Source organism: Prunus mume, linkage group LG6, assembly GCF_029339155.1.
Source record: "Prunus mume cultivar Tortuosa linkage group LG6, ASM2933915v1, whole genome shotgun sequence".
NCBI classification, from domain to species: Eukaryota; Viridiplantae; Streptophyta; class Magnoliopsida; order Rosales; family Rosaceae; genus Prunus; species Prunus mume.
In genome coordinates, this window is record NC_142703.1 from 14,354,405 (window position 1) to 14,466,384 (window position 111,980).

The following is a 111,980-nucleotide window of genomic DNA, read 5'->3' on the forward strand; positions in this document are numbered from 1 at the left end:
TTAGCCTAACTAATTTTCATCAATAGATTGAAACGAGACAGAGAAGAGATAGCAACTCACAAACTAAAAAAATGGGAAAATTCTCACAGAAAAAGGTGATGCGCTTCAAGTCCAAAGCAAGAGCAGCATTAAGTCCTTCAATCAAGGCTTTCAACAGAGCACCATTCTTGCTCATCCCATTCCCAATCAGGGGTTTCCAAACCTCGAACACCAAATTATCCCTGGAGTCGCATCTCTCATTTCCAACCATTTCCTCGCTCACCAAACCCTTGAAAGTAGAGCCTGAACACTCTTTCACTCTCGACCCTCTTCGTCGACGACGATGAGGAGGAGCCTTCACCGAAGGGTGTGGCGAAGAGTTCGCCAGACTCTTGCCACTCGTCCTATGGAATCTTCATGATCTCCCTCGCGACCTGATCATCGTGAATCCGACGGTTGAGATCCTCTCTGGCTTTTCGCATTTCGATTTCGCGGTCTTTCAATTCCTGCTCCATTCTCATGAGTTATTCGGACTTGAGGGCGACGTGGGTTGGGGTGTTGAGGATGGTCCGAACGGTATCATTTGTCGGGGGGTTGGGTAGAGGAGGAAGATGGTTGAGAATTCCATCGCAGATCGGTCTCTTGATCTTGGCAACGTGGTCGTCGTTGCTGCGGCTGCGGGGAGAGAGAGAGATCTGATCTGATTAAAAAAGAAAAGGTAAACCAACGAATATGAGTCAGGTTTTTTTCAATAAAAAGGGTATAATTGTCTTTTTATTGATTAATATAGGGTGAGCCAAATCTTGGCCTCCTCTTTGTCCAAATTCAAAACAAAATTCAATTCCTATGTATTAAAACCAAAACAAAAATACTTTTTGTCTCAAATACTAATCAATAACAATACCTAATTTTTCTATAATAATAATAATAATAATAATAAGATACCGTGTTTTGTACTTTTGTATGAAAACACCAGTCAAAACAACTCACATGGTGTAAAAGAAGCTAATTAGCTTGTGGTTGAGGAAAGAAAGGCCATTTGGAAAGTTTGGGATTTTTGGGTGACAAGGATTTGGAGATTGCACGTGAGTTGAGATGATGATTTGTTTGGGTAATAAGAGAGCGTTAGTCGGGACTCGGTTTGGGAAAGAAAAAAACATAAAACCTACCCTAGCTGACGTGGATAGCTCTAATCCATTGGATTCATCTGTACTAGGGTTTATGTTGCGATGTAATTAGTAATTAGTTGATTTCTTACCTTAGAATGATTTCCTAGTGATTCTAGAATTGTTATAATTAATTAATTCCCTGATTGATGAGAGGCTATATATGATCACCCATGTATATAAAGCCATAAGAAACTTAGGTTAACAATCCCTACAAGATATCGATTATGGCTACCAGAAAAATCCCGAATCACCCAAACACAAAGCAGAATAATCTGAAGGGAAAGCAAAACTCCATGGCCACCGCCACAATACCTCACTTACCTGTCCTTGTAATCCACCACGTCCTCCACTTCCTTCCCACAAAACATGCCATCCGCATGAGCTCTCTTTGCAAGCAATGGGCAGGGCTATGGTCTTCAGTCCCAGTACTAGATTTGGAAGAGGAGGACGAGCCACATGAAAAGTTCATCAATTTTGTGGACAGGTGTTTGGAAATTCTTGAGAAATACGAGCAATTAGACAAATTCCGGCTTCGCATGACGTTGATTTCACACGAAGACGAAGAGAAAGTTCTAGAGTGCTTGCGTTTTGCAGTTGAAAGAAGAGTCAAAGAGTTAGATATCGGCCTCAGCTATATACAACAGTTCCTTGTCGTTGGGTTTCTCTCGCCCCTTCTTAATGCAAAGTCTATAACTAGTTTGAATTTGGAGAATGTGATCATCGACGCGGACTGGGATGAACCTATAATAAGCCTGCCCTCATTGAAAACTCTGTCCCTAAAAACAGTGAGATTCAAACCCGCGTCTTTTATCTCCTCATTGATTTCATGCTGCCCTTGCATTCAGCATTTGTCCGTAACTTCATCTTCTTCCTCCGACTATGATATAACTTCCACCGACTATTGTACAATATTCATGCAGACCCTTCTTGATGCAAAGTCTTTAACTTCCTTGAATCTAGAGTTCGTCGTAATAGCGAATGACCTTGAGAAGGGTCCTCCTATAGGCCGCCTTCCCTGTTTGAAAACCATGTCCCTCACAAATGTGAACATGTATTATGACGGGACTCTCGCCCAATTAATTTCAAGTAGCCCTTCCCTTGAGCATTTGTCAGTATCTATAAGTTCCCCTCGTTATTATAATTATAGTCTACCTTCCTCCAGTCTCAAATCCTTTGAAGTTAGAATTTTCGATTCAAAAGGAGTTTTCAATTCAGACGTGGTTCGAGTCATTGGAGCTAAGAGTCTTGAATCTTGTACCTTGGTTTTAGAATCTCCAAAGCAGATTAAGCGTATACTGTTCGATCGTTGCGAAAACTTGAAACATTTGAGCATTCGTGCTCCGCAACTGCCAAACTTTACACTACAACTGCATGGTTGCAAACATCTTGTGAATGCCTCACTTGATATTCCAAAGTTGTATTTTACTAGAATCAGCTCCAATGTTGAATGGAGACATTTTTATTCACTGGCAAATTATCTTGGAAAATTTCAAAGTTTCGAGAATATATCACTATATGTTGATGATGCTGAGGTGAGTCTACAATATCCATTGCATGCTTATATCCTTTGATAGATTTTGATTTTGTAATTTTTTGTATTCTATTCCAACTTGTGCTGCAATTAATTCTTCCACACTGATCATGATTTCCCTTTTGAATCTTGTTTGTGCATGCTGTAGGCTCTTATCTTCCCAAAAAATATGAGAAAGTTCTACGATCCACCATTACGTACTGTCAACACTCTTACAGTATTCATCAGTTCTCCAAGAGGTGCACAAGATTCTAAGTTGAGGCACTCTTTGTTTTGGTTGGGACCTGAGTCTCTATCAATAATATACTCTGACCTTTAGTCTCATTGTTTTTCTATGATGCATGGGCTTTTTCGGGCATCCGAGAATGTTTAGTAGCCTGAAATCCAATTTTAAAGTTTTTACTGTTTTTGGAAATTATGTTATTTTCCTATTTTAATTCCTTTGTTATTACTAAGGTTTCTAAAAGTATTTAAGTATACTTTACTTGTGGTTAGGGTTATGCTTTGTTATTCCAATTTTATCAATAAATCTTGAGGTTTCCTCATATCTTCCTGGTGAATTCCAAAGTTACATTTTTTTAAGAAAAACTGGGTGCTCTAAAGTACTTGTATATGGCGCCAAGGCTCACATGAGAGGTACAATAAGTTCCAAGCCACTGGCGATGCAAAAGTAGTTTAGATTTGATTGTAAGTGAGTTCCTCTTTATATGAGAGTTTACAATTGTCGTTAAAATAATATGCAGATTGCTTTAAACACTAGTAGTAGAGCTGTTGAATCAGCAACTTTCTTAACTTGACAAAATCATACAGATCTATTGGTCATATTGCCCAACCGACAAATTATCAGTTGGGGACAAAGAAATTGCTCCAGTGGCATATGAAAATTGAGAAATCATTTAAAGAACAAGAGAAAGTGCCAACCCAATTTTAGGAATCTTGTCAAGTGCCTTGGTGTTGAATTCACCAGAGAGAGCCAGGCATGACTTGGGTCTAACATTGTATTGTAGAACAGTCTTAAACTCTCCGTGATCGTCAAGTCTAGCTTTCACTACTGTTTGATGATCAACAGCATATGATCCTCCAACTGTCAAGGTGTTTCTCTTTGTTGACGGCTTTTGAGTGAACTCTACCACTGCTGCATGCTTCTTTTGTTTATTGAGATAAAGAACACATGATGCTGTTAGCAAGTCACCTTTGTTTGCCCTAAAAAATTTCACAACGATAGGATATTAGTGTCATACTTTTCCTTTAGCACGGTGACATAATGACTGTAATTCAAATCTGCACTTTGGCCTCCGCAAAACTTGTTATATTTGTTAAAAAATTTAGTTAACTGAGCTTAACTATCATTATAGTTGTAGAGGTTCTCCCATGAAATGCTGCAGTTGTAACTTAATAAGTATCGGAACTGTAATTTGAACTTATTATTGAATTTCTTTTTATTAATGTCATGTTACTTCAAAATGAAAAGACCTACAGAATTATTGAAGCATCAGAATTGAGACTCTTCATATAAATGCCTGCACTGCACTTGGAGAAATGAAGCAGTTTTGTACTCTGTCTCCATACCAAGGGCAATGCTTGAACTCCCTACACACTACTACAAAAATCGAAATAGACGACGGGAAACCACCGTCGTGTAAAAGGTTTTCACCCGGTCGTGAAATCGACTGCCGTTTATTTGGGTTTCAAACTACGACGGCTTTTCACCGTCGTTGTTTATCAGTAAAGATGACGGTTTTTAAAGAAAATCGTCGTTGTTTAGAGGTAAAGATCGTTAATTATAGGAGGAAAGACGACTGTTTTTAATAAAACCGTCGTGTATTGTATGTAAAGATAACGATTTTTTTATGAAAACCGTCGTGGATTGTTTATAAAGACGTCATCTTTACATACAATAGACGACCTTTTTTTATAAAAAGCGTCATCTTTACATACAATACACGACGGTTTTTATAAAAAGCGTCATCTTTACATACAATAGACGACGGTTTTTATAAAAAGCGTCATCTTTACGCATACAATAGACGACGGTTTTTTATAAAAAGCGTCATCTTTACATACAATAGACGACGGTTTTTTTATAAAAGCATCATCTTTACGCATACAATAGACGACGGTTTTTTTAATAAAAAGCGTCATCTTTACATACAATAGACGACGGTTTTATAAAAAGCGTCATCTTTACATACAATAGACGACGGTTTTTATAAAAAGCGTCATCTTTACATACAATAGACGACGGTTTTTATAAAAAGCGTCCTCTTTATACAATAGACGCGGTTTTTATAAAAACGTCATCTTTACGCATACAATAATGCTTTTTGATTTCCTATGATGCTATACAACAATTTTAACTAGAAAACCAACCATAATGCTTTATCAAAAATAGTTTCTTTCATAAAACTTGAAGATTCAATAGTTATTACATAGTTAACCAATCTTTATTCTACAACAAACATAATTCCTAACAAGACCTACGTACTCCTAATCCAAGCATTCCTCATCCAAACATACAAATGATGCACAACTGAAGTCTCCTCCATCATCCCTGTAAATAAATCAAAATGACAAAGAGAGAAAAAAAGAAGAAGCTAAGATTATAAACATAAAAAATTAGGTGGAAGAGAAATTTTACCATTGGTCCATATTTCCATAGAAAACTTGTAAAATGAGCATAAAAAAGACCATCGAGAACCTGCAAATTTTCAACAACAAAAAAACATACGACTCACATAGAAAACCTGCAAAATAAAAAGTTATAAATCTGCAAGCTTCCTCCTCATCTCCTGATAACCAAATCAGAAAATCTAAAAAGAAACCAGAAATAAATAAAAAATATGTAAACAAATCAGACAAATCAAGAGAGACAAAATCTGAAATTAGGGATACAAAGAACATACCAAAAACGCAAAGAGACTAATCCAGAATTCACTAGCAAGATATAGAAGGGTATTAAGAGATTAGGTGACTTTCAAATCAAACCTTTCAACCAGCTTTGATTCTCAAATACAGAACATCCCTCTACATCTTATGGATTTGCTAAGACCTTAATCTCTCAACTCCTTCATTGATATCGATCTTTTGATGATTTTGTAGAGAGTTTCATGAGGGTGTTTTAGAGAGTGCAGAAGGAGGGAGAGATAAGGTTTTCAGAGACGGGGGAAAATTTGAAAATTTGACAAGCGCAAATTCACTTAAGTAGACATTTTTTAGCGTGTTTTAAAAGACGACGCTTGTTAATGAGAGATAAGATTTTCAAAGACGGGTGAAAATTTGAAAATTTATCGAGCGCGAATTCACTTAAGCGGCCATTTTTTAGCGTGTTTTAAAAGACGACGCTTTTTTAAAAAAAATTGGTCATTTTACATATAATATATGACGGTTTTTTTATAAAAAGCGTCATCTTTACATATAATAGACGACGGTTTTTATAAAAAGCGTCATCTTTATGTACAATAGGCGACGGTTTTTTATAAAAGCGTCATCTTTACGCATACAATAGACGACGGTTTTTATAAAAGCATCATCTTTACGTACAATAGACGACGGTTTTTATAAAAAGCGTCATCTTTCCATACAATAAACGTTTTTTTCCACTACACTCCTTGACCCTATATGAATACAATGACTGAATTTGATCTTCAATTTAAAATATTTACACTAGTGGATACCACAAAATCTTATGTTATATTTAACGAAAGTATAAATAAACTCTTAATTGTTAGTGAATATTTTTTTTTATGGCATACACATTTTAAGAAACTAGTTTCAACGATCCAACCGTCAAACTTGTTTGTTTATACTTCGAGATCATCTACACCAAAAATCGAAAAAAATAAACATTCAGAGATAAAGTAACGGGACAAAAAATTTCGACGGTTATAAATGAAAAATCATGATTCAACGGTTATTTTAACTCCGATTTTGATGATTTTTTACCGCTACACTCCTTGACCCAATATGAATACAATGATTGAATTTGATCTTCAATTTCAAATATTTACACTAGTGGATACCACAAAATCTTATGTCATATTTAATGAAAGTATAAATAAACTCTTCATTGTTAGTGAATATATTGTTTTGATGGCATACGCATTCTAAGAAACTAGTTTCAATGATCCAACCGTCAAACGTGTTTGTTTATACTTCGAGATCATATACACCAAAAATCGGAAAAAATAAACAATCAGAGATAAAGTAACGGGACAAAAAATTTCGACGGTTATAAATGAAAAATCATGATTTAACGGTTATTTTAACTCCGATTTTGATGATTTTTTACCGCTACACTCCTTGACCCTATATGAATACAATGACTGAATTTGATCTTCAATTTAAAATATTTACACTAGTGGATACCACAAAATCTTATGTTATATTTAACGAAAGTATAAATAAACTCTTAATTGTTAGTGAATATATTGTTTTGATGGCATACGCATTCTAAGAAACTAGTTTCAACGATCCAACCATCAAACTTGTTTGTTTATACTTCGAGATCATCTACACCAAAAATCGAAAAAAATAAACATTCAGAGATAAAGTAACGGGACAAAAAATTTCGACGGTTATAAATGAAAAATCATGATTTAACGGTTATTATAACAAACCATCATCTTTACATATAATAGACGACCATTTTTTATAAAAAGCGTCATCTTTATATATAATAGACGACCCTTTTTTTTAAAAAATCATCATCTTTACATATAATAGACAACGGTTTTTATAAAAAGCGTCATCTTTACATATAATAGACGACGGTTTTTTTATAAAAAGCGTCATCTTTACATATAATAGACGACGGTTTTTACGGTTTTTATAAAAAGCGTCATCTTCACATATAATAGACGGTTTTTTCAGTTTTATAAAAAGCGTCATCTTTACATATAATAGACGACGGTTTTTTCGGTTTTTATAAAAAGCGTAATCTTTACATATAATAGACGACGGTTTTATAAAATCGTCATCTTTACATATAATAGACGATGGTTTTTAAAAAAATCGTCATCTTTACACATAATAGACGACGGTTTTTAAAAAATCGTCATCTTTACACATAGTAGACGACGGTTTTTAATAAAAATCGTCGTCTTTACATATAATAGACGACGGTTTTATAAAATCGTCATCTTTACATATAATAGACGACGGTTTTATAAAATCGTCATCTTTACATATAATAGACGACGGTTTTTATTTATAAAAAGCATCATCTTTACATATAGTATGACGTATGATAACAAAATCAAAGAAATAAATTGATAAAAAAAATTCATATTAAGACGACGGTTTAAATATAAGGTATGACGTATAAAGGGAATAAATACGACGTTAAATTTTATAATACGTCGTTAAATGAAAAACAAACGTGGTGAGATTTAAAGATACCGTCGTAGAATTATATGAGAAAGACGTCGATATATTTTTATTTTTCGTCGTTGTACATTAATTTAATACGGCGATATTTTGTATTTTACCGTCGTGGATTTATTTGTAATTATATGGCGCCTTATACGAAAACTTGGTTGTGTTATTTTCTGCGTAAAAACGGCGGCTTTTTTTGAAATCGTCGTCTTTACTTTCTACGTCGGTCGATTCATAACTTCTCGCCGTTCTTTATTTGCTTTGATTTTACATGCGGAAATCCTGTTTCAAATAGACGTCGGTTTTTTAATTAGGTACGTCGTTGTTTATGAACAATCATTTGAATCTCCATTTTTTAGGTGTCTAAGGTGTTATTATACGGCGGTTTTATAGAACCGTCGTCTTTTAAAAAACAACGACGGTTTTCACTTAGACCGTCGTTTTTTTCTGGTCGTCTTTGTCACTTTTTGTAGTAGTGACAGCTGCTGAAAATGTTATTGCAGGGGACTTGTTCAAAGCCACAGATGTGGACAGAGCAGCATATTCTTGGCGTATTCGAACCCGGAGCTAAAATCAAGATGGGTGAGTTGTTTTTTAGTTCAAAATAGTAATTATTGTTGTGCGGGATAAGATAGGGTGACTAGTCTGTGTCTCTTCAAAAAACAATCTGTTCAAAGGTTAAGTGGCAATTTGAAAAACGTGTCCTGAGGAAATGAGCGATTTCTGTCACAGAAATTTTCTTTTTCCTGTCACATATTTCCTAACTAGAGCACCAATTCTTGTAGTATTTCAAACCAAAAATGTCTCAAATAAAGGTTGGCAGAAGCTAGAAAGCTATTGTCCTCACAGAGAAATTCTGAATTAGCAAAGTGACAATTTTCAATTTGTTTGAACTTTCTCACTAGTGATCATGAGCCAAGATACAAAAAGGTAATCATCCGAGCGATGATAAATTTTTAAGAGCTGTTTTCAGTTCGAAGTAATCACAACAAGATTGAATATATATTCTTTTTTCTTTCCAATATGCAATAGTGAGACCAAGTACCTTGCTTGATTGGTAATCAGGCAAGCTGAATGAAGCGCTAGTATTCGTGCTTGACTGTAAACTTCTCATTTAAAGTGAGGGTTCCAGTAATCTGTCATCACAAGGGTAAATACAAAATGCTAATTACAAATGAAGATCACACAAATTGAAACTTCTGAGGTAACAGTAAGTTGTATATAGCCACACCCACTATTGAATCCGTATCGATTCGACAGTCAAAATTTGCATTCTTGTATGTATATGTGCTCCGCCACAGCTGCAGTTGAGCAACCTCCCTTCTTTGCCGTGGTTGAAGTAATTTTCTGAAAACAATCCAGAACGTACTCGGTTTAATCGCTTGAAGGAGTGACATGATAAGAACATACCACTCCACCATCACTGTGGGTTGTGAAGCTAAATTCTGGCTCCTGGAATATCCACTGGTAAGCAAGCCTACCAAAAGAGGTAAGTTTACGATTGTTTATACCAAAATGAACAGCCAATGAATATCGAACACGTGGGCTAAACCAGGGCCATGGGGTGCCTTCGCACCCACCTTCTACAAGACCTACCGATCGAAACATTATCGCAACCTCGCCCCTTGGACGCGTGGCGGTCCCAGCGATATCCGAGTCCCACATCGAAACTCTAAACAAATTGCACACCTCCCAAGGCCTATAAAAAAAGACAACCATCCCAACTTGGAGGTAATGAATCAGAACTTACGGCATACTCCCTATTGATCTGTAGTTCAACTTTACTAAACCGAACTTACTTAAGCATCGGAGAGCCTTCGGCCGGTACCACACCTGTGTCCTAGGACTTACCGTGTGTTTGCTATCTTACAGATTGCACGCACTACCGAGGACATCAGATACCGAAGAGACTTAATCACCAAGTTGCGCGGGAAAGTGCCGAACCATTTTTCGTCACATTTGGCGCCGTCTGTCAGGAAGCGATAAAAATCAACCTACAATTCCTAAACAAAACAAATAGGAACCACTTCAGGACCACGTTCCTATCGAGGATGGTTTACCGTACGGTATGCCAAGTGGAGCAAGCCCGCGCATCGGTAGCATCACCGCCTACGCCGCCTTGGCGTCGCCCAGAAAACAATGACCTACGACCAATTCCTCATTGTCGATTACCCAACGGCATACAACGTCATCGTAGGGCGAACGGCACTCACCAAGGTCAAAGCCCACTTATCTCCCCACATGTTGTTGATGAAGTTCCCAACACGCAACGGTCGGCGTCATCCGGTGATCACCAACAAGACGGACGCGTGCTATGCCACGCCCTTAAGTCGGTAGCTAGCAAACCGCCAATGGAAGCCATGACCGTGCAGGGACTACCGAACGGTAGCGAACTTATTGACGACCCCAGGAGGAAAACCCAACGCCGATGGCGCAGCCCGCCGAGGAGCTCGAGACCGTAATCCTGAACGAGGAGTTCCCGATCGGTGGGTGAAGATCGGCACCAATCTAGATCCCGACCTCCGAAGGCGGTTCGCATCGACTTCTTACGGCAGCAGCGGAAGTCTTCGCTGGTCTTATGACGATATGCCCGGCATATCACGATGTCATCGGCCACAAGCTCGGCATCTCCACCGCCACAAACCGGTCAAGCAAAAGCGCCGATCGCACGATGCCGAATGGTACGAGGTACAATGCGTGCCGGTTGACAAGCTCAAAGCCATCGGCTTTATCGAAGCTACGCACTCGCTTGGCTTGCCAACTCGGTCATGGTTCGGAAGGCCGGGAGGATGGCGGATGTGTCGTGACTATACCGACCTGAATAAGGCTTGTCAGAAGGGCGATTTCCCGCATCGAGGATCGACCAGCTCGTCGATGCCACCGCCGGCATGAGCCGCTTCATGGACGCCGTATTCGTGATACAACTAGATCTTCATGGACCCGCCGATAGAGAACATACGGCATTCATCACGCGATCGCGGTTTGTACTATTACAATGTCATGCCCTTCACCTGAAGAACGCGGGGCAACTTATCAATGGCTCGTCAACCGGATTTTTGCCAAATACATCGGCAGCATCATGGAGGTGTATGTCGATGATATGTTAGTAAAAAACCGAACGGCGGGGAGCACTGAAAACCTGGCCCTCATGTTCGGTATTCTAAAGGACTACCGAATGAGGTGAACCGAAGCGCGCCTTGGTGTATCTTCCGGTAAATTTCGGATTCATGATCAGCCAAAGGGGAATCGAGGCTAATCCCGAGAAAATCAAAGCCATAATCGACATGGAGACGCCGAAGACGCAGAAGGACATTCAGAGCCTCACCGGACGTGTCGCCCTCGACACGCTTCATCTCCAAGGCTACCGACAAATGCGTACCGTTCTTCAAAGCTTTGAAAGGGGGTAAACATCATATCGCATGGACTCCCGAATGCGACCAGGCATTTCAAAACTTGAAGAACTACATGAGCCAGGCACCACTATTATCAAAACCGATCCCAAGAGAGGTACTACTCCTATACCTTTCGGTATCCAACACCGCCGTTAGCTCGGTGTTAATACGGAAGCCGAGAAGGGGAACTACCAATTTTTATGTGAGCAAAGCGCCCAGAGCGCGGAGCTTTGTACCACCCTTGGAGCAGCTAGCAGCCCGTCGTCTCGGCGCAAGACTTCCAAAGACGAAATCACGACGAACCGGCCTCTTCGGTACTCGAGCCGGAAACATTGGGACGATTGGTCAAATGGGCAATCGAATTGGGGAGTTTGACATACGATTCAAGCCGAGGCTGCGGAAAAGGTCGCCGTTGTCGACTTCATCTCCGAGCTCACACCTCCTGCGCTTATCGAAACCATCATCACCGAACGCCATCCCTACCGCACCGGAGAAAATGGATACCGAACGCGTTTCGACACTTCGCCTCTCGATCCTCGCATGTGGACGGCTCGGCAAACCCAAAGGTGTGGTGCCGCTTGGTGTTAACCACTCCGGACGGTAGCAAAATCGAGTATGCCCTCCGATTCAACTTCCGGACCTCCAATAACGAGGCGAATATGAGGCCCTCCTGGCGGCCTTCGCCAGCCAAGAGCATGAGCGCGAGGCGGATCGGATTCACGGTGACTCCCACCATAGTAAATCGATAACGGCGGACTTCGCGTGAAGGATGCCTCCATGTCGACCTACCTATCGGCGGCTCACCAACTACTAAAAATTCCATGCCTACGAGATACGGCGGATCCCCGGTCGAGAAAACACCACGCCGACGCGCTCTCACGATTGGATTCGGCAATAAATGACAAGATTGGAAGGAAGGTACGGTGGAGATATTATCCCAACCGAGTACAACCGCCGCGAGGTGTGTACCGTTCGCACGAAGACACATGGATGTCTCCAATCTATGCCTTCCGACAACCGGAGCCCTTCCTACCGATAAGTCCCAAGCTCGGAAACTCCGTTACCGATCGGCAAGATACACAGTCATCAACGATGTTCTGTACAAGCGAGGCTACACGACGCCGTATCTAAAATGCCCGACCAAGGAGCGGGGACTACATCCTTCGGGATGTCCACGGTGGAATCTGCGGTGACCACTCGGATCCCGATCGCCGCACACAAGGTCTTCCGACAGGGGTACTTCGGCCGACTCGCACTGTGATGCGAACACATTAGTCGGGAGGTGTGACAAATGCCAACGGTTCGGTAGTGTCCTCATATTCCTGCCGAGCCGCTGTCACCGATCGTGAGCCCGTGGCCGTTCGCCCAATGGGGATTAAATCTAATTGGTCCAATGCCGAGGGCAAGGGTCAGGTCAAATCTGTTGTTGTCGTAGACTACTTCACCAAATGGGTAGAAGCCAAAGCCCTAGCGACAATAACGGTAGCCAGAGTCGAAGATTTCGTCTAGACAAACATTTGCTGCCGATTCGGCATCCCCTACGCCATCGTCACGGATAACGGCAGCGCTTGATTCGGAAGTCTTTAGGAATTCTGCACCGACTCAAGATCAACTGTTCTTTGCTTCGCCAAAGACACCCCAATCGAACGGACAGGTCGAAGCCATGAATAAAATTGTCAAGAAGTTGAAACGGCGGCTTGACAAAGCCAAAGAGCTGGCGGAAAAGCTTCGAGGCGCTATGGGCCATCCGGACATCCTACCGAACGGCAATCGGGAAACACCATTCTCCATGGCTTTGGTTCGAGGCGATAGTCCCAGTAGAAATCGGAGAGCCTTCCTACCGAACGGAAACCTTCGCACCAAAGCTAATGAGGCGCTTGCTTTGAGCCTCGACCGCTCAAGAACGCCGAGCACAAGCCAACCTTCGAACGAAGCTTACAAGCAACGCGCTCTCGGTACTATGACTCGTGGTCGATCCCGCTCTTTCCGAATCGGAGATTGGGTCATGCGGAAAGTCTCTTTGGCAACCAAGAATCCCACTAAGGAACCCTCGGACCTTCCCGGGAGGACCCTACGAAATCATCGGTATCCAAGCGATCGGGACTTATAGACTCAGAGACTCCAACGGAAAGACCCTCGGTCATCCTTGGAATGTAAAGCATTTGAAGTACTATTTCAAATGAAGTCACCCACCTACGGCAGGGTTACGGAGGAGTCCCAAAGCCTTCGGCCTCTCTACGAACACACCTTCGGCATTGTAGCGCTTCCTAGCCAACGGCGGGTTCTAAATTGTAAAACGACTCCAAATTGTACCTTTGCCTTCGGCAGTTTATCAATGAAAGGGCCTTCGGCTCATATATTCGGAACCTTTGTTGTACCTTTCAAACTCTCTTCATTTTTTCAAAAAAAAGATACGGTAGGGACCATCACTCGCAGTGAACTACACATTTTGGCATCGCCATTATCCTACCAATTAAGGGACAACTTGGGCAACCTTTATTAACCTTTATAAGATTTCGGTAATTACAGGCCGTTTCTTAGCCATCGGCAAGCACGCCTATTGGTTTCAATTCCCTACATTTATTGGCCAACGGCTAATGACTCTTTTTGAGAGCCTTCGGCATTAAACAGAAAAATTTCCTAAGTACATTACCGATTCAGAAGTAAGTTGCAATTAAATTAAAATCAAAACGCAACTTCGATAAAAATATGCCCACGGCATCAATTATCCAAACAAAAGATGCCAACGGCATCAGAGTTGCAACGAAATTACAAAAATGCCATCGACATCAAATTACATAAAATAAAAGCAGGTGACAAGGATGAAGGGCCTTTAGGTAGCCTCCTCGGCATCCACCCCTTCGGCACCTGGCGTCGGGCTCCCGAGCGTCTTTCCCTTCATACTCCTCAATCATTTCTTCAGAACGATTCGGGAAAGGGAGGAGGATCGGCAATGAAGTTCAAGTTGAGCTTCGTCCCAGATTGTACCGCTTGAATCGGTAGATGAGATCCACCATCTCCGAGCCCACCTCCTTGTCATGCAAGGTAGAGAAATCGGAGAGCAATGATACGAATGGCCTCGACGGCAGCCTCAATCTCCGGCTTTGGCGGCTCAGGACTCCTCCAGAGCCACCTCAACGGCTTCCTTCGCCTCGAGCCTCTTTTGCCGATAGTGCCGACTCCGGGACGGCGGATCTGCGAACTTGGACTCGTAGAACCACGACTGCCGCTCGGCACCTGCAAATCCTTCGCCAGTTCGCATGATCCCTGGATAGCCTTGCCACCTCGGCAACCCGCCCTACCGTCCTCATAAGCCTTCTTCGCCTTCTCGGCATCATTGATGGCTTGCTTCATGCAAAGCCACATGTCCATCGGCTCGCAGCAGAGGCACGTCAGCCAAAGTATAAAAACGAACGGCAAGTGAACTCGGAATACTCGGGACTTACCGATGCTTGAAGACGGAAAGCGCGACCCGCCTCCTCTCGAAGGAGCTTCTTCGGCAGCTCCTCGATCTCATTCAGCTCCATTTGCGAACCAAGGATCATGTGGTTCGCAAACCGACCGCCTTCGGCGGAGCCGGGTGACGGATCGGCAGCTCCTCGTCGTTGTCGCAGCCGAAGATGGCCCGAAGAGGCTCGGCTTTGCCGTCCACATTTTGGGGCGGTTCGGCATCTAAGTCGACGGTAAGGGCCGTTTGCCGGCAGCTCGGGAGGAAGTCCTTCGGTAGTGGCGCCTCGGCCGAGAGGGCCGATCCGCCGCCGCCCGACTGTGCCGAGTCGGCGTTGAGCCGACGGAGACGGTTAGCCAGTCCGTCCTCGGGGTCTACCGATGTCGAGCCCTGCGGCTGGTTCTTCTTCTTCTTCCCCGAAGCCCATCATGAGACGGCGCTTGGAGGACTCGTTCATCCTCTTAGCCTCGGCAGCTCTCCTCTCTTCCGTCACTACGAAAATAGGGTTCGGTAAGACCCGCAAAAAAAAAAAAACAATTTGTAAATTACGAAGTATACTTACTCTCAGGATCGACCAGTGGGCTGAATCAGATTGGTGGTGAAGAGGAACCGGATACACCCTCTTCTCGGCAGGACTTTTATCCTCACTCTCTCCACTTGCTAGATATCGGCCTGCGTTGCGATCGGCTGCTTCAATTTACCTACAAGAATAAGCAGGAAAGATCACTTACGGTAAACGAGGAACCCAAAGAAGGTACCAACGACACGTGGTCCTACCCGCTATTTGGAATGTTGTGGGAATGCGGAATCGGACGGTGTCCGGCGACTCCCACGCCGAGAGGAGCACCGCCGATTCCTCTATGACTTCGTGAAGTCGGTACCGGTGACAAAGTGGCCACGATCGGCAGCCCGAGACGGTTTACTGCACCCATCCGCCGTGGTCGGCACACTTGGACTTGGTAATCTTGTAGAGATGAAAGAACTGTTCATATGAGGAGCTCCTTCGCCACCATGCCAAGACCGTTATCACTCCCATGAGGGCCACCCGAAGTTGGGGTTGAATTGCCCGGGGCATAGCCGATCTGGGCTAGGATCCTTTGTACCGCCACCGCAACGGCAACCGAACGCCTTGCACAAGGACGTCGGTAAAAAGACTACCTCGCCATCTTTCGGCGTACTAAGAGATTCAAGAGGCCCAGGATCCTCATCCGTACCGAGTTGGGGATGCGTATTCCGCTCAAATTTGGCAATCTCCCGATCGGTAATCTTGTTCGGCCCAAGATAGTCGACGCCGAATAAATTTTCCTTCGGCACCCCCATGGGCACCCTAGGGTTGCTTGGGTACACTACCGATACCCTAGGCCCGGATGGTGGTTTAGTGCCGACTCTCCGGCCGGAGGTGGAGGTCTCGACGACGGCTACCGCTCGCCTCCCGGGCATACCGAGGCCCACGTGGCGGTCGTCACTATAGACGATTGACAACGGGATAGAGCGGTCATTAGCCCTTTCCGACTCCGTGTGTTGGAATGGAGTGGGCCCTTCGCCGAGTATCTCGACGTCGGTATCACTCCCACCCTCGGCATCAGGCCCGCCGCTTCGCCGTTGGAGTCAAAGAGACCGTCCGATGACTCCTCATCAAACGCATTGGGCTCGCGCTCGGAGAATGACTCGCTATCAGACATCTACAAAAACATGGAAAAAGGAAACTAAAGCTCATGCCGGATGCTATCCTACCGATCCCTACATCGCTACCTATGGCGACTAGACTACCGAATGGAACCCTATGGTCAGTCTAGTTCGAACCAAGGAAGGACGTAACTCTTAAAGCATGCAGCAGATTAAAGAGGAAAGTGCCGAACGGTACCTTAATGTGTACTCTGGAAGATAAGCACGATCTGCTCTTCAGAACGCGCCACCGCTGCGTTCGCAATATCGGGAATCGCCTTTCCTACCGTTCAAACGCCGGAAATCGTCGTTACCGTTAACATTTGTCGGAAATCGCCGACACGGAAGCCCTCGTCGGAAATCGCCTCAAACAGAGCTCTCACTTCTCACTAGATGCAAAGTGAATTCGCCTCCGGTCATCCCTATTTATAGGGGTGGTTGGCAACAGTACTCTCGAAAAACCAAATGGCGCATTAACGCGCGCGCCATCATTACTTTCGCCACGTGTCGCTCATCCCGTAGAGCACGCGGCGCGCGGAAATCAAAGCGCTCGGGACGCCCTTCACCCGTCGGCTCGACGCGACCTTCGACTTCGCCAACGCCACCTGGGATCGATAATGCGGAAGGGACAAAGTTTAGCCCCTTCCCCAAGTTGGGCTACCGAACGGTAGGGCCATGGTTCCTTCCGAAGACAACTTCAAATCCCTTCCGAGGACTCTCGCAAGGGGACTTGGGGACTCGTGTTTATACCAAAATGAACAGCTAATGAATATCGAACACGTGGGCTAAACTAGGGCCATGGGGTGCCTTCGGCACCCACCTTCGGTACAAGACCTACCGATCGAAACATTAGGGCAACCTCGCCCTTGGACGCGTGGTAGTCCCACAACGATGTCCGAGTCCCACATCGAAACTCTAAACAAATTGCACACCTCCCAAGGCCTATAAAAGAGGACAACCATCCCAGCTTGGAGGTAATGAATCAGAACTTACGGCATACTCCCTATTGATCTGTAGTTCAACTTTACTAAATCCGAACTTACTTAAGCATCGGAGAGCCTTCGGCCGGTACCACACCGGTGCCCTAGGACTTACCGTGTGTTTGCTATCTTACAGATTGGACGCACTACCGAGGACATCAGATACCGAAGAGACTTAATCACCAAGTTGCGCGGAAAGTGCCGAACCATTTTTCTGCGTCAACAACGACAAAACTCTAATAGGCTTCTTGCAATGCAAGAAAAGAAAAATAGGACCATCTGTGTATTCAAAGTAAAGAAAACAAGAGAAAAAGAAACAGATTTTTCGGTGGGATATACAGAGAAAATCCACAAATCTCAAAGAGGAAAGAGATCCTACCCATTATTTTTCAGTAAGAGTTTAACAGATTAATAGATCAACATACATGAAAGACTTAGAAAAGTAGAGAAGAATTAAAGCGAGAACCTTTAGCTTTCTGACCAAACTCAGAGAAACATGGAGGTCCCTTGCTTGTGGGTTTGCTCTTGTTTTTGTGGTTAGACTTGCTCATTGTTCTTGGCGGAGACTCCAATTGACCTTAGGAGACGACCAGAGGAGTTTCACTCACACAATTTTCCTAATCGACCTAACCAGACTTGTATAAATAAAAAGAAGTCTTGGTTGACTAGTTGGAGATTTCCAGTTGTCTTGTCATAGCTCTGATTCTGTCCACTTGTACTTTTGGTTTTGTCTCAATTGAGCAGAGGCTTCCGCGAATATGGACTTTTCTCATTGTGCAGTGCAGACGTGGATGGCAGTTGGTTAGGGGCGTTGAACTTTGTCATCTGATTATCTACATATTCGTTTTAATTTTATCTAATGAATGCATTTTATTTTGCACATTTTAGATAACCAAACAACTTCAGGTGGGGATGATTTTCTCACAAGGATGATGTAAAATATAGATGTATTTGATCATTGAAATATATTTTGGAGTAGCCTAAGAGTATCTCTAACCAATATGTCAAATTGCTGCATGAACATGAAATGACAAACATTGAATGTTAAAGCTGTTTTCATGCTGCTCCAACCGAGTAGTCAAATCCTACATGAATTTGAAGGCAAGAAGAGATGTCAAAAATAACATATCAAAAAGCTTGATGCCAAATATTATTTTAATATTTTTTTGGTCATGGACCTCACTATCATTTACTCTCTTTTAAAACTTTGTGCATCATATGGACCCCTATTTACTTTTAAAAATATAATATTTGGCATTTCGGGTGGAGTTAAGTTTTTTCCAAAGTGTCAAATTGCCACATAAGCCATCAAATTCAAATTAACATTTTGCATTTGACGTCTCCCTTGGAGATGTTCCAAGAAAGATGTACAATTTTCTTACAATAAGGGGGTTATTAACATGGAAAAACCCTACCTCACTAAATCATTTAACCTACAAAGAATTTAAAAGGTTGATTAAAAAAAAAACAATGATTGACTGATCGTCTCTAAGATAATGTTTGATGTCAACTAGCTCTTGATATAGTGATATTTTTCTTTGAAATGTTAGAAGAGGACTCATGTTTGAATCCTCTCACTCGTTGATTTTAAAAGAAAAGAAAAAAATTAACCAAAGCCAAATTAAATCCATGCTATAGTACAACAAATTGTGATCTTGAATTCAATCTCATTAGTTGAATTGCCTCATACCTTTGGTGTGCTTCCAAGTGATTCAAGCTTATTTGTATTGTGTGTATGAGTTTTCCCTTTTCCCTTACTAAACGTCGGCAAAAAAGCATAAAAAGAAGAAAGATATCCATATCAATCCTAACAGAAAAGAAAAAAGGATTAAAAGAAAAGTTTGACGTGGCACGAATCCGAGTATTTAATTGTGATCAAATTTCCGGCCCTGATCCTGCGGTCAAAATCGCATCTCTCACGCAAAATACAAACACCCGCAACTGATACGAAGCAACCCTAAGCTACACTTCTCTGCCCACACTTCCAGGGACTCAGTCTCTCTCTCTCTCTCTCTCTTCCCCAATTCCCACAACCCTATGTCGCGACGAGGCAGTCGGGATTCCGACTCAAGACGACATCGTTCCAGATTTGACAGAGAACCCAGGTATCATTTGTCTCTGCATAACATGCGTGTGTGAATCAAATTTGGGACTTAAATGGGTTTAAGGATTTAATGCATTAAAACTGAGTTACTGCTCTGAAAGCTGTAGTGTTGTAGTGAATTTGAATTATGATAGTATTAACAAAACTATTTATTCTGCGTTATTTTCTCTTTCAGTTTTGGCTTTATCAATTTTATGAGATAAATGAAGAACATTGGAGATTTTCAATAATAAAAAAATTGAAAATATATGAATTTAAGCTTGTATTTTTATGTGTTTTGTTAGATTTTAGAAGGAAAAATATGTGGCCTTAAACAAGGTAAATCTTTCATTTTTATGCGTATTTGATTAAAAGATTCTAGCTTTATGTGGTAAGGCTCTGCTTAAGTCTTCATTTAAGTTTGGGTTTGAAAGAGGTTATTTAAAAGTTGATTTGTCTCTGGAAAATGTCTGTAACATGGTTATAATGAGATAAGAATAGTTTTTTTTTTTAAAAGTAGAATGTCATTCTTAATGATTTTCATGGGTTTTCTTAGTCCTAAGAGGTCTAGGAGGGATGGAAAAGACGAAAAAGAGAGAGTCACCAGCAAAAGTAATTCGGAAAGTGCAAAGCAGTCTGACCAGGATCAAAAGCACCAGCCCAGGCTGCAAGATACATTGCCACTTGAATCCCCATTAGCAACTGACTCGAAGGTTGAAAATGGGGCATCCAGAAAAGAGTCTGATAAGAAACCCAGTGGACATCTAGAAGGAACCAAACTCTCTTCTGATCCAACTGATGTACCCCGGTCACGATCTTATTTTCAGGTGGGGTATAGATTTATGAATCTTATCAACGTGTTTTGCTTTTATTGTATAATGATGAGCTAATCTCTAGCACGCATATCATCTTCAGAATCCTGTGTTTCTAGGATTCTGATTCTATGTCTAGATCATCTTGTAAAATACTTATTGCTGAAGATATTTTAGCTTAGTGATAATAATTGTACCGTCTTGCAAAATTGTAAGTTACTGAATTGCAACTTGTGTTTATTTATGTTTTTTTGGCTGTGTCTAACTTCAGAGTCTATGACGGGAAACTGTCTTCTGTATTAAATGTGTCCTTAGTCTGTATGCTGTAGGAACTGCCATAGGAGCTCATCCACTACCTTCCAAAGTTGTGTGCATATTTTTCCTCAGTTTAGAGCAATTTAGGAGGCTTAAAGTTGTTCACTTACATTTCTGTGGGTTTATCGTTAGGCATTAGCAGGTTGTAGTAAGTGATTGTTATTACTCTACATTTTATTATGTGGTTTAGGGGATTAACTTTTACTTCAAAAGTAAGATATTTCTTACTAGATGAGTTGGCAGAACTGGACAAGAAACTACTGTAACTTTATTACGTTTCCTTTCAATTGAATTGACATGAAACACTTTTGGAAGACATGCTTAAACCTTATTTCCACCATGACTTGGAAATTGCTCGTCTAATAACCTGAAATTCTGTTGAGTTTACTCATATGGTTGCTATCCAGTGTATGAAAACCTTTTTTCGTGGCTGATGTAGCGGGATTCTTGATCGGCCCTATTCCTTCAAGTTCATCCTTGTATATAACAATATTAGACTTGCCTGTGCATGTCTTATAGCAGCACGATGAGCGTGGTAATGCCAGGCAAGTTGATCGAAGCTCTCGTCGTGGTTCAGCTGCCGGTGAGATTTCTTATCTTAATTTTTTATTCAATTATTAATCGCCATTCCTTTTCACATGTTAAAATTTAAATATCATACTGAAGAAAAAAGAAAGGAAAACCCCTTTCTTTTCTAGGTTCATGCTATTTTTCATCATAATCTATGCAACATATGTCTGTTATTTTTCTTGTGTTGGAAAATATCATTTGCAGTATCAGTAGCGTAATTTGCTTTTCCTGTTCTATTTTAGAACGTGGATCGTGGAGGGATTCCAAGGATAGGTATGATGATAGGACAGTGAGCAAGACAACAACTAATGATTCACGGCCAAAAAATGAGAAACCCAAGGGGGATGAAAACAGGACCTGGCGCCATAATGGGTTCTTTGAAATGGAGGCTAATCCACCACCGGAAAGGAAAAGACCTGCATTCAGGGAGAAGAAGATTCCACTGGAGTCTGAAAATGGTGACAAAACAACTGCAGAGATTGCAAAGTCAAACCATCCTGATGCAGAAGGAAGTAGAAAAAGGGAGGAAAGAGGCAACAACCCACGCCACTTGGATAGATCTGAGAAGCAATTTACAGGAGAGAGGTTTCCTTACAGGGGAGAGGCACAGCAGGGTTCCTTTCCTTTGAGAGAAAGGTACACTGGTGGTGCCGGCCGCAACTATAGAGGAAGAGATAGATTCAGTGGGAGACAAGGGTTTCAATCTAGTGGTGGTCGCGGTGAGAAATGGAAGCATGATTTATATCATGAGGCCAACAGGAGCCCAACACCGAAAAATGAAGAGGATCAAATTGCAAAGGTGGAAACACTTTTGGCTTCATAGGATTGAATTGGCATGCAGATGGCACTAGGTCTTGTATCTGCATATTTGCATAGCTGTGTCTTTTGTTTCTTTAGGTGTCCCTTTTGCATGTTTAACAAAATTAAGGTACTTTCAATATAAGGTCTGTTTTATTGCTTTATTTTGTTAATTGAACTTTCTTTTTGGGTAACCTGATGGGATTGCCAAAACATGTTAATGTTCTCATGAAATGGCGGAGTGTTCTCATGAAATGGCGGAGTGTTCTGTTCCACCCTCTTTTCTTTTCATTTATTTATTTACTTTAGAAATAGAAGCTTTTTATTTTTATTATCAAGTGGCTTGGCTGTGGCTCCCTCTGACTCTATGGCATTGGCTATTCTCAAATAGCAATAGGAAGCCTCCCCGGGGTACATTACAAATGCCAAATGCGTGACAGGATATTTCAAATAAAACTAACATGATATGAATCATCTCTTTACATGTGGTATCAACCTAACCCCAATTTATGTCCAGAGAAAAACATTCAAATCAAAACCAGCAAATTCACAAGAATATTTAATTCATTATGTTGTTTAGTAATGGCAATGGCATCTTCTAGAGAATGCAATTTGGTTCATGCTTCTCTCGCCTTCCGCCTATAAGAACATGTATGTTTTCAATGCAATAATTTTATTTTTGGCAACAGGGCAGAACCAGGTGTTTATTCAAACGGCTAGCTAAAGTCATTAGCTTAAAATCTAATGCTTTTTTTTTTTTTTTTTTATACTTCCAATTTCTATAGTTTTCTATAAATAAAAGTAAACATTAAATCCTATAAACTACGCACATAAAATGACACCACAATGGAAAAGTGCGTCAAACTCTCCCCCTCCCCTGATGTACCCAAGTTTGATTCGCTAGTTCATAACTCCATTAACTAAAGTTATCAGACATCAAATTCAATTTTGATACGTATTATTAGACATTTCCGATGTCATTGGAGATGCTCTTAACTAAGCAAATAAATTAAATATAAGATGATTATAAGTCTATAGGTTGAGCGTAGGCAATGGGTAATGTTTTATAGGGTGAAATCGCATAAAAATACATTTAATATTTTTTAATATTTTTTAAAGACTACCTAGGCTAGAGCCCATGGTAGCCTTGTCACTAGTCCGACCATGTTTTTGGGGTCAAATCATGTGTTTTAAAATAATAATAATAATAATGGGCCAAAACATGCAACGTCTTTCATGCATGGGTCTACAAATTATCTTGCGAAAACTTACCCCTTTATAAAAAAATTCAGAATAGGAAACAAAGGACCCCACCTCTCTTCCCTTTTTTTTTTTTTTTTTTTAGGGGGGGATCTTTTTCGTGATTTAGGTCTTGATAGCATCATCCCATCGTTTTAACTTCTCATACCTAAACAAGTACAAAATCACCTTTTTTCTCAGGAAAAAAAAGGGAAATCAGATATATAACGTACAAAAAAAATAAATTCCTAAACTTCCACAGGTTACCCTAACTAATTGCATAAAACTTTTCAAAAGAGGAAAGGCAAAAAATTAAAATAAAATAAAAAACTCTAATCTCTTCAGGAATCTTAGTCACCCAACATCTATATAAATCGACTTCACTTTGTCACCCTTTCACTATATTTTACTCATCACCATAACAAGAACTTCCAACGGCATAAATCTCTCACTATTTCATTATATTCTTCTCATCACCATAATAGCCTTCTCTTCCTCCTTCGGCCAGCTCTTCCCATGGATCAATCGTCAGGATTACGGTTTTATCATTCTCTCCTTCCGATGCCAAACTTGACTCTTCAGCAAAACCTCATTCTGTATGCAATTACTCTAATAGAAATAGGTGAGGGCCGCCTTGATTACCCTATACAAGATAGGCACAGAATACTTACCGATGTTATCCAGTTGCTCTTTCACATGCCTTCATTAGTTCCGAAGAGGGGTAGGTTTCAGAAAGGAGAACCCCTCGTTTTGGTGATCAAGGGAACCATTCCCATCTTTTATAAGGCCCAGCATTACAAAACCCCAATCAAAATATGGGTTCCATTAGGTTATCCTAGGGACTCTCCGAAGGTGCGCGTGGTGGTCGAGGACCAAGCGATATTGTCAATCAAGTTCCCTCACCCTTATGTCGACGCTGGAGCTGGTGGTCTAGTAAATGTGCCGTACATGCAGGCTTGGACCGAATCACACTTAGAGATAAGAACTCTCACAGATCTGGTAATTAATATGTGTGAATGTTTTAGTGTAGACCCACCCGTTCGACAAAGGGTGCCGCCGAAGCCGCCGGCCCCGGTACCCACGTTCCCCATTCCGCAACCACCTCAGGAGCAAGAGATGCAAGAGAGGGAGAGGCAGGAGGAAGGCAAGAGATTCAGAGGCAAGAGAGGCCGAGGTTGGGCTTGTGGTCTTCTTTGAATGTATTTTGTTCAATAGTTTATATTTTGTTTTGGTTCATGAGTTAATTGTTTCTTCCTATAATTGTAATTTCAGCTACTTTTGGTAGTGAATTGTTTAGTTTTACTTTGATTTTGACATAAACCCAAATCATAGAAAGATCATTAAGCTGTTCCATTAAACTGTTTTGTTCCGTTTTATTTTGACTTGGTAGTACTTGTGAGCCCGCGTGGTTTTCGGTTGTAGTTCTTTTTTTCTTATAAAAAAAATAAAAAGATCATTAAATTATACCAAAATTCGTTTAATTTCACGAATAATTCATTCAAGAACATGTAGTTATAATTTTGAGAATTGAAGTAATGCATATGTACTAGCTTGTTTATGATTTCATTTATGAAGGACTGGTCGATGTCCGACTTTGACGTAATCACTAGCCCACCCAAAAACAAGATAAAATCATATGTACGGACATGACTAGCTATGTGGCATCAAATTAACATGCAACACTTTTGAGTTATCAGTCACATTTATGTGGCCCCAAATTGACCCAACAAAATAAGTTAATAAAAAATAAAAAATTTCCATGTGCTAATTGAAAGGCTCAAGCTTCAAGCTATGTTGTTGGTAAAAATTTAAGGCTTCAAATCCTCACTTTCATTTTTCTTGAATGTTTTTTTAAAATTTTTTTTTTTGGGGTTAATCAAGTTTGTCAGTTGTTGTGCAACTCATTTTGACATTTCAGAAGCTTTTTTAAAAAAACTCTGATATTTTTCTGAATTTTGCGGAGAAGATAACAAAGTAGGAGAAGTATAATGGTGAGAGAGAGAGGAGAAGACGGTAGAGTTTCAAACTTTCAATGTAGGGAAAGAAGGAGAGAGAAAAGCAGGTGATGTATAGAAGAGAGATGAATCTCGTACATGGTTTGCATTACTGTTTTGAAAAAGTAAATAGTATTTTAAAATAAAATCATAACAGATGCATTTCTAATCATTGGATTATTTATCATTCAATGACTAAAAAAGTGTGTCAAAATATGTGGTTTTATGTGTGACCCTCGATCGTTGACCCTATATATGAATTTATGTGCTTCATCCCGTGATAATTGATGCTAGTGTCTCCTCCATCTTGTGGAAGATTTTTATTATCAAATTTATCTCAATGAAAGGTTATGCGAGATGTAGAAGCACTAGCCTCATTTATTAAGGGATTAACCACAAAATTAGAGCACGACTGCTGCAAAAGAAGCAAAATCACCCATTTTATTAGAAAATAAAAATATTGTTTTATTGCTTGGGAGTGAAGAAACGAACTTGAAAATGTGTTTCATTTAGTCCTTAAATATCACCTTTTTAAAAATATTTTCTTTCCTTTTCTCATTTGTACAAAAAAAAAAACCCCCCAAATTTATGTAATTATAGGCACTGCATTTGGAATATTATGCAGCCCGACCCTGAGTCAAGGAAGTTAGTGTAACCACCCTAGGCCCCGGCTCAAGGGTGGGCCCCAAATTTTTTTATTTGGTCATATTTTGGTAACTAGTTATATAGATAGATATACACATCAATATTATCTTAAGTTGATTCCAATAGTGGTGGTAAGGTAATGTGCATCCTTTTTAATTTCAATTTTTATGTGAGTGGCTGGTTCTTTTTAGTACTTTAATTTAATTTTATTTTTTTTATCTTCAATCATTTCTTATATACAAAAAATAAATGACATTCTGTCAGAAGTTTACATTTTTTCTATGGTCATACAAGTTATATATATTGTTACATTGAGAGCATCACCAATGGAGAGGTGTATTTTCAGGGTTGTAAACCCTCTTTTACATCCCCTTCACATTTCCTTGGGGTGTAAATGTTGTTTTTGCTCCAATGAGAAAAGACGTTAATCTAAATAGGTCCAAATATGTATATTCGATTTAATTGTATTAATTCATTTTCTTGTTATTTTTTTAATGTTTTAATTGTTTAAACTTAATTTTCTATGTGTTAAGTTTGGTTTATTTTTCCAAACAAATAGACCTTAAAAAAATTAAAATTTGGAGAACATATGATTTTATGACAAAATAGATGGGTATAAAATGGTGGTCTTTCATTTTGAATGAAAAACCATCTCCACCATTGAATTTGGAGCCATTGGGCTTTCCTTGCAGAAGTCAATTTTTTGACATTATGCAGAAGCTCATTTATAAACATACCCAAAAAATATACAATTGTTGATTTTGGGTGTGTTTTATGTTTAAATACTTGGATTTTTTTATAAATACACTTTATTTATAAATTTGTATATAAAAAATCTCTCAACTTTGAGTGTGTTGGCATCAATCTTGCAACTCAAAAAAACAAAAGTGGCGAGTTGCATTCTACTTGCGCATGAGTAGCGAGTAAGTCAGGAAATATCGTAGCGTTTCTCTTTCCTCTCTCTCTTACTTTCTTTGACTTGGGGCCCGCTTCTTGGATGTAAAAAGATGTAAACTTCCATCTATTTTTCCATCTTACGGTGGCTTGCTATATTTGCAGCAGTATAACACCCTTCCATTGCAGTTGATTCCGGTCAAATGAGGTGTAAATGTGCTATGCACCCTCACTAGTGATGCATTTACAATGAGGGTGTAAATTCAGTGTAAAACTTTTATTCCCATTTACACTTTCGGTGTAAATATGTTTTTGCTCTAATAGGGTGTAAATTGAAGTGTAGTAAGTCTCAACCTTTTATCTGACTTTTCTTTATTTTTCTTTTCTTTTCTCGGGTGGGTCCTCCTGCAAGGGATGTAAAAATAGATGTAAATATACATTTTATTTTACATCCTCATGGTGGTGATGTATATTTACAATATTTACATCTCTTCCATTGGAGACGATTCCAATGACTCAGTGTATATTTAACATACATATACACATTGTGGATGCTCTAAGAGAAAGAAACCCTTGGAGTTTCGAACCTGAGTATCAAGTAGGGGGAAGGGGGAGGCCATCACTGTGGTATCTGCTCTTGAAAAAAGTTATATTTTTTAATATTCTACACACAAGCGCAAATAAATTCAAATGAATTTTCTTGTGTGTGGAGCTATATATACATATGATCTTCAATCATTTCTTATAGACAAAAATTAAATGACACTTTGTCGAGTCCTAAACTTTTTTCTATGGTTATAAAAGGTTCTATACAACACATGCAAATAAAACTAAAACGATCTTTCTTGTGTGGAGCTATACATACATACACGACGTTGACATGGGCCTTAAAAATCTTAGGACCGGCCTTGATATTATGGATTGGGTAATGGCTTCCAAGTCCTATAAGTAACACAACTAACCTCTATTGAAAACCTAATTTCCCAACTGGACCAAATCTCAATCCCCTTCTTACCTAACTACTAAATTACCAAATCAGATCGAAATCGAAGCTTCTTTCTTGTTTATAGGGTGAATATATATAGGGTTTTTGGGAAGTTAATTTCTGGGTTGGAAAAACACTTTGGACAAAAACCCTTATTTATTTTTTTGTTTCTTTAATTTGAAAAATCTTTTTGAAAAGTTTTCTTTTTCTAAAAGTGAAATTTTTTTGACTAAAACCTAAATTTACCCTTTTTTTAACAATCCAACAAAGAAAAGGAAACATCTGGAAAAAGAAAAAAAAAAAAAGGAAACAATTTTACAAAACAAAAAGAGTAAATTTTGTTAATAATATATATATTATTTTTGGGAAAAGGATTTAGAAACAATTTTTAGTTTTTTTTTTAAATTTTAAACTTTCTGGAAAAGGCTTTAGAAACAATTTTTCACTCAAAATTAGAACTTTTATAATCGTATTTTCTGAAATATGAAAACCTGTTCTTAATAGAACACCACCAAGCCGCCCCCAAATCAAAAACCTGAAAATTGAAGCGATGTGCAGCAGCACAGTGCTTCCCGCCCAAATGACCGAGAGAGGAGGTGAAGCTGCCAAAAAGATTTACCATTTACGGCTTGTTTGGGTCCACTTGGCAATTTTGATTTCTTTTCTTGTTGAACTCGGAATGCTTGCAATTATTCCCTTTCAGACTAGGATTAGAAAACACAAACCAAACCTATATATATTCACCATATAAACAACAAGCTTCGTTTTCGATATGATTTGGGAATTTATTAGTATTTGTGTAAGAAGGGATTGAGGTTTGGTCCAGTTGGGATTTGGAATTTAGGGCTTCCTGATTCGAATTAAATTGAGGAATTCGTCCGTTTCAGGGAAACAAAATCCAAACTTTGCCTGCTAATTTACTCCGAGAGTTGAATTCTCTCACAGGATTCATCGAACATGTCGAGAAGAGACAAAGCTCATCCTTCAAGCTCCAGGAAGCGTAGCCAAAAAAGTAATGATATTTTGTTACGTAGATCGGCTGGTAGAAAACCTGTACTTGCTGCTGGTGACGATGAGAGCTATGAAGAAGTGCCTCGGCCATCGCAACCAAAGCGACTTTCCCATTACCTAGAAATGTTGTATGAGAAAAGGTTCTTCCTTTCGAATTTTGTTTTTTTTTTCTTGTCTTTCTGTAACTCTCAGGGTTGTTATGTTGAATTTTCTTCGCAACAAATTTTGATGGGTTTCTTTGTTTTTGTTAATGAAGAGGATCCAAGCGAGAGGAGGCACTGGCTTCAATAACTGAAGTGTTAACTTGCAGATTAGAGAATGACTATCTGGAAGAGAAGTAAGCAAATTTTTATTTTATTTTCACAAATAACTATTCTTGTTTTATTGCTTGAAAGTTGGAAGTATAACAAGCACCTTTGTTTTCTTGCAGTTTTGCTACCTTTCTATACAGAGGATTAAATTCCCTGGAAAAAGGTTCTTCTAAAGAGAAGCAGCTATCACTACATGTTATAGGTTTGTCTAGCTCTGTCAAATAGCAAATTTATGTGGGTTTCACATTTGTCTGTAATGCTTATGGGTCTCATTTTATCATGATTTTAGGTTTGCTGGCCATAATCATTTGTTGTGAAGATAAACTCTCTGAAGTATACAGAGTTTTGCTTCCTGTACTTTCCGAGGGTCTAAAATCTGGAACCACGACATTAAAGGTAGTTTAATACGCTTCATACGCACCTAAATTTTATTAATAGGACTTCTCCAAGATGTATGAATCTCAGACTAAAAATGGTTTTATGCAGATGTTGAATTGTTTGGCTATTGTGGGTTTTTTTGGTTCAACTAACTCAGAGGAGACTGAAAGTGCCATGCAAATTATTTGGAAGTTCATTCATCCTGAATCTGTCAATGACGTATGTGCACCTTTCAATTTTTTTTTAACTTCACTTCAGCAGTCCCTATTTAGTTTCTCAAGCATTTAGGTTATAAATTGTTACAAATGGTACCAAATTTTAGAATAAAGAGCTGAAGTTGGTTTTTTTTTTTTATTAAAACTTTTAGGTCAACACAAAAAAGCATTCGCCAGAGGTTCTAGTTGCTGCAATATATTCTTGGCTGTTTCTTCTTACAAGCATGGAGGGATGGAGACTCAGCCACAACTCTTGGAATGGGTAAAATGTTAACTCAAAATAATCAGATAATTTATTTTTTTTTTCCAATTGTAATCTTTTATCAACTAAAATATTTTCTAAAAAAATTCATGCAATATTTAAATAGTAGTTTTGAATGAAGTTCTAAATTATTATTATTATTTTTTACGATAAGGGACATGGATGATAAATGCTATCTGTTTCTCTCTCCTTTTTGTTCCAGAAATCTTTTACTCCATAACTTGAATCATGTGTCATGCATATCAATCATTGACGATCCTTATGGATTGAATTATGTTGTTATTTCACTGTTCTAATATGAGCAAATTGATACAGGGCCGTTTGCTCCTTCTCAAACCTATTAGAGCATGGTGATAAATTAGTGCGTGTAGCAGCTTGTGAAGCACTGGCCTTAATATTTGAAACTGGAAATCTTGATAAGTTTTGGAAGGAAGCAAAGGATCACAGCAACTATTCACATATGCAACAATCACTGAGAGAAAATATTTTAAAGAAATTAAAGTGTCTTTATTTGGACACTAGAAGTGAGAATATTCCAAGAAGTGAGAATATTACAAAAAAAGTCTGCGAAGTTGTGAATTATTTTGAGGTAACGGTCAATTTCATGTTTTCTTTTTTTCCTCTGCCAGTACATTGAGATAAAAACCTTAAAGAGTGATTTGTTCATATATCAGAGTTTTCAATGTTTGGGAACATCTTTAACAATCAATGGAAAAGATCTAAAGTTGTCATCATGGTATCAAATGATTCAGGTAATCGCATGTTTTATATTTCATATTATTATTTGTTTATAAGTTTCAACGTTTGATTGATTTGCAAAGTTTTCTAATTACTGTCTTCTTTTTTCTGTTTTGAAAAATATTTTATCAACAGTTGCAGTTTTTGAAGAATTTTCTAAATGATGGATTCAAAATACATATGAAGGTTGGTTTTCCATCTTACTGATTTTCTCAGCATTCTTATTATTTTAAGTAGGAGTAACATTTTTTTGGAACAGGAAAATGAGAAACTTCAACATTTGTTTGAATTCAATCCACGTAGAATAAAGAATTTAGGTCCAGAACTCTATGTATCTACCACTGATAAGGTTGGTAATCTCTCTTTATTTCTCTAGTTTGATTTTTGCATCGTCTTAGATAAATCTTAAAGTTGAATTTGAAGTTTGTCAAATATATCAATGTACGTAGAATATGGGCAGCACATTTTGTTTTTTTTGTTTCATATTGGTGACTGTTTTTACTTTTTTATATTGTGGTTGCTGAACTCAGGATATTTTTAGCACATAATTTTATTGAAGATATATCAACCATCATAGTTCATTGTCTATTGATATTTTAATCTTTTAAATGTATTGTGGTCAGTTTGAGGCATTATTGTTCTAATCCCCATTAAACTTAAATTTACAGATTACTGTCCGTTTCTTTTTACCCGAAGAAAGAAATGCTGAAACACTAACGAAGGAAAATAAAAAGAAAGAGAGAGTTTGGGTATGCTTCTATTTCTTTTGTTACGTTTGGAGTGTTTTCTCCATAGGGCAAAAACTTTTTGGGATGAATATATAATTCCAAAAAGTAGTCCAATCCTTAACCAAACTGGGACATTTGCACTAACATTTGCATTATGTGCAGAGGAATTCTCTTCTGGAGAAGGCAAGAACACAATTAATGAGCAAGCATCGTCGCATGTCAGAGGTAATACTCGTGCTACTTTCTTTTTGCTGACAGTTTTAACTGTCTTGCGGTTATAAAAAGAAAATCATGTATATTCCCCAATAGTGCTTGCCAAAATACTACCTTTAAATGTTGGGAGTACTTCTCACACATTACTCTTCTTTCTGCAGGAAATGAACTGCTGCGACTATGATTGACGGTGGAAATGAGCACTTGATTGTTAAGTTAAATGGGGTCTTATTTCTACATTTTAGGAGAATTAACCATTTTTTTTGGGTACAAGAATTGTTGTATACTTTATTTACTAGTAATACAATAAAGATATCTTCCGCTTATTATTATTTATCAGTCGCTTTTCATTCATTAAAGTTTATATATTCGACCTAAGAAGATTTAGTGGATTCTTAAAATGCTGAAGAAACGGCAGTTGAGCTTGAGACAATAAAGTCAAGCCATTCTGACCCTTCCATGGAAGGAAGTAGAGAGAACGTAGGAAGATATATTTGCCACCCTGTCCTGTATCTTGTTTTTAAATTTTGCTTTAGGCTCTCTCTTTGCGTTGGACAGGCGCAGGCCTGTCTGTGTCCATGTTAACACTTGGACCAACTTTTTCAACATATTTTCAAGATTAATTTATATATTTAATCTGTCTCAATCCCATTACACAAACATCTGGGAACCATGGGAGAGATCTTTCAGTCTTTTCCCTGTCTTCCCCTAGTGGCATACATCATGAACTGCATAATTCTTAGTTAACCTCAATTCATACATATTCATTACCTTAAATGTACTAAGCCTGCAAACTGACTTATTATCCGTACATAACGAAAGATTCTTACATATAACGGATATATACAATGCGTTTCTCACAGTAAACTCGTCGAATGTTGGTTACCCGATCAATTATTGTGAGAAATGTCATATTCATATGTCCGAGTATAAGAATTTTTCGTACATAACAAGGCTTGCATGAAACTTTCTTCTATTAGTTTGGAGAATACCTATCTTAGGCCTAATTACAGCTGCAACAAATCTTAGCCTAAGGGGAAAATATGTTATCACCACAGGAACATTTCCACACCTGTGGATAGTACTCGTTCTCTTCCAATGCCATTGCTCGGACTGATACTTGAACTGGCATGCAAGGCTCGCACTGGTTACACTTTAAATGGCAAGTAGCCGGAAACGACCCTCTCCTTCCCTTTTTAACAATCCGTCGAGGCGGCTCATTCGGCATTGGCATCCCAGCAACAGCCTAAACAAATAAACAAAATTGAAACATGGATTCAATATTTCACATTGCACCAGAAAAAGAAAAGGTTAAAGAGCAAAGTTACAGTGCAAAGTGTGGTATGAACTCACCGGTGAAGGTGATGGAGAGTTGGCCAAGTTGCTCGAGTGAACCAAGCAAGAGATGAGCATGGTGAGCAAGAGGGCAAACATTAACGTTCTGGGATTTGCTTCTTGTTGCATTTTTCTCAATTTGTTGTTTTTGTGAATTGAAAACCAACAGCACAAAACTCTCTGGGTTTCTATAAAAGCTTATTTCTTTTCTAGCCTTTTTTTTTCTCTTAGTTAAATTGAAATTGTTGAATTGGTCTGCTAGGGTGAGTGAGTGTGACGTTGCAGTGGTTGAAACATTTTTCTGAAGTAGTCAAGATGCTCCACACGTGTTAGTTCTGAGAGAAGCAGGGTGGTCACGTGCATATGACGACATGCCATGCTGGTTTGGTATTTTTGAAAAGCAGAGAGGAATTCATCCTTGAAATCCAGCCGTTCATCTTTGACTCTTAGGCACTGATCAAAACTGTATCATTTACGTTCATGTCAATATCTACAACCACCCAAAAACCCACACATTTGGGGAGATAAGTGGAAAAAGTTGAAAGAAAAAGTTTTAGGTGTATCTAGTGAAGATTTTAAACTAAGAGGATGAAATTACAAAAGAAATTTTGCTTCTGCAACCACAAAAATAACAGAATGAATTACAAAGTTGTCAAAATTACACGAAGACAAATTGTCCTCCAGAGCAGTGTTGATTACTTTGACTGGCATTACACCTCCTGGGGCAAGAAGAGACCTATCTGACCTGAAGATCTTCTATATCAGTTAAGAGAACTGTGTTCTCAATTGACCTCTTGTTCACAACCAACTGCCCACATGCTCCACTTATGTCCTGACCCATTTCCTTACGAACTGTTGTTCGGATGCCATAAGTACCTCGTAAGATTTTCTGGAAACTCGATACTTTCTCTTCGTTACTGGTGCTGAACTTACTCAGATCACCAATTGGATTAAAGGGTATTAGATTAACCACCTGTGTGACCGGAAACAACAAATCCACCAATTATTTATTGGGGTATGATACACAAAGATACAGCACACAAAAAAGGGAAATAGAAATTCATCAAATGCTGCCAGTTCAGAGATAAAAACACACCACTTGAAATGTCTCTAGCAATTTCCCGAGCTGGTGTGCATTTTGCTCTTCATCATTCACTCCATCAAGCATTATGTACTCAATGAAGATTTTTTGCTGACTGAAGATTAAGGGCAACAGTGAGATTCTCTAGGAAAATGACAGTCAAAGTGTAGTTGTAAAGACACAAAAGCTAAAATAATTTACTAAAAGCATGAGGTGTAACAAAATTTTACGTGTTCTTTTGATATTCTTGTAGTGTATCCATAAGCTTTACTAAAGGAAAAGCTCGAGCTGCAGGCATTATCTGACAACGAATTTCTTGTACAGGTGCATGCAGTGAAACTGCTAAATTCAGTCCTGGAAGGTCAATATGAAGCTTTTTGATAGCATGAATAATGCCAACCTACAGAAGATTAGATGCACAACTGATAGACCAGTAAGCCAAACGTTTCTAGCACTTGAGAACTATTTCATAAGACTACTGCAACTATGATTCATTTCCATGCAACTGAAGACTTAGGAGAGCTTTGTACTACGTAGTTACTTTCCATCTGCCATATAAAAGGAAAAGTGGCAGGGAAGGGTTGCATCTTAAGTTTCATCCATGGAGGTCCCCAATTCAGGCCATCATAGAAAAAACAAATTATGTAAACATATCTTCAGTTAAAGGGAAATGCTTTACACATTCTGCCCTACTCTAAGAAGCCTGTATGTTATTGGTCCACAAACTGTAGACAAAATATCATGAACTAACAAAAAGAAAAAAAAAATTACAAAACCTTGATTATAGAAGCATATAGAATGGTATGAGAAATTTATTAAGTCCATCATATCCAAAGGCCTAGAACAATAGAATGGTCTAAGTTCAGTTAGTGACTTCCAAGACAACTGTAATAATGGTGGGAATACATTTCATGGACAGAACCAAAAGAAATATGATATAACTTTAACCAAAAGTTGAGATTAACTGGGCTTATCATCAGTGTCTTAGTCTATAGTTAATCTCACTTCTCAAAATAAGGTTCCCTCATGAAAGAGTCCCTTGAATGGAAAATCAAGTAGCCAAACACAAAGCAGCTTTCTAAAGAACTTAATTGCATGAAACCTTAACTTCACGCATTTCAGAGAGGAGGGGGGAATTTTCTTATGAACTCTTTGAAAACTGATTAGAAAAAGAAAAAAAAAAGCATAAAGAATCTTATGCAATCTTATGCATAATAGCAGTTTGCAATGCGTACCGTGGACACAGTAATTTTCTTTGGCGACAAATGAAATGGTGGTCCAGTCATGACATGAATCGCTTCCACTAAGGCACCATAGTTATTCAATGGTTCCCCCATTCCCTGACAAAAGAACCAAAGTTTTGAAAAGATCACTTATTTCTTCCACATACATAACATATCATTCCAATGGAAACAAACAAGTAAGCCAGTAAAGATATAAAAAATTACCATGAAAACAACATTGCGTATAGGCGAAATACGAGAAGCATGAACCAGTTGCTCCACAATCTCCCCCGAGGTCAGATTGCTCTTAAACCCCATACTCCCAGTGGCACAGAATGTGCAACCCATTTTGCAACCAACCTATTAACATCAACAGAAACATTCAAAAGCAAGCATTTTTAACAAAAACCAAAATTTCAAAACTCAATACCTGAGATGATACGCACAAGGTGGACCTCATTCCACCAGGGCGGGGCTTCCCATTGTACTTTCCCAAGCGGGTATCGTACCTCATAATCACAGCCTCCACAAGAGCCCCATTCTAATAAAAAAAAACAACAAACAATGCGTAAGTCTCTCTCATTTAAGCATTTTATCAAATGGGTTGTGTGCGAAAGGAGAAAATCGCATACCTGTAGCTTTATAAGGAGCTTGGTGGTGAGTTGGTCTGAGGAATCCATGGCCGAGTGGACACAGGAGGTTAGGGTTTTGAACTTTGAGGTTAGAAGAGGGTACGCGGCGGAGGGTAAAGACGGAATTTGGTCCAATTGGGCGTCGGGGTTTTGGATCACCTGCTTCCATATGTAGGGGATGAAGCTGGGCTTGACCCCGGACTTTTCCAGTTCTGATTTCAGCTCTCCCGCGTCGAAGATTGATCGAAACGACATCGTATTTTTTCCACTTTGCATAATTTTGAGCGTTGGCTGGGTGTTGCAGCGGCGGAGACGAAGTGTGGCTTATGGCTCTGTTGTGAAATCGTGCATGGAAAAGCGTTTGAAGAACTTCGAAACGACGTCGTGCGTACAACTTTTACTTATATAATATTAATTTAAAATAATTTAGATTATCGCTTATATTTATATTTTAAAAAAATGATAATATCAAAGCACACAAAAACGTAAAACATAATAAACAAAGAATTTGAACTCTTTTTACATATAACATTCACTTAGAAATTTAGAAAATGGTTTATTCCTGTTGGAATTTTAGTTCACAATAAGAAAAGAATTATATATTGTCATATGTTATCTTCCAAAATATGTATATATTTGACAAGGCCTCTAAAAGTGATGTGTTTGACCATAATACTACATAGTGGATGAAGGTATGTGTATAATAATAAAAATAAGAAATGCTAGCTATCTTCCCTTTTTGTACATTCTTTATCATTTGTTCATCATGTAATGTCTTTTGAGGCACGAAAAATCTCTCATCTAAACTACACTTTAAACCATTTCGATCGTTTAACATTGCAAAATGAAAAGAAAAATGAATAAGAGCATAAGGGTAGACGGGAACTCAGCTAGCATTCTCCTTTGAAAGTTTATGTATTAACGAGTGATTACTAATATCATGATGAATGCTAATGTTTTGTTTGGCATGCTAGATTGGATCAATTGGATCCTTACTTTAAATAAATAAATAAATAAATTCTAGAATTGCATTCATAATTGAGTCAAAAAAAAGTCATTAGCCATGAAGGGTCAATAGAAATTAGACATAAAGGACCATTGCAATAATGAAGTCCGGAGAAATCTAACATCAAAATGAAGACAATTTGGTGTGTCTCCAGTAACAATCTTGCAGGATCAAGAAACTACTAAGATATGATCTCAACTAACATTGCAAACTTAGAACAATAAAAAAAAAGATAAAACTTGAAACCAAGCCAAAACAATACAAATAAAACTCTTACGAGAAGTGGAACAACATTGATTAAATTGAATAAGATTATTTTCGTGCTAAATCATACTAACATATGCAATGTTTCATTAACATGAGATCAAACTCAAACCTCAGACCCCTTCAAACCTTTGGATCTCGATCTTGGATTCGAAACCCTAATAACCTCTTACAAGGTTTTAATTTGTCTATAGGTAGGTGGGATATTAAACCCCGGATATTGTTTGTTTTTAAGTCCCGAGCAACCCCATTCTAGTTGTTTCCTTTCTTTTGTTTTGCAACTAATTGGTCCAAATCTGTCCATTTTAGTTTAGGTGGGATAATGACATTGCATTATAATATTGACAACTCTGACAGAAAAATCCAATGCCATTTTGGCATGGTTGTTACTTGGTGCTTGGTTTGCAATTGTAGGAGCACACAAACAAACATTATGACATTCAAATTTCAAATCATCCCAAATCTAATTCACTGCTTTAATCATCTCTCAAAGTTTCAATTTCACCGACATTAAGAATCAAAATACACTATCATTGATATTGAACATAAAACTCTTACAAGAAATGAACCGCGTCATTATGAAGGAAGCTCCACTTTTGAACACTTTGATGATCCAATGCGGCCTGGAGGAGCAGCAGAAGCACCACCTTCTTCCTCGAAGCTACGCGAACGAATAACTTCCGGCGGTGTTCGACGAAGAGATGAGGCCTCTAAGACATCATGGCCACTCATCAAGCGATGGTAGTTAGCATGGGTGGAGATGCTCTCAGTAAAGGATGACCGGTGCCTGCGCTGAGGTCTTTGCTTCTTGATGGCGTGATAAATATATGGAATTAAGCCTTCCATTTTGTGCCTGCCTAGATCCATCGCTCAGTTTGCCTCTTATTTCTTCTTGTCTTCTTGTTGCTGACCACAAAAAATTATTGGAGCTCTGCTCCTCTTTGAAATTTATGTGTCACAATGTCCTTAAGAAGGACAGACTTATCTACAACTTGTCTTCGCTGGCAGGTCATATACCTGTAATGACGTTTTTACCCTTTGTTTATAATAAGATACCGGGGTTTCTTTGGGTAACTATAAGTACACCACATATACAACTGGCTAGTCTTCGGTCTATTTCATCTCGATTTAGTTGGAACATGATTCAAGTTCAACTCACGTAAATACGACCACGGTATATTTGAAACATGATTCAAGTTTAACTCATATAAATACGAGGACGATATATTTTTGTGATGTATTCAATTCTTAATAGTGGCTAACTCATTGTAAATACGTAGGTAATTTTGTCGTAGCTGATCAATTATTCCAAAAATAATTTTATAAGATATTTTTATTGTTTAAAAAAAATTAAAAAAATATATACACTATAACGTGGCTCCTGCTGGATCCTTTGTTACATCAATTGTATAAAATAAAAACAAGCACACAAGACAATCAATCTCAGAATCTACAGTTGACCAACGTCTGCTTTCAAACTTTCAACCTCACCAACATTATTAACAATTAAAATACATTTCCACTGCTCAATTAACATTAAACTTTTACAAGAACTGAACTACAAGCATTGAACACTTCGTTCTAATACCAAAAGGAAAAACAAAAAATCAATGAAATATTATTCGGATTGAATCTTTCATTTCCTTTTAGCCATACCCACATTAGAGACCTGGTAAGGATAGGAACTCATCTTTGATGATCCAATGAGCACTGAAGGAGCAGCAGAAACACCACCTTCTTCCCGCTGCTCAAAGAAGCCAGCAGTGCTAACAGGAGGCTGAAATTCGGATCGTGTCCGGCGATGAGAGGAGCCCTCTAATGAATCCTGGCCGCTCATAAGGAGATGGTAGCTGCGGTTGGAGGAGTTGCTCTGAGAAAAGGACCTATACCTGTGTTGTGGCCTTTGCTTCTTCAGGGCATGAAAAAGAAATGGAATTAAGCCTTCCATTCTGTTTGCTCGGTTTTGCCTCTTCTTTCTCTTCTTCTTGTCTTGGTGTTAATAATAATTGATCTAGCTCTGGTGCTTTTGAATCTTGATATAATGTCCTGGAGAAGCAAAGACTTATATACTACCTTGCTGGGAGGCGCAACGTGAAGGAAAACGGTGCAAGTAAGGCAGGTAATATATGTGAAATGACGGTCGTGCCATTTGACTTTGGGAAAATAGTGTGCTTTGGTTGGGGACTTGAGGGTAATTTCAATCTGGGTTTTCTCTGAAATGTAGGGTCTTCATGTTTGACTTTTGCAATAGCGTGTCGTGGGACAATTGGCGGGATTGTGATGGCTTTGTGCTTTTTGACTGAGTGATGCATATGTTGGCATAGCTAGCTTAGCTACAATGGCGTAATCCAAACAAATCCAGTAGGGTTAGGCGGCCATACGCGTAAAAATCAAATGGATTGGATCGAAAAGGATTGAACAGATAAATCCCACTACCTAAAGAAGGGAATTTTAAATATATTTTGCTTGACCTAGTATTATTTTCTTGACTTGGTATTGGGGGCTTGGCAACTTTTGGCACTATGAACTCGTGCTTGAATGTAGTTTGAACAAAATTAAACAACTCAAAACTCATTTGGTTTGTTTGTTTGTGTTTTCTTTGAATTTTTTATTTTTCATGAAAAAAGATTTACGGGAAAGGGAGATTAATCCCATTTTTGAACCAGGGCATACCAAGACCTCTTTGACGACTTAGGGGGTCTTAGTCCCATTTTTTTTTATTTTCTTTGACTTTTATAACACAAATTGGTTCATCTTTCTTTGGGACTTAATAGCAATGAATGGAAATGGTGGGCTTTGCCCACCGTTTATTGCAATTAAGTATAGTGCTTACAACTTTTTGTATTTTAAATGCTTCAATTCATAGAGAGATGCTTTGTAGTTTTCACAAGTGTGATTTGTTTATTGGTTTTGTAATGCATAATGGGGACCCTTTTGCTCATCGGTTTTCTTTCATGAATGTGCATGAAATATACAGGTAGAGAGGGAGTTTCCCTGTACTTTCCAAAACTCCCAAATCTGGGACCCAAGACCTTAATTAAAGTCAAAGGTAGCTTAATTTGATTGATATACATAACTATCAAGCATTTAATGTGAATTGAATTATGCTGAATTGGTCTCAAACAAGAAGCTTGGCCAAAAAGTGAGCTGGTTGAAGGGTAGTTGAAACTTGAAACAAAGTAATCAAGATGTTTTTGAGTGCAGCCAACTTTAAAATATGTTTATCTATTAGATAACGGCGAACATGACATGTACAATTATAAGGAATTTAGCTAACATTAATCGTTCACGCATGCATGTTGTATTGAACTGTTCATTAGTGCGAGGCTCATTGTGCGATCCACGTTCGTCTACGATTGTCTGTCAAGCATGAATTTCTCATGTGTTGCTTCAGTTTAGATGCACACCGAATGCCACATTATTGGTTTGCATATTTTTCATGGTAGGACAACTTTTGTTATACATACTCCAGAAGAATTCAAATCCTGAGATGAAAAACACCAATCCTTTTATTTACTTATTTTTTTGTATCCTCACTTTATAGATCCTTTTACAATAAAATTTGCATTACACCCTTGAAATAATAAATCTCTATCATATGTTTCTTACTGTTGCAGAGCTATTTGCTTATTTACTAGCTGCAAGTAAATAGCTAATTAGATGTTGTTAATTATAAAGTTAAAAAGCCTCCCTCACTTCTCCTTTCCTAGCCAGCCTAAAATTGAGAATGTGCTTCACTTGGTACTCACTAGGAGAACCAACCAGAATTGTGTGGGTCCCAGTGGCCAACGTCCTCTTTCCTTCTCTATCCACAAAGCTCAGTCTCTTGCACACATCCACCCTCATGGTTACAAGCTTTGTCTGCCAATTCTTCACCTCCACCCTCTGAAAGTCCACCAGCTGCAGGTTTGGTGCTCCAACCAACGTCCCCGAGCTTGGTGGTTTCCAGAACACTAGCACCACGTGGCCTCCGTCCCTTGGCCCGTTGTTCCTCACACCAACAACAAGGTCAAATTTTAGTTTCTGGCACTGCACTCTTGATATGTCAATGAAAGGGCTTCTGGAAGCAGGATTCGAAATCAGTTGAGTGGTGGAGTTGGAAACAAGAAGGCTAGCATGTGGGCTGGAAATGGGAGTTGAGTGGATGCGCACAGTGGAAGGTGCTGATTTTATGAACTTGGTGAATGTTGAATAGCTTAGGCCATGACCAAACTCATAGATGGTTTTTCCATTGTAGAATCTGTATGTTCTTCCAGGGAAGTTTCTGCTTGTGTTGGCTCTCATGTTCATGTCTGTCATTTGCACTTGGTCTGCGTACTCCTTAGGGTACCATGTAAAAGGTGATCTTCCAGCTACACATTGTGGTAAAAAAGAAAAAAGAAATTACCACATATGATCAGTTAAACAAATCGATAACCCTGAGACAAATTTTACCATTATTTGAGCCTAATCTCATATTGAAGCACTTTAGAGATTAAAGAGGGTCAAAATTAACCTGGATTGTAGTCTCCAAATATGACTTGAGCTATGGCATCTCCTCCAGCTTGACCTGGATATCCTACCCAAATTATCCCTCCTATCTTTGTCACATTTTTGGCAAAAGAAACATCAATTGGGCCAGCTGACATAATGACCAAAATGACTGTTCCTTCTGTTGCGTTAACAACTTGGTTTACAAGCTTTTCTTGAAACCCTGGTAATGTCAAGGTCTCTCTGTCTAGCCCCTCTGCTTCAATGGACTGATCCAGTCCTACTACCACCACTACTGCATCAGCTGTGGCAGTGGCCAGAGCCGCTGCCCCAATAAGGCTCTCGTTAGCACACTTCACACCGTTACATCCGGGCTCATATTTCAAGGCAGAGACATACTTCTGTAGCCCTTGTAAAGGGCTAGTATAGCTACATGGTATGCCATGATAGTTGCTTATCATAACATCAGTGGCATTTGCATTAGGTCCAACAATAGCCAAGTTCTTGATTTTTTTGGAGGACAAAGGAAGAGCTCCCTTGTTGTCTAGCAAAACTATGCCTTGCTTAGCAGCATCAAGTGCCAAATTCTTGTGATCGTTGCTGCACACATCAGACGGACCAAGTTTTCCAAACTGGAGCAATTTAGGGTCACCATCAAAGAATCCAAGCCTCATCAATACTATGTAGTTGTATATCAAGGATTGATCTACCACAGATAGATCCACTTTTTTCGAGTTAACCGCATTCTCTGTGTACTGTCCTAAAAAGTTCCCACAATTCAGGTTTAGACCTGCATGATCACATTGTAACACATGATGTAAGATCAATTATAAGCCTCTTGTTGAGGTACTTTTGATTTCTCACAAAATGCTCACAACTTTTTGGCTGCAATTCCAGTACCTGCTTTCAAGGCAAGGGCTACAGCATCCTCAGGTGTTGGAGTATAATGGATGGCATCATAATATACCTCGATCGAGTCGCAATCTGAAACAATATATCTGCTCATATGAGCGCGCGCGCACACACACACAAAAGAAAAAGAGGAAAGAACAGTCAGTCAGGCACAAGGATCATTAGGGGATAAAAACCAGTTATTGTTAATGAAATTGAAAATTTAGGACCAAATTTGCATAAGCTAAGATTAAATTACACCTCTAAAGCTTGAGAGGCAAGAAAATTACCCATCAAGACCCCATTGACCTCTGATTACCCCTTGGAGGAGGTTCGGGTCAGCGCAGGTGGGAATCCCATTGACCCTATTGTATGAACACATCACACTGCTGACATGGCCCTCCTCTACACAACTTTTGAAGGGTGGCTGATATGTATCCTCCAGGTCCTGCTTTGTCACCTGCCATTCACTCCAGCAGCAAGAACATGGTCATTTGTACCCTAAATTTCTTGTATCTTAAGAAAGATGAATTATGAACATAAATATGGTTAATGCTTTTTTTTATCTGCATTGAGTATTGACTCAAGCAAATAGTTATAACAAAAACTCCTGGCATTTTAAAAGAGATAGATCTCCTTATGAATATAAATATAATTTATTCTTCTTGAAAATCAATAATTAAGGAAAATAATGTAATATGATTATCCCATCTTTTTTTCTTTCTTTCTTTTGTTGTGGGAATGTCAATCCACAGAAGAACAAGTTTCCCTTATTTACTAAAGTTCCTCCGAACTTTTCCTAATATTGAATCAAGATGTCACTGTAAGACCAAATAAATCTATCAAAAAAGAGACCAGCTAGCAGGGTGTATATACCTGTGCATCAAAGTGAAATCGATCGACGCCTTTCCAGTTATCCACATCATAAGCAGTGTAATGCTTGCAACAACTTGAGACCTTTAGCCTATCATCACCGGCCTTTATTCCTTCACTCACTTCTTGCAGACCCCTGACATAATTCACTCCATAATTCGACACCACCAGCGGGTCCTCCCCGGGTGTTTCTTGTCCGCGGCCCCATCTAGGGTCACGGAACACATTAACATTCGGGCTCCAATATGTCAACCCAGCTAGACCAACATTGTACATGGCTCTAGCCTCAGTTGACACAACCTGCCCCATCTTTAACCACAATGATGAATTAAAACTTGCAGCAGATAGAATCACTGCTGGGAAACTAGTGGCACCAGGCACAGTGCCATTAAACTTTGTGCCCGGGCCAACATCAGACACACCATGAAGTGCCTCGGACCACCACTTATAGGCAGGCACGCCTAGCCGAGCTATGCCTGCGCTATTATCTACTAGCTGTTGCACCTTTTCTTGGAGAGTAAGGCGTGACACAAGGTCCTTGGCTCTGTTCTCATAAGACAAGGTTCTGTTGCAAAAGGCAAATTTGCTAGTTGTTGAGTCTTTCTTGTCACATGCAAATTGTTGTGCGAAAATGGGGACAATTAGGAGAAATGAAAGTGAAAGAAACAAGAGGATTTGGATTTGGTTCTTCATGGCTTCTTTGATTTGTGGGTTTATACTGTTTTTCTCTATAACTGGTTTGAGGATTTAAGAGCAGGCATTGTTGCTATTTATACTAGAAGCTCTTTAAGGCTAAGGGCCAAAGTCACTATGAACTTTCCGTTTGTTTTGCTATAACTGGGCTGTTGCTTGTGAAATGAGAAAGAGAGAATGTCAGGCCATTTCTCTGCTTTAGGTGGTACCAAATGATCTTTATGATGATGCTTAGGCAAAACAAAAGCTTCTTTTGTTCTCTCAGTGGCACTTCTCATGTACATGGAGGGCCATGACTCATGGACCAACAATATCCACACCCTTGACCCCGCGGCAAAGATGCAATGACTTTTGGTCTATAACAAAAAGAAAAAGAAAAAGAAAACAGAAAATAGGGCAAACCCAATGATAAATGATCTTGCTATTTACTTGTGTGAGATTATTTGATTTGATTTTTTATGGGATTTGTATACCAGATTCAAGAATTATAATGCATCTGATTATCACAAAAAGAATTATGCATCTGATTATCATACGAGCCCCTTGCTCTTAATGTATATGATTTTTTTTGACTCTTAATCACCTGAGCTATATCGCTTTGTAGACTTGTTTTAAGTTATAGACTTCCACGGTGTTCATAAGTGAAACTATAGAGCTCTAGCCCATTAACATTGCATGTTTCATGATGAAATCATTTTGTGTGATAGTATAAGTCCTTTCAATTAAGCTCCAATTAATGGGGCTGTATATATGCCATTTCCCATTATGTTTATGGTCATTTCTTGTTTCTACTTTAATTTTCACCTAACAGATTGAAAAGTTAGCCACTAGTTGACAAACACACAGAGGCAAGTATTCATCTCAAGCAAACTAATGGGAAAAGGTTTAGGGAGAGTGATGGATGAAAGGGTGCCTTAGAAGAAACTGCAAACTTAAAAGGACGATTGGGAAATGTGCCACGTGAAAGCATCAAGGTTTGTAGTTAGGACATATTAAATTTATGCTTGAAAATTACATTTCCTTGAATTTTACAGATTTTTTTTTTGAATAATACTAGTCTTACCATATTTTTTATACTACAATTTTATACCACATGATGTGGCGGCTGATGTGTACATACCACATCATGTAAAATACGAGTTTCTGTTTTTCTAATTTTATTTATTAAAATACACTTCATTCATTTAATTGATATGTCATATGATATGGACATGCTACATCATGTGGTATAGAAATGTGGGATAATAATGTCGTAAGTGTAGCATTACTTTTTTTTTTGTCAAACAATAAGCGAAAGAAAACGTTTACATATGAGGCAAGAGTACTAAACAATCATTCAAGTACTACTACATTCCACTAGTGATAAGTCTCCTACTTGGACACAAACGCCGCAATATTATGCGCGGCTCTATTCAAAACTTGCCTTTGGTTCTAATTATGCTTGAATAAACATCATCATTGATTGGGACATGAATTTTAAAGCAATCATCTTATCACCCCCAATTACTCTAGTTAGTGGTAGTAGGGGTGGGCATTGGTTGGACAAACCCGACCACTGCACTCTGGGAAATTTGGATAAGGTTATTTAATAAGCTAAGCAAACATGGTTACAATTTCTTAACCAAAATTACAATTTGGGTAAACACACATTGAAAAATCTCCAATATAAGCAAACATAGTTACGAGATTTGAAAAGAGATGTACCATTATATTATTGAATAACGGTTAAAAATAGCCTTATTATCATTCACCAAAATACTCGGTCTTTTAAAAAAAAAAAACGTTGACTATGGTGGCCGCCACGGTTTGTTTTAAAAAAAAACAAAAAACAAGAAGAAAGTATTAAGGGGGTTACATTCTAGGAAGGAAAAAAGTGAGTGAGTGGGATCAAACATATTAGGAGGTGACAATCGTGTGATTCTTTGTTTATTATCTCTTCATTAGAGTTTAAAAAAAAATTATTCTGAAAATATATCTGAGCAAAAAATTGGATGCAAATAGAATCTCTTCCTATTATTATGTCAAAGGGTGCTTTTCTTTTGTTAATTGGAAAAAAAACAAAAAAACAAAAACAAAAATCTTGTTGGGCCTCTGGGCTCCCAATAGAGCTGCTCATTGGTTGGGTCAATGGGCTATATATTTCTCAGGCTGTGTTGAAATGAATTTCCTGATGTTTATGAAAAGAGCTAATACTTATGACGAGTCATTCTATAGTGATGATTTTATTTAAGGACTTTAGATTAGATCTTATTTCTTAATTGATGGATCAAACTAATCACTTTGATCCAACTGTTAAAAGATAGAGCATCATCTAAGAACTATAGATAAGATCCTCACTATAGAATTCTACTGCTTCTTACAATTGTATGTTTTTTTTTTTTCTCTTCATGGTCTTTATGGTTAGTTTTTCTCCTATTTTTAATAGAAAGAAATTAGAAAAAAAATAAAAATGGCTGTCGAATTTACAAAAAAAAATTTAAAAAAAGAAAAAGAAATAAAATGATCTTTCAAACATTGTATAAGATATCAGACCAGAAAAAAACAAAAGAAAAAAGAAACATTAAGCCTATGGCCATTTCCTTAGGCCCCCAATGGCTTTATAGCTTTCTATCAGCGTTCTATCTGGACAAAGCTTTCAAGCCCAATTTTCTTTTCACCCAACCCAACGCAACACTTATCCACTCCAGCTCCAACTCCACAAGCGTAACGGTTTTAACTACCTCTCCATGTTCCACCTTGCCATGTCGATTTTATAGATTTCCAGAGCATAAACTTCAATTTTCAGAGACCAATCTGCTTTCTCTAATTGCAGTCCCAAATTAATTACCCATCTTTCTCTTGGGTACTTCTTCTTTAACCTTCTACAGCAATTTCATCCTTTTGAATTTCTTCATTTTCCCTTTTTTTTGGATTTTTTTTTTAATTTTTAATTTTATTTCAGCATCTGAGTAATCCATTGATGAAGACCCATTTCAGATTTTCATGATCACAGTCACCATTGAGTTTCATCCAAAAAAATTCAAAGAAAGTGACTTGTGACTATAATATTGTTTGTGTTGAGAAAAAAAAACAGGAACTTTCTTTTGTTTTCTTTTGTTTTCTCTTTCTTTCTCTTTCTGTCCAAGAAAATGGCAACTCTGGGTTCAGGGGTTCTGGTGAAGCTTGTTGAAGAAATGGGAAGTTCCGGAAAGGCCTCAAACGACCGAAAGCCCGTGTTGCTACAAATCAGAAGCATCATTCCTGTGTTGGCAGAGGATGATCTTTGGCCTAATCAGGGGTTTTACTTGAAGGTTTCAGATTCTTCACATGCCATGTTTGTGTCGTTGCTTCAAGAACAGGATGACATGGTTCTTTGCAACCAACTGCAACTTGGGCAGTTGATATTTGTAGAAAAATTGGAGGCAGCACACCCGGTGCCAGTGCTTAAAGGTATAAGGCCTCTCCCGGGTCGATTTCCCTGTGTTGGAAATCCTGCAGATCTTTTTGCCATAGATAAGTTGGTGAATTCTAAAGGGGCATCTGATTTAGTTATGGAGAAGGATAGAGGTGTGGAGAAGAAGCCTCGGGGCAGATATCAATCTTTAAGTGCCTCCAAGTCCTGCCCAAGTGAGAAGAAAAGGGCCTCTAGGCCTGGAAATTGTGATGTGGGTGAGAGGGAAATGCGTGTTGTGACAAGGGGGTTCAGGAAAATAAGCTCTAGTTTTGTAGAGAAAGATAGTGATTCTGATAGCACATTGTCTTCTTCTTCGTCTGTGCTGACAGTGAAGAGAAAGAGCTGGAATGGGGCAGAACAAGTTGCAGACTCCCTAGTTGTCAAGCATGGGATGAAGCCAACTGGTCGACGTAGCTGCAGTGCTCATGTGAGTGTCTCACTGCTTCTTCTTTTAACTCATATTCCTTTAAACAGAAACTATTTGACTTGAGTACCATTTAGTTGGAATGATTTTTGGCATTTTTGGCCTGCTAATTAGAAATTTGATGAATAATTTTGAGAAAGTTAGTGTAAAATTTACTACAAGTACGCCAGTTTATTCTCTGTTAATCAGCATGAACTTTCAGCAAATGATTTAAAGTTGGTGTAAATAACAGTAAGTGAATTTGAATTTGAATTAACCATTGTTTGGACAGAACTCTGTCATTTTAGATGGCTGCAAATGCATTTTACTTATTGTACTGCTGGCCCTAAACGATGAATTTTATCTCTTTTTAAGGCAGGAAACCATGAATTCTACTTGTCATAATACTGAGCAACCATTTTCCTATAGTATTATAAGCATATGTAATTAGATTTGTCATGCAACAAATACCTCTTTTGTCTGATGATTTACTACTGTCCGCTGCTTGAGCTTTTATTTGCTTGTTTCTTCATCGTTAAGTTCAGCGATTACGAAAATTTTAAGAACAAAATTTACTTAATGAGTTTGTACGGCTCCAGGGACATTTTAGTTTTCTAGTTTGCTTTGCTTTTCAAAATCACCATGAATCAATAATCACTTTTCCTAATCAAATGTTTTTTCCTCTTTCTGCCTTGACAGGCTTCTCCAGTTCGTTCTGCTAAGTGTCACAGTTCAGATGACAAGTCAAGTCCCAAAACAAGAAGAATTAGTGATGAAATAGCTAAGAAATCTGTTAAAAATTCCAACAGTAGGATCTCTGTCTCAGCGAAAAATTGTGAGCAGTCCTTAGATCCACCATTGATGTTTAATCCGGCTAATGATAAGAAATGGTCAGAAAGTAAGATAGTGTGGAACTCCCTGCCCCCAACATTAGTGAAACTTGGCAAGGTATTGTGTGATTCACTAAACTTCACGAGGCCTGTTCCTCACCGTTGATTAATTCCTAGCTGATTGAGCTAGAACTGTCATATTTGCTGTGCAGGAGGTACGAAGACACAGGGATGTTGCTGTGCTTGCTGCAGTGGAGGCTTTGCAAGAGGCTTCTGCTGCTGAGAGTTTGCTCAAATGTCTAAGGTGCGCTAAGATATGCTTATGCAGAGTTCTGCAACACACTTATCAAGTCTGTTTTCCTTAATGAATGACGGATGTGAAAAATGTGAAATTTCTATTGATTTGGTATCTATTTTGCTTACTGATTTTCTTTTTTCTTGTTACTTTTTCAGCACATACTCAGAACTCCGGTCAGCCAAGAGGGAGGAACAGCAACCATCAGTAAACAAATTTTTCGACCTACAAGATGACCTGGCTCGAACTCAATTGATTGTTCAGTCCTTGACCAACATTAGTCCTCTAAAAGCTAATGAAAAAAATCCAAGCAGCTCTGCTTCCATTGGGGAAGCATTGGTACTTGCACTGGACCGAAAGAAAAATGCTACTTCATGGATCAAAACAGCTTTGGCAGCTGATCTTATTACCCGACCTTCTGGCCCTGGTAGTGTTTCAATGGAGGTTAAACACAAATCTCATAAATCATGTAAAACTCATGGTGATGGTAAACCAAAGGGTACATGTATAGTTAAAATCAAGCATAAAAGTGATGCTCATTTTGGACTGGCCATAGAGAAGGAAAATTCAGAAGATTGGGTAAAGGGAAGTGCTTTATATGCCGCTGCAGACCTGGAAAACTGCTTGCATGATGAATGTAGAAAATGGTTTTTGGCTGCCTTTGAGAGTTACTTGGATGAAGTCAAGAGCAAAACTGTTTCCATGGAATCAGACAACCATGTAGCTGAAATGATGTGTCAGATTAAGAAGGTTGGTGACTGGTTAGATGTGATTGTCAACAAAGATGATTCTGAATTGGAAGCTTGTGTGAGGATCAAAAACAAGATCTATGGGGTGCTTTTAAAGCATGTGGAGAGAACTGCCATGGTTTTAGAACACATGAATGCAATGATTGAAGACCAGCAACAATGAATTATACTAGTTCACTTAAAATTTCCTTCAAATCAGCACCAAAACAGAAAATCCTTAAAATCCCAAGTGAAATAATGTGCATTTGTATGTATATTGTGGTTCACTGCACAGATTTAAGCAGTTACATATTCTTTAACCAATGCCTGCAAATCCAAAAGGACTTTATGGGCTCTGAATAGCAGCAGTTGCAAACATTTATTTCCCCAAACCACCATTGTGCTATTATGGGAGGCCATACAAACCTGTTATCTTTGTGGTATGAATGAGTGATGCTTTTTAGCAGACCCAAAAGAAAAAAGAGTGATGTTTTTTTATCAGGCAGGGCCAAAAGAAAAAAAGAGTGATGCTTTTTATCAGAACACAAAAAAGAAGAAGAATGGAGACATGGACTTAGTCAAGTTGGCTAGAACATATGTGCTCCCTATCCGAGTTCGAATCTCTCTCCTTGTAGTTTAGATTAGATAAAATAGAATAATGTTTGTATAAAAATAAAAATAAAAAAGGTAAAAAGAAAGAGAAGGATGCTATTTATGGCTTACTAGACCAAGTAGCAGCAGCAACTCTACACATTCATAAACTGTCTTTAAACCATAATCCAAAATTGAATTGTCCTTAATTTAATGGGGTCAGAATTAACTGTCCTTAATTTAATTACACTCTATCAATATCCAATTGTAATGTGGATGAACATATTTCTAAAATAAAACACGTGATCATGAGATTGGAAATTTCCCTTATAAAAAAAGAGAGAGAGTGTGTGTGCGTATAAAAATCCAGAGAAATGGGTTGAAGACTTGTTGGGAAAATGTTAGGTACGTAAAATACGGGAGACTCAAAACTTCACTCGAATTGACTATATTGCCACTCAAGTCTTTGGCGTCAATGATACGTTTGAAGGGTAGTTTTGGAATCTCAGACAACGTCATAGCTCCATCTGTCACTAATCTAAATTCTCTTATTTCTTCTAGAAAATTAAAGAAAAGGATTAAAAGTCAGTAAAAGGCATTTCGTTGATGTAGAGCAATAAAATACATCGTCTTTCTCTCTCAACAATAAAGGAAAGGAGAGATCTTTGCTTCCAAGTTCTCAGAGTGTCACACCTTCGTATTCAGAATCAGAACCATAGCCTATCCTCAAATACGAACTTCCCATCAATCCAACAACATCAAACAACAGCAACCCAGTTTTTTTTTTTTTTTGGTTAAATTTCTTTTTGGGTTTTTCTGAAACAAAATCATAAGCCCAACAAATAATGGAAAAGTAAAAAAAAGTGTTCAGTGAATTTGATTATAAAATCCCATCTGTTTTCTCTCCGTCTCTTTCTCTACTGTCTTCTGAAATGGAGCTTCAGAGATCATTTCTGGGACTTCTTCTAGGGTTTCTGGTGCTGTCTTTGACCCCGTTATCGAGTGCGAGATTTGTGGTGGAGAAGAACAGCTTGAGGGTCACATCTCCAGATAAAATCAAAGGCACATATGACAGTGCCATTGGGAACTTTGGGATTCCTCAGTACGGAGGCAGCATGGCGGGTGCTGTGCTGTATCCAAAAGAGAATCAGAAGGGCTGCAAGGAATTCTCTGAATTTGGGATTTCGTTTAAATCGACTCCTGGAGCTCTCCCAACGTTCGTTTTGGTCGATCGTGGAGGTACCCATTCTTTTCTTTCGAGTAGTTTGATCATTGTAATGAGTTTTGAGGTTCAATTTGATTTTTTTGTTAATTTGGGAAGTACCCTTTTTGTAGTTTTGAAAAATTTGATGAGTACTATAAGTTTTGAGGTTCAATTTGTTTGTTTTGTTAATTTAGGAGTTACCCTTTTTGCAGAGTAATTTGAATGTCAATATGAGGTTTGAAGTTCAATTGATGTGTTTTAGTTCATTTTGGGTCTGCTTTTTTGTAGTCGTGAATAGTTTGATATTGTAAATTTTGAGCTTCAATAGGCCCTTTTTGGGTCGATTGTGGAGATGCCATTTTTGGTAAGTCTAGTCAATTTGCCTTGTTTAGCTCTTCTTTGATTGATTGTACAGACGGTCATTTTATAAATCTGCTTAATTTGCGTCTTGTTAGCAGTTTAGAGTCGTAGTTGGTGTTGGCAGTCACTGAGGAAACGCCCTAATGTTATTTTGAATCTAGATTCCTGCTTTTAAATTTTTCAGGCTTATATGGATGTAATGTCTTCTTAATTATTAGGAAAATGCTAGTGTGTTTAGCAATTTTAGCTAGGAGTGAAGAGAAGGAAACATATATGAGAGAAAAGAAGAGATGACAAAAGAGAAAGATTTTGAATTTAACTAAGTCTTGTTTGGATAGGCAAGAAAGAAGGGGAGAGAGAATATTAATTGGGGATATTTTGGAAATATTAAAAAGTCAACAATACAGAAATCTCATTCTCTCAAATCTCTGCATTAGTCGTAGAAAAAATTAAAGCAGAGTCGGAGAGAACTTTTGGGGTTGTTGGGAGGGGAAGAAAACTAGTACGCCCTTTAACAGGTCCCTACAAGATACTTTCTAGTATTGCTTATTTGTCTGAGTTTTTTCAGCATTGCTTGTGTTGAAACTGTTGTTTGTGCTTTCCAGATTGCTTCTTTGCCTTGAAGGTTTGGAATGCCCAGAAGGCTGGGGCTTCTGCAGTTCTTGTCGCTGATAATATTGAGGAGGCATTAATAACCATGGACTCACCGGAAGAGGATGGTTCAACTGCCAAATACATTGAAAACATAACAATACCATCTGCACTCATTGAAAAAAGTTTTGGGCAAACTTTAAAGAAATCAATCAGTTCTGGTGATATGGTCAATGTGAATCTTGACTGGAGAGAAGCTGTTCCACACCCAGATGATCGTGTGGAATATGAACTATGGACCAACAGCAATGATGAATGTGGGGTTAAATGTGACATGTTGATGGAATTTATGAAGGATTTTAGGGGTGCAGCACAGATACTTGAAATAGGTGGTTACACTCAGTTCACACCTCATTATATAACTTGGTACTGTCCTCAGGCATTCACCTTAAGCAAACAGTGCAAGTCCCAGTGTATCAATCATGGAAGATATTGTGCTCCCGATCCTGAACAGGACTTCAGCACTGGTTATGAAGGGAAAGATGTGGTTCTTGAAAATTTAAGGCAGCTATGTGTTTTTAAAGTGGTGAATAAGACCAACAAGCCTTGGGTATGGTGGGACTATGTAACTGATTTTCAAATTAGATGCCCCATGAAGGAGAAAAAGTACAACAAGGACTGTGCTGACAGTGTCATTAAATCTCTTGGTAAATGATTAGATATTGCATCTAATGTTTCTAAGAATATTAATGGTTAGTTAGTGTGGCCTTCATTTTAAATATTTATGTGACATATTTTCAGGCCTTGATGTTAAGAAGGTTGAGCAGTGTATGGGAGACCCAACAGCAGACTCTGAAAATTCTGTTCTGAAAGAAGAGCAAGATGCTCAGGTATTTGTCTCTATTCAATACATTTTCGTTCTATATATGTCCTCTTGCTTGACAAGAACGCTCTTTGCAGGTTGGGAAAGGATCAAGAGGTGATGTAACCATATTGCCTACTCTTGTTGTCAATAATCGACAATACCGAGGTTTGCCTTGTTCCTGTTCTTATATTTCTTAGATAACAATCTGGAAGTTTCCCTCTCTAAAATATTTGCTTGCAGGAAAGTTGGAGAAGGGTGCAGTTCTGAAGGCTATCTGTTCTGGTTTCGAGGAAACTACTGAGCCAGCTGTTTGTTTGAGTAGTGGTAAGTAAGCTCCTCTTGCTATTCTTGTGTTTCTTATCTCTTTCTGATTTATTCATTCTGAACTTGAGTTATGCATTCGCTATTTACTGATGGTAGATGTGGAGACAAATGAGTGCTTGGATAATAATGGTGGTTGCTGGCAGAATAAAGCAGCCAACCTCACAGCCTGCAAGGTACAAATTGTAACTTACTGGCTAATGAGTCTTTTGAAAAATGAGAAAATTGAGTATATTAACTCTTGTTCTTTGTGACTTTGGTTTGTTTACTTAGGATACATTTCGTGGGAGGGTATGTGAGTGCCCTCTGGTTGATGGTGTGCAATTTAAAGGAGATGGTTACACTACCTGTGAAGGTAAAAAATATATAAAACTTCTGCTTTTTGTTTGTGCTAAAACAGACATGGCATTAACTAGGGAAAACAAAGTTGAGGGAATAAAAATTGTGGATACTGACTTTATATTCAATTAGCCAAAAGGTCTTATCTAGGTTTAGTGTGTAAGGATCTTGGTCTGTATTTGCATTTTGCAAACTTCAATTTTTCTAAAGATAAAATATCTATATGTGCTCCAAATCAATGTAAATCTTCCCAAAAATTTATTTTGTTATTCTTCTTCATTATAATCAAAGAATAGCTCAGATTCTTCCTTTTTGCAAACATTTTTCCTTATTCTTCACTTTTTATTGAGGAATTTACCTTAAATTTCCAGCAAGTGGGCCTGGGAGGTGCAAGGTAAACAATGGAGGTTGTTGGCATAAAGCTCAAGATGGGCATGCATTCTCTGCTTGCAAAGTAAGTGGTTTTTTTGTATTCCCATTTTCTGTTAAAAATAAATTATGCTCTCAGGAAATAACTTTAGTTTTGAGAGTCCTATCAAAACATTTAGTTATAAGTCGGGTTATTTTTCTGAGCAGGATACTGGAGAGGTCCAATGTCAGTGTCCTCCTGGGTTTAAAGGTGATGGTGTCAAAAGTTGTGAAGGTAAGAGAAATTACCTCTTTGGTGTGTCCTGTTGGTTTTCAGCTTTACTGTAATACACAATGTATGTGAAAAAAGCTCAAGTTACTAGAAATTAAGGTCTGGGCGTGTTCTGTTGTTTGTTTTCACTGTAATACAACATAAGTCCACTAATGGATTGGTGTCTAAAAAGCTTAAGTTCAGACCACTTTGATCACAGTGGTGCATCAAGGCATATGCCACAAGGAGTACTTGACCTTGCTAAATGGTGTGCTTGCACATGAGTTTGCATGAATAGATCTGCTAATGTATCTTTCTCTAGCTTCATGTTTAACTGGAAAATATGGCCTTGCCGGAATAGAAAGTAATGGGACTCAATAGGAACTGCACCAATATGTACAACCAAAGAATGTTTGGGTCACAGGAATCAAGCCCCTAGGATTGTATGTATATTCACACCTCTATTTATTCCTTTGGTGTTTAAGTTTCAAATCATTGAGAATGAATCTACAAGCTATGTTTTAAAGCCTCTCGTTGAGTGGGTTTGCACCCTACTGGTTAAGTTACACCTGGACCTGGTGGAAATCATTTAAACCTTCATGTCACATTTAGGTCAGTGAAGTTTAGCTTTATCTGAATCATTGTGGATGATCCATGTTGAGCGAATATCCCACTCAGATCTGAATGGTCAAATTCAATTTTTTTTATGCATTTATGCGGTGAACTGGAGACCAATCTAAAGGCTTCGTACCATGCTGAACTTCTTAACCTTGCTCTTCATGAAATCAGCCAATGTTAAAGAAGACCATCATGATCCCATGGATACGTCATGACTATCTGACTTATTTCTTGAAATAAAAAGAAAAAGTAACGGGGTGTGGTTGTTCATTTTTTCTTTTGGCTTGGTACATGTCATGTTTTTTAGTCCCTAATTAGGACAAAACAAAACTCTTGTTGGATCAAATTAGAAAGAAAAAAACGTTTGCAAAGAAATATCTTGGACCTAAATGTTGCTAAACCTTTTTTATTTTTCTTCTTAGATGTTGATGAATGCAAAGAGAAGAAAGCTTGCCAGTGCCCTGAATGTAGCTGTAAAAATACCTGGGGGAGCTATGACTGCTCGTGTAGTGGGAATCTTCTGTATATCAAGGACCATGATACCTGCATAAGTGAGTCCAGAAACTCAAGCTTTTAACTCAACTTTACATGTCCTAAATATATAATGCAAGTGCTTATTTGGATGTGCTCTCCTTGGTAATGTGCAGGTAAGGCTGCTAGTGGGGGAAAGTCTGCATGGGCTGCTGTGTGGGTTATTTTGATAGGCTTGGCTATGGCTGGTGGTGGGGCATATCTTGTGTACAAATATAGATTGCGGGTGAGCTTTCTGTGCTTTATTTCTCTTTTGCAAATTTCATATATCATTGGTAATTCTGGAGTCTCCATTTTGTGGTGGTGATATTGGTGGCTGTTTTCCTGAGGTTGATAAAATTGCTTTTATTGAATGCATCAGATGATACTCTGCTGTGCAAAGATTACCTTTTGCACTTCATTGGCTTTGATTTTTGAATATGTAAACCTAGAACATTCCCATACGTCATGGTGAAGTACGGTAGAACTGTAGAACCATTTCTTGCTATGGGCCAGGCCTGCATATTGACTGTGGTGTTGACCCCAACCTATTGGCAGGCAAATAAGGTTATCTTGCCTTGGAATTATCTGTGTTAAAGAAACTCCAAAAGTAACCAAGCCTATGGAACAAATTTGTCTGTATACACGGGAACTCTTGTATGTGGGAAGCTTTTTTGTCAAAATTGACAAAAAATCTTCCTTGTGTCTTTAACTATGGTGTGTTTTTAACCCTTCAAGGTTTACAGACTGTTAGGTTGGTCTTAGTATGTGCTCTGCTTTGCATTGCATTTAGGAGTCTTTTAATCGGCTTTTAACCTATGCGAATTGCTTTATTTGGAACATGATTTTATTAGGACACAAATCTTTTCCGTCTTTTTTATATATCCTTTTCAGGTTGTTGATACTTTCTGTGTTCCTTTGCAGTCATATATGGATTCAGAAATAAGAGCTATAATGGCACAATATATGCCTCTGGACAGTCAAGCTGAAGTTCCAAATCATGTGAACGATGAACGAGCGTGAAAACGGAAACCCCCATTACGTTGAGGATTTTATGTGATGCAGCATGGATATGGATTGTTATACGTCTTTCGATTTTCAGTCTCGAATTTTGAGCCCAATCTTTTATACTCTACGTCATGTTGGATTGTAAATGAATGCAGATTAGAATGACTTGTTTTTTTAGGACTGTAGTATGCCTATCCCTTGGAGTAAGGTAGATTGCAAGGAGTTTTAGATGTAGTAGCAAACAACTCTTCCCATCCTAAAGTCTCAGAAATCTTTTCCTCAGATTTAAATTTATTCTGTAATTTACGTTTTCCTGTAAGATGAGACTGACTTCATGTCATATTTATACCTTACTGATCTAAGGAGAATTAAAGGTATATTATTTGCACAAAACAAATGTTGTTTTAAGCATGGCCGCTTGAAATTTTATTTAGAGTGAATGTAATGGCCATTGCTTGCTGTTTTGTAGTTCACTGTGATAAATAAACACCCCAAAATAGAAGAAGCCGTTTACCAATTGCTACCTGTATGTGTTAGGATTGTTCTCCACATCCATATTTATTCTTCATCCATGATACAAAAACTGAGAACGATGTAAATCCTAACCAAACATGCTTCATGTCCATGTGGTCGTGTACGTATGGTTCATGTCCATATGGTTGCCAAGTGAAGCGCAAGGCAAGAATAGGAGGGCTATCTCCTACAACCAAATAGGAAATGGGTGCTACCATGTGATGTGTTAACCATTTCAGGCAACGCATACCATGAGAAGTGATCGAGGCTGCGGCTGTGTCTGGTAAATCATGGATTTGATCGATTTTGTCAATCATATATGTCATCTTTCTACATTTTGTAGGTAGTATTTGGTCAAAAATAAAGGTTTGAATAGAGAAATGATATAAAAGCAAAGAACAATGACTTAAGGAAAAGTGAATATGAATGTGAGACTTGAGTAGCACCTTGTTTACATAGAATTACAACGGAATATATTTAGAAAATGTGGCGTTTGCGGATTGGAAATGACACGTCAATGTTCCACAAAAAATACTTGTCTTTGTGTCACTTTTAGACGACTGTCACATTTGGATAGGGACTAACACGCAAAGTTACTTATTTTCATCGACAAATGTTATTACTGGATTGGACCCGACATGTCAATTTAGAACAAATCTATATATATAAAGCAAAAGGCAAAGAATGATGAAACATTCAAAATACCAAAAAAAGCCCTTGGTTATTACACATAACTATTCAAATACTTGTGTTTTTCCTCATATATGTGGTAGGTGTTAGAAATCAATTTACTTTATGTAGATGTATTTTTCTAGGATCCTTTTCATTAAAGAAAATTTATTTGTGCAAAATATTTATGGTGATAAATAAAAATAAAATAGTAATGTAAGAGATGTGATAATATAATTATTGCAAATTGTAAAACTAAAAATTATTCTTAGGGATTGTTACATTGGTAAATTTCAACTGAAGTATTTTGCAAACACATTTTACCAATGTCTATGCGTGCTAGGTCATAGGTTCAATTCTCCGTTCCTCCAATATCATTTTTTTTACCAATGAGTCTTACTCGCATAAAATGAATAATGAAATGAGCATGGTCGATCTGGAAGTTTTGGGGAGCCTTAAGCAAAGCATTAAAGGCCCTACAAACATATGGAAGGAAAATCCTAAATCTATAGAAATCACCCAAAAATATAGAAGAAATCTCAGAAACAAGTAAACAAAATTCAAATTCAGAATTCATAAATAAAAAGGCAAGAAATCTTAAAATATATAGGGAAAAAACTCACGAACAACCAAGTAGGACTGGAACCCATTGGAGAATTCCACTAGAAAAATGATTATTCAACATCATAATTCATTCTGAGGTATGTCAAATTAATCATCCTATGTATGGGATATTACACAAATATCGAACAGAAAGAAAATATTTGTACAATCGGTAATTGATCTACAAATTCTCATGCACTCTATACTTTTCCATTTAACATCCTCATCATATCAATGAAGTTTACATAAGGGTGTCTAACAAAATGATAGTTAGAACATATTTACTAATGAAAGTAATTAAATGACGCTAAGATATTATTTAATTCCGAAAAGAAAATTAAAATAAATAAATAAATAATTGACCTAAAGATACTAATTTTATATATATATATTTTTTAAAACCTCTCCCGACAAAATTTCATCGGCATAGATCTATGCCGGCAAAGGTTTGCGGATTAGGTTTCTCCTGACGGAATTTCGTCTGTAGAGGTATATTTCGTCGGGAGAGGTTGGTTTGCTTTTTTATTTTTAAATTTTTATTCTTTACTTTTATTTTTTGGCCAAATTCTTTAATTTAATACATGTAATTAAGTAATACCTTAATCTTTTTTTAATTACTTTAATTAGTAATTATATTTTAATTATTATTTCTTTAGTGAATATTTAAATATTTTAATGATTTCGTAAATTATTTGGTAAATAGTAATTACTTGTTTTGAAATATTTTGTGGACTTTGTTTTTTGTTCTTTGATATTAAATAATTATTAAACAGTATAGCCGCACTGGCAATACTATATATATATATATATATATATATATTAAAAAAAGACTCGAACAGCACCTAGGTGTTAGAAAGAACCAGTATAGCCGCTCGGCTATACTATTTCTCAAAACAAAAAATTCAAAAAAAATCTAGTGTAGACGGGTGGATATTTACGTATAGCCGCGCGGCTATACCACGTGGCTATACTATTTTAAAAAAAATTTAGAAAAAAGGAGTAGCCGATCGGCTATACTATTTCTTTGAAAAAATAATTAGGAAAAAACTGAGTATACCGGGGCGGCGGCTATACCATTTTTTAAAATATATATATTATTTTTATTCGATAATATGTGTATAATACATGAATTTTGTGTCTTATTGAAATGTTTGTAAAAAAATATGTGAATTAAACGTGAGAAATACGTGCGTACATGTATAATACATTATTAAACGTGAAAGTGCTAAATCTTTATACGGGTAATCATCAATTCGATCAATTTTGTTGATCATATTGGTCATGTTGATATCCTTTTGAAGGTAGTTTGTTTCATCGAAAACTGGATAGGGACATATGCTATGGAAAATTAAGAACAAGAGCATTTACAAGCAATAGAAATTGCAATGCATAATGATTTGAGGAGAAGTCTGGATGTGAATGTGAGATCTCAATAACGCAGAATTCTCACGAAATATGTTAGAACATGGGGTGTGTTGGAGGATTGGCAATGACACGTGAATGAACCACACAACATTTGTCCTTGCTGGATTGTATTTGACAAATCTCAGCACATACAGTATCTTATATTCAGTCACATTGGAAACTTCCATTAAAAAAATGTTTATCCAAACATCATGTTTATTCATCAATATTCATTCTGAAGTACAAGAATATCAACTGCAGAATAATTAGTATGTCAAATCAATCATCTCATCCCATGTATGAGATAATACACCACATGCTCAAACCACTCAACCCAAAATTAGTAAATTGGAGAATAATTTTGGTTGTGGAGCTCACAGCAGAGTCATGTCTGTTTGTTACATTATAAAAAGAATTTATGGAAAATGCTGCATGCTGCAGAACCTAAAAACCTTTTACCAACATTTTTCTCAACTTTCTTGCATAATTTGAGAGTTGAGAAAATATTTGGGTTCCAAAGCATGTTTTCTTTCTATGATTGCTTTGGTGAGGTGAGCTTCACATCAAGTCCCAGGTCCATTCCATTGTAACAGATGGGAGCATACATCCACATATCATCAGAGCTTAACAGCTACAAATGATCAAACAAGGGGGGGAAACATCAATATCAGCAACCAATTTTCAGATATGTAGGTTTCGATTGGAACATTCGAAAACTTATTGCTCATCATGGGTTAATTTTCTTGGTTATTACCTTAATTTGGAGCTGTAAGAACTTCACATAATGGACAGCTTCCTCAAGCATTGTACTAATATCAACCTGCAATTCCAAATAGATAAATTTGAGAATTTTGCATCAACCTCTTGGGAAAAGAAGATTGTTTCACAAGGCATACTGCCTACTTTTGTTCCATTGGGGACAAGGTTCTGCAGAACTCTCAGCCTCTCATTTATTTTCTCTCTTCTTTTCTGCAACAAAAAAAGGATGGAAAAATTAGTTTATTTTTCATATCTATAGAGAACAAATTTTTTACATGGTTAAGACAGGAAACAAGCAGGGTCTGTAGCCTATAGGAACTTACCCTTGCATAGAGGCTTTGGGGATCAATGGCTGACCCCCTTCTAGCTCTTGATTTTCCACTCAAGTTGAGAGCTGAAGCCTTTTTCGGACTCAAGCTTGACGTCGAAGTACTACCTGGACTCAGCTCCTGAGAATTCTCATGGGAATGTAAAGCAATATTGGAGTCATCTCCTGAGCAGCAACTACTTGAGCTCTGTCTGTTGGGGCCAGCATTGCCATCTTCTTCATTGTTGCCAGTTATGATCTGCAGGCTCTTCTTTGACTTTATGTTCCTCTTATTCATCTGAACCCACATTGAATTTATGATCAGAGAAAGAACATAAACACTCTATAACCAAGTAAAAAGTTTGAGTGAAGGATAAGAAAAATATGCTTATGCATCTACTCACATTTTCTGAAATTTGAGTTCCTTTCATAGAATTCTTGGAGTGGTTACTTTTATCATCCATGGCTGGTTCTTGTACTGTCATATCATATTTCCTCTTCCCCAGAGCCACAGCTTCAGGCTGGTTTCCACCATACTCTTCTGCATTTCCCTCACTTGGTTCTTGGTTCAAGCACTGATCATTTACTTCAATCAGATAGGAATTGAGGTTTCTGATCCCATCCCCAGAACCAAAATCAATAGACATGGAACTATTGCTTGTCACCAACATGGGGTGAGAATCACTACTCAAGTAGTAGCTTTCATTGCTTGAAGTGGGAAAAAGAATCCTATTGCTGCAATCAGAAAGAGAAGTTTCTGATGAATAATGTGAACCATCATGGTTGCCTGACATGTTCATTGTAAGTGATTCATCGCCGGGCCAGAAAGCGTCCGGTACTCCCATGCTTGATGTGCCACTTGGATGGTTTGAAGATGGAAAATTTCCAAGCAACTGAGCCATGAAATCTACCTCCTCAGCAGTGTACATCCCACTCAGAGAGGTCCATTCTCCCTCTGCAACAACTCCAATATGCTCCATATTCCCTCTTTGAAGCCTAATTAAGGAACACAAAGGTTTTATTGTACTCTAATTAATAACAATCAAGAGATTCTCATATATGATGCTCTGTGAATGAGTGGTGTGGGAATGAAGCTAAGTGGCATATTTATACCCCAACTATGAACAATGCCACAAGAAACTCAGAAATCATTTATAAATTTAAACAATGGAATGATCTCATTAATCATATTCTAGATAAACAATTAATTTGTACAAATACGGCAAGAAGTCATCTAAGGACAACTCAGATGGGACCAAGTTCAAAGCAATGATGGATTAAAATAACATAATAACTTTAAAAAAATCATAGAAATACTGTTCAAGAGAGATGCTTGAGAGAATGATATTTGGTGGAGTTTGAGAGAGAGAGAGAGAGAGAGAGAGAGAGAGAGAGAGAATTTACACCTGGCAAACAAGACAACGTGGGGGTAATCAACAAGCATAATATTTTGGTTTCAACTCATACTGATAAGGACATCAATAAATAGGCGGCAAGATCATGTAAAATGGTCTAACATTTTCTCTGAAATGTTCTTGGAACCAGACAGTATTATCTGCTTGGATTGTTGTCCCCTCCCCCAATGTTCTTATAAAGTTAAAATCCAATAACAATCACCCACAAAGTGTTTGGAAAATATTCCATAACTGCCATCTGCCCATCTTACCTAACAAAAACAATGATCTCTTTATGGACAAGTATGGAGTTCAGTTGAGGCATAACTCTGTATTGGTTCACAAGCAGAAACTCATTGACTAAAATTCCCATCTGGGGTTGGATCTGAATTCTGGTTAGGTCATTGACTTCTTGGGACAAACATGGATTAGTATTTAGCTTGTTCCATGCCAATATTGTTAATATCATAATACATTATTGTAGTTTCTTCTGATGAGGGCTAGTTTTGTAGACTATCTGTTATGATTTGTCAGAATAGGTCAAATTAGCTGCCTAAGTTTTCCTCCTTAGGCATTTTAGATGAAAGTGACCCTTTTATTATGTTACAATATGCTTTATGTCTGGAAATATGTCCATTGAAACTATTGGGACCAAGCATTGGACAAGGTTGTACTCAGAATTAGCTGCATTAACTAGTAAACATGGTTTCCCTAGAGGTTCTTTTCTTGAGGACCTTGGTTTGTGTTTGTGATGTTTGCCAAACTCAATTTTTATTTATTTATCGGACTCATTCCTTAAACTGGAAACAATACATCATCATCTAAAGATGATAAATTTTAAATAAAAAAAACCAATCTGACCCTTCGGAGTGCAAATCTAACTTGGTATAAGAAATTTTTTTGAAACCATTATACCAAAATCATCACAATGACATTATAAGTTTAACCACTTAAGTATGTGGTCCCACATTAAAGGAGATAAACTTTCATGTCTTGTGTGTATATCCACTTGTGTCTACCCATGACGAGAGATGTAGACACAAGAGGGTATACACCTGTGACGGACAAGTTTATCGGTCTACTGAACGGAAGGGGGGCAAAACCGTCCTTGTCATTTCCTTCCTAATCAAACCGTTGGATCAAATCATGAAACATTAGATGCAATGGTTCAAAATCTAACTTTAAAAAAACTTAATCATAAGAAGGAACTTCAAAAATGAGTTGTATTATGGGCAATCCCAAAATACTTGGCAGTGACACACGTGTGAGTGAAGAAGAGAACTAGTCATCAAGACTCAAAAATCTTTCCAACTAAGATCCCGGCGAAGTTCACGCTCATTCCACGCGTAAAAACGAGCACTTCCATATTATTGTAATGCATAATGCATGCTCTGCAGTGCCGCCCAAAATTTGCACGACATGAGAAATTAAGGAACAAAATCCTTGAACTCTCCCAACAATAATGTTCCTTTATTTCTATAAAATAACATAAAAATAATACAACAATAATACAAAAAAAGTATTTGAAACCCTTTTAAAATCCGATTTCCTTCCCTGCATGAAAAATATCCCTCTTATTTTTCTTTAATTTCTAGCATTCTTGGGCGGCTGGGCCACCATTCTTTTTTCCTGAAAGAGCTGGAAGTTGGTAGAGCCAGCCAGCCCTGCACTGCATGCTCATGGCCATTCACACTTCACAGAGGCCAAGAGGCAAGAGCTCGTTTGTCACGCGTAAATTTATACGTTTTTTTTCGAACTTAGAATTAATATTGTTTTAAATGTATTTATTTGTTAATTATCAAGAACAACGAAAGCTGAATTCTTCTCAGGAAGACTAACAATATACTAGCACTCGATCATTTTGTTATGATTCTGAGTGCATTACACTCCGATTTCGACGAATTTGATTTAAAGAAGTTATTAGTGCCCATATATATGGCATGTGTAAATTATTGCTAATTAAGTAAGAATTAAGTCTTGGTGTTCTAGATTACAGAAGCAGCCCCATGACTTTTATGTTGCTTTTTTTTTTCTTCCCATCCCATCCCCTGAGCATTGCTAACATAGTTGCTGCTGTGACACAGTTAGGGTCACATTTTTATTTGTTTTCTGAGGAACTTGTGCCCGAAACCTCGGAGCTAAACCCTAAAAATTAAACTTTAAACGACGATTCTACCATTCTACGCCCCTAAAATAACCAGCAATAAATTTCTAGGTAAACCCACATAAAACATACTAAAACCATACACATTGAGCCTCCACTGATTTTTGGGTTGGATATTTCAGCAACTTCACCTTGGCAGATTCATTCTTTTCTTCCACCATATATCAAGCTCCTCCTCCTATCCAAGATCAATTGTAAGAAACTGGTATGCTAAGCTAAGCAAACGTAGTTGCAAATGCTCTGTCGAATATCGGTCACTATTATAAGATTGCTGATTTTATGTTCATGGAAAACTTGTCTTTCCTCCTCTGTTTTAGTTGGCAAGCCCTTTTCTTTTCCTTGTTTAGTTTTGACCCTAATTGGTGAGGGGGGACGTGAAATGTGTTAGGATTAAGATATATCTGGTACCATTTGATCATGTTTCTTTTCCTACGTACATATTTTTACTTTCGACAAATAAATGTATTGTTCATGTAAATAAAAACAGTACAAGTAAATCATGAAGCTCATCACAGTAAGGCATTAATTCAGCATGGATCTTCCCTTTTCTTTTTTTCCTGCTCACATCAAATGTGAAACACAGGGACTCTTACAGATTACAACCTTTATCAGTAGTCTAATTTTGAATGTATTGTGTATTAATACAATTACAGATATATACTAGTTTATTTATTTTTTGGTACTAATCACATTTTCAATTTGGTTTTATTCTAACAAGTTGCTATTTGAGCACTTTGTGTGCCTTTATTTCAAACAATGCCCTCAGTTAACCAAGCATAGTCCACAGACTCTGTTCTGTTATAACAGCAGGTCCACCTCCTACTACATTCTATGACCGTCTCCGATTGATTAGCTTCAAGAGTTAAAGTCAATTCCGATGTTTATTCCATTGTAAACGATAGGAGCATACATCCACATATCATCAGAGCTTAAGAGCTGCAAAATCGAAAACCGAAATAAAATTATTATTAGATCATCAAATGGAAATTCCTACTTAGATTTAAACTTCATCCAACGTGGAGTGTGGAACATTCTTTTCTCTTTCTTTTGTTATTACCTTGATCTGAAGCTGTAAGAACTTCACGTACTGGACAGCCTCCTCAAGCATGGTGCTGATATCAACCTGCATTACCAAAAATAAACCAACTTACATTAGCTCTTACAAAAGTCACGTCAAATCTGCTACCATTGAAGTATATATATGCTGCTAACCTTTGTGCCATTAGGTACAAGGTTCTGCAAAATTCTCAGCCTCGCGTTTATTTTTTCTCTTCTTTTCTGCAAGATTCATGTAGAAAATCAGTTTCATATTGATAAATAGGAAACATATTTTCACATTTGGATTATGGGCTTACCCTTGCATATATGCTTTGGGAATCAGTTGCTGATCCCCTACTGGCTTTTTTTTCGGATTTCAAGTTGAGATCTTCAAGCCTTTTTGGACTTAAGCTTGAAGGGCTCACGCCTCCACTCAGATCCTGATGAGAAGCATTGGAGTCCTCATCACCTGAGCAGCTAGTACTGCTTGAGCTCTGCCCTTTGGTGCTAGCATCATTATCTTCAATGCCTCCGGTTGAGACCGGCTTCTGACCCTTCTTCGACTTCACATTCCTCTTTTCTTTTGAACCTGAAACATTTAGTCATTCAATTATGATGAGAGATGCTGATCGCATAACCCATTTCCTTAAAAAGAAAAAGGAAAAAAGTAATCATCACCAAGTGCATAAAAGAGCAACACTAAAATTTCTTGTGTATACTTACTTCTACTGAACTGCAAGGCCTTTTCTTAGAATTCTCAGGCACCATAACTTCAATTTCCATCTCCGGTTCCCTTATTCTCATCTCATGCTGAGATTCCCTTTTAAGCTGCAGAAGATTTTCAGAAAAAGCAGCTCCTGTCTGGTTTGTGTTAGAATGCTCTTCCACATTGCCATTTCTCAATTCTTGGTGATGATCCATGCTGAATTGTTCACCTTGACTGAGGAACAAGTTGGCACCATTGGCATCCCAAAGACCTCGAGACGTCTCGTAGTTATGGTAATTTGTTGGCATAATTTGGTGAGAGTCACTGGTGTAGTAGTTTCCACTATTGGCAGTACCATAAGTATCAATCCCATTTGAAAAATAGAGATTAGCAAAATCTGAATAATAATGTGATCCTTGATCAATGTCTTCCCTGTTAGTTGATGAATATCCATGGCTTGGACAAATTGCAAATGGGATTGAAGAGCTTGAAGCCTCATTCATCTCATTTGTGACAGAACAGTTAGCAAGCAACTGAGACATGAAATCTGCCTCCTCATCAGAGGTGTACATTCCACCATGTGAGCTCCATCCAGCATCTTCCATGGCTACTACAGATTCCATATAAGATATTTATGTGTATATAGAGCAGTCTTTTTTGCTTTGGTGATGATTGTGAAGAAAGCTAGACTTGTTTGATGCTCTAGGACAAAGATGAATGGGGGACATATTTATAGACAGGATAAGCCAAACCCATGTTTGAATTCCAAATAGAATTTCACTTATCAATTCCTTAACTACCAATCAAATACCAGGGACATGAAATAGTCATGAATCTTTATACGATCTGCAGCAGTCGACCTTGATGGGGCCTTGTACAGCTAAGAGAGTGACCAAGTTCAATGGCAATCATTATGAATTAAATATTGGTCAATATTAAAACAACATTAATATGTCAAAACAGAAACCGAAGTACTTTACATCATATGAAAATTGACAGTTTTGGACTTTAGTCTGTCTGACACTCTCAACGTCAGTAACTGTGTGACTCAATACAAGTCATGGATGGGGATAGATTAATCTCATTTCGAGAAGATGACACAATACATTCAATCGGTGATCCACTACTAATACACTGGCGCCTATTAAGTTAAAAACCCTACACTTATTTGAGTTTATTGAAGTTGTAACTTTGATGTACCTAAATGGTTAAGTTAGAGACAATATCGGTGTTAGATTAAATCCTGATTGAAAAACGGAGTTGTAAGAATCATTGGACAGGTGTGATTATTGCAATGGATGGTGCATGTCACAGTGATGATCTTAAGGTTATGTGTCTCGATATAAGTGAGTGCGATGGATTAATTTCACATAAAAGATGTGGCACTACAAATTACAATATACAAGATATGCATTAGCAATTCTTAATTAATACATACTGTTCCCTTCTACTGCATTTGACAAAAAATCAACTTGAGTTCAAATATATTTGGTAAGAGTAAGACCCCAAAAGTTCAATCACAACACAGATAAATTCCTGTTGCCTGGGGATGGCTTTACTGTTGGCATTTTGGGAATTTTCTTCTGGTATCACATCACTGTCCATGGCACCAGACTACGGAGAACCAATAGATGACTTCCAGATTTCTTCATGCTATTGGCTCACAGGTATAGTTAATGTTAGAAGGGAGGTTCTTCCTCCTCCTCGCAAAGCAGTGAACTCTGAAGTTGATTGGTTGTAGAACCTTAAAAAAAACAGTGCAATGTCAACTTGCTTATAAAAATGTTGAGAACAAGGAAGTCAACTATTTTTTATATGGAAACAGGAAAATATAGGATCATAGAGTCAAGTAATTTTAATAATATTAGACCAGAAAAAATAATAATAATAAGCCCCATACAAAAAACGATTTGAAAGAAAAGTATAAGGAGAAAACACTCATGTCAACTGATTAAATATTCATTAAGAGCATGCCACATACAAAAATTCTTAAAAAATAAGTTGAAGAACAGCGAAGTCAACCAATCAGAATTGTATATGGCACCAAAAAATAAACTTAGAATTGTAGAGGGTCAACGAATATAATAATAAAGTCCATACAAAAAATATATATATATATATATATATATATATATGAAGGAATAAAATCAGTCAAGAATTTCTAAGTCGACTTATTTATCCCAATTCCCCTTCGCCCAGACAGTGGGAGGCAAAAAGAGAAAGTGAAAGAGATATTTGACCAACCTCCTCTTTTTCTCTCCCAAATGACAAAATAACAACAATAATAATACTTAACAAAAATAATAACAACAACAACAAATTAACATTGATAAGCAATGCATGCTCAAGTTAATCCAAGTTTCAACCACTATAACATGCATCCAATAAGGACTGAAAAATATCAATAATATCGCCGAAATATCGGAGATATTATCGTTTTTTGGGAGGGGGATATTTTGGAATATATCTGTGTACGTATCATATAAATATCGATAATATCCTTCAATTATCATCAACATTTGGTTAATATATCGCGATAATATTGATAATAGCGTGATATGGACATGGAATAGAAACAAATAATGAAAAGGCTTATACGCGCACACACATGGGGTTTCCAACCTGTGTCACTTCCATTCTTCCTCCAACGCCTTATCCACCACACTGTCGATGACTTTGTTGTACGCAAAACCAACCATTTCCCTACCCTTCATATCCCATGCATTTGGGATGGAATCAAATGACTCATTGAAAGAATCTGAGACCCAATCTTTAAATGATTATGGGCATCTTCAACCAATCTATTATCCATATGGCTAGCATGTTAACCATTACATGTCAAACTATTTTAGGAATTTATCATTTGATGACTACTCTTCACAGTACACATACTCTACACATAGCTAGAGATGATGAAGACTAAAAATTTTGAACCTCAAAGAAACTCTATGTGGTACTAAGTCACTCATGTATCTTACCATGCAATGTATAAAGTGTAAAATATTGTAGTAAATTAATCATTATAAATAAATGATCATGGTGTGTTTAATCTTCTTTCATTAATTACTACATATTTTCTACACTCACAGTATTTGTCAACTTGCAATATAATGAACTTAAATTAGTCAAACACACAATGCAATGCATTTCCTTCCATTTTTTGTGATAAAATAATAGATATTTGACTAAATAAACATCCTCCAAAGTTTCAATCGTAATTTTCAAGTTTTTCTTACAATTTCCATGGTTTTTACTGATATCGATAATTTTCCGATATTTCTGTGTTTTTGAACCCTCGATAATTTAGACCTTGCATGCATCTTAGTGACATGCTTAATCTTTTCATAATCTTATAGGTTACGTGGATACTTACCCTAAGCTTATAGATTATGTATTTAAGTAGTGTTAGGTACTTTTTGTGAACAACCAGCGTTTTATTGTGTGTGACGGTAACATGACATGACATGTTGATGTAGTGCTAAAACATCTCCCTACTATAAACCTTTCGAAATATGATGTCGGCAACCCAATAATCAAAAATAACTACACTTATCAGATTCTCAAACCAAGGACAATATGATTTCAATTCTTTTCAATCATAAGGATTTATATATATATATATATATATATATATATATGCTACGATTTTATTCCTCAACATAAGTACCCAGAGTTTTTAGTATTAAATACCAGACCTACAGCAAGATCATATCGTGCAAAGCAGCAAGGTTTAAAGGGTGGACAGTACAACTATTAGTTCTAATTAAATGCCTCTCATCTCCGTTAGGAAGTTTCCTCTAGTCTTTCCTTGGAAAAGTTCATCAACTTCTACGCGTAAAGATAGCCTGAATCGATTGTACACATAATTAAGTACGTACTTACTTGCATGTTTTTCACTTATTGGGGAACCTGCATTGATAAACTTTAATCAAATATATTTAGGCTTTATCTATATTAATTATAAGGCCTTTTGTTTTGCGGCTCCAAACCCTGCCTCTGAAAGTTTTGGCAAACTGGCACTATTTAAAATAAATAAATAAAAGTTGAAATGGCAGATATATTTGTGTCCACGAATACGTTTTGTAAACAAGAACATGTTTGTTTTTCTCATCAGATAATAAGTTATGCGATGAGAGAGCTAGACACATAATTGTTTATAACCGGTGGTGAGAAAGCTTTATTTAAACAAAATTCAGAATTAAAAGAATATTGTGATGTAACGTGAATAAGTGATGCCACGTATCGAAAGAGTGTTAGAATTCACAAAACCATTTGCATATATTTTGCAAGTGCCAAGATCTAATCTTGGATATGTCGTCCGAGTTGCTCAGATCTATTTGATGTCAAATATAGGAAGCCCTGGACAGAGAATATTCCTAGCTAACTGCTTCGACCTTTCTTAATCAAGACGGCAAAGGGTTTTATTTATGGGTGCATGAGGATTTATAATTTCTTTTTAATTTATTAAATAATTTTCACACAGATTTTTGGTCTCTCGCGCTATTAATTAGAGAAGTCAAGTATCATTTTGTTCATAATCATCATTAGAAGCATCTTCGAAGATTTTCATTATTATTTCTGAATTGTAATTATAACGTGTTCATTAGTCAGCTTTGTTATTTCTAATATTATCTTGTTCGACTGCACAAACTATAATGGAAGGGGAGGCCACCAAAGAGGTAAAATAATTTGGCAATTAAAAATTTAAGTACTTATCCGTGTTAACAATGGATTAAGATGTCATTATAATTTGGTTTGAGCTAATCACAGTACCAAACGTAATTTATTCATAATTAGGAAAATGTGGTGATCAAACGCATGCATGTTCACAGAGAGAGAGAGAGAGAGAGAGAGAGAGAGAGAGAGAGAACTTTAGATCTATCACTCATATGAATGTACAATACAAGATTAATGTGCAAGCTGGAGATAATGGAGGTTGTTAATTAGTCTCATCCAACGCAAAACAAATTAGCGATTGAGAGGTCCTAGATCTTTTAAAACTATAAGGCAAGGCTTCAATTTTCCGATGTGAGATTCGCAGTCTCACCTCTAAAAACATAATTATTTTATGTTGTCGCATTGTGAATTTGGACCACACATTCATATAAAAAATCTAGCAAAAATTATAGATTCACAACCCATATAGAAAGATATATATAACATTTTTCATATAATTAGGAGCCTAAGAGCATCCACAATGAGCTCTATAAATCACCTCCTTAGACAAATTTTAAGGAGGAATTGAAAAAATATAACTCCAACCATACTCCCTCTATTCACCTCCTAAAATAGGGAGATCTCTTAAATCTGAGGAGATAGAAAGGACTCCTAGTGACTCTCTATAATTTAATGTTGCTTTATTTAATGAGTATTTCAAACCTTTAATTAAAGCTAACTATTTTTTATATTATTTTAAAATAGAGATGGACCAATTAAAAAAGAGTTATAGCATTTATGACTCCCTAAACTAGAGAGTATGATTGGAGTTTAAATTTTATAAAGAGCTCCTCAAATAACTTTTATATGTTTTTAGTTAAAATTTAATACTCTCTAATTATATGAAAATGTTATATATATATATATATATATATATCTTTCCATATATAGGTTGTGAATCTATAGTTTTTGCTAATTTTTTATATGAATGTGTGGTCCAAATTCATAATGCAGTAACATAAAATAATTATATTTTTAGAGTGTGAATTTCACATAGGAAAATTGAAGCCTTGCCTTATAGTTTTAAAAGATCTAGGAAGTGTTGCCATTATGTCTTTACTTCAACAAAACATGTTTCATTTATAAAAACCCCCCAAAAAAAATTAAAATATATATGTGACGCAGCACAAGCAAATAAGGTTTCAAACGAAAACCTTGAGTAACAAGGAAACTGGAATCCACCAGAAATTAAGAGAAACTCTCTTTGATTAATTTGATTAAAATCTGAACTGCCAAAAAACGTTAGACGAACCCGTCTAAATACACAACTCTCAACCCTTGTAACTGCTAGGGGAGTTATTACAAATAAAACTGAACAACAAATTAATTCGGAGACTTAACTACGAACTCCGAAACTGAAAAAAACAGAATTTATTTTGGGAATTAACTATGTAACTTCGAAACGGAAAAACAGAATTTATTTTGGGAATTAACTATGTAACTCCGAAACGGAAAAACAGAATTATTTTGGGAATTAACTATGTAACTCCGAAACGGAAAAACAGAATTTATTTGGAATTAACTTCGAACTTCGAATGCAGTTTTGAAAGGCCAAACGACTCACCACGTCCCTTTTCTTGCTCAACCGCGATTAAATCTGCCATCCGTTTCTACATCAGTCCTTCCACCTCCAAGAACTCGACCCCGAGTTATGATCTGGATAAAGAACCTCATCTTCACGGAACTCATATAAATCTGCAACATTAAAAATATTGGAAATTCCCATGGAATCCGGTAACTCAATAACATAGGCATTATCATTGATCCGTTTGAGCACTTTGTAAGGACCATATTTCTTCGGTTTAAGCTTGCTGTAAGTGCCAACCGAAACCTCTCCTTCCTCAGAAATATCATCACAGAATCGCCTTCTTGAAACACTTTAACACGCCGATGCCTATCCGCAGCAGCTTTGTACTTAGCATTTGTTTGCTCAAGTTTCTGCTTGACTTCATCTCGAACGGCTACCACTTCCTCACCAAATTTTTGCTGCCATACTGTTTGCTGGCCTCTAGGCAGCTTCACCAAATCTACAACATGGTTAGGTATAGCAAGATAAACAATGGAAAATGGAGACTTCCCAGTAGCGCTATGGACTGCACTGTTGTATGCAAACTCCACCTGCGGTAATGCATAATCCCATTGTTTCGCTTCTCTCCACAGACGCTTCGCACCATATTGCCCAATGTCCGGTTTGTAACCTCAGTCGCCATCATTGGGATGGGCAAGGCTGCTACGATTCAAAGTAGTCCCAAACAGTCTCCACAAAGTGATCCAAAAATGACTCAAGAACTTGGTGTCACGATCAGATGTAATGGATGTAGGAACCCCATGCAAGCGAACAACCTCCCTGAAAAACAGTTTGGCTATATTTGATGCATCGGCAGTCTTTTTGCAGGCTATGAAATGCGCCATTTTTGAGAACCGATCAACCACCACAAATACAGAGTCCACTCCCCTTTGTGTTCGGGGCAATCCGAGGACAAAATCCATAGCAAGATCCTGCCAAATATCGTTAGGAACTGGTAATGGCATATATAATCCAGTGTTTTGTACCTGCCCCTTCGAAGTTTGACAAATGTAGCACTTGCGCACAATAGTTCCAACATCACGTTTGAGCTGTGGCCAGTAAAATCTCTCCTCCAACAATGCAATTGTTTTGTCACGGCCTAGGTGGCCACTCAACCCTCCACCATGCAAGTCCCGAATGAGCTTCTCCCTCAAAGAAGAAACTGGAATACACAACTGGTTGCCTTTGAACAAATAACCTTCATTGAGAAAGTAATCTGCCATTGGCTCTTGATTAGTGCACTTAATCCAAATTTCCCGGAAATCATCATCACCTGCATATAATTCCTTCAGACATTCAAACCCCACAACTTCTTGAGTCAGCGTGACTAATAATGAAGCTCTCCTACTCAGATCTGCCACACGATTGGTCTTGCCGGAAGTATGCTTGATAACGAACGAAAATTTCTGCAAAAAAGTCATCCATCTAGCATGCATTTTATCAATATTTTTCTGGCTGTTAATATACTTCAACGCTTGATGATCTGTAAACAAAACAAATTCCTTCTGGATAAGATAGTGCTCCCATTGCTTCAAAGCTCGAACAACCGCATAGAACTCTTGGTCATAAGTACTCCACTTTTGACGTGCATCGCTCAACTTTTCAGAAAAGAACGCAATTGGCCGCTTGTCTTGTGAGAGCACACCGACTCCCACACCGGCATCACATTCAACTTCGAAAACTTTCTCAAAGTTTGGAAGAGCTAGAACCGGTGCGGTGCAAAGCTTTTCTTTATTTCTGCAAAGCTTCTTTCTTGCTCTTCTCCCCCTGAACCGCCCTTCTTCAAACATTCTGTGATAGGTGCAGCAACGGTGCTAAAATGCTTCACAAATCTTCAGAAAAGGTGGCCAAGCCATGGAAGCTTCAACTTAAACTGTCTTTGAGCTGGCACCAAGGATTGCCTTGATCTTCTCGTCATCTACCTGGATACCATTCTCACCAACAACAAAACCCAAGAACAGTAGCTTATTTGTGCAGAAAGTACATTTTTTAAGGTTCACATACAACTTATTTTCTCTCAACACATCTAAAACTTGTCTCAAATGCACAAGATGTTCTTCTTTTGTGGTACTATAAATTAAAATGTCATCGAAATAAACAACGACAAAAGAACCAATGAATGGTCGAAGAACCTGATTCATGAGCCGCATGAAAGTGCTAGGTGCATTTGACAATCCGAATGGCATCACCAACCATTCAAATAATCCGTCCTTGCTCTTGAACGCTGTTTTCCATTCGTCTCCGGTCGTATGCGAATCTGGTGGTATCCGCTTCGCAAATCTATCTTAGAAAACACCCTTGAGCCGCTAAGAACGTCCAGCATATCTTCTAACCGTGGAATGGGAAACCTGTACTTGACTGTTATCTTGTTGATTGCCCGGCTATCAACACACATTCGCCAAGTTTTGTCTTTCTTTGGAACCAGCAAAACAGGAACTGCGCAGGGACTCAAACTCTCCCTGATAAATCCTTTCCGCAGTAATTCTTCAATCTGTTCTCTCAGGATGTCATTCTCCTTGGGGCTCATCCGATAATGGGGCAGATTCGAAGGCTAGCTCCAGTGCACCAAGTCAATTCGGTGCTGTATGTCCCGCATAGGAGGCAGCTCGTTTGGCAGATTTTCAGAAAGTAGTTCCTGAAATTGATTCAAAATCTGCTGCACATCTTGTGGAATGTCACCTTCTCCTCCGCCAATTTTCAACAACCCCTTCAACACCAAGGGACAAAAACACTCCGCTTCTTTGACAGCCTCGCTCAACTCCTGCTCGTTGCGAATTAGGTTAGGAAACTAGAACTCCTCGTCTTGGGCTCCACAGATTGCTTTGCGGGCTGTGTGGTTGCCATTGCAATTTTCCGGTTGTTCCAAGAGAACAGAATTACATTATCTCGTCCCTTGAAAGTTGCATCCACATCAAATTGCCAAGGTCGCCCTAACAAAATATGGCATGCATCCATGTCAATAACATCACATAATATTTCATCTCTGTAATGCTTACCAATTGACAGTGGCACTCGGCAAGTCTCAGCTACACGAACCGAAGGGCCTTTTTTAACCCAACCTAGTGAGTAAGGGCTGACATGAGGCTCCGTAGATAACTGCAAATACTCCACCAATTTCTTTGACACGAAATTCTCGCAACTTCCATTGTCGACGATCACATCACAAACCTTGTTTTTAATTGAGCAGAGGGAACGAAAAATACTATGACGCTGCCCTTCCTCCTTTGGTGCCAAAAGAACTCTCTGCAAAACCAAGGTAATCTTCTCCATTCCTTCCTCAACTGCAAATTCAGCCCCTACATAATCATCTTTCCCGACTTCATCGTTTTCCTCATCTTCATCGGCTTCTTCGATAAAGTTGGCCTGCTTCCGCTCTGGACAAACATTAGAACGATGCCCTGGTTTTTGGCAACGGTAACATATGTCCGTCATGGGCTTAGCATACGGATTCTGGGACTGGTTTCGGGGCTGCCCTCTGTTGTAATTCCGCTGCTACCTTCGTTGAAATTTTTGTTTTCGCCAATCTGTTGCTGGTTTTGTCGATCCTCCAAGATTCTGCTGCTGCTTTCCCTTATCTCCGAGCCACTAGAAGCACCAAAGCAGATATTGAGGCTTCCGTCGTGTTCCTCGCGGAAGTTGGGTTGGCGTTTCTCCTTCTCCAACAATTCAGCCTTCAATGCCATGTTAATTGCCTCCTGCAAAGTCCATATATTCTGCATACCAATTTTTTCCTGGATGGAAATCTTCAGCCCATTGTTGTACCTCGCGACCTTTTGGTTGTCAGTCTCGGTCAAATGGTTTCGCTCTGCCAAACGCATGAATTCTTCGGTATATTCGAAATCGAACGGTGCCTTGCGCACAGCCTAGGTACATACGGTAGAGAATCTGCTCATAATCTGTGGGCAAGAATCGTTCCATCATAAGCGACTTCATCTTCCGCCATGTTCGAACCCGCTGCTTTCCTTGCCTCTGCCGTAAATTTTGCAATTGATCCCACCAAACAGCCGCTGTAGCTTTAAGACGGAAAGCTACCATCTTCACCATCTTATGCTCAGGAACCTCCATAATATCGAAAAACCTCTCCACTTCTACAAGCCAATCCAAGAAGTCTTCAATCTTCAGATTTCCCCAAAAGTTAGGAATTTCTGCTTTAATCCGATAGTCGCCAAAATTCTCGTAATTACGATTACGATTACGAGGATTATTAGCCGGTGGTGGTGGTTCTTCAAGTTCTTCTTCTGACTCTGACTCACTATCCGGAATAAGTTGCCTCCTATTATCTCTTCTCTCGCCATCTCTACCTTCTCTTCGATTACCATCCCTGCCTTCTCTTCTTTCGTCATCCCTGCCTCCTCGCCTATGGTTGCCACCAAGAGCTTGCAACAACAATTCTCGCATCTCCCCAAATTGGGTGGTTAGGTTGTCGATCCGTTGGTTTTGAGCGTCCAGATCCGCTCGAGTAATTGGGGCTGGGACATCAGCTTCACGATCACCCATGATAAGACAAGAATACCAAGACGGGAGAGACCCGCTCTGATACCACTTGACGCAGCACAAGCAAATAAGGTTTCAAACGAAAACCTTGAGTAACAAGGAAACTGGAATCCACCAGAAATTAAGAGAAACTCTCTTTGATTAATTTGATTAAAATCTGAACTGCCAAAAAACGTTAGACGAACCCGTCTAAATACACAACTCTCAACCCTTGTAACTGCTAGGGGAGTTATTACAAATAAAACTGAACAACAAAATTAATTCGGAGACTTAACTACGTAACTCAAACTGAAAAAAACAGAATTTATTTTGGGAATTAACTATGTAACTCCGAAACGGAAAAACAGAATTTATTTTGGGAATTAACTATGTAACTCCGAAACGGAAAAACAGAATTATTTTGGGAATTAACTATGTAACTCCGAAACGGAAAAACAGAATTTATTTGGAATTAACTTCGAACTTCGAATGCAGTTTTGAAAGGCCAAACGACTCACCACGTCCCTTTTCTTGCTCAACCGCGATTAAATCTGCCATCTGTTCTACATCAATATGTTCCCTTTTTTCTTGTTATGCGTGTAAAATAATACAGTTAGTAGTATTACATTTTTTCTCATGACAAAATACATAGCGTTGGAATGATAATGTCCGCATAGGAGAATATGCATATTTAATCAGTGACTTCAGTGATGATGTATTTTAGGCAATTATCTAAACCAATAATCATTTGGCCCTTAAATAATAAGTACTATAGAATTTATTCTATATATATAGAGCAAAGTAGAAAATGATTAAGAGTAATGCTATTTAGACACACAACATTGACCATCTTATGTGGCAACTGATGTGTCATGCCATGTCAATTAATGAATGTCGTCATATCAATTAAAAAACAAATTAAAAAACCATAGCATTCCTAGTGAGTGGCCTCATGGCAACATTCATTCCTAATGAGATGATTTTTGAATGAATATCTACAAAATAGATGGTTTGGATTAGTGAAATACAATGCTGAGTGGAGTTCACAAGGGTGTCCCTCAAATAAGTATTTGAGGGATCCCTCAATAGAAGCTCCATATATATATATATATATATAGACTCTACTAATAATAAGTTTAATTAATTACCTCATTAAGTATAATTATATTTAACAAAGGAACATGCCTTAAGTTTTTCTTTATATATACAGATAAGGGATTCATAGTTGAGTGCAAGAATGGATTCATTGCCTTGGCCACGTGATTATTAAATATGAGTACAAGGTAAAGACACCTTTAATTCAAAACCAATTTTGATTTTTTCTATGATGTTCTATTTTTAGATTATAGTCCAAGAAGAAAAATGAATGAGAATTGTAATCCAATTTAAAAAGATTATATGCTGGCAAAGACAGAGAACATTACAAGACTTAATTAAGAGACTCGATTCACCTCCAAGCCCCCAAAAAAATATGATTAATGAAGCTATTTCCCTCGTCCATAAAAAATTAATAAATAAATTCTAAGGTATTATAATAATAATAAAAATGTCAAATTAAAATGCAATGCTATTACATCGTGACGAGCTCTATGCATTATGCAAACAGAGGAAAATTATATCTTATTAGACTAAAAACTTAAAAATAATGAACAATAATGATAATAAATATTGATTGTACTTGTACTTTCTAGGTTTTGTAATGCAAGTACGTCAACTGAAGAACCAGTTTGCAAGTACAGTGGCCTTCTGTTTTTCTATTTCTTTTTTTTTATAATTACAAAATTTCGCCCTACACTCGCGCCTTGTAGTTCTTCAGGCGTCTATCCCCAAGATATAACTATCAATAATTCAAAATCCGGGCACTTGGATTTTGAACTTTGATAAACTGTATTTGTTCTCTCTCTCAAATAGTGAGAGACTTTGTGAGTGATGATTCAGTTCTTACTTTTGTAATAGGGTTGGCTATTTAAAGACATATAGATAACCTTTCATGAGCAGTTGCAACTGCTGTAAAAAGATAGGTTCAATTTGATTTTCGAATTTCACAAAAGGAAATCCCAATTTAAACATCAGAGCCCAAGAGCCACGCTAATTCAAATTTATGCAGTTTTGTCTTGAGATCAAATCTGCAGAAATGTGAGGGCTCGAGTTTTTGCCCATTTTGTCATGAGACCAAAACTACAGAAAAATTGATCTTATTCAATTTTAGCCTAATCGCAACCAACCCAAGTCCAATCCATTTTAAAATAGAAAGGAACTAAATCTTATAAAGTGTATCAATTTCTTGTGTTCAACCAAAGTGAGACTAAGGAAAACCTTAGTTTTCTGTTCAAACTTCCAAGAGTTTTGACGCAATGTATCACATGATCTGAAATGTTCATTTTTTTGGTCCTCATTGAAAGATATTTCCTACAAAAATTCACTCTAAAAAATGAATGGTTCGGATTATGAAATTATAACGCGGAGTATGCCCAAATGATTGGTTAGTGTAATAACTTACTAATCGGTTAGCGCTTGAGCACTGTTACATATAAATGTATAACAATTGATGTGGAGTTAGACTTAAATTCAACCAACTAGCATTTAGTTTAGTGGTGACGTAACTTTGTTGTCGTGAATTATCTCATTCTAAAAATAGTTTTGCAAATATGCTATTGTTTGTCAATTTATAAAATAAAAAATGGATCAATTTTATATGGAACATGCTTGGCTTAGTATTTGGGTTGTCTTGTCCATCGCATTGCTGCTCGAGGTTTTTATGGGTCAATATTGGAAATAAATTTGAAATTTTATAGGTGAGACCGACGGGAGAGAAATTAGTTTGAGAATCGAAGCCAATTGATCTCCTCTTTTATGAATTTGCTTTCTAACGTGTATTATCAAACCTCATAAGTTTACGGTTGCTTTCGATTATTTTGACACATCATTCCGTTATCATAGTCTAGATTTGGCTTTCCTGTACTGGATGCTCTTCATTTCTAAACCCCCACAAGAGGAGCCAGCCCCGTTGAGGGAAGAAGCAAAACACAAATTGCAAAATCACCCCCTCTAAGAAAGGACTTGAAACGATTGAACCAAAAAAATTTAGGGAGTTTCACTAAAACACCCAAAATAGGGGTTGAAATTATAAAAAAAACCCAAACACTATTTAAACATATAAACACACCCAAAACCCATCATTACACACACTCAAAACTCATTTATAAACACACCCAAAAAGTTGAATTTGGGGTTGATGTTGGGTGTGTTTCTATGTTTAAATAGTGCTTGAGTTTTTTTATAAATACATGTCTAGGATTGGGTTTATTTATAAATTTGTAAAAAATTTACAGAGTATGTGATGTAAGAATCTAAAGAACAAAATGTTTGTGCATGTTAGAGTTTGTAAGAATTCGTTTTGCAATTCTATCAAATCCCCTCAATCCCACAAAATATAGAAATTAGAACAAGAAATAGCTATTTGACAAAAATAAAATAACAAGAAATAGCTACAATCTGGGCAGCTCTCCTTCTTGCAGGTGTATTGATCAAATAGAATCAACAGATGATTACAAAATACACAGTTCAAACAAAACCTCTTTGCATTTAAACCTGCTTCTCCAATTCAACTTCATATAGATGCAGAAAACCAACGGTGAAGGAGAGATAATGAACAAAAGAATCCATTTATAACATTTCACTGTGATCAACGCTGAAATGTAAATTTCCGCTATCCGTTTGTATGGTTCACTAAGAACATGAAGCAGGTCCAGACAAGCGAAAAAAAAACAACATTGAGCAGCAGGATCAGAGAGACGTGTACACCATCGCCTGATTTCCACCACACACCATATATGATAGTAATTACTCCTGTTCGTTTTCAGGTATCTCGTCACCAAAACCCCGTTGCACTAATCTGTAATACAAAATACCCATAGTCGCCATGCATGCCCTGCACAAGATTGTGAAACAAATGCATTAGTAGAGTGCAGCTTGTTTTATATTCCGTATTGCAAACATTGCCTTCTCCTTGCGTTAAGAATTGAATAAGCATTATGAAGACAAGGATTGTGCTTTGGTTCAGTCTCTAAATAGGGATTAGATAGCCAACATACTCTCATCTAATCTGTTTATTATATCAGCAGGTGCAAGAAAGGAAGATCCAGAAAAGCAGGGGTCTCAATTGTCCAAGAGCAACTTAAACCCCAAAATCATGGGCAAGCATGGCACTTTAAACAAATGGCCCGCCTTCCTTACCCACCCTAAAGCAGATCTCAGAATCCCACAAGTTAAGCTAGGTGCAAAACATTAATCAGGTCTCCCGACCTTCCTTGCCTAGGGAGAATTAAAAGTAAACTTAATTAAGGAAAAGTGGGATACACAGACATTACATGATTGCTATCACAAGAAGGATTTTTCTTGGATCCATTCTTGATGATCTTTGATGACGGGTGCGACCCTCGGGGACATCATTTGCAATTGATCCATCTTTCCGCTGGGGTGCAGTCACTGGTAGAGTTGGCAATGCAGTTGACCAGAATGGAAGCAATGCTCTTAGAAACTTATGTCGAAATGGACCTACAATTAAAAACGCCAAGAGTTTTATTTTCGAATGAAAGCTTAATAAAAGTTACAAGAAATGAAACCAGAGAATGCATTGACTATAACCAGATAAAAGAGCAGTAAAATTGGGTCAAAAGGAAAGCTCTCGATTGTGGCTTCTCTATCTAATTGGAAACAACTCTTTAGCCAAAGAAATAAAAAACGGAAACAACAATTCCCAGTGTCAATTTCACCTAGCAAACACCAAGCGAGAGGAGACTACATAATATTAGGAAATGATAAACTACAATTTTCGCCCCTGAAATTTGACTCAAATTTCAATTTGGTCTTCAGTTTTCAATTGTTGCAATTAAGTCTTTAATTTTTTTCAATTAAAAAAAAAGTGGTTCTTCAATCTGCGACAACTATTATTTAGTTAAAGAATGTATAACTTTGGAATGTAATTTAATTTAGTAAATTACCAGACTAATCCTGCATTCAGTTGAGGTCACAGAAGCATGTTAATACTTGTATTTTATTATACATCTACTAATATGATATAAATTTTACTATACATGTGTATGTGGAAAGAAAATTGCATTGCATATGCTATATGGCTTCCATTTGACATCAAATAAGCAGCTAATGTGCCACATCAGTAAATGTGCCAAGTCAACATATGTAATAATAAAATTCTAACTATGGTTGATAAAAATACCTGATTACCTAATTTTTTTCAAAGAAAGGATCTAATCAAACATTTGGATCAATTCCAAAGTGTACTTTTGCCTATTATACTTATAACCGAAACAGTTCTGATCAATTCAAACTAGGTATGGCTTTACTCATAACAAAGAAATCATAACTTGAAAGTTCACACACACATGCAGGACTCTCTACTCACCCCTTCGTGAGTACTTTTTGCGATTCCCATCTTCATCATCTGCATAATATGAGATTTCAGAGTTTTGTCGCTCAACTTGGAATGCACCCTTTCGTGTTGTCGCACCAGGCTAGTTTTCATAGCAACAAACAAAATGAAATCATGAGACAATAGAAAAACACCATAAGAAGACTTATCAAGGCACGCACACACGAGCCCAATCCAGGGTAAAATGACACAAGGAAGGTAAGGAATAAGTTCACTAACTAATTAATTCAGTAAATAACAGCAAAATCCTCTTACACCTACAGGAGTTGTGCTTTTCACAAAATTCCCTGCTGCACCAGGACCTTCTATCTCCACTATGTCCGTCACTGGAAGTATAGAAGATCCTGCTTCTATTGAGAAATCAATTATGTTAGTTTCATCTTTTGCTGCTGATGAGCTTGCATTAATTTCCCTGCCTCCATTCAAAGATGCATTAATAAGAGGGTCTGAAGAAAATGCAGGAGGAGGACTACGGGATTCTGTCGATAACAATGAAACTGGATGATTTCCAAACAAGTTCTTTTCCAAGCCAGTCTGCATAACAAGAAAATATGTTCACATATAACTACTATAAAGGAGAAAAGTAAGGGCAACAACTACAACACTCATGTAAAGAATGCCTCAAACTTAGCACAACAAAAAAAGGACAAAAACCAAACTATAAAACCCTTAATGAAGTGAAAGGAAGCAGCTTTCTGTAGGCATTTGGCCCAGAAAAATACACATTAATAAGAACAAAAAATGAATTCATTTTTTAACCATGTATATATGCTTACCTATGGTAGACACTCGTATGGAATAAGGAGCATTTAATTCATCATTATAGAAAAGTATTGATATTTCAATACCCTTACAATTAATTGTATTAATATCATTTTCAAGGGTTTATCTTTATTCTAAACTCCATAATACATGTGCAAGGCACGTGTTGGTATGCTAGTGCTACTTGTTATAGAAAGAACCACTGCCACCTTATCAAATTACACCCTTCTAACATATCTAACAATAAACATCCAAATTTGTTGTGTAGGATAATACATCTGCAATCAAGCAACTCTAGTGTGTCCGTGTTAGGGAAAAGAGATTATCAGAGTCCTCCCAAAATTTTCAAGCAAATAATATAACTTTTAGTATTCGGAAGAGCTTTAAAAGCTAACTTAACCATATCATCTAGTATCAACCAAAATTACAGTGCAATCCAATGCAACCTCCTTGACCTTTTTCCCTTCACATCATCTCTTCAACTAAATTCAAGTTGACAATGACTATGTGAGTATTTTAGCTGGATTTCAAAGAAGACTAATAGCTTTCATTAACATTAAGTGTATGCCTACCAAAAGTTACACTATAATGCAACAACCACCAACTGCGTGAAGCAATATTAAGCAATTTTAATCAAATTGACATTAAATTACTTCTTTGTGATAATTTAAGAGTCACGACTGAGCCTTGCCTGCATGATAGCTTCCTTCAACTTTGAATGGAGGTGAGATGCTGAATCTTTCACATTCTTGGGAGGCCATATCTGCACCAATAGAGATCCATTTGAAAACAAAACACGCCATAAAAGTAACATAGCAGAATATAAATACTAGATACACCTACTGAAAAAATGTACTCACTTTAATAGATCAAGACAATACCACAAGTAGAAAGCAAAACTTACCGATGTGTTACATGTAGGACAAACATATCCAGCTGGTGCAGTATGAGAAGGGAAACTCTTGATATGTGAAACCAGGCAACTTGTATGTATAACATCTATATGAACAACAAAAGACAAATGTGTATTACGAATGTAGTATGAGGAGTTCAACATTTTCTCTATCCCTTCATATTGACAAAATATGCAAGTGGCAGTAACTATATCTGCAAACCACTTACGCAAGCAACCTAGCCGAGTCATTTGAGAGCCAGTCCCCTCATCAAGTGCAACCTGACAGAGGCAGCATTTTGGAGGCCAATCATACTCTCCATCTATTACCCACTCTGAGTAGGTACGAACCTACAAGAAATCATAAAGACAGATCAGGCCCTAAAAGAGCCATAAATTCCAATTCTTTATAATATTCATTGTTAGAAACTAAGAAAACTGGCAACAACCCCCCATCCCTAGAACTTGAGCCAAGGCCAAGGGTCTGCTACGTCATACCTAGGCCTTCCACACCAACCTAAAACTGAAAAGATATTAAGTACTTAAGCAGGCACAAAAGGGTCAAACAATTTTATATTCTCGTGCAAGTAAAAGTTTCTAAATTTTGAACCCATACATCTATTAGATATTAATATATTGCATGTTATCATTTGCTTTTCTCATGAATTATGTTCATCTGTCTCTCCTCTCTCTCCCTACACAAGTTACTTGTATGTATATGCACAAATGTGTTGCTAAACCTGCGACTCGGGGATCTTGTCGCAGCCCTTGGAGAGACATTTCTAGTGGCTGTAATTTGTTTCTTCATGGCTGTGTTTTCGTGGTAGGTTGTGGAGTTAGGGTCAGATTTTGGGAGGATGACTGGAGCCGGGGCGGTGTTTTGCAAGAGGTGTTTCCAAGACTTTTCAATTTGTCTAGGAAGCAAAACCACAATATTTCCTCTTTTACGGGCTCGGATGGGTTCCCTCTCAGCTGGGATTTTGGTTTCAGGAGGAATCTCAATGAATTGGAGATAGCGGAGGCAGCTAGATTGTTGGATTTATTGGAGGGTGTGAGGTTGATCACTTCCAGATTGGACAAGAGCAGACGGAAGCTAGACCCCTCCGGTCTATTCTCCTATCATTCTCTCTGTTTTCATATTCAGAATAGTGGTGAGGGGGAGATCTTCTCCCCGTACACTCAAATTTGGAAGGCCAAGACTCCTCCGAAAGTTAAGATCTTTGAGTGGCAAGCGGTGTTAGGAAAACTAAATACAGATGATACACTACAGCGACGCTGCCCCTATTTGTGCCTTAGCCCTCACTGGTGTGCTCTATGTAATAAGGCAGGGGAGAGCGTGGACCATCTCCTTCTTCACTGCCCTTTCTCTCTAAAGTTGTGGGAGACGCTACTGAAGGAAGTTAACACGGTGTGGGTAATACCGGAAGGCTGCTTTGAACTTTTTTCCATCAGATTTGATGCTTTGGGAAGGGGAAAGAAAGCTAAAATTCTCTGGGGTAGTCTGATGCAGGCAGTGGTTTGGAACCTATGGCTGGAACGTAACAGGAGAATCTTCGAGGATTATATGGGATAGAGTGAAGTTTTGGGCTGCCCTTTGGGCATCAACTTCCCTTGCTTTTAAGGATATACCCTATCCTACAATTATGCGCAATCTGCTGGCTGTAGTATCTTAAGGGGTTGTTTTATGTTTGGTTGTTTAGTTCTGTGTTGAGTGGCCTTGTGTCTGTTTCACCGGCTAGTTTTTTTCCTTTTTATCTGTGTTCTAAATGCCCTTGTTTTGATCCTTTCAAATTTGAATAAAAATGTTCCTATTCAAATAAAAAAATAAAAATAAAAATATGCACAAATGTAAAATGCAAATGCTCATTCATAACTCAACTTAAGTTCAATCCATCCAGCGCCATAATTATTGATAAGTCCAATTCAGCCCCATGAATATAGAGAAGAATACTTTCACTGTGATTATAATCAAATCAACAAAACAACCAAACCATGCAGCCTAAACATTACAATACAAAAACCCCAATACCAAAAAAATACTTACCACGCATATTTGGTGCTCGGGAGAACAGATGCATTCACCACAAACTGGAACCTTGTGCACGAAACAATACAGCTTGGTAGCCTGAAACACCAAAAGCACCAATCTCCATCAATCTTGGAAATTAACCATCCCAAGAAATGAAATCTTTAAGAAGGTCTACGAACTAGAATTTCAAGAATTGAATCAAAATGATGAGCTTAAACAATCAATCTGAACATTTCCAATCTAAGAGTCAAATGCAGATGCCGAAACTAAATTCACAATCTTAACGATCGCCTCAGTATCAAAATTACATTTCCGATCCGATCTAAACCTTGAGCTACCGAAATCACGCATTGCGCTGTAAATTGAGTCGGGAAATGATAAACTAAAATTCCACACCACCAGTGTTCACGAGTGGAAAGAGAAAGAAAGAGAGAGGTACCTTGCGGCATTTGCAGACCACCATTGCAGTGAACGAATCGCAGTCGCTAGGGTTTACGATTCAGAGAGGTTTTTTGCCTGATTATTTGGGCTCCTCTGTTTCCGTTGCCAACTCTAACGAAGTGCCTTCATATCAGATTTGCAAAAGAATACTTGTCATCTCAGGCAGAGCAGAGCAGACTGGCTTAACTCTCTCAGAAGAGATCCATCCGTTTTCAGTTTTCCTTTCTTATTTTTTATTTTCTTTTTCTTCTCTTTTTTCTTAAATTTGATAATCAATTAATCGCCCAAAATATTTGATGATGGACTTTACGGGTAAGTATTTCCGTATTTGGCAAATTTTCTATTGTATACTATCTTTTTTTTATAGACAAATTGCTTACTAATGTTTCCAATGTGTGGGGGTGATCTTACCCACCTTAATTGAAAATTTTAAGTACTTCCAAAAACGCAAAAGAATGGAGGTGGTTTATAACTCAAGTGGTTAAGAGAAGTTGTAAATGATTCAATAGTATAGTGGTTTGGAGCATTTGCTCCCTCAATAGTGTTCTTTTTTTTCATAGAAATTCTGGAATTGCATTCATAATTTAACTAAAAAAAGTCAATAGCCACAAGAGGCCAATACAAACTAGCTACAAAAATAATAACGGAGCAATCTAATATTAAAATTAAGACAATCTAGGAATTAAAGAAATTTTAGCATAGACATCCAACTAAAGAACAAACTTAAAATAACGAAAAATAAATAAAACTTGAAAAAATTAAGTCATAATAATATATATAAAAAACTCTCACAAAAAAGAGGTGGAAAGCTCTCACAAATGAGAGGTGAAAAATTATCCAAAAAAAAAAGAGTGAAAAGTACACAGAAAGGTTAAACAACTAAAATTTACTATTTATTTTTAAAGGGCAAATTCTAAAAGTTCAATTAAAAAAACTTTGAAAGAAAAAAAAATAGTTGTTCATATTTAGGACATCTTCAACATCAAAAAGAGAAGTGACATTGTATGGTAACGTCATCCGACGCGGTGCTAACATGCCCCTTGCGATGGGCAATATAGCAAGAAATTCTTATATAGTGGGCGGCCACATGGACCACCCGTACCAAAGAATCATTTATTGAGAGGAATGCTAGAACCTCTCTTCAACCTTCTCCTTTTGACCTTCTCCCTTTCCTCATGATGTGTCACTTTCCTTCACTTAAAACAATGTAACTAATGCATCAAACAAGCTAACATTTGTTTTCCAAGTTTACCCTTATTAAATGTTTTGTCCTTCAATTTGTTCAAAAACAATTTTACAACTCTCTTACCATATGTAAAAAATTAAATAATAAAAAATGTCAGTTTAAAAAAATGTCTATTTTTTTTCAGAGATAAAACTTCTATTTTTTAAAACACAAAAGAATGACCTAAAAAAACACTCAATAGGAAGTTCATTAATTGCATTTTTTTATACTACTAAATAAAGTTAAAGGGCATTTTCAGTGACAACTAAAATATATATATAACCCCAAATAATTAGATTCCATAGGAAGTTCATAGTTTTATTTATATTTATTTATATCCCTTGCTGCCTTTGGAGTCTGATTATTTGAAGAAAAAAAAATCCTAAAATTTTGGCATACCAAATTTTATATTTAAACCAATGTCTCTCCTTACTCCCTGTGAAATCTTTCAGGCAACAAAAAAATAAAACTAACGTTTTTTCTTATTAAATTTTTAAGTCTGATTTGAAATGTCTCATTAGAGTCTTTTGAAAAAAATGTTTTTTTTAAATTAATTTTTAACAAGGTGGTAAGAAGTTTGTAAAAAAAAAAATGGATAAATTAAAGAAAACAGTAAAATCAATATATTTAATAAGGATAAAATTGGAAAACTAATGATGACTTGTTTGATGCATTAATTACATTGTTTTTAGTGTAAGGAAATGGACACATGTTATGAAGAAAATGGAGAAGGTCCAAAAGAGAAGGTTGGAGAGAAGGTTGCTAGCATTTCTCTTATTGAGAATGTTAGTCATGGTCGTCTATTTTCTTTTTGTTTTGTGAAGTTCACAAAAATACAAAAATATATTTTTTTTGGGTGTCTTGAATTTTTTAAGAACTGATTTTCAGGTGGCATATGTATGTTTTGGTTCCCTTGTACATGAGTTCGACCCCTCCTCTTAGTACATTACAATAATTTAGAATATTGCATTGTCAACAAAAAAAAAATATTGGGGTCTAGTCGGTATTTCTCACTTGTATTAACTCAATCTTTTTTTTTAATACAAAAAATATTTTATTTTAATTTAATTTGAAGTACTGAAAGGGGATTCGAATCCAAGGGCAAAGTCGGGAGCACATCCTCTCTAACTAACTTGATTAAGCTCATATATGTTTGTGCTCAATCTTAAATATCAACTTAGTTACTATTCAAATAAATTACGTGGCTAATATCAAGGTCTACACCTATAATTTATATATAAGCACTCATTATAGAACCACTCAGTCCAATATAGCGGTTAAACTTTTGGGTGCATGTAGCAACTCTGTTATGTTGGGCTTGCAAAAATGAGCCCAAGCTTGTTGAAACAAGCAAATCGTCCCCTCATTTTGAATTTGAAAGAACCTCTGGTCTGGATCACAAAATCACCTTCGTCTCTCTCTTGTTTTCTTCCATTTTTCAAACCGCCTTCCCTCTTTCTTTTCTCTCTCATCACACTCTCCATCTCCAACGACACTATCAACTCTTCAAAATTCAAAAACCCTAAACACACACACACACACACTCTCTCTCTCTCTCTCCGTCCAATTCCGCCATGACAGCTGTCCCTCCGCCGGCGCCGGGCCGCGAGCTCTCCAGCCCCCCCTCCGACGGCATCTCTAACCTCCGCTTCTCCAACCACAGCGATCATTTGCTTGTCTCTTCATGGGACAAGGTATGCCCTCACTCTCATATTTGTCGCCACGTATCCCCCTTTTCTCTATCTCTCTCTAACCCCTCTCTCTAATTGTGCAGACCGTCCGATTGTACGACGCCAGCGCCAATGTGCTGCGAGGAGAGTTCAAGCACGGCGGTCCCGTACTCGATTGCTGCTTCCACGACGACTCTTCCGGCTTCAGCGCCGGCGCCGACAACACTGTTAGACGGTAATTAAAACCCCAAAACCCTAATGCTCTAAAAAAACCCATTTTTGAATTCTCATGCTTTGTCTATGCTCTGTGTCAATGTTCCAGGCTCGTTTTCAGCTCTAGTAAGGAAGACATCCTAGGAAGGCACGATGCACCAGTGCGGTGCGTTGAGTACTCTTATGCAGCAGGTATGTTCTCCAAGTTATCATTTTTTTACATTTGAAATTAGTTCCAATCAAAACCTCGAAGTGTTTTCTTGCAAAACTTTTTGTCCTAAATTGGCTGATTGATTTTGTATCTGGGCTGCTCAGAGTTTATAGTATGCTTTATTGTATTAGTTGTTCTTTAAATGGAAATATTTATAACCTTAAATCATGTTCCTGACTTTATCGTAATGTTGATGCTATAGTTGGTATTTTCAGTAATTTCATTCATTTAAGTTAAACTGCTGCCAATTTGTTTCCGTTTACTGGAAGGATCCCACTTTTACTTTCTTGTGCGATAAAATGATATCAGGGCAGTTGATCACTGGTAGTTGGGATAAAACACTCAAGTGTTGGGACCCCAGAGGTGCAAGCGGACAGGAGCGTACTCTTGTTGGGACGTACCCACAACCCGAACGTGTTTATTCTCTTTCTCTTGTCGGAAATCGGTTGGTGGTTGCAACAGCAGGAAGACACGTCAATGTCTATGATTTGAGAAATATGTCCCAGCCTGAGCAACGGAGGGAGTCTTCGTTGAAGTATCAAACTCGATGTGTGCGCTGTTATCCTAATGGAACAGGTAATTTTAGTAGCTTTTAGTTTTAGGACACATCTCACAAACTTTTTCTTTCTTGCACTTGGCACTTTGTCAAAGGTATTGTGAAGGGCAGAATTGTGTGGCTTTGTGGCTAACCACTCCCACAGCTTTTCCCTTGCCCACAACAAATAACTTTTTCATTTCAGTATTGCCTTAAAAAATAAGTTACAAAATTTTAAGTTGTTTTTGTGAATGGAATGCATCCATGCTGTTGCTTCTTTCATGTTTGATCCTATGATTACTTTTTGCAGGTTATGCTCTTAGTTCTGTGGAAGGACGGGTTGCGATGGAGTTTTTTGATCTCTCAGAGGCTAGTCAGACCAAAAAGTAAGCATTCAGCTATTACTGAGAAATTGTGCTTTACATTGACTGATAGTTTCAGTTTCATGACCTCCTAACCTTAGGGTTTTCTTTAGAATGGCCTACGACATCTTAGATGCCACCCACCACCCCAAACCAAAAAAAACCAAACAACAAAAGAGTTGTTCTTCTTGATATATGCACCACTACACCTCTATATGGTCCATGATGATTCCTGATTATCTCTTCATAAATTAGGATGTGCCATTGTCGTAAAGTGTGCTTCTGTTAGTTCACCGCCACAACTTAATTATTGGGTGGTTCTAAGCTTTACTTCGCTTGTAGATTTTTCTTGGTGGAACAACTGTAAAATTCCTCTTTGGTGATATTGTGCACTGATTTCTGTCATTCATCCTTAATTTGTTAATGGTATTAATCTTGGTGCAGATATGCATTCAAGTGTCACAGAAAATCAGAGGCTGGAAGGGACATTGTCTATCCAGTAAATGCAATTGCATTCCACCCCATGTAAGTTACTTTTTTCTTTTAAAATATTGTGCACTAAACTTTTTATGCATTATTTTGTGGAATTCATAAAGAGATAGGCCATGTCTGGTTTCCGTTGAAGGAATCTAATGATTACAGTAACTACATTTGGGAATATCGTAGTAGTCAACTTAGTTCATGGCTTTTTCTTTGGTTGAATGGTTCGAAAAATGGAGCGCATTGATAGATACAGATGCAAATAAGGATCTGAAGTGTTCCTGGATTGTGTGATGAATTTATGGCTCACATGATACTTGATCTGCAATAATAAACGTAGTTTAGGTATTTAAACCTAAATTGAGCTCATGGGAAGCTGAGTAGTTCACTTAGCTGATTGATGCTTTAATAAAGTTTGTGAGTGAGATTCCTTTACATTATTGACTGACTTGTGGACAGCCCATTTTCACCACATGGGGACAAATTGAAAAAAGCAGTCATCTAGAAACTGGAACATGCTTTCGCTTGTATGAGAGTTATAACTGAACATTACACTGTTTGAACTGGATAGAGTTGGAGACATTGTTCTTGAACTCGAAATGAATATTATGTTAGCAATCTGAGTTTTAGAATAGTGTTCCTTTTTTACGCCCCCACGTCGCCATGATAGAATAAGTTGCCTTTTACTCCATGTGCATTTTTTATTATTTCATTTTGAAATTCAATTGCAGCTATGGCACTTTTGCGACTGGAGGTTGTGATGGCTATGTGAATGTATGGGATGGGAACAACAAGAAGAGGCTGTATCAGGTAATTACTTGCTTTATGTGACACTGATGTATTATTCACCTATGGTGAAATTACAATTATAATAAATTTTTAATATGCTCTTCTTTTACAGTACTCAAAGTACCCAACAAGCATTGCGGCACTTTCTTTTAGCCGAGATGGCCGCCTATTGGCTGTGGCTTCAAGTTATACATTTGAAGAGGGAGATAAACCGTGAGCACCTCTCGCTCCCTCTCCATTGATTTATCCATCTATCCATCTATCCATCTAATGTGTTATCTGTTCAACTTGCAGCCACGAACCAGATTCCATCTTTGTTCGAAGTGTAAATGAGATAGAGGTCAAGCCAAAGCCAAAAGTGTACCCTAATCCACCAGCATAACTGAAATTTGTTGAAGAATCAAAAGAGGTGGAAAAAAAGTGAAATCGTAGGACTTTGGCTTTTGTTTTAGTCACTCTGGCTATATATATATTTGTTTAATTCGATCCTGTCTGGTTCCGTTGTGGCCTGTGTATGAGACTTTGGCCATCGGAACTCTAAAATTTCTTCTGCTGTCAGAAACGATGATGCCCTGTAACGCAATTGTTATGATTTCATCTACATGAAAAATGCCTCCAGTCCAATCAGTTCTTTTCTTGCATCTCCTTTTGTAAATCTCACGTTGTCTTCTTTTGAAAATCATTCTACCATTATAAATACTAGTCATCAAAACTTTCCCCAAATTTTAATCAGAAAATAAAGTGTCAGATTACATCATTGCTTTTTTACCAAAAATAAATCAGGTTCATACTGGACCCATATACAAAGACTTAGAAAACGTTCTGATGAATATATCATACTCTTCAACTAGAAACATAACTTGCACAGTTTCACAACTGAAATACAATGTGCGAGATACCCCACAAAGAAAAAAATATAGAACTTTCTAAACACTTTCGGTTCTTAAAGTTTGTTTCTGTGTGTGGACTATAATCCATAAGCTACTTAACACTATTCCAAAGCTGTCCACGTATACAGGATCAGAAGTGCCACAAAATGGAATGTTGTCATCATTGTCTTCAGCCAAAACCCCAAATGCATCCTGCTCCTCCAATGCACTAGATATGGAAGAGATGAGAGAGAAAGCTCAAACCTTCCTTGGTATATGTCTTGGCAATGCTATTTCCTTGCTATCACCTAAATCCAGATGGAGCTGCTTGTGGACCGCCTGCCCCTGCTCTCCTCATAGCTCTTGATTGAGTAAGCATCTCATCGTAATTCTGATAAAGAAATTCTCTTTTACTACTTGCAATGCTGGTTGTAACAGAATGATTAATAAATAAAAAAATTGTAATGGAAAAAAGTACCCTTTTCTCAAATGCAGCATCACGAGAATCAATTATCTTGTCTACCAGTCCGTATTCTATGGCTTCTTGTCCTTGAAAATATTTGGGACGCTGGATGTCTTTAGCAATTTCTTCCTTGGTCTTCCCTGTTCCTTTTGCGAGTAACTCAATGTAATACTCTGTGTTTGCATCCAGTTCCTTGGCCTGATAGCAGTTGTATAGAAGATGTGTAAGAGAGAGAGAGAGAGAGAGAGAGAGAGAGAGAGAGGTACCTTAATCCACATGTCAATGACTGAGCCACTTGACCGGCTGACCTTTGGCAGATATAATTTTGCTGGAATTCAAAATAATAACAGTTATCAAAAAGTGCACAACAAATGGGTGCAGACAATAGCACCCTCTTCACAGATTCCCAGATTGCATGATAATGTTTCAAAAGTAAGCTTAAAATTCAAGATGGAAACATACTGGAGGAATTTGGCTGTACAGCACGATAACCTCTTGTTCCAAGTGACAGAAGCAGTGCTGCTTGACCAAATGCCATGCCACAATTCACAGTATACACATCTGATTTGACATACTACATGCAGACATACACAGATAAATCAAACGCAGGTCAGGTGGCTGGCTTAAAATGGTGGAAATGGAAAACGTCAGGTCTATGTAATGGATATTATTCCTTAATGAGATAACAGACTCTAATTTGGTGTCGGACTGATTTTTGTACATTATTCAATACATATTATCCTATATAATTAACACAATGAAAAATTACCAATTTACTTCACTGATCTGCATTTATAAATAGATATAAAGAGAATACCTCATAGAGTTGATAATAACACTTACACTCATCATGTCAGCTATGGCATATGCCTCAGTTTCAGATCCAACACTCTCCATCTTCTCATTCTAAATAGCACCAACCAAATTAATACAGATAGGTAAGACTTCGAATAGCGAACATGATGGAGGAAACCTAGAAGTTATATTTCACTCATCATTATCAACTGAATTACAATCAGGACTTCCCACACTAACCTGTGTCCCAGATGAATTTATGTACAAATATATGGGCTTAGAAGGGTTATCATAATCCAACCACATAAACTGAGCAACAAGAAGCTCAGTTACTGCTGGTACAATCTACAGAAATCAGATACAAAATAAAATGCTGAGTCAGAACAAAATGAATGAATAGATAGTGAAGAGAGAAATAACATTGCTTTATCTTGCTGCCAGAAATATAATCTCTTACTGGCATGCCCAAATAGCATATCCGAGCATCTAAAAGTAAGGAAGGCAGATCAGGAGGAGCAGTTCTGGGTCTTCCATATCCTCTTGCACCTCCCCGATACATGCTCACACTCATACTATATTTTGAAGGGCCCTTGTCATCCATGCCTGACATACTCCACATCCCTCCATGATTCAAGTAGTTGTTCGCAGACGAGATGCTTTGCTGTGAAAGAGTTTTTGAAACCAAGAAAATGTAATGTTAGCTGAATTTTGTACATTTTTATTTAGGTTTAATAGAAATCAACTTAGCACTTCTATCATCATTGAGCCACTTAGAAATTTTGGTGTACAGAGAATGCACCTCTGTAACTTTTTCTGACTGACGTCGGGCAGGATTATCTTCTGTCATGAACATGTCCATTTGGGAAGGAGAAAGGCCATACAGATAATGGGGCACATTCTTGTAATTATCCATCACTACAAATGAGAAAAATAGAGAAAAGTAAGTAGGAAATCCAATTTATTTCATCCTGGATAAAACTGGCATTCCAAGTTGCTTTGGAAATTAAGAATCAGAAGACTCAAGTTTCAAACAAAATGCAAAATGATTGTCGGGAGGGCGGGGGGCACTGCAGATGAGCATAATCAAATTACAACATATATCAGAAGAATAACTTCCGATGCTAAGATCAATGGTTATGGCATCCCTAGAAACATTGATATCAATATGAAGGTACAAATGTCCTGCGTTGAAGAAAAAATAACATCCCGGTGTAACATATAAGCTATTGGGCTTCTTTTGCATGCAAATCAATTTTTCAAGGGTAACCTTTGGTATCGAAGCATGAAAAGTGTGGCCTAAGGTGCTAAGTCGTTGAATAATGGTAAGTGAGGAAGCTACCCAAAAGTGAAGAGGTCAAACACCGGATCAGCGTTGATAGAGAAGGTTGATGAGGAAATCGATCTTTGAAAGCATGGTGAAATTTACATCTCCCATGTCCCAACTTGAAAATATAAAACATCACGACTTAGGAAAGTTATTGAGAACCTTTTCTTGCTAACCAGTTTTGCATGGACAAGTTCTACCCATGGGTTCTTAACATCAATGGTTATTACCTTTATCTACGTAGCTCATAAAGAATACTAAGAACCAAAAAAACAGCATCTTGAAATACATAAGCACTGGACTTTTAAGTGCTTTTGGGGTACACTCAACCACTAAGCATAGACCCGCACCAATCCACAATCCCCAACGATGCCGAGCTTTCCTTGGCTTCTCCTACCAACATATGGTCTGTGTGCATTCTACTTTCAACATATTAACAGAGCATGACCACTCTAGTTCACCCAACCGTTCCTTATGATCCATGATAATAATATAAGGTAACATGAAATTGCCTTGTGCACAAGCTTATATTTATTTTGTGGCCATTTTCCATCACAACAGCTCTTCCATTTCAGTACCCAACCCCTTACAATTTTCCTTGAAAACTCACAAGAACTGAGCACAAATTTGAGACTGTGAAACCACCATTAATAAAATCCTCAAAAGCAACATGATAGCAGGGCTATAGATGAGAAAATTGGGGTAGAACCAAATGTTCTTTTGGTTTGCAAACAACTGTAAACGTTTGCCTGCACTTCCAAAAGGCTTTACTATCTACCCTCAAAACTGATAAAAAAAACTTTGTCCCCTCAAATATCATGCGGGTAATAATTGAATATTCAAAATTTCAACTTTGTCTATATTTCCTAACTCTCTACGGAGCAACCCAATTGAAACCTCCCAACCAAAACATTAGAAACAGGAAAGAAAACCCACATGGCATATGCGATTGGATGAAAGAAATGAATCACAAATACCCCTTAAAATCAAACTAGAAGAGATGGGCACCTATGAAAATCAATAAATAAACAAAGAGAGCAGCAGGGTAGTGAAGACTCACGTCCATCTTTGAGATTTTCTTGCCTGAACTGCTTTGGAATGTGTTCCGAAGCCTTGGCATAGGCAGACTTGAAGCGTCTTTGAGCTGCGAGCCTTCTTGAAGAAGAAGGTGTAGCGGAGAAGACCTTGGTGCCATGAAGGAAGGTATTTGGGATCCCAGAATTGAAGGCAACTGCTTGACGACCTTGGTAATTGTCTATGGCGGGTGAGGGCGGAGCTGAGAGATGAGAAAGTAAAGAAGTGGCCATGGAGAAACAGAGAGATTTCTCCGGCTATTGTATTCTCAGAGCTGGGAAACTGTAGTTTTTCACTCTGAATTTTGATTGGGTAGGGAAGCAAAACTGCAGAAGGCCAAGCTGAGATAGAGAGAAGAAGGTTGAGGTTTTCGGTGCATACGTGTGAGATGGGTGATGCTCCACCGAGTCCAGAATCTATGGGCTAAGAGATCCGGGTCGGATCGGCCCCATTTTATCTTGTTTTTGTGGGCTTAAATATAGGAGGTTCCAGCCCATGAGAGGTAGGTTGATAGGCTCTTGACCTCTGGAGATATAAACTTTCTTGGGTTAATTTCAGTTTGGTATTCTGAAATTGTACCCTTAAGACATGTTTGTCTCCCCGTTCTCAATTTTAACAATTACGTACCTCTTAGTTTATAATTTTTATGCAATGTAGCTATGCCATTCAATTGGTTGTTAAAGAATCTGTTAAGTGATGATGTGGCACATGTAGGGCCAACATTATTTTCTTATTTTGAATAAAATAATCTTTTTAAGACACAAGTTCAATAAAATATTAATAACAACATTGTTGGAGTCACACCGGACTTGTAGCTCAAATAGTTAAGAATAATTATCTTTGCTTCCAAAGTTTTAGGTTCCATTTTCATCTCCTCCAATATCATTTGTATAAAAATAAAATAAAAATTGTTCAAATTATGTCTGCCCCTAACAATATCTCATGTATTTAAAACAAACCAAAAAAAAAATATTATTGGATCCTAAATCCCATTTGAAACTAAAAAGTGGTTGAGTTGTGTAGGGGCCTTCTTCCAGCTACAAATGGGCTGAGCTGCCGTAAGGAGCAAACTGAAGAAAATATCTCATGTGTTTAAGTTCAAAGATCAGAACCCAAAATGTTTCGAAATGGTAGTAAAACCTTATGAAACACCTTGGTTACCTTCACCAGCAAAAATGATGGCTACTTACAAGTAGATTCTTAGTGCTTACAGATGAATTCTTAGCTTGGCATGAGGAGATTGTGGCATGGAAGCAAAATCGGCATGAGTTTAGCACTGAAGAGAAAATTATGTGTTATTAGAAGGAAGAAAGGGTGTCAAAGTAAGAAAGGAAAGGCTTGCAAGAGGGTTTGGCTAAGAGAGAAGGGAGAGAAAGGAAAGGGTGGCTTAAGTGTCTCTTTTGGTAGCTTGACAGTGATTCATCAAATGTTAGAGCAACCAGAAAATAGAAAATGGGGAAGAAGGGTGAATAGTGCATGAAATTGCTGGGTTTTGCAGGTAAGAAAGTGTTGAGGCCCAAAAATCCAAGGGGCTAAGCCTGTTAATCCTTAGCCCAATATGGGTAATTGGATGCAAAATAAGCTCAATCAGGGCAAAAGGAAATTTATAAAGCCGCCAACACAAGCTACAAGCCACTTAATCATGCCAAACAAGCACGTGCAGAAGTAATAGCCAAGGACATACCGATATTACTAAATCACGCTACATGCTCATTCGGTGCTACTTGGCCCGACTTAGCCTATCATGGCATAATAAAACCCTAAGCACGAGCATAGAAATTATGCGCATTCTAATACCAAGCTACGCCACGAGCTTATGGGCCCAAGCCACGAAATCAACCGGGCTTCGAGAAGGTTGTGGTATGAAGGTGACAAGCAATCACGGGGCCCATTGAGGGTTCAAGGAACGTAGGTTTCAAAGCCACTTGGGGGCTTTGGAACTCAAGCCCATTCCTAGAACCCAAGCATATGGGTTAGCATGAGAGAGAGGAGAAAAATTGACCCATGCTCTAGGAAGACACCAAAGAACCCACCAAAATATTTAGCCCACCACATCAATAGAATTAAAGGGAAAGCCTTTCCAGCTTGAAAGCACAAACGTTAGAAGCAGAAGCAGAGGACCCAAGACATATGTACAAGCCCAAACCCAAAGAACTTACAAAAATCTGGCGTCAAGTCCTATTCCTGTTTGAATTCCAAACAATGGTCATAAGGGAGCCATGGCAAGACCAGAGGAAACCCATGGGGTGAGGAAGTGTCCGTCGGACAAAAGGCTCCATCTCTCCCTTTCCTCTGTAAGCTCTGGGAGAAAACATAATAAAGCAGTGGCGCCTTTCCTCTATGGAAAGCCCAGCTGCGTCAAGCCATTGGAACCATAAAGGGTTCCTTACCCATGCTCCTTGGGTGGGGAAATTCATCAAAATAGAGCTAGGTAGGAGCTGCCAAGGAAAAGGGAAGAAGAAAACCAGACGAAATTGGAGCTCCTAACGCCTATAAAAGGAGACTTTGGCCACCCAGAAAAGATCATCCCAACTCAACGATCCAGACCTTGACCAAGCTTTGTCAAGCAAATCTGGAATTTTCTCAAGCCACCCAAACCTCTCTTCTGTCCATCTTTCTTCTTCTTAGGATAGGGCTCGTGATATTTCCTCCGTAAGAAACCCACGCTGTCTTATCTCTCTCAGATTGCTAAACTTGTGGAAGCTTAGCTCCCATGCCACATGCTCCTCAAGCTAAGCCATTAATGAAATCCTCATGCTTATTTGGGTGTTAGTGAAGTGATCCTGAGAGTGTTCTTTTAAAATCTCATTAGATTTTCTAAAAACTCTCTTGGGAGCTTGTTTTTCAACTCAGGCATTTGGGGATTTTTGCTCGTTGCCTTCTCAAAGCAGCCTGCCCATTCGTCACTGAACAAAAACCCCTACAGAAAGGAAGCTTGCTCTCTGGATGTGGATAATTTTTGTTGGGTAGAAGAGACCTTATTTATAGCCGATGGAAGCCATCCATTTCCAAGAAACCCTAATGGTTTCTGTCCAATTTGGCCAAATCTTTTCCTCTCTTTCTCTTCTCCTCCCTTGACTTTCCCCATCTTGGTGAAATTCCATATGCCTATTTGCACAAAATCAAGGATTTTTAGGAGCTCAAGGCCCTTTCCCGCAGTTGTTTCAATAGGAGGCTCTCATTCTCAGTGATTTCCCTTTTTCTTTCCTTCCTCTTTCCATGGCTAGATCTGATGAAGGAAAGCAAATGGATACACATGCTGGTTCGAATGGTGCCTCTCCTCCTGGTAGCTTGCACGCTAATATCCTTTGGTTCTTCAGATGTGTTGCGCGCTAACATCTACTTGTTCCTCCCATGTGCTCCTCCCAGCAGCTCTGTGTACGTGGCCATTTTGTTCCCTTCGTTGCTTTATTCTTTAGCCAAATGTTGGAGCTTTGCAACTCTTCTATTGTAATTGTATGGGCCAAGTTGATTTATTAAGTAAGTTGGCTACTTTTATCAAGCATTGGGCCTTTTGGTTAAGTCAATAGGCTATTTTGGTTGGGATATTTTCTCTCTTGTGCTCACCCATATGTTTGGGCCTAAGAAATGGGCTTGAGTTTCGAGGCTCCCAAGCAACCCCGAACTTCCATTTCTCGGCCCATCAATGGGCCTCATGACAATTTATTACCATCTATACCACAACCCACTCAAGCAAGCCCAGGGTATTTGAGTGGCTTGGGGTCCACTTAAGCTTATGGTGTGATTAGGTGCGGAATAATAATTCTTTGCTTGGCGTGGCATGTCACTTGGTGTGCTTCAATTTTATCGTCCTTGAAGAGGGACACGGTGCTTAGTTTAGCATGGGCTTGTAGTTTATAATATTATTTCAATTCTTGGCATGGCAAATTATTTATTTAGCATGGCATGTGGGCTATGACTTGTATATGACGAGCCTTCGTGTACTGCGATATGTGACTTTTCTTAATACAGTATCGTATTGGACCGAAAACTTTTTTGGGCCCAACCATGGACTTTTTTGGGCCTCAACAAGTTGTAACATTTTCTAAAATTTGTCTACGGAACGTGAAAGAAGATTTTCTCACATTGATGTCATGTTTACTTACATAGAATTAGAAAAGTCATGAATCGTTTTTGGAATACAAGAATACATGTTAACAAACTTGAATTTAAAAGCTTGTGAGTAGAAGAGCAAATACAATAGCCCAAATTTAAAAGCTTTTCAATAAAATCCAAGGAATCACAATTCCGTCAATTTTGCCATCGTAGTTTCGTATTTGTAGCAATTCAAGGACATGATAGTATTCTTGTAAATTTCTTTAACGATGCAAGGGGCAATTTCATCAACCCAAAACCTTTGAGCGTAAAAGCTTGTTTGAAATTCTCCATATTTTCATATTAGGGCTTGAAATTCAACCACTAATCCTAATTTTTGAAGAACACTAAACCCAAATGACCAACTTCAAGCCCTAATATGAAATTAGAGGAGTTTCAGACGAGCTTTTATGCTCAAGAATTTTGGGTTGACGAAATTGCCCCTTATATTGTTAAAGAAATTGACATAAATACTAATTTGTTCTTGAATTGCTACAAATACGAAATTACATGTTCAAAATTGACGAAATTGAAACTACAAGGTCAAAATTGGTTGAAGTGCCAAACTATAGAGATCAAAAATGACTTTTAGCCTAAATATATAATACATACCCATACACCTGAAGTTATGTGTTCGAATTCCTTTCTTTTAATATCGTTTGTATAAACATAAAATAAACAACAACGTACTCACAAGCTCACAACAATCTCTATCTCTATTTTAGCTTTAAATCTAATTTTATTTTTGAACTTACAATTTTTATATTTTTTTTAGAAATAAAAATAAACATTAAATCATATAACACCACACTAGTTCATAGCCCTATGAACTAATTGTCAATAAATTTAGCATAAACCAAATGCATATCAAATGCAATAAAAGAGTTAACACAAGAACAATGGAGAAACTCCTCCCAAGAAGACCACAAAAACCGCCAAGTTAATAGGCCATATAGGTTTTTTTTTCTCTTTAAAAACAACATGGGCTACAATAGGTTTTGGGATATGATTTCTCCACTTCCACTCCTTTTTGCTTTTTTAATATTTTTTAATCAATTTTGTTCTCTCTTTTTCCTATTCTACTCTTACCCTTTTTACTTAACCGGAAAAAGAAATTGAAGGCAGCAGCTATATTAGAAGAACGATCCTTAACCAGGAAAAATTAAAAAGAAGAGGAAAGATCTACAAAAGGCGCAGAATTTTTGCTTACAAAGAGTAACCCTGGAAAGATAATGATTACTATGCTGAATCCAGAATACAAAGCAAGTAATTTGACTCAAATAACCAACTTCATACAACAAAAGTATAAAGACAACAACAGAAGGATAATGTCACTGCTGGGATGACCCCGTCTGGGCAGACCCAGAACCAGATGGCGTGGACCCCGATGGTCCAGAACTTGATGGTGCGGATCCTGATGATGTAGAACCTGAGTGTGCAGGCCCTGGTGTTGCTGAATGCTGGTACTGTTGGTTCATTGGCAAGGATGGTGGCGGCGGCACTCGAGCATGATATTGTGGAGGATATTGCTGGTACGGTACTGTTGGAGGAGGCATATACCCGTAGGGAGGAGGATAAAACTGCTGACGATATTGGCCATGTGGTTGAGGCACGTTTTGAAAAGCATAATGCTGACTACGTTGCTGCCTTTCTGCACCGGAATTGTTCTCGCCCGACCCTGTAGGCCCACTAGGAGCCCCTTCCTGGGATGGAACTATAGCCCCCATTCTTTGAGGATCCATTGATGGATAAAATGATCTCTCCTGTGAGGGTGGAGGTGGCATGTTGTAAAAGTGCACTGGTGCAGGTTGGTCTTGTAATTGGTTCTGCTGTTGAGATATGACTGCTCGAGGCAACAACCCACTATGAGCCACTGCCTGCTGCCTAGCTTCAGCTGTGCCCTCTGAGTCCTGTTTTGGTGCTTGGGGTCTACCCCACATTAACTTCAATCTCAAACCCTTTATTACCAGTTTATTAGAGAGTTCTTCTGCAGCCTTTTCTGCACCTTCTCTTGTTGTGTAGGTTACAAAAGCACATGCTCGTTGGAGTACCATCCTAACAGATTCTATTTCACCATGAGCATAAAATTGATCCCTCAAATCCTGCTCAGAAATTCTCTCATCAAGCCCACCCACGTATAGAGTTCTTATGCTTTCATCCTCAGGAGGTTCCAGGGAGGGCATCTCTCCAGCCTTGTTAAGCAGCTTCATTGCCACTGGATCATTGACTCTGCAGATAATTAAGATGAGATGTGAGCATTACAAACTTCTGAAATCCGTACATTATAGTATATGGGCATGTACAAACATGCGAAAGAAAGATTGGGGATATAGGTTTGTGAAAGCTATTGTGTTGGCCAAAAATGCTAACTAGAGGCTGCAGTAGTACACTCCTATCACCTCCCAAACGGAAAAAGAAGCTACAATCTTCAGAATAAATATCTTCAAATTAACGACTTTATCTACTTGGAAGGAAATTACATCTACCAATATTTCAGACAAGAATTTCATTCCCAACTGAAAAAGGTAAACTTTAATCTGAGGAAATAATCGAGTGGAAAATATTAAACATAAGAAACAATGCTAAATCAACAAACAAATTCACAAGTTTAAAGTAGCCAACTGTAACTATAAGGAAAAAACATGCAACTTGAAATTCATTCTTCATTGTCATACTGAGAACAGGAAATATGAAGCATTGGACATACCCATAGTAACGATCTTTGATGTTTTGCTGTGACAACTCCCCAGTTATGGGCATCTCGTGCCTGTAAGGACACTCAGCACCTCTTGTGCACTCACCCCGAATGTAGAAACTGCAGACATGTGCTCTGTTCCTTTTGTAATAGGGTGTTGTTCTTTGAAGCTTCAGAATAGTGTCACTGGGTCGTGCCTTTCCGTATGAAGATTCGTAGTCTATACCAGCTCTAGCCTGCACTCACCAATCAAAATTAAAATTAGACACTAAAGGATTCCAAAAGATTTACATAAATTAGTACTCTAACTAAGCCCCGTTGTTCAAGGCAAAGACAGAAAAGTTACCTTTCGGTCATGCTCCTCAGCGAAAAACTCCCTATTTACATCACTCTTTGGAATGGCATCGTTAGAACCGATGGCCAGAGCAGTATCTCGAACCTGAACTGGCAAGCCGTATTCCAGATCCAAGAGGCAAACTTGACAAACATTTTTCAACTTACTGCACGTCTGACAAATCTCTGACTTCTTAAATCGCGCATCACGACCAGGTCTCCACCTGAAAACGGTGAATGGCCGAGTGCAAATCTTGCACTCCTTGTCGTAATCAGCTCGTGTCATCCGGACGTAGGGATTGTCGCCCAAGCATGACTCGCAGATGATGGGAAAGTCTGAACGTTCCCAACCATCCGCCTCCACATTCCTGAGCAACCTGTGCGCCATGTGAACTCCAAACTATTTTTAAAATCTAAAAAATTGAAATTAAAATCAGAAACCCTAGATTCCTAAATTGAAATTAACAAAAGAAAAGGAAAAATCTGTAAGCTTTCACTAGAAACCCTAGAAACCCAAAACATGAAAAAAGATTGATCAATTTTGGGTCGGGCAGTGGACGAAGGAGACCTTGACGGAGCTGCAAACGACGGCGTCGACCCAGAACCAGCAACCGACGAGAGAGAAAGAGAGAGACAGACGAGAGAGCGACGAGAGAGAGAGAGAGAGGAGAGAGAGCGACGAGAGAGATAGAAGAAAGAGCGACGAGAGAGGGAGTAGGTGCTGGTGGCTGGACTCGTCGGAGGGGAAGGGGGGATGGGGTGGGAGAGGTGGGAGAAAAGGGGACGGAGAGAAAAAGAGGGACTTCGGAGTCCAATTATCTTGTTACAAATCCCTGTGCTTCCTGTTTCCTTCCTTCTCTTTTGACATGTGTCCCTTATGTTAAAACTGTTGACTTATTTTAACCTAATAAAATTATTATTTTAAAATGAAAATAACAAAAGCACTCCAACTCCAGTACCTCTTCCTCGTCTCTCTAGAGCATCTACAATGGGGAAATGTAACTTCGTGGGTGTAAAACCACTTTTACATCCCTTTTACATCTCCGGAGTGTAAATATGTTTACTCCAATGGAAAAAGATGTAAATCTAAGATGTATAATTGTTTTGTTTGCCTTAATTCATTTTTGTGTTAAGAATAGTACAGCCGATCGGCTCTACTGTTTTGACATTTAGGGTTGGTCAATCGTATAGCCGTGCGGCTATACTGTTTGTAAAAAGAAATATTAAATTTTTAATTTTCAGAATATAAAATTTGTTTCTTTACTTTTGTTCCATTGCCCAAGGGCCTATTTCAATTACTATTTAATACAACAAAATTAAAGAAAAAGTGCACAAAAATAATTAATTTCTATTTATTAAGTGTTTTGTGAAATATTTTGGGTGTCTTAATTAAATTTATAAATAGCCCAAGAGCCCAATCCGTTACTATTAGGTCATTGCTCGAGTAACTATTGTCCCTTTACGATTTTTTACTTTTTCAGAATTATTATACATATAAAGATCTTGGTACTCTCACGTTTAATAATGTATTATACACGTCCGCACGTATTTCTCATGTTTATAACATGTATTTTTAACAAAAATTTCAATAAGACACACAAAATTCACGCATTATATACATATTCTCACATATTATTGAATAAAAATAACATATATGTATTTTTTAAAGTGTATCAACAATTGTACTCTTTCCTTAGTTCTTTTTAAAAGTTGTCTAGCCAATCGGCTATACTCGATTTTCCTAAAAAAATAGTATAGCCAGCCGCCCCTACCCTTTTGACACGTAGCCCTATGCTTTGGGCTGGTCTGTTTGATATTATAAATAGTATAGCCATGCGGCTAGCAAAAATAATTTTTTTAATTTTTTTTTCAAAAATTTTCAGGATATAAAATTAGTTTCTTTACTTTTATTCCATTGCCCAAGTGCCTATTTCAATTACTATTTAATACAACGAAATTCAAGAAAAAGTGCACAAAATAATTAATTTCTATTTATTAAGTGTATTGTGAAATCTTTTGGGTGTCTTAATTAAATTTCTTCATAACCCAAGAGTCCAATCCGTTACTATTAGGTCATTACTCAAGTAACTATTGTCCCTTTTCGATTTTTTACTTTTTCAGAATTATTATACGTATAAATATTTTGGCACTTTCACGTTTAATAATGTATTATACACATCCGCACATATTTCTCATGCTTAATACACGTATTTTTAACAAAAATTTCAATAAGGACCACAAAATTCAAGCATTATATACATATTCTCACATATTATTGAATAAAAATAACATATATGTATTTTTTTAAGCATATAGCCGTACGGCTATACTCTTTTCCCTTCGTTCTTTTTAAAAGTTGTATAGCCGTGCGGCTATACCCGTTTTTCTCAAAAATAGTACAGCCCGGTGGCCCTACCCTTTTGACACGTGGCCCTATGCCTTGTGCTGGCCCGCTTTATATTTATAACTAGTATAGGCTCTCGGCTATACGGTTTCAAAATTGTTATTATTATTTTCTTTTGGTTTTCAAAAATTTTCAGAATACAAAATTAGTTTCTTTACTTTGGTTCCATTGCCCAACTGCCTATTTCAATTACTATTTAATACAGCAAAATTAAAGAAAAAGTGCACAAAATAATTAATTTCTATTTATTAAGTGTTTTGTGAAATCTTTTGGGTGTCTTAATTAAATTTCTCCATAGCCCAAGAGCCCAATCCGTTACTATTAGGTCGTTACTCGAGTAACTATTGTCCCTTTTCGATTTTTTACTTTTTCAGAGTTATTATACGTATAAATATTTTCGTACTTTCACGTTTAATAATGTATTATACACGTCCGCACGTATTTCTCATTTTTAATACACGTACTTTTAACAAAAATTTGAATAAGGCACACAAAATTCACGCATTATATACATATTCTCACATATTATTGAATAACAATAAAATATATGTATTTTTTAAATCAGTACGGCTATACCCATTTTTCCTCAAAAAATAGTACATGAGCCCTACCCTTTGACACGTGGCCCTATGCTTGGGGAGAGTATAGCCGAGCGGCTATACGCTTTGTAAACAGAAAAATTATTATAATTATTGTAATTATTTTTTTGTTTTCAAAACTTTTCGGAATATAAAATTAGTTTCTTTACTTTTGTTCCATTGCCCAACTGCCTATTTCGATTACTGTTTAATACAGCAAAATTAAAGTAAAAGTGCACAAAATAATAAATTTCTATTTATTAAGTGTTTTGTGAAATCTTTTGGGTGTCTTAATTAAATTTCTCCATAGCCCAAGAGCCCAATCCGTTACTATTAGGTCATTACTAGTAACTATTGTCCCTTTTCGATTTTTTACTTTTTCAGAGTTATTATACGTATAAATATTTTGGTACTTTAACGTTTAATAATGTATTATACACGTTCGCACGTATTTCTCATTTTTAATACACGTACTTTTCACCAAAATTTCAATAATGCACACAAAATTCACATATTATATACGTATTCTCACATATTATTGAATAAAAATAACGTATTTGTATTTTCTAGGCTATACTCACTTTTCCATTAGTTCTTTTGAAAAGTTGTATAGCCGGGCGGCTATACCCGTTTCCCTCAAAAAATAGTACAGCCGACCGCCCGCCCTTTGACACGTGGCCCTATGCTTGGGGAGAGTATAGCCGTTCGGCTATACTCTTTGTGAACAGAAAAATTATTATAATTATTATAATCATTTTTTTGTTTTCAAAACTTTTCGGAATATAAAATTAGTTTCTTTACTTTTGTTCAATTGCCCAACTGCCTATTTCGATTACTGTTTAATACAGCAAAATTAAAGAAAAAGTGCACAAAATAATTAATTTCTATTTGTTAAGTGTTTTGTGAAATCTTTTGGGTGTCTTAATTAAATTTCTCCATAGCCCAAGAGCCCAATCCGTTACTATTAGGTCGTTACTCGAGTAACTATTGTACCTTTTTGATTTTTTACTTTTTCAGAGTTATTATACGTATAAACATTTTCGTACTTTCACGTTTAATAATGTATTATACACGTCCGCACGTATTTCTCATTTTTAATACACGTACTTTTAACAAAAATTTCAATAAGGTACACAAAATTCACGCATTATATACATATTCTCACATATCATTGAATAACAATAAAATATATGTATTTTTTAAATCGTATAGCCGTACGGCTATACTCAGGGTTCCCTTAGTTCTTTTGAAAGTTGTATAGCCGTTCGGCTATACCCGTTTTTCCTCAAAAAACAGTACAGCCGGCCGGCCCTACCCTTTTGACACGTGGCCCTATGCCCTGTGCTGGTACGTTTTATATTTATAACTAGTATAGCCGCTCGGCTATACGGTTTCTGTAAAATTGTTATTATTATTTTCTTTTTGGTTTCCAATAGTTTTCAGAATATAAAATTAGTTTCTTTACTTTGGTTCCATTGCCCAACTGCCTATTTCGGTTACTGTTTAATAGAGCAAAATAAAAGAAAAATTGCACAAAATAATTAATTTCTATTTATTAAGTCTTTTGTGAAATCTTTTGGGTGTCTTAATTAAATTTCTCCACAGCCCAAGAGCCCAATCCGTTACTATTAGGTCGTTACTCGAGTAACTATTGTCCCTTTTCGATTTTTTACTTTTTCAGAGTTATTATACGTATAAATATTTTCGTACTTTCACGTTTAATAATGTATTATACACGTCCGCACGTATTTCTCATTTTTAATACACGTACTTTTCACCAAAATTTCAATAAGGCACACAAAATTCACGTATTATATACGTATTCTCACATATTATTGAATAAAAATAACGTATTTGTATTTTCTACATCGTATAGCCGCACGGCTATACTCAGGTTTCCCTTAGTTCTTTGGAAAAGTTGTATAGCCGTGCGGCTATACCCGTTTCCCTCAAAAAATAGTACAGCCGACCGGCCCTGCCCTTTTGACACGTGGCCCTATGCTTGGGGAGAGTATAGCCGATCGGCTATACTCTTTGTGAACAGAAAAATTATTATAATTATTATAATCATTTTTTTGTTTTCAAAACTTTTCGGAATATAAAATTAGTTTCTTTACTTTTGTTCCATTGCCCAGCTGCCTATTTCGATTACTGTTTAATACTGCAAAATTAAAGAAAAAGTGCACAAAATAATTAATTTCTATTTATTAAGTGTTTTGTGAAATCTTTTGGGTGTCTTAATTAAATTTCTCCATAGCCCAAGAGCCCAATCCGTTACTATTAGGTCGTTACTCGAGTAACTATTGTCCCTTTTCGATTTTTTACTTTTTCAGAGTTATTATACGTATAAATATTTTCGTACTTTCACGTTTAATAATGTATTATACACGTCCGCACGTATTTCTCATTATTAACACACGTACTTTTAACAAAAATTTCAATAAGGCACACAAAATTCACGCATTATATACATATTCTCACATATTATTGAATAACAATAAAATATATGTATTTTTTAAATCGTATAGCCGTACGGCTATACTCAGGATTCCCTTAGTTATTTTGAAAAGTTGTATAGCCGTGCGGCTATACCCGTTTTTCCTCAAAAAACAGTACAGCCGGCCGGCCCTACACTTTTGACACCTGGCCCAATGCCCTGTGCTGGTCCGTTTTGTATTTATAACTAGTATAGCCGCTCGGCTATACGGTTTCTGTAAAATTGTTATTATTATTTTCTTTTTGGTTTTCAAAAGTTTTCAGAATATAAAATTAGTTTCTTTACTTTGGTTCCATTGCCCAAGTGTCTATCTCAATTACTATTTAATACAACAAAATTAAAGAAAAAGTGAACAAAATAATTAATTTCTATTTATTAAGTGTTTTGTGAAATCTTTTGGGTGTTTAATTAAATTTCTCCACAGCCCAAGAGTTCAATCCGTTACTATCAGGACATTACTCGAGTAACTATTGTCCCTTTTCGATTTTTTACTTTTTCAGAATTATTATACGTATAAAGATCTTGGAACTTTCACGTTTAATAATGTATTATACACGTTCGCACGTATTTCTCATTTTTAATACACTTACTTTTCACCAAAATTTCAATAAGGCACACAAAATTCACGTATTATATACGTATTCTCACATATTATTGAATAAAAATAACGTATTTGTATTTCCTACATCGTATAGCCATACGGCTATACTCAGGTTTCCCTTAGTTCTTTTGAAAAGTTGTATAGCCGTGCGGCTATACCCGTTTTCCTCAAAATATAGTACAGCCGACCGGCCCTGCCCTTTTGACACGTGGCCCTATGCTTGGGGAGAGTATAGCCGTTCGGCTATACTCTTTGTAACAGAAAAATTATTATAATTATTAGAATTATTTTTTTGTTTTCAAAACTTTTCGGAATATAAAATTAGTTTCTTTACTTTTGTTCCATTGCCCAACTGCCTATTTCGATTACTGTTTAATACAGCAAAATTAAAGAACAAAGTGCTCAAAATAATTAATTTCTATTTATTAAGTGTTTTGTGAAATCTTTTGGGTGTCTTAATTAAATTTCTCCATAGCCCAAGAGCCCAATCCGTTACTATTAGGTCGTTACTCGAGTAACTATTGTCCCTTTTCGGGTTTTTAACTTTTCATAGTTATTATACGTATAAATATTTTCGTACTTTCACGTTTAATAATGTATTATACACGTCCGCACGTATTTCTCATTTTAACACACGTACTTTTAACAAAAATTTCAATAAGGCACACAAAATTCACGCATTATATACATATTCTCACATATTATTGAATAACAATAAAATATATGTATTTTTAAATCGTATAGTACGGCTATACTCGGGTTCCTTAGTTCTTGTGAAAGTTGTATAGCCGTGGCTATACCCTTTTCCTCAAAAAAATAAGCCGGCCAGCCCTACCCTTTGACATGGCTATACGGTTTCTGTAAAATTGTTGTTATTATTTTCTTTTTGGTTTTCAAAAGTTTTCAGAATATAAAATTAGTTTCTTTACTTTGGTTCCATTGCCCAAGTGCCTATCTCAATTACTATTTAATACAACAAAATTAAAGAAAAAGTGAACAAAATAATTAATTTCTATTTATTAAGTGTTTTGTGAAATCTTTTGGGTGTTTAATTAAATTTCTCCATAGCCCAATAGTTCAATCCGTTACTATTAGGACATTACTATAGTAACTATTGTCCCTTTTCGATTTTTTACTTTTTCAGAATTATTATACGTATAAAGATCTTGGAACTTTCACGTTTAATAATGTATTATACACGTCCGCACGTATTTTTCATTTTTAATGCCCGTAATTTTCACCAAAATTTCAATAAGGCACACAAAATTCACGTATTATATACGTATTCTCACATATTATTGAATAAAAATAACTTATTTGTATTTTCTACATCGTATAGCCGCTATACTCAGGTTTCCCTTAGTTCTTTTGAAAAGTTGTATAGCCGTGCGGCTATACCCGTTTTCCTCAAAATATAGTAGCCAGGACCGTCCTGCCCTTTTGACACGTGGCCCTATGCTTGGGAGAGTATACCCGTTCGGCTATACTCTTTGTAAACAGAAAAATTATTATAATTATTATAATTATTTTTTTGTTTTCAAAACTTTTCGGAATATAAAATTAGTTTCTTTACTTTTGTTCCATTGCCCAACTGCCTATTTCAATTACTGTTTAATACAGCAAAATTAAAGAAAAAGTGCACAAAATAATTAATTTCTATTTATTAAGTGTTTTGTGAAATCTTTTGGGTGTCTTAATTAAATTTCTCCATAGCCCAAGAGCCCAATCCGTTACTATTAGGTCATTACTCGAGTAACTATTGTCCCTTTTCGTTTTTACTTTTTCAGAGTTATTATACGTACAAATATTTTGTACTTTCACGTTTAATAATGTATTATACACGTCCGCACATATTTCTCATTTTTAATACACGTACTTTTAACAAAAATTTAAGGCACACAAAATTCACGTATTATATACGTATTCTACATATTATTGAATAAAAATAACATATATGTATTTTTAAG

At 37.5% G+C, this 111,980-nt stretch overlaps 16 protein-coding genes and 1 pseudogene across 24 annotated transcripts; 7 read left to right on the forward strand and 10 right to left on the reverse strand.

Moving 5' to 3' along the window:
• Positions 1–1,372: 1,372 nt before the first annotated feature.
• On the forward strand, positions 1,373–2,998 carry LOC103335131 (putative F-box/FBD/LRR-repeat protein At3g56780). Its single transcript, XM_008238133.2, has 2 exons — positions 1,373–2,680; positions 2,828–2,998. Exons 1-2 carry the CDS (start codon positions 1,373–1,375, stop codon positions 2,996–2,998), a joined length of 1,479 nt encoding a protein of 492 aa, XP_008236355.2.
• Positions 2,999–3,206: 208 nt separating this feature from the next.
• On the reverse strand, positions 3,207–18,088 carry LOC148916206 (mitochondrial outer membrane protein porin 2-like; annotated as a pseudogene).
• A 1,395-nt stretch (positions 18,089–19,483) lies between these two features.
• Positions 19,484–22,279, forward strand: LOC148916207 (uncharacterized). Of its 2 annotated transcripts, none has more exons than XM_089055429.1 (4): positions 19,484–19,642; positions 20,177–20,447; positions 21,267–21,330; positions 21,560–22,279. In XM_089055429.1, the coding sequence occupies exons 1-4, from the start codon at positions 19,575–19,577 to the stop codon at positions 22,138–22,140; spliced, it is 984 nt and encodes a 327-aa protein (XP_088911555.1). In that variant the 5' UTR covers positions 19,484–19,574; the 3' UTR covers positions 22,141–22,279. The 2 variants fall into 2 exon arrangements, with proteins under 2 accessions (XP_088911555.1, XP_088911556.1); XM_089055430.1 differs by having other exon boundaries at positions 21,270–21,330.
• A 1,636-nt stretch (positions 22,280–23,915) lies between these two features.
• Positions 23,916–24,551, forward strand: LOC103335132 (protein ELC-like). The gene has a single exon (XM_008238134.2). It carries the CDS (start codon positions 23,916–23,918, stop codon positions 24,549–24,551), a length of 636 nt encoding a protein of 211 aa, XP_008236356.2.
• Positions 24,552–28,347: 3,796 nt separating this feature from the next.
• LOC103335095 (uncharacterized) lies at positions 28,348–32,064 on the forward strand. Of its 2 annotated transcripts, XM_089054341.1 has the most exons (14): positions 28,348–28,468; positions 28,760–29,023; positions 29,140–29,220; positions 29,314–29,396; positions 29,484–29,590; positions 29,681–29,791; positions 29,940–30,049; positions 30,365–30,638; positions 30,724–30,801; positions 30,923–30,973; positions 31,047–31,136; positions 31,456–31,536; positions 31,678–31,740; positions 31,890–32,064. In XM_089054341.1, exons 2-14 carry the CDS (start codon positions 28,830–28,832, stop codon positions 31,914–31,916), a joined length of 1,350 nt encoding a protein of 449 aa, XP_088910467.1. In that variant the 5' UTR covers positions 28,348–28,468; positions 28,760–28,829; the 3' UTR covers positions 31,917–32,064. The 2 variants fall into 2 exon arrangements, with proteins under 2 accessions (XP_088910467.1, XP_008236320.2); XM_008238098.3 differs by having other exon boundaries at positions 28,353–29,023.
• A 694-nt stretch (positions 32,065–32,758) lies between these two features.
• LOC148916208 (EPIDERMAL PATTERNING FACTOR-like protein 4) lies at positions 32,759–33,192 on the reverse strand. The gene is made up of 2 exons (XM_089055076.1): positions 33,082–33,192; positions 32,759–32,974 (listed from the first exon to the last, which is right to left on the reverse strand). Exons 1-2 carry the CDS (start codon positions 33,190–33,192, stop codon positions 32,759–32,761), a joined length of 327 nt encoding a protein of 108 aa, XP_088911202.1.
• A 325-nt stretch (positions 33,193–33,517) lies between these two features.
• Positions 33,518–36,376, reverse strand: LOC103335097 (Radical SAM superfamily protein). Its single transcript, XM_008238099.2, has 7 exons — positions 36,000–36,376; positions 35,798–35,908; positions 35,593–35,727; positions 35,380–35,484; positions 34,375–34,544; positions 34,160–34,259; positions 33,518–34,036 (listed from the first exon to the last, which is right to left on the reverse strand). The coding sequence occupies exons 1-7, from the start codon at positions 36,273–36,275 to the stop codon at positions 33,800–33,802; spliced, it is 1,134 nt and encodes a 377-aa protein (XP_008236321.2). The 5' UTR covers positions 36,276–36,376; the 3' UTR covers positions 33,518–33,799.
• Positions 36,377–38,712: 2,336 nt separating this feature from the next.
• On the reverse strand, positions 38,713–39,324 carry LOC148916209 (beta-1,4-xylosidase). Its single transcript, XM_089054342.1, has one exon. The coding sequence runs from the start codon at positions 39,215–39,217 to the stop codon at positions 38,906–38,908; it is 312 nt and encodes a 103-aa protein (XP_088910468.1). The 5' UTR covers positions 39,218–39,324; the 3' UTR covers positions 38,713–38,905.
• A 1,431-nt stretch (positions 39,325–40,755) lies between these two features.
• On the reverse strand, positions 40,756–44,251 carry LOC103335098 (Glycosyl hydrolase family protein). Its single transcript, XM_016795370.2, has 5 exons — positions 43,507–44,251; positions 42,921–43,090; positions 42,640–42,737; positions 41,765–42,529; positions 40,756–41,621 (listed from the first exon to the last, which is right to left on the reverse strand). The coding sequence occupies exons 1-5, from the start codon at positions 44,194–44,196 to the stop codon at positions 40,948–40,950; spliced, it is 2,397 nt and encodes a 798-aa protein (XP_016650856.2). The 5' UTR covers positions 44,197–44,251; the 3' UTR covers positions 40,756–40,947.
• A 2,430-nt stretch (positions 44,252–46,681) lies between these two features.
• On the forward strand, positions 46,682–50,205 carry LOC103335133 (protein CORTICAL MICROTUBULE DISORDERING 6). 2 transcript variants are annotated; one of them, XM_008238135.2, is made up of 4 exons: positions 46,685–48,056; positions 48,732–48,980; positions 49,075–49,166; positions 49,316–50,205. In XM_008238135.2, exons 1-4 carry the CDS (start codon positions 47,325–47,327, stop codon positions 50,067–50,069), a joined length of 1,827 nt encoding a protein of 608 aa, XP_008236357.2. In that variant the 5' UTR covers positions 46,685–47,324; the 3' UTR covers positions 50,070–50,205. The 2 variants fall into 2 exon arrangements, with proteins under 2 accessions (XP_088909893.1, XP_008236357.2); XM_089053767.1 differs by lacking the exon at positions 48,732–48,980 and having other exon boundaries at positions 46,682–48,056.
• An 879-nt stretch (positions 50,206–51,084) lies between these two features.
• On the forward strand, positions 51,085–57,308 carry LOC103335099 (vacuolar-sorting receptor 3). The gene is made up of 12 exons (XM_008238101.2): positions 51,085–51,715; positions 52,646–53,338; positions 53,433–53,521; positions 53,592–53,661; positions 53,737–53,820; positions 53,917–53,993; positions 54,091–54,172; positions 54,528–54,610; positions 54,733–54,799; positions 55,816–55,944; positions 56,041–56,150; positions 56,828–57,308. The coding sequence occupies exons 1-12, from the start codon at positions 51,409–51,411 to the stop codon at positions 56,924–56,926; spliced, it is 1,890 nt and encodes a 629-aa protein (XP_008236323.2). The 5' UTR covers positions 51,085–51,408; the 3' UTR covers positions 56,927–57,308.
• Positions 57,309–60,372: 3,064 nt separating this feature from the next.
• Positions 60,373–62,487, reverse strand: LOC103335135 (transcription factor bHLH84). Its single transcript, XM_008238136.2, has 5 exons — positions 61,571–62,487; positions 61,183–61,464; positions 61,004–61,069; positions 60,855–60,920; positions 60,373–60,731 (listed from the first exon to the last, which is right to left on the reverse strand). Exons 1-5 carry the CDS (start codon positions 62,144–62,146, stop codon positions 60,633–60,635), a joined length of 1,089 nt encoding a protein of 362 aa, XP_008236358.2. The 5' UTR covers positions 62,147–62,487; the 3' UTR covers positions 60,373–60,632.
• A 2,784-nt stretch (positions 62,488–65,271) lies between these two features.
• LOC103335136 (uncharacterized) lies at positions 65,272–67,138 on the reverse strand. The gene is made up of 5 exons (XM_089055077.1): positions 66,482–67,138; positions 66,080–66,351; positions 65,937–66,002; positions 65,782–65,847; positions 65,272–65,660 (listed from the first exon to the last, which is right to left on the reverse strand). The coding sequence occupies exons 1-5, from the start codon at positions 67,089–67,091 to the stop codon at positions 65,580–65,582; spliced, it is 1,095 nt and encodes a 364-aa protein (XP_088911203.1). The 5' UTR covers positions 67,092–67,138; the 3' UTR covers positions 65,272–65,579.
• A 13,526-nt stretch (positions 67,139–80,664) lies between these two features.
• LOC103335100 (RING/U-box superfamily protein) lies at positions 80,665–87,074 on the reverse strand. 4 transcript variants are annotated; one of them, XM_008238104.3, is made up of 9 exons: positions 86,799–87,074; positions 86,375–86,455; positions 84,561–84,681; positions 84,343–84,437; positions 84,130–84,201; positions 82,938–83,210; positions 82,650–82,758; positions 81,595–81,781; positions 80,665–81,155 (listed from the first exon to the last, which is right to left on the reverse strand). In XM_008238104.3, the coding sequence occupies exons 1-9, from the start codon at positions 86,820–86,822 to the stop codon at positions 81,068–81,070; spliced, it is 1,050 nt and encodes a 349-aa protein (XP_008236326.2). In that variant the 5' UTR covers positions 86,823–87,074; the 3' UTR covers positions 80,665–81,067. The 4 variants fall into 4 exon arrangements, with proteins under 4 accessions (XP_008236326.2, XP_088910309.1, XP_008236325.2 ...); XM_089054183.1 differs by having other exon boundaries at positions 81,590–81,781; XM_008238103.3 differs by having other exon boundaries at positions 82,932–83,210.
• Positions 87,075–89,337: 2,263 nt separating this feature from the next.
• Positions 89,338–92,926, forward strand: BUB3.1 (Transducin/WD40 repeat-like superfamily protein). Its single transcript, XM_008238105.2, has 9 exons — positions 89,338–89,719; positions 89,800–89,930; positions 90,018–90,100; positions 90,429–90,695; positions 90,965–91,040; positions 91,461–91,541; positions 92,228–92,306; positions 92,398–92,498; positions 92,580–92,926. Exons 1-9 carry the CDS (start codon positions 89,600–89,602, stop codon positions 92,665–92,667), a joined length of 1,026 nt encoding a protein of 341 aa, XP_008236327.1. The 5' UTR covers positions 89,338–89,599; the 3' UTR covers positions 92,668–92,926.
• Positions 92,927–93,095: 169 nt separating this feature from the next.
• CLPR1 (CLP protease proteolytic subunit 1) lies at positions 93,096–97,200 on the reverse strand. The gene is made up of 9 exons (XM_008238106.2): positions 96,797–97,200; positions 95,212–95,327; positions 94,870–95,073; positions 94,653–94,757; positions 94,461–94,523; positions 94,080–94,191; positions 93,884–93,945; positions 93,633–93,815; positions 93,096–93,545 (listed from the first exon to the last, which is right to left on the reverse strand). Exons 1-9 carry the CDS (start codon positions 97,041–97,043, stop codon positions 93,459–93,461), a joined length of 1,179 nt encoding a protein of 392 aa, XP_008236328.1. The 5' UTR covers positions 97,044–97,200; the 3' UTR covers positions 93,096–93,458.
• Positions 97,201–102,121: 4,921 nt separating this feature from the next.
• Positions 102,122–104,802, reverse strand: LOC103335103 (zinc finger CCCH domain-containing protein 40-like). Of its 3 annotated transcripts, none has more exons than XM_089054079.1 (4): positions 104,502–104,802; positions 103,947–104,310; positions 103,613–103,836; positions 102,122–103,134 (listed from the first exon to the last, which is right to left on the reverse strand). In XM_089054079.1, exons 2-4 carry the CDS (start codon positions 104,217–104,219, stop codon positions 102,237–102,239), a joined length of 1,395 nt encoding a protein of 464 aa, XP_088910205.1. In that variant the 5' UTR covers positions 104,220–104,310; positions 104,502–104,802; the 3' UTR covers positions 102,122–102,236. The 3 variants fall into 3 exon arrangements, with proteins under 3 accessions (XP_088910205.1, XP_008236329.2, XP_016650888.2); XM_008238107.3 differs by having other exon boundaries at positions 103,947–104,346; positions 104,502–104,788; XM_016795402.2 differs by lacking the exon at positions 104,502–104,802 and having other exon boundaries at positions 103,947–104,454.
• Between the last annotated feature and the right edge of the window lie 7,178 nt (positions 104,803–111,980).

Excerpts from the sequence above, each read along its gene's own strand:
- LOC103335100 (XM_008238103.3), bottom strand. The coding sequence starts at position 86,822 with ATGGTGGTCTGCAAATGCCGCAAG. Across the intron at positions 86,456-86,798 it reads TGGTCTGCAAATGCCGCAAG|GCTACCAAGCTGTATTGTTT; the intron begins GTACCTCTCTCT and ends TTGGTGTTTCAG. Across the intron at positions 82,759-82,931 it reads AAAGCACAACTCCTGTAGGT|CCTGGTGCGACAACACGAAA; the intron begins GTAAGAGGATTT and ends TATGAAAACTAG.
- LOC103335132 (XM_008238134.2), top strand. The coding sequence starts at position 23,916 with ATGCCAAACTTGACTCTTCAGCAAAACCTCATTCTGTATGCAATTACT.
- LOC103335131 (XM_008238133.2), top strand. The coding sequence starts at position 1,373 with ATGGCTACCAGAAAAATCCCGAATCACCCAAACACAAAGCAGAATAAT. Across the intron at positions 2,681-2,827 it reads TATATGTTGATGATGCTGAG|GCTCTTATCTTCCCAAAAAA; the intron begins GTGAGTCTACAA and ends TGCATGCTGTAG.
- LOC103335133 (XM_008238135.2), top strand. The coding sequence starts at position 47,325 with ATGGCAACTCTGGGTTCAGGGGTTCTGGTGAAGCTTGTTGAAGAAATG. Across the intron at positions 48,981-49,074 it reads CATTAGTGAAACTTGGCAAG|GAGGTACGAAGACACAGGGA; the intron begins GTATTGTGTGAT and ends TTTGCTGTGCAG. Across the intron at positions 49,167-49,315 it reads AGTTTGCTCAAATGTCTAAG|CACATACTCAGAACTCCGGT; the intron begins GTGCGCTAAGAT and ends TTACTTTTTCAG.
- LOC148916208 (XM_089055076.1), bottom strand. The coding sequence starts at position 33,192 with ATGCAACAAGAAGCAAATCCCAGAACGTTAATGTTTGCCCTCTTGCTC. Across the intron at positions 32,975-33,081 it reads ACTCTCCATCACCTTCACCG|GCTGTTGCTGGGATGCCAAT; the intron begins GTGAGTTCATAC and ends TTATTTGTTTAG.
- LOC103335099 (XM_008238101.2), top strand. The coding sequence starts at position 51,409 with ATGGAGCTTCAGAGATCATTTCTGGGACTTCTTCTAGGGTTTCTGGTG. Across the intron at positions 51,716-52,645 it reads CGTTTTGGTCGATCGTGGAG|ATTGCTTCTTTGCCTTGAAG; the intron begins GTACCCATTCTT and ends TGTGCTTTCCAG. Across the intron at positions 54,611-54,732 it reads ATGCATTCTCTGCTTGCAAA|GATACTGGAGAGGTCCAATG; the intron begins GTAAGTGGTTTT and ends TTTTCTGAGCAG.
- LOC103335098 (XM_016795370.2), bottom strand. The coding sequence starts at position 44,196 with ATGAAGAACCAAATCCAAATCCTCTTGTTTCTTTCACTTTCATTTCTC. Across the intron at positions 43,091-43,506 it reads GATTTCACTTTGATGCACAG|GTGACAAAGCAGGACCTGGA; the intron begins GTATATACACCC and ends AGTGAATGGCAG. Across the intron at positions 42,530-42,639 it reads AGCCCTTGCCTTGAAAGCAG|GTCTAAACCTGAATTGTGGG; the intron begins GTACTGGAATTG and ends GTGATCATGCAG.
- LOC148916207 (XM_089055429.1), top strand. The coding sequence starts at position 19,575 with ATGTCGCGACGAGGCAGTCGGGATTCCGACTCAAGACGACATCGTTCC. Across the intron at positions 20,448-21,266 it reads GGTCACGATCTTATTTTCAG|CAGCACGATGAGCGTGGTAA; the intron begins GTGGGGTATAGA and ends CATGTCTTATAG. Across the intron at positions 21,331-21,559 it reads TCGTCGTGGTTCAGCTGCCG|AACGTGGATCGTGGAGGGAT; the intron begins GTGAGATTTCTT and ends GTTCTATTTTAG.
- LOC103335136 (XM_089055077.1), bottom strand. The coding sequence starts at position 67,091 with ATGGAATCTGTAGTAGCCATGGAAGATGCTGGATGGAGCTCACATGGT. Across the intron at positions 66,352-66,481 it reads TTGCAGTTCAGTAGAAGTAA|GTTCAAAAGAAAAGAGGAAT; the intron begins GTATACACAAGA and ends TAAATGTTTCAG. Across the intron at positions 66,003-66,079 it reads CCCAAAGCATATATGCAAGG|AAAAGAAGAGAAAAAATAAA; the intron begins GTAAGCCCATAA and ends TGAATCTTGCAG.
- LOC103335097 (XM_008238099.2), bottom strand. The coding sequence starts at position 36,275 with ATGCAAAGTGGAAAAAATACGATGTCGTTTCGATCAATCTTCGACGCG. Across the intron at positions 35,909-35,999 it reads AGCTCCTTATAAAGCTACAG|AATGGGGCTCTTGTGGAGGC; the intron begins GTATGCGATTTT and ends TTTTTTTATTAG. Across the intron at positions 35,728-35,797 it reads CCTTGTGCGTATCATCTCAG|GTTGGTTGCAAAATGGGTTG; the intron begins GTATTGAGTTTT and ends TGATGTTAATAG.
- LOC148916209 (XM_089054342.1), bottom strand. The coding sequence starts at position 39,217 with ATGGAAGGCTTAATTCCATTTCTTTTTCATGCCCTGAAGAAGCAAAGG.
- BUB3.1 (XM_008238105.2), top strand. The coding sequence starts at position 89,600 with ATGACAGCTGTCCCTCCGCCGGCGCCGGGCCGCGAGCTCTCCAGCCCC. Across the intron at positions 89,931-90,017 it reads GCCGACAACACTGTTAGACG|GCTCGTTTTCAGCTCTAGTA; the intron begins GTAATTAAAACC and ends TCAATGTTCCAG. Across the intron at positions 91,041-91,460 it reads GAGGCTAGTCAGACCAAAAA|ATATGCATTCAAGTGTCACA; the intron begins GTAAGCATTCAG and ends ATCTTGGTGCAG.
- CLPR1 (XM_008238106.2), bottom strand. The coding sequence starts at position 97,043 with ATGGCCACTTCTTTACTTTCTCATCTCTCAGCTCCGCCCTCACCCGCC. Across the intron at positions 94,524-94,652 it reads TAAATTCATCTGGGACACAG|AATGAGAAGATGGAGAGTGT; the intron begins GTTAGTGTGGGA and ends GGTGCTATTTAG. Across the intron at positions 93,946-94,079 it reads TGTACAGCCAAATTCCTCCA|CAAAATTATATCTGCCAAAG; the intron begins GTATGTTTCCAT and ends TTTGAATTCCAG.
- LOC103335103 (XM_008238107.3), bottom strand. The coding sequence starts at position 104,321 with ATGGCGCACAGGTTGCTCAGGAATGTGGAGGCGGATGGTTGGGAACGT. Across the intron at positions 103,837-103,946 it reads CTGAGGAGCATGACCGAAAG|GCTAGAGCTGGTATAGACTA; the intron begins GTAACTTTTCTG and ends TGGTGAGTGCAG. Across the intron at positions 103,135-103,612 it reads ATCAAAGATCGTTACTATGG|AGTCAATGATCCAGTGGCAA; the intron begins GTATGTCCAATG and ends AATTATCTGCAG.
- LOC103335135 (XM_008238136.2), bottom strand. The coding sequence starts at position 62,146 with ATGGAGCATATTGGAGTTGTTGCAGAGGGAGAATGGACCTCTCTGAGT. Across the intron at positions 61,465-61,570 it reads GAACTCAAATTTCAGAAAAT|ATGAATAAGAGGAACATAAA; the intron begins GTGAGTAGATGC and ends ATGTGGGTTCAG. Across the intron at positions 60,921-61,003 it reads TTGTCCCCAATGGAACAAAA|GTTGATATTAGTACAATGCT; the intron begins GTAGGCAGTATG and ends TTGGAATTGCAG.
- LOC103335095 (XM_089054341.1), top strand. The coding sequence starts at position 28,830 with ATGTCGAGAAGAGACAAAGCTCATCCTTCAAGCTCCAGGAAGCGTAGC. Across the intron at positions 29,792-29,939 it reads ATCCTGAATCTGTCAATGAC|GTCAACACAAAAAAGCATTC; the intron begins GTATGTGCACCT and ends TAAAACTTTTAG. Across the intron at positions 31,741-31,889 it reads AGCATCGTCGCATGTCAGAG|GAAATGAACTGCTGCGACTA; the intron begins GTAATACTCGTG and ends TTCTTTCTGCAG.